Consider the following 135,349-nt stretch of genomic DNA (forward strand, 5'->3'; position numbering starts at 1 on the left):
GAAGTATTTTTCCCATTTTTACTCACTTGTATATATAATTTTATATTTTTATAAATATTATTATGTATTTATAAAAGTAAAATGTTCTGTTGGAAGCAATGAGAAACTTCCATGGGGAAGGGCTGTGGGTTCAGCCCGAGTCTTGAAATAGAGAATTGGTTGTCCTCTAAAAAGTCAATGTATGAGGTCACAGCAGCATCATCACAGGGCTCGTGGAGCACAGAGGAGTCTTTTATAAGCAACGTGGAGTTCAAGGGCAGGAAAGAAGGTTGGTGTTCAGCTCTTAGCAGGAGGTGGTGGGAAGCACCATAGAAATCTCCCCTCCCACCAGAGAGAGGGTCCCTAACTCTGTTATCTGTAAACAGGAGCCTCCGTCTCCTTTCTTCTACTCCCTGACTCCAGGATCTTACTAAATTGTTCAAACTGCCCTCAGACTTCTGAGCCCACCAACAAAGCCTTCACCCTGGGGCCCCTGGGTCTATGTACCACCCAGACTCAGAGGGACAACCCCCACTAGCCCCAGCTCCCCCACCCTCCTCCTTTGTGTGTGTTTGTATGTGTGGTATATGACAGTGTGTGGGTGGGCTTGTTCCTGTGGGGCCTGTGGAGGCCAGCAGCTGACATTTGGCGTTTAAATGTCTTCAGCAAGGGCTCACCACTCCATCATCCCCCCTCCTGCCCTCCCCTCCCCCCTCCCCTGCACAGGGTTTCTCTGTGGTTTTGGAGCCTGTCCTGGAACTAGCTCTTGTAGACCAGGCTGGTCTCAAACTCACAGAGATCTGCCTGCCTCTGCCTCATAGCTTTTTTTCTCTCACTTTTTTTGAAAAATAATTTTATTTACTTTTACTTAAGTGTGTGTGCCACATGTATACCTGTGCCTTTGAAGGCTAGAAAAGGGTGTCGGATCCCCTAGAGCTGGACTTACAAGAATTCTGAACTGCCTGATATGGGGGCTAGAACTGAACCCTGGTCCTCTGGGAGAGCGGTAAGTACTCTTACACGCTGAGCCTTCTCTCCAGCCCCATCATCATCACCTTGCTTTTTTTTTTTTTAATTATTTATTTATTACGTATACAGTGTTCTGTCTGTTTGTTTGCTTGCTGGACATGAAGAGGGCACCAGACCTCATTACAGATGGTTGTGAGCCACCATGTGGTTGCTGGGAATTGAACTCAGGACCTCTGGAAGAGCAGTAGTGCTCTTAACCTCTGAGTCATCTCTCCAGCCCCCATCACCTTGCTTTTTTAAGACAGGGTCTCTCACTGAACCTGGAGTTCACTGATTCCTCTAGGTCGGTTGACCAGTGAGTCCCACCTTCCAGCACCGGGGAAACGAGCATTGTTGCCACACCTGGTTTTAGACAGGGGCTGGGGATCTGAACTCAGGTCCTTAGGGTTGCACGATAAGCGCTTTACCCACGAGTCGTCTTTGGAAGAGCAGTCAGGGGTCTTCACCCTCTGAGCCATCTCCAACCTAGGGGATACAAGGAAGAAAACTTTCCGTGATTATACTACTGTAACAATCTCTGTATGTACACTCCTCCAACACGTGCGCACACACACACACACACACACACACACACGCACGCACTCTTAAGCCTGAACACTGGATGTTTTGTTTGGAATTTTTCCCAGAAGGAGAAACTGGGCCTGGCCAGACAGCTCAGCAGGTGACTGCACTAGTCTAGCAAGCCCCATTGACCAGAGTTTCACACCCAGAACACTCGTGGAGGAAAGAGAGCACCGACTCCTGTAAACTGCCCCCCCCCCCCGTCTCTCTCTCTTTCACAGACATACACACACAAAATAAAGAAATAATTTTCTATTTATAAAAAGGAGAAAGTAAGGGCTGGAGAGATGGCTCAGAGGTTAAGAGCACTGACTGCTCTTCCAGAGGTCCTGAGTTCAGTTCCCAGCAACCACATGATGGCTCACAACCATCTGTACTGATATCTGGTGCTCTCCTCTGGCGTGCGGGCATACATCGAGGCAGAATGTTGTATACATAATAAATAAATAAATCTTTTAAAAAAAAAAAAAAAAGGAGAAAGTACACAGGAGGCCTGGTCTGTAGAGCGAGTTCCAGGACAGCCAGAGCTACACAGAGAAACCCTGTCTCAACCTCACCCCACCCTGCAAGAGAAAAAAAAAAAAAAGAAAAACCCAAATATGTCTTCCATGTCTTCTATCCCTTGGCTAATAATTCTAATATTTTATAGACCTTTCTGGAACTTATTTTTCTTTAGTTTTTATTGTACTTTTTGTTTTTTCTTTCCTACTGGTGGCTATTGCTGGGTGTTTGAGTTGACATGGAACCCAGCTGGGTTGCCGATAGGTAGCCAGTAGCTATGTGACACAGAGCTGGGCTGAGGAATCCGATAAAAGCTCTCCATGCTGATGTAGCTATTCCATGCGACAGGGAGCATTGACATGCCAAAGCACTGAGGCCTCAAAGTGAGTACCAGGCTGTTCCACAGTTGGCCTGTGAGGCCAGAAGGTTCGCATCTGTAGACCCCATTCTAAATGCAGCATTTGGAACTGTCTCTCAGGTGGCGATTCCCCCAGGCAGTAGCTGGGAAATGTACTTATCACCACTTAGCTCCCTCCCCCAGACCCTTTTTGAAATAAAGTCTCACTGTTATCCCTAGCTGGCCTGGAACTAAATAGACTAGTCTGTCCTAGAATTCACAGAAATCTTCCTGCCTCTGCCTCTCAAGTGTTGGAATCAAAGGCATGAAGGTATATGCCGCCATGGCTCTCTCAGGCTCCCTCTCTCTCTTCCTATCTCCCTAGCTCTCTTTATGAAACAGAGTATCATGTGTTATTATTATTTTGCTGACCTTCCCTGTCACCTGGGTACCCTGTCCCTTTAAAAGACAAGCTCCACCCACTCCCAACCCTCCCTTCTGCTTAGGCAAGTGGATCCCCCTCCCCTCCTTTCCAGACTGCTCTCTCTCTCTCTCTCTCTCTCTCTCTCTCTCTCTCTCTCTCTCTCTCCCTCTTCCTCTTCTTCTTCTTCCTCTTCTGAAGAGGTAACTACTCCCCCTCTCCCTTCTTCCCTCCTCCCCTTTCCTCCGTTCCCCTTTCCCTTCCCTCTCCATAACTCACTAAATAAACTCTATACCCAAACTCTCTCTCTTCATGGCATATCTGTCTGTCTCTAACCTGCTGCGGTCTCCTACCTGCCAAGGGGACCCTCCAAGGCCTCTGGGGACCCGCCGAGGCTTTGGGTGACCCACCGCTGCCCTTCCAAGGCCTCAGGTGGCCTGCCGCTGCCCCTTGTGAGACTGTTGCCCCCATGGGGCCGGTACCCCACCATCATGTGTTTATAAACAATAACATTGGTGCATGACTCGGCCAGGCTCTCTCCACACCCTCCCTCCTGCTGATGGACAGGCTGGCCGAGGACATATAAGGACCTTGGACTCAGACCACTTGCCAACATCCCGTGCCTGCTCCATCACTACAAATGGTAAGGTTCCCTTTCTCCAAGTCAGCTTTCGCTCACATTCACCTCTGGTTGCTTCCCATAGCTCAAAATGTGAGCGGACCACTCGGAAGTGGTCCTGTCACCTACTTTTTGTTTTTGACCACTTGGAAATGGTCCTCTTGCTGCCATCTCTGCTGTCCAGGTCACTCGTCACTCGGAGCAGTCCTTCCTCCCCCCCCCCCAAATTCCTGAGCCAACAAGGTCTTGAAATTGGCCGGCCTAATTTTCTTTCTTTTTTTTTTTTTTTTTTTTTTTTTTTTGGTTTTTCGAGACAGGGTTTCTCTGTAGCTTTAGAGCCTGTCCTGGAACTCCCTCTGTAGACCAGGCTGGCCTCGAACTCACAGAGATCCGCCTGCCTCTGCCTCCCGAGTGCTGGGATTAAAGGCGTGCGCCACCACCGCCCCTCCTACTATTCCAGAAATGTCCGGTTAGTTGCCTTGTGTTTTGGCCGTTGGGAAACCCTCAAAAACCATCCATCCAACCTCCCCTGGTATGTCTTTTACAGACTCTAAACCCTCTGCTTTACTTACAGATTTGTAACCTTACCGGCCTTTACACTAACAAATGGCCTACGTACCCTTAGATAACAACCCCTTAAGTGTGAGCTTTCTAATTTCTACCAGCAAACAGAACTCTGGTGTCCCTCCGGCTCTGCTTTTCCTTTCCCTGGGCAGCCCCACCCCACTGCCTCTAAGCGCTCTTTTTCTCGCTGATATTCCTTCTCTCACCCGTACTCCTATTCTATCCCTGCCGCCGCTGCCTCTGGGCCCACAGAAGCCGGCAAGATTAGTCGGATCCACGAGGCAGCTGTTTCCAGTTCCAGCCCTTGCTTCCAGCCGTGGCTGGTGGCCTGGCAGCTCTGTGGCATGGTGGCTCACAGTGCTGAGTAATTTTCCTCTCTACTTCATGTATTAAAGAATATGTGACGGGCGGTGGTGGCGCACGCCTTTAATCCCAGCACTCGGGAGGCAGAGGCAGGCGGATCTCTGTGAGTTCGAGACCAGCCTGGTCTACAAGAGCTAGTTCCAGGACAGGCTCCAAAACCACAGAGAAACCCTGTCTCGAAAAACCAAAAAAAAAAAAAAAAAAAAAAAAAATGGAAATTCTTTCCCAGTGACTTGCTGTTCAGGCATTAGTCACCAGCTGTCTCATCCCCGTGACAAGGCAAAATGATCCTAATGGATGCCTGTGGTTTAGACTGGAAGGATCTCGGGAGCTCTTTGTACAGAGATGAACGTAGGGAGCTTGTTTGGTCCTTCCCCATCCTCATCAGCAGCTTCCTCCTCCTCTTTTGTTTGCCTCCGTTGTCTCTCTGCCTCCCCCTCCCTCCCACCGTGTGTGTGTGTGTGTGTGTGTGTGTTTGTGTGTGTGTGCAAATCTCTCACTGAACTTGGAGCTTATGAATCAACCACACAGCTGGCCCCAAGCCCCAGGGCTTAGTGTCTGAGTCCAGTGCTGGGATTACTAGTGTGTGTCTGGCTGAGAACTGAACTCTGCTTTCCCTACTACTGAAGCAATTGCACCTCCCTACACACACACCTTTTCCCCCCAGAATGGTCTCAAGAGCCCAGGCTAGCCTTGAACTCCTGCTCCTCTTGCCTTTACCTCCCAGGTGCAGAGGCACAGGTAAATCAGCTACTCCACCTCTTCTGACTTTACCTTCCCAAGGTCCTGTGCTGTGCCTCGCACACCTGCGGTCCTTGTTCCTTGGTCACACTAAAGCTATGTGTACCTTGAGGTCTTGGTACTGTTCTTTCTGTCCAGGATGTTCCTCCCCAGATCTTTTCCTAGGCAGGTTTAGCCTAAACTCCCCTTTTTACCCAGATGTTTCCTGGCCATTGCTTCTGCATTTGCCCTCCTTCCCCAGCGGTCACCATCACAGCTTCTCTGTCCACTAAAGTCCTGTTCTTATTTCCCAATTCCCCATTTGTTCATTTTTGATAGATACCATGAAAGGGAAACTCCACTTGTCATTTCCATTCTGCCATATGGATGCTAAAGAAATGCTTATTTAGCTGGGTGGTGGTGGTGCACACCTTTAATCCCAGCACTCTGGGGGCAAAGGCAGGCGGATCTCTGTGGGTTCAAGGCCAGCTTGGTCTCCGAAGAGAGTTCCAGGATAGCAGGGCTGTTACACAGAGAAACCCTGTTTCCAGAAAACAAACAAACAACAAAGCTTATTGGATGAATGAATGGATAAAGTTAGGGAGCTCGCTGTGAGTGAGATGTAGCTAGAAAGGCGGCTGAGGGCCACATTAGGATGGTGTTTAATTGCTAACCATAGAGTTTGGATGGTCTCTGAAGAATGGGGTGTTGGTCACAGTTATCCAGGATCCAAGAGGCATGGTTGGCACTTGGCAACTATGTAAGTGATGGTACATTGAGAAAAGCTGGAGGCGTTAAGACAGTGCCTGGCAGGAAAGTCTTCAGTGGTGATGGCAAGTCTGAGGGACACCACAATAGCATGGCACAGTTAGGCTATTCTAGACTTTCCTGCCTTTCCCTTTCTGTCAACCTTCCAATCTGTGTGCTTATTCTCAGAGCTTTGTGTCCAGGTTCTTTCTGTTTGTTTTTTAAGACAGGGTTTCTTTCTTTGTGTAACCTGAGAACTAGCCTTGAACTCACAGAGATCCGCCTGCTTCTGCCTCCCCAGTTCTGGGATTAAAGGCATGCACCACCACCACCTGGCTTTAAAATTATTTGTTGTTGTTGTTGGTGGTGGTGGTCTCAAACTCATTGGGTAGTCCAGGATGACCTTAATTCCTAATTTCACTGCTTCTACTTCCCAAGTGATGAGATTTTGCACTATTTGGTTGAGACAGGTCTCACAGCCTGGCTGGCCTCAAACTTGTGACAACCCTCCTGCCTCAGTCCCCTGAGTGCTGGGATTACAGTATGATTCATCACACCAGGTTCTACTCACCCCTTCTGCCAGTGGTGAGGCTGGAAACCCAGGCTTGCCTATGCTATGTGCATTAATCTTTTTTTTTTTTTTTAAAGCAGACTGGATGTGAGATTTACTACCTAACATGATTTGGTAGGGCACAGGAGAGCACCGTGAAAGCCCTCAGGAGTGTAGGGCTCGCCACTTGTCCAGGTGACCACAATTAGGGATATATTTGACCATCAGGAATGAGTCACTTCTCAGCAACCATGTCTTCAAATTCATCTGCATTAAACTTAGTAAAGCCCCATTTCTTTGAGAGGTGGATCTTCTGGCGGCCAGGGAACTTGAACTTGGTTCTACGAAGAGTCTCAATCACATGTTCCTTATTCTGCAGCTTAGTGCGGATGGACATGATGACCTGGCCAATATGTACCCTGGCCACTGTGCCCTGGGGCTTCCCAAAGGCACCATGCATGCCTGTCTGGAGCCTACATTGGCGACAGCATTGAGATCAGAGACTTGAATAAGTGCCAGAAAATTGTCTCCAAGGTCCCTTAGGGCAACCTGTACAGGTATCAGGCTGCGTACACTACCAAGGAGGTTGCTGTTTGCAACCTTTGCAACCAGGACCCCATGGGGAAAGGGACCTGGTTGGCTTAATTAGTTGCAAATGTACATTAATCTTTATAAACACACATAAGTGTATGCATTTCTGTATATTTCCCTGCTTCCACAGGAATCCTTCAGAACATGGCCTGGGGCCAACAAGATGGCTCAGCAGGTATGAGTGCTTGCTACCAAGACTAACACCCTGAGTTCTATGTGGTGAAAGGGGATAACTGATCTCCAGAAATTGTCCTCTAACCTTTGTGCACATGTGTATACATGCATGTGTGTGCACACACACATACACACACACACATACACACAAATATAAGAAAAAATTTAAAAGACACAATCTTGTTGATCTTTCTGGAATTTTAGACCTGTAAGTCAAGCTGCATGCTAGGTCCAAAATTCTAGTCAGTCTCTGCACCCAAAGCATTTCTATGGCTTTTCTCTCTCTCTCTTTGGAGCACCCTCTGCTCAGCTTGGCTCTCTTCCTCTCCCTTGTTTCCTTTATATTACGAGTTCAAATTTTGTAGTAGCTGCCTCTACACTGTGTGTGTATGTGTGTGTGTTCAAAGCATTGTGAAAATACCTTCTGTTTGATGAAATTAAAAAAAAAATGCAGATGTGCCCAAAGCCAAAGAATGGAAATAGCGCATACATGTCTTCCCCTCCCCCAGCCTAGCTCCCTAGATCTCAGCTCTGTAAGTCTGGCAAGCCAGGTCTTGTTTCCAGCTCTCACTATTCCCACGGCCATCATCTGAGTCACAGCAATGGTTTTCCCTCTGCTCTTCTTTCCTTTCCCTTTCACTCCGCATCGGCAAAGCCTGAGAGCCCGGACCCCTAGAGGTGTGAGAACAGGAGAAATGAAGAGATCCCCCCCCTTCCAAAGCTGCTTGACTTTGGGCAAATTGTTTGACCTCCCTTATTTCCTTGTGTGTAGAATAAGGGTAGTCACAGTCCCTTCCTTATGGGGTTGGGCGGTGATTAACAGGATGATCCACATAGCTCTGGAACACGGTCTCCTCCATAAACATCAGTGAGGACACTGCCAGTGTGACAGTCTTTCCCTCAGATGAGTTACTGACCTCAGTGAACCAATCTAGGTGAAGAAGCTGGGTGTGGTGGCTTATGCCCCGGAGGCAGGGGGATTGCCATCTATTTGAAGCCCACCTGGACTCTCAAAACAAGAAAAAGAAAAAAAAGAAGGGGGGCTGGAGAGATGGCTCAGCAGTTAAGAGCACTGGCTGCTCTTCTTGGGGACCTGGATTCCCAGGAGTCATGTGGGTAACCATCTGTAACCCCCATTTCAGGGACTCCGCATGGACAGTGGAGAGACATATATGCAGGTAAAACACTCAGGTAAAAATTGTGAACAAGAAAATCTAGGTCAGGAGAGATAGGCACACTTTTTTTTTTTTTTAAAAGGCAAAGGAGCCGGGTGGTGGTGCACGTGTTTAACCCCAGCACTCCGGAGGCAGAGGCAGGGGGATCTCTGTGAGTTCGAGGCCTGCCTGGTCTACAGAATGAGTTCCAGGACAGCTAAAGCAAAGGAGCAATGTAAGTAGAATTAATTAAAAGACTGATGGCAGGGCTGGTGAGATGGCTCGGTGGGTAAAAGTGCTTGTCACCAAGTGTGGTGACTCACGTTGTATCCCTGACACCACCATGGTGGAAGGGGAGAACTAACTCCTACAAGTTGTCTTCTGGCCTCCACAGGTGCTCTGTGACATGGGCAAAGACACACACACACACACACACACAGAGGCACGCACTGAAAGTGTAATGAAAAGAGAGGGTGATCCTTCCTCTGAAGGCCACACACCACAGTGACAAATAGGAAGACAGAGCATCCTTCCAAAGACTGGCCTTTCTCCTTGAACCCCATAAAACTGAGCCATACCAGGTGGGGAAGGAGTCCATCCATGTTCCTGGGTCCTGAGTCGACGCCCAAAACTTCTTGCCTCCCCACCTTTTCACTTTTCTGAGGTGCTGGGAATTGAATTCAGGATGAATTCAGGACTCAAGCACAGTGACCTCACCCCCACTCTGTATCAGCCAGTTAAATAAATGCCCAGAAGGTTTGCAGGCTCAGCCGTCTATAACCCTCCAGACTTGGATCGCTGTCTGAGTGCGGAATGCATGTCCCTTATGCAGCAGCCCTTGTGTGAGCATCATTTTCTCCCCTTCAGAAAGCAATGCTTGTTTTCATAGGGTGTGAACATTTTTACAGCTCTGGCTGCTCCTGCCAAATCGTCTAAGCAAATCTGCCACTTTATAGTGTTATCAGCAGTAATAAATGGTTACTGCCTTCACCACGCCCTCCCCCTTGAGAAACAGCCTTGCTCGCTTACTGGAGAGAACTCTTCTGTGCTGCTTTAATTCCTATTTCTTTGGGTACTTGTGAGGCTGAACATTCTTTCAGGGTAGCTACTTTCTTGTATTTGTCCTATCCTTGGTCACGTACAGGACAGGGAATCAGAAAGGTGACCATTTGATTTTGAAGAAGTCACTGGCTTTTATTTCCTCCTCTCCCTCCCTCCGGGATGTATCCTTTTTAAAAGTATCCAGAGCTATACATTGTACATCTACAGAAACATTAGAAAATACAACTGAGTAAACAAACAAGGTTAAAATCACCTGACCTGGTGCTACCCACCTTTAATCCCAGAGGTATGTCAGCTGAAGGCCAGCCTGGTCTACACAGTGAGTTCCAGGCCAGCCTGGTCTACATAGTGAGTTCCAGGCCAGATGGGACTGCAGAGTGAGACCCGTTTCAAAACCCAAACCAACCAAACAAAAACAACAGGCAGAGGTGGATGGATGCCTGTGAGTTCCAGGACAGCAAGGCTGCAGAGTAAAAACTTGTCTCAACAAAACAACCAACCACAACGAAAATGGCTCTACTGAGCCAGGCGGTGGTGGTGCATGCCTTTAATCCCAGTACTCAGGAGGCAGAGTCAGGGGGATCTCTACGAGTCTGAGGCTAGCCAAGTTTACATAGTTAAGATTTAATCCAGTCAAAGCTATATATTTAATTACAGCAGTGGTTCTCAACCTTCCTAATGCTGTTACCCTTTAATACAGTTCCTCTTGTTTCTGTGACCCCCAACCATGCAATTCTTTTCTTTTCTTTTTTTCTTTCTTTCTTTTTTTTTTTTTTTTTTTTTGCTTTTTCGAGACAGGGTTTCTCTGTGGTTTTGGAGCCTGTCCTAGAACTAGCTCTTGTAGACCAGGCTGGTCTCGAACTCACAGAGATCCTCCTGCCTCTGCCTCCCAAGTGCTGGGATTAAAGGCGTACACCACCACCGCTCGGCCATGCAATTATTTTCGTTGCTACTTCATAACTGTAATTTTGCTAGTTATGAATTACAAATATATGATATGTGACCCCAAAGCAGTTCCCACCCATAGGATGAGCTCTGTTGCTATATAGTGAGACCTTGTCTTAGAAAATTTTTAAAATAATACACAAGAGTCGGGCGGTCGTGGCGCATGCCTTTAATCCTAGCACTCAGGAGGCAGAGTCAGGTGATCTTTGTGAGTTCGAGGCCAGTCTGGTCTATAAGAACTAGTTCCAGGACAGACTCCAAAGTTACAGAGAAACCCTGTCTCGAAAAACAAAAACAAAAAACAAAACAACCTCCCCACCCCCCCAAAAAAAACAAAAAAAATTACACAAGAACCCAAACTGGGTTAGCAAACACATTGGTTGGATGGTTCACTTAGCTTTAATCCTAACTCAGGGTGGAGACTGTCTTGCCCCACTGATGTGTGCTCTACTTCATAAACAGATGCAATTGGCTAATTCATAATGGGCCCAAAGAGGGAGAGTGTGCTGGAGTCAAGTGTGCCAGACTTTTCCTTTCGGGAAAACCAACCAGTTCTCAAATCAGGACACAGACTTATTACTAGTTTTGAATGCTCAGTCTAACTTAGGCACATTTCTGGCTAGCCCTTTTAACGTAAATTAACCTGTTTCTCTTTATCTACCTGTTGCCTTGGGGCTCATTACCCTTCTTACTTCTATCTATCTTACTTTCACTGCTTCTCTATGTCTGCCTGGCATCTGCCTGGCTTCTTGCCCTGGCTGTGTCCTTTGTTCTCTCCTCCTCTCGATCTCTTCTTTTTTTCCCCAGCCTAGATTTCTCCATGGGCAGGTGCAGTGGGCAGGCAAGGTGAAAAAGAGGCAACACATCTTTACATAATTAAACAAATGCAGCAGAAACAAAAGTAACACCTTTGCAGCATAAACAAAGGTAACACATCTTTGCCCAGTTAATATTCCACAAGAGTCAAGTCTTAGGAATGCCTGTCATCCAGGAACTAGGCAAACAGACAAGAATTTCACAAGATGGGGGCCATTTTTAGAATATTCACTCGTGGTGGCCTAGTTCTCTTTGATAGGAAAGACTGTTTTTCACAATTTCCCCTCTTCAGCATACATTTTCATTCTTTGCTTCAGACTCAGCCACCATTTGATCATTTTCTGAAGCTTCCAGGAACAGTAAATCACCTTAGGATAAGTGAGTGACTGGGGACTGTTTGGTGAGACTGGTCTGGATGAGGCTCTGGATGAGGGTCCCTAACACAAGGAATTAGTTATTCTACCTGGCTTGTTAACATGGTTTACTGTGAGCCCACCATCTTTTGACTGGGCGATTGACCTGGCCCAGCTGGAAGGTCAGGTGTCCTCTCGGCTAGAGATTCTATTCAAGAGACTCTTAAATAGAGGGAATTTTCTCTAATGGGCTTTTACTATAGACGGAGACTGCTTGTTCATTTTCCAATTGCTCAGACCTAAATAATCACACAGACACGATATTAATTACAACACTGCTTGGCCTATTATTCTTATTAACCAACTCTTACATCTTAAATTAACCTATTTCTATTAATCTGTGTATCACCATGAGGCTGTGCCCTACCGGTAAGGTTTTAGGGCGTCTGTCTCCTTCAGCAGCTACATGGCATCTCCTTGACTCCTCCTACTCTCTCTCTATATCTCTGTTTGGATTTCCAGTCTTGCTATATTCTGCCCTGCCATAGGCCCAAAGCAGCTTCTTTATTAACCAGTGGTATTCACAGCATACAGATGGGAATCCCTCATCCCTGTAATATGCCCCCTCTGAAGAGGTAAAATCATTTAGGAGCCAGATCAAAGGTCAGAGCCCCCAGACACTTCTTCTCTGCCTTCCAGCAAGGATGAGGATGCTGTGTGGCAGAATTCCTGCTGGGCTACACCTTCATGGGAAATGTTTTTTATTCTTCCCTAGTAGTGGGAATAACTCATTATCAATGTCCCTTCATGGGAGAAAAAAGGATTTCAAACAAACCCTACTTCTACTAAGGAATTATTGTGATCAGGGCTTAAAGTATTAAGTCAAATGTTTAAATTTCCCAAGATATTAATCATTCAATGTATAGAAGATATTCTCTTTTGTCTAAATAATGTTTAAATGAATGTTTGATTTTCATGGCAATAAACTAAAAAACCAAATTCATGATTTTAAACTGTATTATTGGGTATGGTTTTGTCTGTTTATCATTATGGAAAATTTAGCTCTGATCTTTAAGTTTCTTTTTAGAAATTCATGTTTAGATTCTATAAAAACATAACACCTGATCGGGAGGCAGAAGCAGGCGGATCTCTCGGAGTTCGAGGCCAGCCTGGTCTACAAGAGCTAGTTCTGGGACGGGCACCAAAGCTACAGAGAAACCCTGTCTCGAAAAACAAAAAACAAACAAAAAAAAAAACACCTGAAACCCTGAAAGATTGGGTTGTTAGGTTATTAGACAATACAGCTAATAAGGTAAAAACTCAGAGATAGTAATCTCTTACTAATAAAGAGCTTACAAAAATTATTTTTTCACTAAATGAAATGGAGGTGAATTGTTTGACCCATACTGCTAATAGTTGACAAGTTGTATTAATATGTTACTTGAGACTTATGAAAAAGGATCTTCTCTCTAAGATTTTATAAAAATACTCTATGTATTGCCTAAAGTTACCTCTTAAAATTATATAGAGATTTTTTTTTAAAAAGATTTATTTATTTATTATGTATACAACATTCCTTCCATGTATGCTTACACGCCAGAAGAGGGCACCAGATCTCATTATAGATGACTGTGAGCCACCATGTGGTTGCTGGGAATTGAACTCAGGACCTCTGGAAGAGCAGCCAGTGCTCTTAACCTCTGAGCCATCTCTCCAGCCCCCATTAAATTTTCTTGATGGTCTTGCAAGAGCATCCATTTAGCTCCTCTTCATCTTTTTCTTTGGCCTCCAAGGCTGAGAGTGTTGAACTCAGGCTTTGTTTTCAGTAGCTCTGATAGCTGTTAGAGTAGGTAGAATCACAGTGTGAAATCCTTCCCCATAAGGCATAGAGAGGGAGAAAGAAGAAATTTAACCATCATTCAATTTTTAGGTTAGAACAAAAGTATCTCTCTTGGCTGCAGGTAAATACTGTTAAACTGAGCCAAGGTCTAACTATTATAATTGTGCTGGCCTGCCCTGTCTCCTGGGTACCCTGTCCCTTTAAGTGACAAGCTCTGCCCACTCCCAATCTCCTCCTTTCTACCAAGGCAAATTGCTCTCAAGCCTCTCTCTTCCTTTCCCTCTCTCTGTCCCTTCTTCTTCTGAAGAGGTAACCTCTGTCCCCTTCTCCCCCCTTCCTCTTTCCTCTCTCTCTCTCTGCCCCCCCCCACAACCCCTACCCTCCCAATACTCACTAAGTAAACTCTATCCCGAAGCTCTCTCTGCATGGTGTATCTGTCTCCCACCGGTCGCGGCCTCTCCCACCTGCAGTGGGACCTGCCACGGTCACTCGCGACTACCATCTTTCACAGAGGGTACTTCTCTTATAGAGAAAATAACTCATTAGTGAGAACGAGTTCTCTAAACAGTTCATATGGACTTAATGTTTGAGGAGTATTATCCTTTGAACTGTTAAAAATTTTTTTCCAAGGCAGGTGTGGTAAGGCACACCTCTGATTCCAGTACTAGGGGGGCAGAGTTAGGCAACTCTCTGTGAGTTGGGGGCCAGCCTGGTCTACATAGTGAGCTCCAGGCTATCCAGGGCTGCTGTCTCAAAACAAAACAAAAAATATATACCGGTCATTTTAACCTTGGTTATATTTTCTTTTTGGCTGTTTAAGACCACGCAGGGGGCCCAAGTCAACCACTGTCTTTTTTACTATCAGGACTACTTGAGGATCTGGTCCTCGGGGGTCTCCTGGGCTTGGAGGGGCCTGGCAGTTCTTACCATTTGTTCTGTTAGTGTAAGGATAAGTCGCACTTGCTTGACTGTGGCTTCACGGGAAGCACTGAGGAATCTCTCCTCTGGGTTGACACTCTTCTTTGTAATCTGGTAAGACTGCACCGGGTGGGGTCGCCATGGCCTCCCTGAACAATAGAATAGCTGACTCCCCATGGTTACAGGACATCCCAAGAACCACTTCCCAGCCCCCGGGACCAAGTGACCTGAGAGGGCGAGGGGTAAAGTATTGCCCCATTTTTAATTCCTCTGACCCTGACCGCATCGGTGCAGGTCATTATATGGGTACTGAAGACCCAGAGTGAATTCCACCTCTCGAGTAGTTTTAACTACTGGGTAATGCTCACATAAAGCTTGAGCAAAACCCAAACGTTACATAAGCTTGGATTAGACATTCATTTTTGATCTTTAAACTAGTCCTTGTAATTGTTACCAAGGATAGATCAATAACTCCATTGACTTAAGATTTTTCTGAGGTTATTTTATGTGTATGAGTGTTTTTTATGTGCATGCATGTGTATCTGTGTACCATGTGTATCGGTGTCAGACGAGGCCAGAAGAGGGCATTGGATCCCCTGGAACTGGAGTTACAGACAGTTGTGAGCTGCCATGTGGGCGTTGAGAATTGAACCCAGGTCCTCTTGAAGAGCAGTCAGTGCTCTTACTCAACAAACCACCTCTCCAGTCCCTAATAACGTCATTGATTTAAGCACACATTTGGCATCAATGTATTGAACTTTGACCCTAGAAAGTTTAATATTGTATACATAAAGTTTCATCTTTTACATACCTTATGTATCTTGCTAATATATTTGTAGCTAGTTTAAGCTTTTCTGGTTTTTAGAAAAACATCCAGCCATCTTAATTTTCATACCCAAACCCTCCTTTAATGAAAGTATTTCTTTTTTTTTCCAAAATATTTATTTATTATGTATACCATACTCTGTCTGTGTGTATGCCTGCAGGCCAGAAGAGGGCACCAGACCCCATTACAGATGGTTGTGAGCTACCATGTGGTTGCTGGGAATTGAACTCAGGACCTTTGGAAGAGCAGGCGATGCTCTTAACCTCTGAGCCATCTCTCCAGCCCTAAAAGTATTTCTATTTTATATCCTTTTTAGTTTTTTTTAACTTACTACTCCCCCAACACACACACACACACACACACACACACACTATAAGCATAGAAATATTAACGAATAGTTTATCACCAGTTGTGAAATTTTCTCTTGGGAGTGAGGGTGGGGCTAAGCATTGTCTGCTTCCTCCTTATGAGGTCCTGATGACAAACCAAAGTTCCCTTTTAGCAAAGTTCACTCAGGGGATCAATGTGTCCTAGGGAGCATTGATGAGGAGTTACTGAGAGCAGTATAGGTGACCCCAAAACAGCCTCAGTGAGAAAGCTTCCACCCAGTATGCACGAGGGCTTTCCCACAGCCACATAGGTAGAGTGCCCCCTTCCCCCCGCCCACCCCCCTGCAATACTTCCCATCCTGTGTACTGTAGTTTCTCCACCACACCTTGAGGTCATTTGGAAGTGGGGCAGGACTGCTCACAGCTGGCTGGGAAGAGGAACTGGATACTCAGGTGAGGGTCCCCTGACCCTCCCCACCCCTTCCTCCCAGAAAGAACATCAGTCCCTTGCAAGCAGGCATGGCTGAAGTCATGAGGACGGCAGTTGTGCTCAGAAGCCTATGCTACGCAACACTGCCTTAATTAAAAAAAAAAAAAAAAAAAAAAACTGAACTCTAACTACATACATAGGCTAGAGTAAAGAATTAATATTACCACCAACAGCCGGGCGGTGGTGGCGCACGCCTTTAATCCCAGCAGAGGCAGGTGGATCTCTGTGAGTTCGAGACCAGCCTGGTCTACAAGAGCTAGTTCCAGGACAGGCTCCAAAGCCACAGAGAAACCCTGTCTCAAAAAACCAAAAAAAAAAAAAAAAAAATATTACCACCAAGAGATGTTTTTGGCAGAGGGTCCTCTCTGTACTCTCCGTGGACTGACTATCAACAGCTCTTGGTTGTTGTTTTTATTTTGTTGTTTTATTTGTTGTTTCCAGAGCCTGGAAAGGGAAGGCACCAGCCTGCCTCCTCTTCTTCTTTGGCCAGTTTATGTCACTGTAACTGCAAAGGAGAAAAAACCAAGTACCCAAGACTCCAAGGGGCAGAAACAAAAGCAAATAAGCAGCATGGAGCAAAGGGGTCTTGAAGGCTATTGAAAGAAAGAAAACCAAGCTTGGGCAAAACAAGCAGGGCAGAAAGAGCAGGCTTCCAGCCAGCCCAGCCTCTTACCGGAATAAGCTCTTTGCTTCAGGCCATTGGAGTTGCACCTGGCAATCTATCCTTTGGATCCTGATTGGTCTGTGCATCCCAGGACTCAGCCCCGGGGTCACCTGGAAGTGTTATATTCTAGTGGCTGCTGGCTACTGTTGGAAGCATTGGCTGGGAAAAGTCTCCTCTGGATACCAGGAAAAACATTGAGCAAAAATGACTGTCAAAGTTTAAACAAAGAAACACAACTTCCATAGAACTCTGGTAGTTTGATATAAACCTCCTTAGTTTGATGTAAAAATGAACTGACCTTATCACTTGGGCAATAAAGCCTGCTTTTGAGTCTCCTCTGAGTCTCTCATTCCCATGATCCCATTAGGCAACTAGGAAGGTGAAACCCAAAGGAGAATGCTGGGATGTGTGACTGAAAGCCTGTGGTGCCAAAATTCTAGGGGTTCAAAATCCTCTGAGGGCTCAGTGGTACTCTGAAGTTTTAGGGGTGCTACACGCTTGTTTCTACCATGGATTTTGCATTAACCAAGATAGCAGCGAGATCACATTGCCTTCACTACGTTGATGAGTCACCAGCCAAGATGGTGACAAAGCCGTGAGGTCACCTTTCGCTTGGCAGCTCAGCTCAGTAATAAAACGACAACGTCTCTCATCAGAGCACAAGTGCCCATGAGATCCACACGTCTCGCAGGTTTAATATTGGCAGTCACTCCTCCCTACCTAAGGTAACGACAATAAATCCAAGTAAGGAGAAAGTGTCCTTAGCATCATTTTGTCCTATTGGAGCCATTGTGACTTCTGATCCTCTTTGTTAGTGGAAATTGAAGTCCCTTAGAAACCAATTTGTTAAAATTAATCAATCCTGATTTAAAACCTAAACAGCACCGTGTGGTGCTTTTACCCAGGCAGAAAAGCAACATGCCAGGAACCACATAGTCTAAGGAAGGGTTCGAACTAACCACACTATGTGCCTGCCTGTTCTCCCTTCCCTAAACCTTTCCCAAAGACTCCCAGGCCGAGGGAAAGAAGAGGGAAACCTGGGCGAGGGAGAGAGCATAGGGAATAAACTTGGCATTATTTAGTCCCCTGCACATGATGGTCAGTTAGTCACAGAAACCTGAGAGAGAAGGGGAATAAAGAAAATAAAAAGAGGTCTGTTTTTATTTTGGTTTGGTTTGGTTTTCCATCCCAGGAAGATGGAGCACCATAGTCCCAAGGCAAGACAGATAAAGGTCATTACCTGTTTCGTGTTTAGGGTGCACATCACTGATGATACTGGAATTGTGGTGTGCCTTTGTGGCTGTCAGATAATAGAGAGGAAACTGGGGTCCCCTCCTGAAGGTTTTAACCTCACAATAACTTAAAAAAAAAAAAAAGACTTGAATGGAAGTTAATGACAATTTTAGTAGGATTTAAAAGAAAAGACCCCAAAGCTTAGCTATTGTCTGGGGAGAAGAATGGAAGAGAGAATAGGGAGGCTGTGCCACTTAACGCCCCAGGGAGGGCAGACACATGGGGGAGAGGCATTTGGGCTCCTGACCTCAGAGTTCGTCAGAAGGGATTAACAAACCCAATTCTCCCTCCTGCTGAAAGGCCTCTCTCAGGAAAAAAAGCAGGTATGAATGAAGTTAGCCTCCCGGGGCAGAAAGGGAAGGCTGCTTGGAGCTTCCTTTCACAGTGGTTTTTGGTTCTCTCATTGTCCTTCCAATTGTTAAGCGTGAGTCTCAAAGGGCTATCAAAGGGAATTTGGTTTCTCCTTTCATTTTTCCAACCCCAGCCTTCAGGCTTGAGAGTCCCTTAGAAGGAATTCCTTTCCCAGGAGTGGAGGTTTCTTGCACTCCAAATCAACCACGCTGCCCATCACTTGCCAATTTCTTTTTAGGGTGTTCAGACTAGGTCTGAGGGACCGTTGCTGAGGCGTGTGAGGTCATCAGAAACCCATGGAACACGAATGCGGCTGTACTCTTATTTTGTGCTCAGCGCATGTCTTGTTCACACGCACACAACCGCTAAAATATGTCCTGACCCTTAAGGAAATATTTTTGTCATTGGTCATGGAAGCGCTCTCCTGGGCCCTTCCTTACATTGCTAGGGGTTTTCCCATCCCAGAAGGAATCCTGTAACCAACCCTGAAGAGGTCACTTGGGGACTGGAGAGGTGGCTCTGTGGTTAAGAGCACTGACTTCTCTTTCAGAGAACTGGGTCGTATTGCCAGCACCCACATGGCAGCTAACAACAGTCTGTAACTCCAATTGTAAGAGGTTCTGATGCCCTCTTCGGGCCTCATTGGGCATGCCTGCAGGTGGTACACAAGTATGTATGCAAAACACCCATACACATAAAAATTAAAAACTAATCATTGCGGTGGGACCACTGAATGTGCCTCCTCTAAGGGAAGCGGTATGAACACCTTCCCCAGATGGATTTGAAATCCCAGACAAGACCCCCCCCCAACCCACAAATTGTTGGAAAAGAATATTCCTGGTGTCTCACAAAGAGAAACACAGTGAAAGTAACTCAGTAAGGCAATTTATTTTTACCAAGGGTGCAAAACCAGGAGAGCAGGCACATTGGGCCGGAAGTTCACTTAGCTTTTATGCTAACACCCCATTGGTGGGAGCTGGACCTTACAAACCGATGTGATTGGCTAATCGTAATGGGACCAAACGGTGTTAGGTCTCGAAGAAAACCGGGACGAACAGCTGAGGAGCCTATATAACATGTGGCAGAGGCTGGCCGCCCAGTCCCTCAGGCTCACCAATACTTCTTACGGAGTCCTGGCTCCTGGCAGCACTTCTGACCCCGCCCCCTACCCTCCTGACCCTCTCCAGCCGCGAAGCTCCCCCAGTTTCTTTGATTCCAAATAACCTCAGCCATTTTGGCTGCAAGGTCTTTTTGATGCTCTTGTTCTCTAGGTTCCCAGGGGGTTCCCAGGTAGCTTCATTTCTCCCTCTCTTCTTGTCCTCTCTCGCTGCCCCACCCCCTTCTCTCCTCTCCTGACCCTTCCAGTCTGGACCCTTCCAGATGCCTCTGGCTGTTTTCTCCCTCATAGCTGCAATAATCCTCCTCCTTAGCACACATCTAGAAGCAGTCACGTCCTCATTTTTCTCGTTCAAAGGGGAAGAGCGATGGAGTCAAATGTCAGGAATGTCTGACATCCAGGGACCTGGATGAGGCAAGAGTTTCACAAGGTGGGGGCCATTTTTCGAATGCCGGCCCTTGGTGGGCTAGCCATCCTTGATAGGAATGACTGCTTCCCGCAGAATGGGGTACACACTGCACATCTAGGGGTCAGAGGATAACTTGTGGCCAGTTCTCTCATTCTGCCATGTGATTTATGAGCTCAAACTTAGGTTACCCAGCCCTAGCAAACGTGTTCGTAAAGTACAGTTTACTGTTTAAATGCAAGCTGCAGCTCTTATGGCCAAAAAAAAAAAAAACCCTTATTCTGCCTGGCAGATGACATGTTCACCGAACACAGTTTGTGTTCCTGAGTACAGTTTCTTAATACCTCTCTAGAATGACTTCAAGTTTCAGGTGTGTGTGTGTCTCCGTTGTGTCTGTCTCTCTGTATGTGTCTCTGTTGTGTCTCTGTGTGTGTGTGTCTGTTGTGTCTTTGTCTCTGTGTGTGTTTGTCTCTGTTGTGTCTGTCTCTGTGTGTGTCTCCATTGTGTCTGTCTCTGTGTGTGTGTGTCTGTTGTGTCTTTGTCTCTGTGTGTGTTTGTCTCTGTTGTGTCTGTCTCTGTGTGTGTCTCCATTGTGTCTGTCTCTGTGTGTGTGTGTCTCCATTGTGTCTCTGTCTCTCTGTGTGTGTCTTTGTTGTGTCTCTGTCTCTGTGTGTGTGTCTCCATTGTGTCTCTGTCTCTGTGTGTGTGTGTGTCTCCGTTGTCTGTGTGTCTCCGTTGTGTCTCTGTTGTGTCTCTGTGTCTGTGTGTGTGCTCTTGTGCTCACATGTACACATGGAGACCGGAGATTAAAGCCTGGTTTCTTCTTCAATTGCACTTCATGCTTTTTTTTTTTGAGGCAGTTTTCTCTGGGGAATCCTACTGTGAATTCTGCCTTCTGAGTGCTGGGACTGCATCTAGACCCTTGTAGATGCTAAGCAAGTATTCTATCCCCGAGTCATAGTCTCAGCCTTTTCTCCCATTTTCCTGGAAAAAGATTAATATATTTCATCCCTGTTCTATATATGTATTTTATAACATTTGTTTACGTAACTTATTTAAACTTCTATGATGGGTATCAGTCTAAGTATTCAGGCTGTTTTTTTCCATCAATATCTTACCTGTTTGTTTGAAATAGACTCCCACCCTGTAGACCAGGATAGCCTAGCTCTCTCTCTCTCTCTCTCTGCAGTTCATGCTGACCTCAAACTCCCAACTGTCCTCCTGCCTCAGCTTCACATGTGCTAGGTTTACAGATGTAAGAGCCGTCATGTCCAGCTCTTCCCTTTCAAGATGACATGGGGAGGGGATCTGCATTATCATAAGTCCCTGCATTTGTTCATTTTTGCAGCTCTAATATTCAGAGCATACCCTGTGGTTTATCCATTTTCCTGTTGTGGTCATGCTGGTGGTTTCAGGAAGATTTGGTATTACAGGCACTTTGCTTTTGGTATTTTGGTACATCCTGTGTAAAGATGTAGCAGTGTTTTCAGGAATGGAGTTCTGAGGGCCCAGCATAAGCGTGTAATTGATCAGATTAGTTCCAATTTAGTTGTATTAAACTCCCCTCTCAGCAGCAGGACACAGACGTCTCCATCACGATACTCCCCAGTCAACCCTAGGTCAGATCAGACTACGCAGTCTGATGTGCGAAGTGATACCTTACTATGAGTCTATTACAGATTTCCTTAATTGGTAGGAAAGTCAAACTTTTTTTTTAATATTTATTTATTTATTATGTATACAATATTCTGTCTGTGTGTATGCCTGCAGGCCAGAAGAGGGCACCAGACCCCATTACAGATGGTTGTGAGCCACCATGTGGTTGCTGGGAATTGAACTCAGGACCTTTGGAAGAGCAGATAATGCTCTTAACCTCTGAGCCATCTCTCCAGCCCCAGGAAAGTCAAACTTTTGCAAGTTTATTTCTTGCTCATATTATCTCTTTGGAAAATTCTGTGTGCATTAAGGGACCCATTATCAAATCCCTACAAATATGAGAGACCCCACGCTATACTAAATAAGTAAATCGGTAAATAAGCAGATACCCCCTTTAGTTCCTCAATCAGGCAGACAGGGTGTCCTTAGAATGATTAAATTTAATCATTTGTTTCTACGTTGTGGGCTTCACTTACCTATTATTTTATGTTATTCCAGTCATTTGAATTCTTTTTTTTTTTAAAGATTTATTTATTTATTATGTATACAGTATTCTTGGTATTCTGTCTGCAGGCCAGAAGAAGGCACCAGATCTCATTACAGATGGTTGTGAGCTACCATGTGGTTGCTGGGAATTGAACTCAAGACCTCTGGAAGAGCAAAGGTCCTGAGCCATCTCTCCAGTCCCAGTCATTTGAATTCTTGACTCAAGGCAGAGACTGTGTTTATGTCCTTTCTATTTTTAATCTAATCACATTCTACCCCCACTTATAAAATCTTGAAATAAATTTCATTTGAGCTTGAGTTTATTTTAGCCCAGGCTGACCTTGACCTCTTTATGTACTCATGGATGACCTTAAATTTTAGATCACCCAGCCTCTACTTTCCCGGGCTGGAAAAGCCCACTACAAACTGAGCTGCATCCCCAGATGCATCTGCTTTGTTTTTGTTTCTGAACAGGGTTTAAGTAACCCAGGCTGGATTTGAACTCACAATGGAGCTGAGATGGGTTTTGAACTTCTGATTCTCCTGCATCTACACCACAAGTGCTGGAATTATCCCCATGTGCCAACAGGCCTGACTTACTTTAGTGCTGGATTTAAGGCTCTTTCATAGGTACCAGCATCAGTCTGACTTTCCTGGCTCCTGCCTTACATCCCGGATTCTTGGTTTACAAGGAGGTCTCGGTCCTAATGTTTGGCTTCTCACTCTGCAGCCAGGATGGCAGGTCTATCCACCCGTCTCCGTTGCCCATCAGATTCTTTTTACATTAAAATAATTTAAATTACATGTATTTATTTGCGTGTGTGTGCCTGTGCTTCCACATATGCACCCGCATGCATCCCCCCATAGGTATGAGCCACAGCATGCTGGTGGCAGTCAGAGCACAGTTCATGATGTGGGGCCTGGGGATGGAATTCAGGTGGTCAGGCTTGATGACAAGTGTGCTTACCCGTAAGCCTTCCTACCAGCCCCTTATGAGGGCTATCAAGAGAGATAAAGAAGTCTTCTTGGTGGACTTGGTGCATGAACGAGTACACAGTCCCTGTCGGTCTGGAATCTCATGAGAGGCCCAGTAAGATTCTCCTTACCTCCACTTATTTGGGGGAAGAGATTTGAAAGAGGGTCTGTGTAACCTTGGTTGATCTTAAACTTGCTAAGTAGCTGAGGTTGACCTTGTACTCTTTTGTTTGTTTGTTTGTTTTTCGAGCCAGGGTTTCTCTGTAGCTTTGGAGCCTGCCCTGGAACTAGCTCTTGTAGACCAGGCTGGCCTCGAACTCACAGAGATCTGCTTGCCTCTGCCTCCCGAATGCTGTGATTAAAGCAGTGGCCACCACCCCCTGACTGACCTTGAACTCTTGATCTTTCTTCCTCTACCTCCTAAATGCTCTTATTTTAGCGGCACCATCATGACTAATTTTTGTTTGTTTGAGACAGGATTTCTCTGTGTAGCCCTGGCTGTCCTGGAACTTGCTCTGTAAACCAGGCTGGCTTTGAACTCACAGAGATCCACCTGCCCTTTGCCTCCTAAGTGCTAGAATTCAAGGTGTGGACCACCACTGCCTGGCTTGTTCATTTTTAAAGAGTTTTAAGTATTAATTTATTATTACTGTGTGTGGGCATGCACATGCCGTGGCAGATGTGTGGCAGTCAGAGACCACCCTGTGGAGTTGATTCTCCTTCTATCTGTGTAGGTTCCAGGGCTTGAACTCAGGTCACCAGGTTTGCGGAGCTTCACCCTCTGTGCTATTCCAAGGGACCTGCTTTTGTTGTTTTCTGACACAAGGTCTGTGCTGGTTAATTTATTGCCAACTTGACACAAACTAGAGTCACTTGGGAAGAAGGCAGCTCAGTGGAGGAACTGCCTCCATGAGACCGGCCCATGGGCAGATCTGTGGAATATTTTCTTGATTAATGATCGATGGGGGTGATGTACAAAAAGAACAAGATAAGCAAACAATGGAACTCGATCCAGGAAGCAGCGTTCCTCCACGGTTTCTGCCTGCAGGCTCCTGTCCTGAGCTCTGGTTTGGCTTCTCTTGAAGATGGACTGCAACCCATAAAAGGAAGTAAACCCTTCCTTTCCAAGTTGGATTTGGTCAACGTGTTCTCCTTTTTCTGTTGTTACTTTTCTTTTTCTAAGATTTCTTTTTTTTTAATGGCGTATGTGTGTGTTTGTGTGTGTGTGAACCCTAGTGAAATTGTCCGTGAAGGTTAGAGGAGCAGGGAGCAGGTCTTCCCTAGAGCTGGGGTTATCAGCAGTTGTGAGCTTGTCTACACGGGTAGGTGCTGGGAATTGTACTTGGGTTCTTTGAGAGCAGTCTGCTGAGCAACTTTCCCATCCCCTTGGTCTGTGTTTCCTCAGAGCAACAGGAAAGTAACGAGGACAGGGTCTCATGTAGCCCAGCCTAGATTTGAACTTGCTATGTAGTTGAGACTGTCTTTGAACTTTTGATTCTCCAACCTCCCACCTCTACTTCTCAAGCACTGGGGCAGTGGTTCTCAACTTGTGTGTCTTGACCCCTTTGGAGGTCACATATCAGATATTTACATTGCAGTTTATAACAGTTATGAATTACAGTTATGAAACAGCAGTGAAATAACTTTATGGTTGGGGGTCGCCACACCATGAGGAACTGTATTAGAGGGTTGCAGCATTAGAAAGGTTGAGAAGCCCTGTGTCTGGGCGTTCGGCCTCTGCCGTCGTGTCCAGTAGCATTGCCAAGTTTAGTCACCCAATCTCAGTCCTAATGAGAGCGAAAGTAACAAAGGAAGAAAGTATTCTAGCTCCTCCCACCCAAGTGTTCTCCCCCCCACCCAGCAGCCTGTGGTACCTAAAAAGAGAGGAGGCTACACTCTTGCCAGGAGCAGGACATCTTTCCAAACAGAGCCCGCTTCGACTTTGGAACATCATGTAACTTCCACTCTTGGAGAATACTGGAGTGAAGATGGCCAGGCAGTTAGCAGGGTCACAGTCATGTGCACACACCTGCCTGCACCCCCTGACTTCAAGGCTTTGTTGACATCACTTCCCTAACCCTTTTCTGTGTCTTCCCTTATTAAGCAACACTTCTAGGAAGGCTCCTCATATGACGGTGTGGTAGCACACACCTGTAATCCCAGCACTTGGGAGGCCGAGGCAAGACGACTGCCAAAGTCTGAGATCAGATTGGTCTACATAGAGAGTTTTAGGCCAGCTGGGCTACATAGCCAGACCCTGTCACGAACAGACAAACCAACAAACCCAAAGAACAAAGCCAAGCAGAGTAGTGAGATGGCTCAAAAGGTAGAGGTGCGAGCCATCAAGTCTGAGAGCCCGAGTTCTGTTCCTAGGACCCCATGGCGAAAGCGGAGACTCGATTGACTCCCTCAAGCTGTTCTCCACACGACTGTACAAATAGACACATATATCACACAAGTGCACACATGAGCGCGTGCGCACACACACACACATATGCATGTGCGGTATTAAAATAACAACAAAGTGATGCAAAAACAAATCAGAAAACTGAAAAAAGTACCACCCCCAAAACCCATCTGTTTCGCTTGCTGCATTCCCAGATTCCTGTCACAGAATCCAGAAGTTCCTTGAGAGTGCTTTGACACCTTTGTGACCATTGCATTTTTGTTTCTTTGTTTTGAGACGGGTTATCTCAGCCTGGTGGCTTGGAGCTCACTATATAGATCACTGGCCTTAAATCTGTCACAGTCCTAGGGTTAAGGCAGGCACCACCACGTCAGGCTTGTGACCATGACATTCTTTGTTTGCCTCACGAGTCTGTCAACAGGGTTCTGCCAGGAGGCTGCAGCCTGGGAGGAAGCAGTTCATCAGTGGTGAAAAGAGTTCGCTCTTGGAGGCGCGGGGCCGAGTGTAGTTTGAATCCTGGCGATGTCCCTAAGAAGGTGTGTAATCTTCTGAAGATGAGCTAGTCTTGTCGGGTCTCAGTCGCTTGAACTGCAGAATTCTACACACACACACACACACACTAAACAGATAAATAAAAAGTAAACAAACAAAATGTTTTTTAAAAAATGAGACAATATTGGGCCTGGAGAGATGGTTCAGTGGTTAAGAGCACTGGCTGTTTTCCCAGAGGACCTGGGTTCAAGTCCCAGCACCCGCATGGTGGCTCACAACTGTCTCTAACTTCAGTTCCAGGAAATCTGACACTTTCATACCAAATGCACATAAAAGAAAGTTAAATAAATATTTAAAAAGAGACATGATGCATATCAAATACTGAGGAACTAGATGGCAGGGGGTGTAGCTCAGTGATACAGTCCGTGTTTGACCTGCATGAGATCCTAGATTTGATGGCCAGGACTGCCAGGACAATAAAGCCTCACGGAAACACTTGCACCTAGGAGACACACCCCTCGAGTTAGCTACTGGTACTCATGACTCATTGTCACCCTTGGAAACCTGCTGGGGCAGCCTTGTCTCAGAATCTAATCTTCACTGAACTGTGCTATCTCTGGCTCTAACTACTTCCCCTTTCTCCACGCTTTGAATATGAGGGTTCCCTAGAGAACAGAGCCGGTAGGACAGATGTATACTACCAAGGGGGTGTATTAGATTGTTTTGTTCGACACTGGCTCTACAGCCCAACCACCGAGAGACTGACAGCGGGGCGGTTGCTCAGTCTGCACAGCTGGATGCTTCAGCATCCTCAGTCTGACTCCTGGAGAGTCGCTGGTCCTCGGTCTCCATTGCGAGGCTGAGGTAGGTGTGTGCTGAGGGCTGGGAAGGACGAAGGACGGCAGCAATCAGAACAAAGGAGCAGTCTTTACCCTAGGACCTCCTTAGAGCTGGGCCATCCTGGAAAGCACTGCCCACTCAGGGGGAGGGCTTCCCGTCCGTCCATCCTTCATGGAAGTTCTCTTGCAGACCTGCCCAAAGGAGGGTTTCTTTTCTTTCCCCTTTCGTCCATGTATCTTTACTTGCAATTGTTCATTGCAAAGAGTCCTCGGTCTGTTTTGAGGCCTATGGTTTCTGTTATACTCTGAATGCTGGGCTCTCTAGGACTTCTCTTAGCTGTCCTGCTGTCCTGTGTTGTGGGGATCCTGCAGCTCCGGGCCTGCTTCACGAGCTCCCATGGATCATAGATGGGGTGGGTGTCGTGGTGGGTCAACTCACAACCCTGGTTCCGGGCCTGGGTGGTTGCAGAGTTGCCAGCCCTCCAGGTCTTCTCCATCTGTCCTCAGCACCATGGTGAGCGCTCCGGCACTGCCCCAGCTAGTTCCCCTTGGCAGCAGCGAGAAAGGGGCTTTCAGACCCTCAGGGTCAGGCAAGGTGCTACAGCTGGTGGGGGGAGGGGCAGTTCTGCTCTTATGACCTCAGAGTCAGCTCTCCCACCCACCACAGGCTGTAAGGGGTGGGGAGGCATCTCTTTCCCACCCTTACTACCCCATGGCAGATGAGGGCAGGGCCGGATCTCTCATGCTCGTGTTCCAGGGTTGGCTCACCCACACCCCCAGCTTAGCTTTTTCTATTCTTAATTGGCATCTAGCCAAGGACAGCCCACTGGTGGGTGTGTAGGGATATAGCAATGAGGTGAAAAGATGAGCTTGACCAGTTACATGCTACTCAGTGGATTATGGGATTGAGCGGCTGAGATGATCTTTAATGGTGCTTTTGCTGCAAAGAAGAATGGACCTTTAATCAATGCCATGACAGGTGAAGAAGAGAAAAAAGCTATGAGGTAACAGTGAAGGATAGGATGGGGGTATTCTCTTGCCTCTGTAGAGGACAGGGTGCCCTAGAATGGGTTTGATCCCCACGAGAGGGGCAGGTACCTTGGGAAGCTGTTTGGTTCTGAAGGCATCAGGTGAACTCTCACTGACTCCTGAAAATCCTGGGGAGAGAGTGTAAACCTCCACTCAAGATCACCCGGGTGCAGCAGGTCTCCAAGGTGAATGGCCTGTTATGTTGGGACAATGTAGGTCAGCGCATTGGCTCATGCTCAGGGCCACACTGCACGTGTGGAGGTGAGAGGGCAGCTTCCAAGGAGTCTGAGTCCTTAATATTCATCTAACACGTGGGACCTGAGCACCAAACTCAGGTTCTGAGGCTTGGCAACCACTGCCTTTACTCCAATTCACAGAGCCATTAACACAAACTTTGGGTCTGTCTGTCTCTTTGAAAACCCCTAGACTGTCCTGGAAGTCACAGTGGAGGCCAGGCCATGGCCTGAAAAAGATTCAACCCAGAGCTCTGTGGCCTTGGACCAGGACTGCTCTGGTTTTCATAGCACAGATGGCAGGACTGGTCCATACATCCAGGGTGGTTCACACTAACCTAGATGGCACACCACTGGGCCTGGACAGCTCTCCTTTGAACCTCACGAATCACAGACCTGGGACTAACTACACACAAAAAAAAAACGTCATTCGAACACAGGAAGACACTTGTTCCCTTGTCCCATATGACCCATTTATTACTCATCAGGTGGTTCTATGCTTGCCATTAAATAATTGAAGGAATTAAAAAGAAAATCAAATAGAGTTTTGTATATTAGTTTAAATGCTTGAAGGTACAGAATTAGCAGAAAGAACTCTGTTTTGTGTTTTGGAAAGAAGAAAAGAACAAGCTGGAACTGTGACAATCTGTTTGGCAGAAGTGAGAACAGAGAGACGCTGATAATCTAAACAGTGTAATCACAGGCAGGGACAGAAACAAAAACTAGACGCTTCGACGCAAGAACCGGGGTGTGTGTGACTTGTGACTGACTACTTATAGAGAACGGGGCAGGAACGGGATCAATGTTTGGTGTCTGTGGGAGACGCAGCTGAAAGTGTGCATTTGACAACTTGAAATTACTGAGGGGCTGCCAAATGGTTCAGGTTCTAAGCAAAGGCTGTTTGAGGTTTATGGCGAGTGTAAGGTTACTGAGAATGGGGCTTTTTCTTTGAATTATTATTATTACTTGGAGGTAGTGTCTCACTCCGTAATCCTGGCTGGCCTCGAACTCATGGTGATTCTTCTGCCTCAGCCTCTCAATTGTGGGATGTTTATAGGCTTGCACCACCATGCCAGGCAAGTTACTGAGAAAAAAAGGGCGGGGGGGACTGAGGATAGAATTCGGTTGAATACCGATGCTTTGAAAGCAGATTACAAGGGCAACAAGAAAAGGTAGCCCTAACAGAGTGAAGATACCCCTTAGGAGCTTGCAAAGAAGAGCAAGGAGCATAAAGTAAGAAGATCAACAGTTCTCCCGTTTCAGCGTCTCTGTCCCCCAAATTGAAGAGATTCAGCGGCTGTCCATTTTAGCACTGCTGCGGAGAACGGAGGCCAGGTAGACAAAATGTGGCAGGGAGTAGGGGTGGAAGTCTTTCGCGTCAGTTTGGGTCTTTCTTGAGTCCAACAAGAACACCCCGGGCCACCTGAAAGGGCTCCTTCCATGAGCTGCAAGGCGGACGGGAAGAAGTTTAGATTTCAAGCTCTCGAGATTGGCGGCCTTTGATTCTTAGCCGCCGATAGGACGATGGCGGAGGAGTGTCGCGACAACCGACCAAGCCGGCCAAGGGACGTGCCTACCCGCTCCTCCTCCTCGCTTCCTCAAGTGGAGGGCGAAGCGGGCAGGGGCGGGTCCTGAAAAATTGACCACGCCCGCCCCTTCCGCCCGATGGGCGGGGCCTCAAGGGCGGTGTCTGCGGGGCGGTGTCTGCAGGGTGGAGCCGACGGTGAGGGGCGGGGCGCGAGGACAGCGACAGCCCGCGCACTGGGCAGGAGTTGCCGCTGCTATAGCCGTCCGCGTCTTCAAGGTCTCAGCGCTTCCTCACCGGAGACCGGACTCGGCCGCCATGTCCGCCACGGAGGAGGTTGATGGACTGGGTGTGGTCCGGCCGCACTATGGCTGTGAGTGCCCGGGGCTTGGGATGCGCGGGCGAGGGGCCAGGCTCGGGTTTTCCCGGGGGCTCAGCCGGGCGGGTGCGCGAGGTGGCCTGGGACCGCAGGGACCCGGAAGAGCAGCGCAGCTGTGTGGCTGGCAGCAAGGTTCGCGCCCGATCCCTCTCGAGCGGCGGCGGCGGGTAGGAACCTGGAGGCCTCAGCCTGAGCCAGGCGCTGCGGCAGGGGAGCCCCACCCAGCGCCTCCGCCGCTTAGCTCTACTGAGATTGGGGAAGACGGCCTGGGGTGAGGTGGCAGGAGGACTGTGCAGGGCGTGTCCTGGGCACTGGACCCAGGGGTTCTGCTCGGGCGTGGTGGGAAAGTGCTGTGCTGCCCCGATTGCTGCCTGCGAGGGTGACCCAGGGTACAGAGACACGCGTGGCCAGATTAGCTGTGAGGTGTAGTTTTGGGCAAGCCACTTAAGCTTTCTCGGGCTGGGTTCTCTCGTCAGCGTTTCAAAAGTAAAATTAAGACACACACACACAGACACAGACACACACAATACTCCCTCTCCCTACTCACACACACTTCCTCATTTTCTGTGGCCATACCTGCAACATCAGTGAGCTAACTCTACGTGGGATAGCAGTTACAAGAGGATCCCTTTGGGTCTCGGGTTTAGATTTTGATTCATGTTTTGGGAAAAGTACATTCTTAAAGGTTACTTCAAAATATCCACAGTTATGTGTGAGGTAGTGTGCCTCGTTTGTGAAATTCGAGATGAATAAGACCGTGCAGTGCCTTCCAGAACTGTCAGAGGCAGGTGGCCAAACGGTTGATAATAAGATGTGGAGATGGGGAATTTAGCCCAGTGGTTGAACACTTGCCTAACAAGTTCAAGGTCCTGGGTTCGGTCCTCAGCTGGGGGAGGGGGATGATGAGGTGTAGAGAGTGATGGGGGTGAAGAGAAGGGACTTGGGGAGGCCCTGGGAATACAGGTGGTGACTTTTGAACAGAGGTTTGAATGATGCTGTGTAGGGCAGGGTGGGCGTGCAACAAACTAAATACGGTACTGGAGACTATAGGGATTCTTGTGGAAGACCCTGCGTGGTGTGGCGTGGTGTGGCAGTGGATTGGAAGGGAGAGAAGGGGGAAAAGTGTTTCCCAAAGTGGTCAAGACCAGAGTGAAAACGGCTTTGATCACTTTCCTACGGAGTTAGGAATTCATTTCTTACCTCTGTGACTGTGGAGGAGGCAGATTGCTTCAGGGTTAAGCCCTCAGGCCCTGGAGAAGGGAGGATTTGAATGTAGGTCCCTTTATTAGTCCTGAGGCTGAGTCCATCCAGCTTCAATTTCCTTGTCTGTCCAATAGTGGTAATGGGGGATTGTTCTGGGCTTTAGTGAGAGAATGTGTGTAAAATGCTTAATCCCACAGCCGGGGTGGGGGCGGGGGCTTTGACTGTGGCTATGGGATTAAGCATTTTATATACAATCTGCGAATAAAGAGGGGAGAGTGTGGTGCCCTCTTAGTTCTGACCTACAAGGATAGACATTAGTTGATGCCTTTTGAGGCTACAGGAAAATGCAGTACATATATATTTAAAACATTTTGAGAATTCCATACATATAAAAAAGTGAAATATGATTATAACTATTTCTCATCTTTCCTTTTCACTAATGTATCTCACTATATAACTCTAACTGGCCTGAACTTGCTATTTAAAACAGTCTGGTTTTGGACTCAGAGGTCTGCCTGTCTCTGCCTCCTAAATGCTGGGATTACAGGTTTATGCCATCACTCCTGGATCTTTTTCTTTTTTTTTTTTTTAACTTTTTTTTTATGTGTATGGGTGATTTGTTGTCTGCATGTATGATGTCTGTGCACCATTTGTGTACCTGGTGCCTGCAGAGGCCAGAAGACAATGTCTGATCCCTTGAAACTGGAGTCATAGCCTATTGTGATCCTTCATGTGTCTGCTAGGAATTGAACCCAGGTCCTTTGCAAGAGTAGCCAGTTCTCTTAACTTAGGCTGAGTCATCTCTCCAACCTTAAAAAAAAAAAAGAGAACAAAAACAAACAAAAAACAACCCCCCCCAAAACCCAACCAACCAGGTCCAATTAGTGCTGCCCCTGTGTGCTGGGTATCAGATTGTCTGTTGGAGCATGGACATCTTACCAGTGACCACCCTTCCATATCATACTTTTTTTTGATTTTGTGTGTATGAGTGCCTGCATGTATGTATGTACATTGCATGCATATATGATGCCCTTGGAGATGAGAAACAGGGCATTGGATCCCCTTGAATTAGAATTACAGATGCTTGTGAGTGGCCATGTGGGTGCTAGGAACCCAGGTCCTCTTCAAGGGCTCTTAACTGCTGAATCATCTCTGCAGACCCTTATCCCCCCACCCCCCAAACACATTTAAGGGTAAGATGAGTGTAGTTGAAGCCGCATGTGTTTGCTTTTAGGAAAATCATTTGTAGTACACCCGGCTACCCACATTTCTAAGGGATTGGCAGCAGTCTGGTGGCCACGGCCCTCGTTTATTGCCGAGGAAAGGTAGATCCTGGCCCTCACCCTCTTTCCGTCCTGTTTTAGCTGTCCTGGATAATGAGAGGCTCACCGCAGAGGAGATGGATGAAAGGAGGCGGCAGAACGTGGCCTACGAGTACCTCTGTCATCTGGAAGAAGCAAAGAGGTAATGAAGGGAGCGCTTGAAGATTTGTTTTTATTTGTGTGTGTTTGTTTTGGTACCCGCGTATGGGTACCTGCGGAGATGAGGAGAAGGCAGTACATCTTCCAGGAACTGGAGTTACAGGCGGTTGAGTCACCCGATGTGGGTGCTGGGAGCCCAGCTCCGGTCCTCTCCTAACTGCTGAGTCATCTGTCCAGCTTCCAGATAGCTTCCTTTGTGTGGACTGTACTTTAGGTAAGAATGTTGGAGGTTGTTAGTGGTAGTCATGGTGACAGGTGGTCCGTGATTGTGTCGAATATTTGTGCATATCGAAGAGATTTCTAGATTTGTGTGATCCAGCTTTTGTGTGTATAGTGGTTGTTCTGGGTCCGGCCAGCGGTCTGTTAGAAATAACATTTGAAGATTTATTTATCTTTATGTGCGTTTGTGTTTTTCTTGCATGTATGTCTATGTGAGGGTGTCAGATCCCCTGGAACTGGAGTTACAGACAGTTGTGGGATGCTGGGAGTTGAACCTGGGTTCCTCTGAAAGAGCAGCCAGTGTTCTTCACTGCCATCTCTCCAGCCCTAGAAATAACATTTTAAGTTTGGGTTTGGTGTTCTTGAGCTTAATGTTTCCTAATTCTTCACAAGTTTTCGTTTCTATACTTAGCCCTGTGTTCCCTTGTGACTTGTGGAGTGGGTATTAGGTTTGGGAGGCTGATGAGGATAGTACCATAAGGGGCTGAGGATGTACCTTTCTCAAGTGTGCCCTAGGTCCTGAGACACCCAGTGCCAGAAGAAAGCCCAAGAAGCTGTCTAACCAGGGCAGTGCTGTAGCCAGGGCAGTGCTGTAGGTACAGTTCCATCCATTTGGCAGCGTCGAGAGACCCTCCATCAAATGCATGCACTCCCATGTGCCCTCCCCACTTTTTTTTTTTTTTTTTTTTGGAGACAGCCCCATGCTGGCCTCAAACTCAGTTCTGTTGCTGAGGCCTGGCTGCTCCTCCTACCACCAGCTCCCAAGTGCTGAGATCACAGGCATGCGAGCACCACGCCCATCTCCTCCGCATTCTTTACCAAAGTGGATGACCAGCTGCTGTTTATCTTTCCCAGGTGTCTCAAGACCTTGTGATCTTAATTTTAGGGTGTCAATTTGCTATCAGTAGTTCCTTTTGTTCTGTTGCTTATATTTCTTTGCAAGATTCCAGAGTAGATAAATACAATTATAGATTGTGTGCAGTGTGGAATAATGAAAGATATTTGTCATTCAAGTTTACTAAAAAAAAATCAAGGATGTTTCAAATGGGGCTGAGAAAACAAGAGTAAAGATTTGACTTTCTGTGTTTCTTAAAGAATTCTAAAAATGTTAAAAAGCACTTCAGGAAAGTTGATAATACATACAACAAGCTTTCTTGAGCCCAAGAACCCTAAGCCCTTCAGAGTTTACTTTCCTCTAAAAGACGACAAAACAGCTTCAATTAGGGTCCCCTGGACTCTCTTTAAGATTTACCTTTTATCTTTAACCGCGTGTGCTCATGCCCACGGAGGCCAGAGCCATCGGATTCCCTGGAACCTGACTGGAAGGAGATTGACCCTCCTGACGTGGGTGCTAGGAACTGAACCTGCCTCTTAACTCCAGAGCCATCTTTCCTGCCCCCTACTGTGTCTTGAGTTTTGGGTGCTTCTCTGAGTTTATAGCCTTTTTAGAAAGTCAGAGAAGGATTTTAATGGTCATTTAGGTGAAGAGTAGCGATAACACTAGTTTTTTGTTTTGCTTTGTTTTGGTTTGGTTTGGTTTGGTTTTTCGAGACATGGTTTCTCTGCATAGCCCTGGCTATCCTGGAACTCACAGGCTAGCCTCGAACTCAGAGATCCTCTTGCCCTGTCTGACACTAGTCTTCCAAATGGAAGTTTCTTATGATAGTGCCAGGGGCTGAAGCGTAGAGAACATTTGCTGTGCCATTGAGCTTCTTTCCCAACTTAATGGTCAATGAAAGTGTAAACAGCGAATATATTGTGAGACAGGGAATATTTTCTCACAGGATGTTTGTAATAAATGAAAACACTAAGCCTCTGCCACTCAAATTGTGAACTTCTCCTTGTGGAAGGTCAAGGAATTTGTAAGCTGCAGCTGGTCTCGGAGGCCATCTTGTGTTCCGTGGAGTCACTGGGACTCTTTTTTTTTTTTGGTTTTTCGAGACAGGGTTTCTCTGTGGTGTTTGGAGCCTGTCCTGGAACTAGCTCTTGTAGACCAGGTTGGTCTCAAACTCACAGAGATCCGCCTGCCTCTGCCTCCCAAGTGCTGGGATTAAAGGCGTGCGCCACCACCGCCCGGCTACTGGGACTCTTGAGGTGCTCGAAAACACCGGCTTTACTAATTCCCCTCACCCCCCAGTAGCTCCTCCGCTTTTGTCCAGTGTTGGCTTTCTACGGTGACGTCGCCGTTCTACCATGTGACATGGACATTCACATTTCATATGTGGTATCTCGGAGCATCTCGCCAACATCCACTGTGATATTGCCATACCACCAGTTTAGCATAAAGTTTTATGTTTCCAAAGCACTGAGGATTTGGGCCTTGTGCTTGCTGCGTGCTAGGCAAAGCACCGGCTACCACGTCCCAGCACAAGATCAATTTCTGTCCAAACCAGCCATCTCGTTCCCGTGAGGAACCTGAGACCTGAGCTTTCTACACTAGTAACTTATTTTTTCAGGGTGGGAGTTGTGTAGCCAAGGCTGGCCTGGGGCTCACTGGTAACTGACTGAAACCATGAACCCCGTGCCATAGTTGTCCGCCACCACACTTGGCTTCTTGTGGTTTTTTGGTTAAGGGATGGTCTTTATTTGTGCAGTGGTCTTTACCCCGGGTTTGTGGTGTGTGCATCAGAATCCCCTGGGAGAGTTCTTACAGGTGCAGCTCATCTGGGTTTTCCTGTTGAACACATTCATAAGAGTCCGACTGCTGAGCTACACCTAAGTATTTTAAATGCCTCTCGTGATTTATCTGGGGTTCTTCTCACCCCGGTTGAGAAGTAAGGTTTTCATACTTTTGACACATTTAAAAATTTTGAATGGTTTTAGATCATAACTTTACAGAGGGTTAACGATGCTCGTCCTTCTCAAGTGCAGCGCCGATGACATTGTCTTTGCAGTATTTCTGAGCCTGTACCTCTGACAAGAGCCGTTTCCAGTACAGAAAAGCAGCCCGTTTATCTAACCCATCGAGAGGCCATTAGTCCCTGAAGGGTTTTTCAGCTGGTTGCTTTTGCAAGCTTAGGGAATGACTTAGGCAGTGGAGACATTTGTGATAGTATTTTTTTTTTTAATAAAATATTTATTTATTTATTATGTATACAATATTCTGTCTGTGTATATGCCTGCTGGCCAGAAGAGAGCACCAGACCCCATTACAGATGGTTATGAGCCACCATGTGGTTGCTGGGAATTGAACTCAGGACCTTTGGAAGAGCAGGCAATGCTCTTAACCTCTGAGCCATCTCTCCAGCCCTGTGATAGTATTTTTTTTTTAAGCTTTGGACATGGTGTTGGGCATCACTTTGTCATACCTTGGCACTGTGGAAATAAATGCTGCCTGTTTTTTCCTAGGGAGTAAATGCTATCACATTTGGATCCAGTACTAGTTCCTCTGTCCCCCACCCATAACCCAACAGCAACCTCTGATTAGAAAATCAGCTATGGAGATGTCTAAGATGCAGCTGGAGAGCGCCAAGAGCCCTGGGAGTGTTAGGGTAGGACCAGCGGAGTAGAGTGTCTGTCTGTCAGTCATCAGGACTTCCTCTCCTGCTCTGTTGCCTCACACGGGCTGCTAGGCTGTGTGCATATGCTCCTGGGTTCATCTTTCCCTCCAGCAAAAGCCCAATTTGCCTTTTTGGGTTGGCCTGGTCCTATTACCTCTCAAGTTGGAGGATCCCCAAGGTCTGGGGTTTGCATCAATCCGGAGGCCAGGAATAAAGATGAGAGCCATCCAGGGGAGAAAGGCTCCCTCCTCACTTCTATTTTTAACTTCCCTGCTCCTGCTGAGCGCTCCACCTTTTAGTACAGAGGCGCCATTGTGCACCCTGGGGCTCTCTCTTTCCCCTGGACCTTTAGCAGAGCCTTGGACCGTGGAGACTGCTGTGTTGTCCATGTCTCTGTGTGTACAGAGGCTAGAAGATGCTGCGGAAACGTGTTTGGGTTTATAGTTTCCCCAAAAATTAAGTGAGAACATTAAGTGTGGATTTCATAAAAGCAAATGAATGATTGAGAAATACAATGTAGAGATTTCTATTTTTTTGAAAAGTGGCTTCAGTATGGAGCCAGTATTCAGTATTAAGCTGGTGTTCTAATAAAATTTTAGAAGGCTGAGGGCTATATAGCAGAACAAAGACTATCAAAGGACATCTTTTAGTGCGTGCATCGATCTCTCTGTCTTGTCTGTCTGTCTGTCTTTCTATGCCTGTTCTGACTGGGCTTGACATTTATTTTAGTTAAGGAGTAGCTGAATGAGAGAGGAATGCCATTTCACCCAGTGGAAGGAGGTAGCACTGACGTGTGAGGAATGTAGCTACTCAGGACTTGAGGCAAGAGCATGGAACAGAAGGATCAGAAAGTGTCTTGGGTCAAAAAAGAAAAGGAGCCAAGAAAGAACGTATTAGGTAGGTCAGAGGAGTGGAGAGAGTGTGGTGGGTTTGGAAATGCAGGAAAATTCAGTTAAGTTAAAGGTCACAAGGAGACAGTTAACTGTAGTACTCTCTCAGCTAATCTATTTAGTCCCTTCTTTCAGAGATTTCCTGGAGGATCTTTTTGAGTCTTCCCTGAGCCACCTTCTTTCTGAGTGCCCACACCCCAGCTTAAGGGTATAACACTCTTTTCTGACTCTCTTTGTAGAAAGGCAAGTTCAGGCTGTGGCTGGTTGGAGATTGTCAGAAACTACATGATGTTAACAGGATCTTGGTGTTAAACAGAAGCAGTTCATCTTCAATTTAGGGGACTTGCAAAGCAGTTTGGAAAGAAAGCAGCTCTCGGAAACAGATTCCCTTTTGTGTGTACAACTTTGCTGTCGGCATAGAACATTTTCTGGGTTGGCCTCTTTGGATCATCTTTCCTGAATTGTATTAGAATTCCAGGAACATCTGGCTATTTCCAGGCTCAGACTCCAATCTGGAAAACAGAAGTTAAGATATTTACAAGGCAAAACCCCCTAATGCTTAGACGAGGTAGCTGGGAAAAATAGCATGCTCCCCAGCTTTTAGAATTCTTAGATGAAGTATAGCTTAAAGGTTGAGGGAAGAAGCAGATGTGTCCTTCACACAGTAACAGTGCAACTCAGTAACAGTGCAACTCACACAGTAACAGTGTAACCCACACAGTAACAGTGTAACCCACACAGTAACTTTGCAACTCAGTAACAGCGCAACTCACACAGTAACAGTGCAACTCACACAGTAACAGTGCAACTCACACGGTAACAGTGCCGCGCACACAATAACAGTGTCGTGCACATGGTAACAGTGCTACAAACTTGAGTTTTCTGTCCTAGTGTGACTGCTAGTCACTTTTTACCAGACTCCCTTGGAAACTTGCAGATGTGAAGCAGAGGCAGGGCATGGTGTGGCATAGGCCTTCAGTCTAGCACTGGGGTTGCAGGAGGAGGTAGAGTTAGGCAAATTTTGTGAATTTGAGGCCAGCCTGGTCTACATAGTGAAACCCAGGACAGCCAGGGCAGCATAAGGAGACTCTATTACCACATCCCCCAAAAGAAAATAAAAAAAGTGAAGCTGGGGCTGGGGAATGGCTGAATGGCTATTGGGGTTAGAGTTCAGATCCTCAGAAACCCATGAAAAATGCAGGTGGGTGGGGCCCATCTGTAATTCCAGCCCCAGAAAACTATCAAGTAAGACTACCACCTTGGCAAACTTATTCAGTGAGGAGAGCTCCTCCTCACTGAATAAGGTGGAAGAGTGATGGAGAAGGATTCATGTGATAAACCTTAGGCTTCCTTGTTCACATGTGCACATGGACCTATGTGTGTGTACATACACAAACAAAAATAAACATGCATATATAAACACACATGAAAACTGGAAAAAGAGGGCCGTAGTGGTACATGCCTTTAATCCCAGCACTCAGGAGACAGAGGCAGGCAGAGCTGTGAGTTCAAGGCCAGCCTGGTCTACAGAGCAAGTTCCAGGACAACCAGGACTACACAGAGAGATCCCGTCTTGAAGAAAAAAAAAGTTTGAGAGAGAAAAAAACAAAATGAAAAACGTGAAGGCATATGGGTGGCCTTGGGGAGGTGGAGGCATGGAGGATCAGGAGTGCAGAGGGAGGTGGAGGCATTGAGGATCAGGAGTACAGATGGGGAGGTAGAGGCATGGAGGATCAGGAGTGCAGAGTCACTGTCAGCACCGCAGTGGGCAGCATGAGACTCAGTGTCAAGACACAAAGAAGCACAGAGCTGGGGCGAGATGGGGTCTGAATGCTCGGGGAGGACGAGACCGGGGAGGACGAGACCGGAAGCTCCTGAGTGTGAGGCCAGCCTCAGCGGCAAAACAAAAGGCACATGGGTGTTGCACTCTGATAATCTCAGGATTTAGAGACTGAGGCAGGAGGATTGAGATTTTGAGACTAGTTTGGGTTTGAGACCTGCCTCAAAAACAGAAAACAGAACCACTGGAACAATCCTAAAAGAAGTCTGATAGAAAGCAGTCAAGTCAGTAGTAGTCGCCATCTTTACTAAGAAAAGTCACAGAGCTGCTCTCATGATTCTTGTAGCTGAAAAAGTCTAAAAAACCCCTTGAATATCTTGACTGTTGAGGTGATTGGGCCATGGAAAAGAATATTGAGAAAATAATGGGACTTTGGGCTTGAGGTATGCGTTCTGATTCTGCCTTTGCAAGCTGCTTGACCTCAGGTGGTGGCCTGCCTTACTCTGCATTTTACAGAGTTGTTGGAGGGTTAAGCGGTGGCCCAGGAAAATACAGGAAACACTCAGTAAATGCATTCTGTTTTATTGAATTTTTATGTTCTCTGGTGTTGTGCCTACATGTATGAAGTTGTCTGATCTCCTGGAGCTGGAGTTTCAGAGAGTTGTGAGTTACTATGTGGGTGCTGGGAACTGATCTGGCTTCTCTGGAAGAGCAGCCAGTGAAAAGAAAAAAGTGAAATACAGAATGTAAAGAGAGTCCTCTCTTCAGCCCCAGTGAATACGTTCTGTGTTCTTGTCTCTGGCCTAGAGGAGATTTAAAGATTTAGTAAGAGCTTGAAGCAGTGTTAATACACTTTCAGAGTCCTCAGTAAGCTGTGCCCAGTATGTGGCATAGGATGCATAGCTTTTCATGTATGTGATCCAACACATGTGAACAACAACCTCCTACCCCGTGTCAGAAGTTAGATACCCCGTAAGGTTGTACATTTTTGGAAAGGAAACACAGAAACGGGGAGGAGAGGGGAGAGGGATTAAGAGGCGGCTTTTTTTATTGATTACTGTACTATTGTAGCCAAAGTCCTCTTACAATGAGATAATAAAGAAAAGAGAGGGATTAAGAATCACCTGTGTACATACACAGTTCTAGATAGTTATATCACAGATTTAAAAGATCCATTTGACTTCTGTATGTATGTGTGTTTGTCTCTATGTGGGTAGGTGTGTGCACATGCTTTCAGGCGCTTGGGGAGGACAGATGAGTTGGATGTCCTGGAGCCTGAGTTACAAGTACCTGTGAGCCTCTGTCATGGGTGTTGGGAACTGTACTCCAGTTCTCTGCAAGAGCAGTATATGCTCTTAACCATTGAGCCATCTCTCCAGTACCACAAATTCAAATTTTTCTTACTGTTTTCAACATCTACATAATATTTTAATTTATTTATTTATTTTTATTTTTTGATTTTTCGAGACAGGGTTTCTCTGTAGTTTTTGGTGCCTGTCCTGGAACTAGCTCTTGTAGACCAGGCTGGCCTTGAACTCACAGAGATCCGCCTGCCTCTGCCTCCCGAGTGCTGTTATTAAAGGTGTGCGCCACCACCGCCTGGCCTACATAATATTTTTATTTAGATTTATCCAGTTTAAAGTTATGTTGCTTCGATTATTAATCAAGTTAAACATTTTCTTACATTTTTGTCTGTAGTTTTGATTTTCATATTCAGATTTTCTGTTATCTGCCTGTTTTTTTGTGTTTATGTGTGTGTGTGTATGTGTGTATGAGTGTGTGAGACAGGATCCCATGTAGCTCAGGTTAGTTTTGAACCTTTGTTCTTCCTGTTTCTTACTTCCCAAGTTCTGGAATTATAAATGTATGTAAGTTATCTAGGGATGGGGACACATGCCTTTAATCCCAGCTCTCGAGAGGCAGGGGCAGCAAGGCCAGCCTGGTCTACAGAGCAGGTCCTAGGGCAGCCAGGACTGCATAGAGTGTCTCCCAAAAGTGAAAACCAAACCAAATCAAAATAGCAACAACAAAAATACCAAACCACAAATGTGCAGCTCAAAGCAGTCTTCTTATTGTCTGGTAGCAATTTATGTTTAATGTGATAAATATCAAATTATATAGTCTGGCTCTGGAGTTGCCTATGCCGTGAGTTGTGTGCTGTTCCCCAAATGCCCAGCACTGCGTGTGCTTTGTTCCTTCTTGCTGAGAAATTGAAGTAGCCCCGGGTTGGCCCCTTGACAAGTACTGTGATTTGTTTGGTTTTTTTAACTTTTATAGAATTCTTGTTCCTTTCGGATTGGCGCTGTCTTAGCAGTTTTGTCTGTAACATGGACTCTTTACAGTGGTGGGGATTGAACCCAGGACCTCAGGTGTGCTGTGAGGGACGCAGGCCCTCTACTACCAAGTCAGCCCTCAGTCAAAGACTCTTCTCGATTTATAAGACATTTTTGAAAGTCTTTCCTCTCCCCTTTCTTCTTTCTTAAAATTCATTTTGAAGTTAGCACACAACATCTTGTGGGTCACTGGGGCAGTTTCTTTTCCATGCCCGGGTGTCATTAGATTTTGTTTGACTTTGTTCTCTTTGTCCTCTGCCCTCCCTCTGGCTGGTCCCATCCTGTAATATCTTTTTATTTATTTTAGCTCTAGGACATTATCCATTTTACCTTTAATAATTGCCCTGATTCATGACGCCTGTCTTGAGGGTGAGCGCTGCAGACTCTCCTCATGGTGTCTCTTCATCTCATCTGTTTATGTAAAGTCATAGCAACAGAGATGTATCGTAAACCATCTGCCGCCCTCATCCTCGGTGCGCGCCACACGTCTGGCTCGATGCTCCACTGTCTTGGTTTTTGTTCTCTCTGGCCCCGTTGCCTGACTTCTTAGAGTTTTCAATTTGATCTCTTAAGTCCTCTGACTCTTATTAATAGCAAAGTGGGCTTTCATTAGTTCATGAAGAAGAGTGGGGTACACAGAAACCCCCTCAGAGGTGGAGAAAAGGAGTCTCATGGGAGATGTGGGCTTGATACTTCCCAGTTCTCCTCACAGACCGTGGTGTAGGGGTGGACGTGACCACAGAGCAGTGCTGACCTGGCTGCCGAGTGTTCAGACTGCTCACCAGGCAGGACTGAGAAAGTCCTAGAGAGCTAAGCAGCCTGTTCACTTGACCTAATTTGGCATCTACTTCTCCTGGATTTAGACATCAAAGCAGTAATTGCACTCATGTATTTTAAACCCAAGTTGCAAAATAGTAAAAATGTATTTGAAGTCCCGAGTTAGCTTATTCTAGGAATTTCATTTCTTGGCTTTGCTTGGTGGCCTGTCCCTGATTCTATATCTTTTCTTCTGCTTCACTGTGTAGCAATTTAGAGCTACCTGTTGGTAGGTAGCAGGACTGGTCTCAAGGATTTTTAAACTATGTGGTATTTGATGGACCTCTGCTTGCTTCTAATTGGGGTTGCCTAAATAAACCCTGTGACAAGTATTTGTGTAAAGAAAGTGCTGGTAGGCAAAATGAGACCTTCCGGAAGTGATTCATATTACGGCTGCTGTTTGTGTAATTTGGGACTCTGTTGCTTAGAGACCATATCTTTGAGCAGGCTTCGTGTGAAGTACTAGTTAAATGTCAAGGGCCAGGGCCTACCTGAGCAAATAAATTGCAGCTCTGCTTCTTCATTTTAATTTTGGAAGGCTCCTTATAGTGGCCTAGCAGTGTTTTTAATAAAAAACTTAAACATACAAATGAAAGATTTGGTTAATGATTTAGTTTGAAAAGTAAAAATTTGCTTAAGTTTGAATTTTCAGAAAACTTTTTATAATTATTTGGGAAGACTTGGTTGTTTCAACCAGGCATTATATTATAGGAAATCAACCCTTTGCCTTTAGGAGAGCTAAAAGGAAACAACAAAATCCCCATGAAACCCCGGGGCCCCCAAACCTGCCATTTGCAATGTTTGAAATATTCTCCATGTGTCCCAAAGTCAGTGACTTCCTCTTGCTTTGTTCCCTCTCCGTTGTGGTCATCCATACCATTTACCATTTCTTGAGTACTCTCTCTCTCTCTCTCCCAGTCTCTCTCTGTCTCTCTCTTACTGTCTCTCTCTGTCCACAGAGTGCTGAGCACATCACATGCTGATCTAGTGAGCCTTTCTGGTGACCCCAGGAGGTGCTAATTATTTACATTTAGCAGATAAGAAAGCAAAGCCCAGAGAAGCTAATCACTCATGTAGTAGATTTCAAATTTGGCAAGGACTCCAAAGTCCTTCTTCTTAACCACTGTGTCCTCACTGCTTTGATGTTGCTGGTATTTGTACAAATAATTACAACAGTAGTAACTATCATTAATAACATTGAATGCTGAAGAAGCTTCAGTCGAACGTTGCTGTGATATAGGCATTGTTTTTATTATTCCCAAGAGGGGAAAATGAATTAATAATACCAGTACCAAGGTCACTTAACTGTCTGCATAAGTCAAGCCTAGGTCTGTGTCCCACCAAACTTTTTGACCTCTGCAGACATGAAAGGGGCACAGTAAGGCCCAGTATCGAGACAACTGGTGTCCTGCTGTCAAATGGCCGACGGTTGGTGCATCGGCTGCTTACTATGGTCTCGCCCACCTCCTAATGTCCAGTTTCTCTTCTTGTTTGCTTATACATTGCGGGTTGAACTGAGAGTCTCACACATGCTGGACAAGTTGCCTACTGCTGAACCACACCCCACACCCTAGTGATTAAAACAGACGGTTTGAAGCAGGGTTTCCTAAAGTTGTCTAGGCTAGCTTTAGATTTCAGTCTGCCTGCTCTGGTCTCAGGAGCAGGTTGGATTTACAGGCACAGTCCACCACACCCAATTCCGTCATTTATTTTTGTCTTTAACTGGTTTGTTGGACTATTCCTCAACGTTTTTCTACTGTCTAACCTGGTCTCTGCCTTTGGACTTAGCTGCCCCGCCAGACCGTCATCTGCTAACTGGTGACCTCATGCAGACAGGAGTGGCATGTTGGACTGGAAATTGCCTTACTTAGTTTTAGCGAGAGAGTTGCCTGGGGGGGGGGGGTTGTGGGTGGAGGAAGGGCTTGTGTAAAGGCCTCTATTTCTTCTTTACTGAGAACGCCTTCCGGTTGACTCACTGGAAATCATAACGAAAAGCAGAAGGAAGACCGGAGAGGCAGCTGCCAGCCCAGGGCTTTGCTGCTGCCGGGCAGATGCCCCAGGACACTCAGGAGCCCCTGAGTTCTAAGATTTGTGAGAATTTTGAGGACAGAAAGAAGGAAATACTGATATTATTATGAGAGGTAATTTTTTTAAAGTACAGTTGTGACCTGGGTTGAATTTTTTTTTTTAGATTCAAAGCCAGAGAATACAGGGATATGGTACGTGATTCAGAGGGTACGGGAGGATGTACAGGAGACGAAAACCTGCCTGTTTTCCTTGGTCCTGCTCCTCCTGCCCCAGGATTGTCCTCTTCCCAGCCTCTCTGGTGGTGGACAGGAGTCACCTTCCTCTAGAAATGCCTGTGCACGCTGCATTTTACAATTCTTCCACACAGATGCAACAGAGTGCCTCATTTTTGTTCTTCAGCGACTTTGCTGAATTTCAGCTGTGGGCTTGACTGTCGATGAGCTTTTCCTGCCGCTGTTAGTTCTTGTTATTATAAACAGTGCTGTAGTTAGTAACGCCGTGTGTATAGCATTGGCTATATATACCTCAGCCTCCTGAAAACCTGGACTAGAGACATGTGCTGCCGTGGTTACTCTATTAATCTTTTCCCATTGTTTGTAAGAGCTCTTTATATATTGAGGAACTGGGTCCTTTTTAAGGCATGGTGTTGTAAGTGCTGATTCCATTTGCCCTTTAAGCTTTGATTTTGTGTAAGGTGTTAACTTGCAGACCTGGGACAAATGACTGGCACTTAAGAGCACAAGTTGCTCTTCCAGAGGATCTGAGTTTGGTTTCCAGCACCTGTGTTGGTGACTCACAGTTGCCGTAATTCCAGTCAGATCCAAGGGGATTTGACTCCTTGGCCCTTTAAGGCACATACTCAACGTGCGCCCGCGCACTTTGTGCTGGTCTCACAGGCCACATGCTCTGTGCCCTTAACAAGCCAGGTCCAGCTGTCTATCCTCACTAAGCCAATGAATGGAGCCTACATGGTCCCCAAGGTCCACTTTCAGGGGCCTGACCTGAGGGTAGGGTTTGAGGGGAAGTAACACACACACAGCTGAACAGCCCAATGCTGAGTGGCCCGAGTGCATCACAGTCTCAGCCCCCGCCCCCCTGCAGCTGCACTGTTTCCTCTCCCGGCAAGAGAGTCCTGGGGAAATTTCCAGTTTCTTGGCGTCTGTTCTTTCAGCCAGAGAGGGAGCACACACATCTCTTTAAGAACACAGCCCACTAAACAGGTTTGTTATGCACTCACACACAACGTCATTAGGAATTGCTAGAGACTAAGTCTTAAAGAACATAGAACCCAGAGCCTTGACCATGTTAGGCAAGTATTCTGCTTTTCTTTACCTCCAGGCCAGTGTGGCTAATGGTAATTTTAAAATATATATGCAGACATGTATATGTAGTATCATCTAATGTAACAAATATATTCTTATATATTCGATATGAATATGTGCAATATATACATATATGTAAATGGTAAAATTGAACAGTATATATATTTGTAGAGTTTTAGCATTTCATTTAATTCTGATTCATTTAGAATTTTGGCATGAGGACTTGGGGGATATCTTTTATTTGAAACAGGGTCTCACTATGTAGCCTTGGCTTGCCAACAACTCATTACATAAACTGGGATGGCCTTGAACTCAAAGAGGTCTGCCTGTGCCTCCTAAGTACTGGGAATAAAGGCATGTGTCACCACATCCAGCAGTATAGTTTACTCTACTTTTGTCCAGATAGTTTTTGGACAATACCTTAAATTTTATGCATCACTAATAGCTGTCTTAATAAACAGTCGGGTGGATGTGCTGTACCTTTATGTGTGTGTGTGTGTGTGGCTAAGGAAGAGGATGGTGATGTATACAGCCTTCCTCAAACCCGCTCAGTGTGCTGTCGTCCCACAGGGATCGACTGTCTCAGAACCAGTGCTCTGAGTTCCTCTGGCTTGGGAAGCACAGTCCTTTGTCTTAGGGATTCGATCTCACTAAGAACCTATGATGTTTATGGTAATCTCTTTTCCTGCTTTATGTGTTAATAAATTCTTCCCCTTGTCATCGAGTCCTCATTCCCGGAGGCTGACAGAGTTTAAATTAACGACTTTCACTAATTGGCTGAGTATAATTGCTAAACTGTTGTCCACGATCTTTAGGACATTGTTTTTTGTTCATTTGCTTTTTGAGATGATCTCATGTAGCCAAGGCTGCTCCTGACTCTCCTCCTACCTCTGCCTCTTAAGTGCTGGGACTACAAGTCCCATCAGGGAGTGCACCGTCACACCCAGCCCTCTAAGTCAGTGCCAAGAACTGTGCTTTTTAAAAGTTGGGATTCAAGGAAAAGAAAACATCACAAATTCTGAACTTGGGAACTAATTTCTGACAAAACACAGGGTGACAAGACCCCAGGGCGCAGTGTCACTTAGGCTGCTTCTGAGGACTTCCTGAGAGCAGACGCGAGGTTAGGACCGACACCCAATCCTTAGCATGGACTCCTTCAGAGCTGCAGAAGCCTCTCCTGAGCAGGGTCACATTGGCGAGCTAGAAATCAGGTTGTGTCTAGATCGCAGCAGGACATTTGGAATAGTGTCCAGCAGAGAGCTGGATAAAAACGCATTAGATTGCAAGGTGATTAAGGTGATTTATACTGCCTGAGTAAGACGAACTTTACAAGGGGTGCAGAGGAGAGTGGCTGCTTGATGGGTGTGGGGCTTCTTCTCGGGTGAGGGGCTTCTTCTCGGGTGAGGGAAGTGGTCTGGGACTATATTGTAGCGATGGTTTAGACAACATATAACAGCAACATCACCAAAGTGCTTACTTGAAAAGTTTATCTCAGAAAAAGAGCTGTTGGGTTTTTTTAATTTTTTTTTTTTGAGATGGGGTCTTGTACATACAGCTCACACCAATTATGTTATGGAGCTGAGGGTGGCTTTGGCCCTCTGGTCTTTCTGTTACTACCTCTTAAGTCCTTGAGCTCATGCATGTCAGGCCAGCAGTCTGCCAACTGAGTTATATTCTCAGCCCTTGTATTTTTTTTTCCTGAACTAGAGTTTTCTCTGTGTAGCCCTGAAACTTACTGTGTAGACCAGGTTGTCATCAAACTCACAGAGATCCGCCTGCCTCTGCCTCCCAAGTGCTGGGATTAAAGGCCTGTTTCACCACCACCTGGCTTGTTTCTTTTTGTTTGTTTGTTTGGTTTTTGAGATGGGGTCTCGTATAGCTCAGGATCAAACTCACTGGATAGCTAAGAATGACCTTGAATTCTTGACCCTTCCGCTTCTACCTCCCAGAATACTGGGATTCCAAGTATTTGCCAGCAAGCTCAGCTTCAGCTATTGGACTTTTCACTCAAAGGAAGCTCTTGAGGGCATCTTCTGTGTCAGATGTGGGATCCAAGAAGACATAAGAGATGTGTCAATTAAATTTGAATTTCTAGGGAAATGGTTAATACAACAAATTGTGTTTTAAAAATGCACTGACTTATCAACAGTGTAATAATAATGATTTTCTACGTTGTGATTAGAAATGCTCTAAGCACAGAATAGGAGAGAAGAAGCCTAGTGGGAAAAGCAACTGAAATCCAAGATATTTGTTGACCATTGAGTCTGTGACCTCAATTTGACCCCTGGAGCTATTGTAAAGGTGGAAGGAATGAGCCTACCCTGACCTCACATGTGCCTTGTGACCTGGAATACACGTACATACAGTAACAATAAACAAACAAACCTGAAGAATGACACGTGAGGCTGACCTCTGGTCTTAACATGCATGTACAAGCATGTGCACCCTTTCCAATTGCACACACATGAAGTTGTCAGAGCCACTTTGAAAGCTACATTGTAGAACGTTTTCAGGCTTCTTCCTCTACTTAACCTATTCTGAAGCTACTTAAAGATGTATTTATTTGTCTGCCTTATGTATGTGCGTGCTTTGTCTCTCTGCACTCCAGAAGAGGGCATCAGATCCCATTATAGAGTTGTGAGCCGCCATGTGGGTGCTGGGACTTGAACTCAGGACCACTGGAAGAATACCCAGTGTTAACAGCTGAACCATCTCTTCAGCCCATTTCTGAAATTATTCAGAGATAAGTTTTACTTTCATTTCCTGTCTTATTAAACACTGTTGTTGTTGTTTTTTGTTTGGTTTTGGTTTTTCGAGACAGGGTTTCTCTGTAGCTTTGGAGCCTGTCCCGGAACTCACTCTGTAGACCAGGCTGGCCTCGAACTCACAGAAATCCACCTGCCTCTGCCTCCCGAGTGCTGGGATTAAAGGCGTGCACCACCACCGCAGGTTTAAACCCTGTTTTGAATGACTTGATAATATTCCACTGTCCATTTTTCTCTGTGGAGGAGAAGGGATGAGGAAAAAAAAGAGTGTTTTTTATTACTTTAAAACAAGTGAAAAGCATTTTCAAACTCTCATTGTCATCACAGTTTGATTGTAGTACCAGGGAGGGTCTGAACCGCTAAACCAGTCCTGCCATTAAGAGGCTTCCCGGTATGGGCTGCAGAGATGACTCAGCAGTTAAGAGTGCTTGCCTCTCTTCAGGTCCATTTCCAGCACCGTGTGCGGTGTGTGAAACTCCAGCTCCAGGGGGAATCGGTGGCCTCTTGATCTCCTCTGTACCCGCACTTAGGTGTCTACAGACCTACCCACACATAATTAAAACAGTGAATCTGGTTGGTTTGTTTTAAAGAGGCCCCATCCATATTAGTTGGACAGACAGGACATAAGCATCGAAGTTACCCAACATGAAAGAGTGAAAGGTCTGACTGTCACAAGGCAGCATATGGTGGCTCAGGGGATGGCGGAATGGCGCAAACAGTCACTGTGTAAAAGTTTAGACGAGGGGGAGGTCATTTGTTGCTTGGGTTTTGCAAGAAAGGCGAAAATTGTGAAGGAGAGGAGGAAAACATGGCGTCCGCACTCTTGGCGCCCTGAGTTGCTTCTGGGGCTCAGGAGCACCTCTGACCTCAGTGCTTGTCGTTAAGCAGGTGCTCAGAATCGCGGCTCAGTCACGTTGTTGTGGGCTAGGGGTCTGGTGTCATGAAATTGTTGTAATTTTCTGGGCTTTGTTTGTTTCTTGTTTCGTATTGTTTGTTTAGAATTGAGGCCAGGGATACTGTGTTCCTTAAGAAAGAGCGACTGAGATCTTCCAGTAGTTAGAGCACTTTGACCAGACGTGCGAGTGTCCTTCTGTGGGTAGTTACTGGTTTCAGTGGGCGAAAAGATGAGAAGAGACACTTGGGAGAGGAAAGTTTGGAGGTTTTGGTGTTGTGATTTCTGATCATGGGACAGGTGACGTTTTGAGCCTTTATTGGAATTGACCGGGACGGGTGAGGTTGATGGGAAGTCTTGGCAGGCGCCTCCATCTCTAGTTTCCTACGTCGTGGCTTGATGACATTTGTCTGCTCCGTAAAATTCCTCAGAATTCCATTTAATTTACTGCGTGGTCTTGGCCTCCTTCCTGTTGCTCTTCCTTGTGTTTAGGGCTGTCGCCCAGGGTTATTTTCCTAACTATATAGCATTCTGTCCCCTGTTCATCAGGGAAGCGATCCTCTGTGTACTTGCCATGCCGTATCCCGAGGGTGCAGCTGGCGGGCCTTCCTCTCTCAGTCACTGGCATTCTTGCTAATTCTGTTTTTTTGGGTATTTATTTATTTATTTTTTAATTTTACGAGGCAGGGTTTCTCTGTGCAACAACTCTGTCTGTCCTGGAACTAGCTCTTGTAAACCAGGCTGTCCTCGAACTCACGGAGATCCGCCTGCCTCTGCCTCCCGAGTGCTGGGATTAAAGGAGTGCACCACCACCGCCCGGCTTATTTATTTATTTTAGAAAAAAATTCTAGGTTCTGGGTTTTGAACTGTGTGAAAAGTGTGTTTCCTTTCTGAGAGCATGAGCTCTGGAATTCTCTGGACACACTAAGGGAGGGTTGAGCTTCGTTCCAGCTTTTCATGCCCTCTATCTCCCCAAAGATGCTATGAACCTTTGAGGGAGGGGCTGTGTCCTTCTAAGATCCACAGTTAGCCATGTCATAGATTTGAAAATTAAATTGTTGATGTATGTTACTATAGTGACCTAACCTGTTCCCAGGGCTCTAGAGAAGATTGCTCTCACAAAGAAGGAGGAACCTGTCTTCTTTCTTTTTCTCCAGTCTCCTCCTCTTTGTGAAGAGTTGTCGGGCTCAGACCTAATGTTTCACACATGCTAAGGCAAGCATCTTATCTCTAAGTCCCTGGCTTACACTTTAAGAGTCACAGCCATCACTAGTGTTAGTATTCAAGCATCTGCCCTTGGGGTCCTGACTGGATAAGTCCTCAGCTGCAGCCACTAAGAGCACCCCTGTGCACATTTTCTACGTCCCCCTTTAAAAGGTGGGCCTGCTCACCTCCTGTCTCTTTCCCCCCTCTCTCTTCTTTCTCTCTTGTCCCCAGGGATTGGTCTCTGCCCACTTCTCTCTCCTCTTCCAATAAACCTACTATGTGAGCCTCTTTGCCTGGCGTTACTTCTCTTTGCGGGTTTTTAAGATGACAACATCTAGGCTAACCTGCTGAAACGTAGCTGTTTTCTAGGCTTAATTCAGTTTCTAATTTTTTTTTCCAAGACAGAGCTTATTTGTGTAGCCCTGGCTGTCCTGGAACTTGCTGTGTAGACCAGGCTGACCTCAGTCTTGCAGAGATCTGCCTACCTCTGCCTCCTGAGTGTTGAGATTAGAGACATGCATGACCGCCGCTGGGCTTCCAGTTCGGCTCTTAATAAAATTAATAAAATGATTTGCTTAGGGATAGATCTGTTTCTAACTTATTCCTGTTTTGTTTTCCCCCAAATTGGTTTAAGTTGAACTCAGAAATTCCTTTTAAAACAGATGCTATCAAAACTTCTCATTTTGCTGGTTAACCTGGAAACAAGCTTTTAGTGTGTGTGTGTGTGGGGGGGGGTCTGTGCGCGCACGCGTTTTTCTTTCTTCCTTTTTTTTTTTTTGAGACTGTCTAGCTTGTTGCCGAGGGTGACCTTGGACTCTTGATCTGTCTCCTGGTGCTGGGAGCACAGGTGTTTTTTTTTTTTTTTTTTACCACACCCGGCTTTAAATCAAATCTTACCCCTTCGTTGCAGTTTCAAATCCCCAAAGGCCTTGTCCATTTTCTTCCTCTCCTTTGCCCTGCTGTGTTTTTCCCGTCTCGCCCCTCCCTTGACCTCGTCCCCTGAGCCCCAAAGTCTCTTCAAAACCCAAATCGCCGCACTTTCCCTGAGCAGCAGGACGCCTGCCTGCCCACCTCCTGTGACACACAATGCTTGCTTGTGCTTGCCGTTGTCTTTCCTGGGGCTGCACCTGCCGCACACTGTACTCGCCTAGGTGATGTGGCGTAATGGAATCCCCAGGGCAGGGCAAGCTGGCCGTTTTTTAGCATAGGACAATCCTGGCATGGGGTTCCACTGGGCAGGATGGGTGTGGTAGCAGTTTCTGCTCCTGGAGGAACTGAATCTCAGCGGTTGGAGCAGTCAGTTCCGGCATTGGTCGGTTCCCCTTCTGTATTGCACAGAGCCGGGAAACCGCTGAAGTCACGTGCTCTGCAGAACTTGTTCAACTGGTTTCCTCTTTACAGACCCCTAATTCAGATTCCCACCCTGATTCTTTTCTGCATATGCTCTTGGCCCAGGCTTGTTTTATCCTCACCACAGTAGTGCTCGGGGATAGGCACGTCTTTGTTTTGCTGGTGGCAGAATGGGTAGGGCCGAGAATCGAAAAATGTTATCAGTAGGACTAGGTAGACAGGTATTATGTAATCCCTGGATTTGGTCTCTAGTAGATTTATTTCTGGGACTTTCTCTCTCTCTTTCTCTCTCTCTTTCTCTCTCTCTCTCTCTGGGACTTTCTCTCTCTCTCTCTCTCTCTCTCTCTCTCTCTCTCTCTCTCTCTCACACACACACACACACAAATTATATAGCTGCCATCATTTATTGCCTCCAGCTCTAGGTGTATATGATTTCCTCATCTTCACAACTTTAGGAGGTTGGTCCTACTCCGTGTTACAGACAGGAAACGGAAGTCTAGTGGGGTCTGTTAGATAGCATGTCATTCTTGCTCATATTTTTTTTCCTCGAGACAGGGTTTCTCTGTAGCTTTGGAGCCTGTCCTGGAACTAGCTCTTGTAGACTTGGCTGGCCTCAAACTCAGAGAGATCCGCCTGCCTCTGCCTCCCAAGTGCTGGGATTAAAGGTGTGTGCCACCATCACCCTGAACTATTCTTACTCATTCTCATTTCCTTTCCTCTTTCTCAGGTAAGGAGTCAGGCAAGTTCCTTTCCCAGTCTTGCTTTCTTTATTGAATTCTCAGTTTCTCCATCCTTTGTTCTTTTTATAGGCAAACCTGCATCTTCCTCACAAGGAGAGAACGAGCACTCCCTCTCCCTGGATTTGCCACCATCCTGGACTAATCTTCATTCCTTTCTCCAACTTTCCTTGCACTCTGTCCTCTTCTTTTTGTTAGTTCATGTCTTTTATCCACTGATACACAATGACTTTTGAAGCAGCAAGTTAAACACAGTATTGTCCATCAAGGTAGCTGGCTGGCAGCCTATTCAAAACACAAGCCTACGTTCTACCTCACAGGGCTTCAGGATGGCTAGTTGAACTAACTTACTCTGTCGTCCTCCTTCCCCCTCACCTCTCTCCCTCCTTTCTCTTTTCCTTTTCTCTCCCTTTCTCCCTCCTCCCCCAGGATCTCATCGTGAAGCCTGTCTGGCCTGGAATTTGCTGTGCAGACCAGGCTGCCCTTGAGCTCACAGAGACCCGCCTGCCTCTGCCTGGCAGTTACTGCTGGGATTGAGCTACTTCCTCTCGCGGTTTAGGACTTGTTTCCTGCTTATCTCAGTGTCCTGAAGTCTTGGTAGCGGGTGAAGGGTGGAGCTGTCAGTTCTACCGTTGCTCAAGGCAAAGTTGCGCCGTTTTGGATCAGGAGGGAGTCCTTACCCTGGGTCTGGGCCTTTATGTTCATTTTTTAGGATCTGAGCATTCAACCTCCTGTGTGCTGGACTTTCTTGTTTTTTTTTGTTTTTTTGTTTTTTTTAGTGAAAACTTGGATCCTGTCTCTGACTAGAAAATTCTTGTCTGCTTAAACTTGGGAAATATTTGCCGTCTTGCTGATGACTCGTAGGACTTTTCTACTTGACTGTCAGCCTTTTCTGGTTACTGCAAGCTGACTCCTGCTTGAGAGTCCTTTACCGAGGCCACTGAGTTTTCCATTTTTATTTTTGCCACACCCTCTTTGCCTTGCCACACCCTTTCTTCTTGCTGTCCCTCTGTGCAGCATTTGAAGGTAGTGACTGCGTCCAGGTGCTTCAAGTGTTTCTTTTCTTGACTGTCACCATGCGATTCCCTCTTGATTGCTCATCTTACCCCAGTGACTTCACCTATGGAAGGTCCCGTCCCAGGCGCTCTCTCCCCCCTGTGTCTGTCTCTGCACCTTGTCTTCCGGGAGAGCCCCTCCCTCCCTCGGCTGGTGTTTCCAGGTGCCTGCGGTTTGTCACTCTTTGGCTGTTCCATCGACTTTCCAGGCCCAGCTTGTACTTGTCATCCTCCTGTCTCCCCCTAGTCTCGTTTGATGGCTTCATCTTTTATTTAGTCACCCATGCCACAAGTCAGTTTTTAAAAATAAAACCTTTCTCTTTCCTTTTATAGAAGTTTCTGTAAGTTGCTATAGATGACTTTTGGTGCCAGCTTTTTTTTTTTTTTCTGGATCTGTGTGATAATGTGGGATTTTCCCACAAAGTGAATAATAAGTTATAATTTTTACCATTTGGCAGTCTGGCAGATGATGATATTGTTCCTCGAATTTGCATTTCGTGCATGGCTGGGAAGACTGAAAGCCCCATGCGAGGACTGGCAGTTTCTGTTTTTCCCTTTATGAGTTGCCTGCTTTGTTTGTAGCCCATTTTTCTAGGGAAATATTTGTCATTGTATTTTGAGTGTTTAAAATATATATGTATAAGCCGGGCGGTGGTGGCGTATGCCTTTAATCCCAACACTCAGGGAAGCAGAGGCAGGCGGATCTCTGTGAGTTCGAGGCCAGCCCTGTCTACAGAGTGAGTTCCAGAATAGCCAGAGACACACAGAGAAACCCTGTCTTGAAAAACAAACAAGAAAGAGAGAGAGAGAAAATAGTGTATAAACACAGGAAGTTATTAGTAATTGTTCTTGTTCCATGTTGTAATTTTACTTCTTCAGTTTCTTTTTATTGTTGGATATTTTTGTTGTTGATGTTGTTGTTTTTGAGACACGGTTTTGGTGTGTAGCCCAGGCTGGCTGGTACTCCTGCCTGAGCCTCCTGCGTGCAGGGTTAGAGGAGGACTATAGGCATGTGCCATGCTACCCAACTTTGCTTATTTATTTTTTTAGTTTTTTTAAAAAATATTTATTTATTAATTATGTATACAATATTCTGTCTGTGTGTATGCCTGCAGGCCAGAAGAGGGCACCAGACCTCATTACAGATGGTTGTGAGCCACCATGTGGTTGCTGGGAATTGAACTCAGGACCTTTGGAAGAGCAGGCAATGCTCTTAACCTCTGAGCCATCTCTCCAGCCCTTAGTTGTTTTTTTGAGACCGCCTCAGTTTGCTCTGTACAGCTGGGATCTATGAACCTCTTGCTTCCCTGCATCTGAGCTTATAGCCAGCATCATTGCACCCGCCTAAAATATACTTAAAAAATATATTTTTTTTACATTTGTGTGTGGCTGTGAGTGTGCACTACCATCTGTTCTGTGGAGATAGCTGCGGGAAGTTGGTTCCCTTCGGGCACCCAGAGGGTTGGGGGAATGAACTCTGGTCAGCATGCCCTTCCTGCTGAGCCATCCCATCAGCCCCTGAAGACGTCCTATGTAGGCACTTTGTTTATGTTTTCCTCTCTGGTTTCTGGGTACTGTTGTCTGTAAGTTCTTTTTCTCTTTTAAGATAATATAGCTCTGTTTTGTTTTGTTCTATTTTGTTTTGCCTCGAACTCACAGATCTGCCTGTCTCTGCCTCCCAAGTGCTGGGATTAATATACACACACACACACACACACACACACACACACACGTGCATGGACACATACTTATATCTCTAAGTCAACTTTGGTTATTCATGTTAATTGTAAAAAACTGGCTCTATGTATTGGACGCAGTGACAGTCATTTATAATCCCTGTATTAGGAGGCAGAGGTGAGAGGATTGGGACTTTGAAACTAGCTTGGGCTATAAAGCAAGACCCTGTCTCCGCACACCTCCTCCATAAAGGATTTCCTTAAAATTATTATGTAATTATACAAGCGCTTGGCTTCCTCCTAGTTATGTCCGCAGCAGCCACCGAGGCTTAGTCCTCTCGGCTCCTCTCTGAGGGCTTGGCTAGAGCAAAGCCTGTGACTGAGGTCAGCACTGTACTGCCGAGGCTTGAGGAAGGCCAGCTCCAGCGCCTGAGCTTGCCTTGGTTCATGGGTGAGTGTTCAGTAGGTGGTACCTGTTACTGACTTTGAAGGGAGGAGTACACCGTCATTATTAGGAGTGTGAATTGTGGGGCTGTAGAGATCCCCAAGAGCACTAGTGGCTATCTCAGAGGACATGGGTTTGAGACCCAGCACCGGCATAGTGGCTCCCCACCGTGGGTAACTCTAGTCCCTGAGCATCTGACACCCTCTTATGCCCTCCACAGGCACTGCAGGGACACCGCGCAGATGCACATGCCAAACACCATACACATAATATAAAAAGACAGGTTTAAGAAAGTAGTGTGAGCTTTGGATCATGCCAGCCTAGGTTCAAGTGTGACGGACCAGTGAGTGATCTTGGGTTACTTCCATCTCCTCTGTGAAGCAAGGCAATGCTACTAACTGTTCTGGGGTTGATGCAGAGATCACGTGAAATAATTCATATATTTAGTTTCATAGCCACCAAACGGGGTTAGAGTTTTTTTTTTTTTTTTTTTTTTTTAAAAAAGTTTGTTGTTGTTTTTTGTTTTTCGAGACAGGGTTTCTCTCTAGCTTTGGAGCTTGTCCTGGAACTAGCTCTTGTAGACCAGGCCTCCCAAGTGCTGGGATTAAAGTCATGCACCACCACCACCCAGCTTTTTAAAAGTTTTGTTTATATTGACAACAAGCCTCTCAATCTAACATGCTATGAAGTAGTTCCAAATCTGATAGAGCTTTGAATAATATTTTGCATTTAAGTTTCATGCAGGTAGTGGGAGAACACGGTGAATGTTCAAACCTCTGTGAGCAGAGGGGCTCCACTTTCTGTAGAAACAGCAGCTCTCTCACCAAGCTTTATCTGAATCCTGATCACATGCAGGGTGTTTGTAGAGCATCACTTGGGATGATAGTCTCTGAACTTCAAAAAAAAATATTTCTGTTTTGTTCTGTTTTTTTGTTTCTTAAGATATGGTTTCATTTGTAGCCCTGACTAGCCTGGCCCTCAAGCCATAGGCGAGGCTGGCCTCAAACTCAGTTTCACCTGCTTCTGGCTCCTGAGTTCTGGCATTACAGGTGTGTGTCATCATGCCTAGAAGGAAGGGTCTATTCGTTTACAGTTTGAGGGTGCGGTCCATCATGGCAGGAAGTTGTCGTGCCGAGAGCATGAGGTGACATAGCATGCATCCTCAGTTAGTAGAACCATGAAATGGTGCTGCTCACAGTTAGGGTCGGTCTTCTCACTTGAGTTAGCCCAGTTGAGAAACTCCCTCACACAGATGTGTTCAGAGGTCCGCCTCTTTGTGATGCTAGGTCAGGATGGTAGTGTCCATCTGGAGGATGGCAGAGATGAGGGAGAAAGATTGAGGGGCACGAGGAGCAGGTGCCACACTCCTCTTAATGCCAGGTGGCATTTTGAGTGACTTCTCTGCGCCAGGTGGTATTCTTAGCACTTATCTATACTGTTTCACCATCCAGAACCTTCTATGGGTACATGCTATTATTATTCTTTTTACGAGAACACTTGAAGGAACTGGAGTCGTTGTTCATAACGGAAGTATCAAGTGGCGAATGTGTGACTCAGAGGAGGAAAAGGCATAGATATCTTTAATCATCAGCCAAATACTGTGCTAGACTGCACTCGCAATCTTCCTGGAGTCTTAGCAACAACCCTATTTGGAAGGCTTTGCTGCTCCCCTGTCAGCAAATGAAGACGTTCAGAGTGCTCTGTAGACTGTCACTTGACCATAGCATGGAGGCAGCTGGGGCAGGACCACCGAAGAGGACCATAGGTCTGAGGCCCTCCTCGGCTACTCAATGAGACTCTGTCTCAAACTGATCACCTAGAGAAGGGGATTGATCAGGCAGCCTGCTATCTCTCTGTGTTCAGGGACAGTGCTGGTCACATGATGCCCTCATTCTTTTGATCATCTTGCTGCAGAAGGCAGCCTGAGTGACCTGCAGAAAACCAGTGTTGGCGTCACAAACGCTTTCTGGTTACTGTGTTCAGAAATGAAATGGTTTCCCTTGAATGGTTTTGATTTGTCTGTGATTGTGGCACAGGCTCCTCTTTGGCTGAGATTGTATGGGAACATTGATTGAGGCATCATTGGGGTAGGGGAAAAATTTTTATTGACTGGTGAATTATCTTTTATGCAATGATTAATTTTTTTTTTTACCATTTATTTACCATTTACACTCAACTGCTGGGCTATATTCCTAGCCATAGATGTTAACTTTTAAATGCTTTTAAATAAAGATAAAGTGTTTAAGTTAAAAAATTACACCTGTCTGTCTGTCTGCTGTCTTATCGATTTGGGGGAGGAGTGCATGTGCTACAGTGTGTGTGTGGAGGTCAGAGGGCAGCTTTCCAGAGTGCCTCTTCCACCGTGTGGGTCCTGGGGATCAAACTCAGGTTGTCAGGTTTGGTGGCAAAGTGCCTTTACCCACTCAGCCATCTTGCCAAGCCTAAATGATGTATTTAACAGGAGATTTTGTGTCTGAGTTGAGCGTCCTTGGTGGATTTACTATTGAGCTAAACTAAAGCAGCATTAAGGAGACAGGCCAGGAAGAATTCCAGCCTTTTTTTTCTTTTTTTTCTTGCATGGAATTTCTGAAAATTCACCCTGATTAGATACCTGTGGTGCCCAGTTCTGTTAGGGTCTTGGGTGACCCCAACAGCAACATGGGGCCATGAGAAGAGTTCCAGTCTACGAGCTAGCTCACCTTTGCCACTTAGTAGCAGTGACCTTGGGTAAGCCATTCATAAATTGTACAATGAAGGCACAACCTTGGAGCAGCCTCTTGGGCAACCAGAAGCACTCGTGTATATGTGGGGACTGGAGAACAGCACTTGCTACTCTTGCAGAGGACCCTGGCTGGTGGCTCACAACCATCTATAACTCCAGTTCCCGGGAATCCACCCCATGTGATAGGAGACTGAGCTTTCATCTCCCTGCCCCCCAGACCCGAATATCAAACAGAAACTATGTCAATTGCAACACTGTTGGCCAATGTCTTAGGCTTTTTACTGCCTAGCCCCAACTATTAAATTAACCAATTTCTATTAATCTGTGTATTGCCACAAGGCTGTGACTTATCCATGCGTCATGTTATTCCCTCGGTGGCTACATGGTGTCTCCTCGAATCTGTCTACTCTCTCGTTCTATCTCTGTTTGGATTTCCTGCCTGGCTTTACTCTGCTAAGCCATTGACTGAAACAGCTTTATTCATCAATAGCAACAAAATCCCATGCCTTCTTCTGACCTCTGTGGACACCAGGCACGCACATGGTACCCATACATGTATGCAGGCAAAGCACTCATACACATAAAACAATTTAAAAACCATTGCCTATTTCAATGTTTAAAAATGTCCTTTGAAATATTTGTGTGTATAATGTACATATATTTCTGTTTTATTGTTGATTTTGCCTGGCATTAAACTCAGAATTTTGCACTTCCTGAATATGTGTTCTGTCCAGGGGTCTCTCCTCCTAAGAATTAATTCCAACACTGTGCCCAGAGCTATTCCTGCAGTATTATTAATGGTTGGAACCATTTATAAGTGACATAATGCCAATAAAGGTGACCAAGCCCCTTGGTGGAATCTTTATTTATTTATTTTTATTTTCAAATTTTTTTTTTTTTTCGAGACAGGGTTTCTCTGTGGTTTTGGAGCCTGTCCTGGAACTAGCTCTTGTAGACCAGGCTGGCCTCGAACTCACAGAGATCCGCCTGCCTCTGCCTCCCGAGTGCTGGGATTAAAGGCGTGCGCCACCACCGCCCGGCGCGGTGGAATCTTTATGTAACTTAAAAAAAATCTTCAGAAAGCCGGGCGGTGGTGGCGCACGCCTTTAATCCCAGCACTCGGGAGGCAGAGGCAGGCGGATCTCTGGGAGTTCGAGACCAGCCTGGTCTACAGAGCTAGTTCCAGGACAGGCTCCAAAACCACAGAGAAACCCTGTCTCGAAAAACAAAACAAAACAAAAAAAAAAAAAAAAAAAAACTTCAGAAAAGCCAGGCGATGGTGGTGCACACCTTTAATCACAGCACTTGAGAGGTGGAGGCAGGTAGATCTCTGAGTTGTAGACCAATCTGGTCTGCAGAGCGAGTTCCAGGACAGGCTCCAAAGCTACAGAGAAACCCTGTCTCAAAAAACAAGAACAAAGCAAAACAAAACAAAAAACCCTTCAGAAACTATGTAATAACGTGCAAAATAGTCATGCAATTTTGAAAAATGTTGAATGATTTTCTTTAATGTTTTTCTGTGTTCAAAACCAAACCAAAAGCCAGGCAGTAGTGGCACACACCTTTAAACCTAGCACTCTAGGGCAGAGGCAGGCAGATCTCTGAGTTCAAGGCCAGCCTGACCTGCAGAAAGAATTCCTGGACAGCAAGGGCTACACAGAGAAACCGTATCTTGAAGAAGAAAAATCAACCAACGAACCAAACAACCAACCAACCAACCAAACAAACAAAAAAAAACCAACACACACACAAAAAAACAAAACCCCACAATAAAACAAAACAGAAAAACCCAAGAGGAAACCCAAAGGGGCTTGTGTTAGATTAGAAACACACACACACACTTGTGCTTCTCCGTTTTTAAGACTCCAATTTATTGGTAGGAGAGATTTCATGTGAGCCATAGAGAACTGAAAAGAGGGTTTGTTGTTGTTGTTTCTTTTTTCTTTCTTTCTTATTTTTTCTTTCTTTCTTTCTTTCTTTCTTTCTTTTTTTTTTTTTTTTAGAATCAGAGTTCAAAGTACTAACAGAAAAGTTATAACAGCATAACAAGGCATGGTGCTATCTATACACCTGCAGCCCCAGCACGCTGGAGGCAGAGATAGGAAGATCCTGCATTTGAGGCCAGTCTAGAGCCTGGGCTTTGCAGAAACTCTGTTAGTCAGTCAGTCAATCAATCAAACAAACATAATATCAAAGCACTGTACTTAAAATTAATATTCAAAATTGGAGTAACACAGTGTCTGGCTAGTTTTATTGCCGATTTTATACAAACTATAGTCGTTTTGGAAAAGAGACCCTCAAGTGAGAAAATGCCCCTACCTATTAGCCTGTGGGCAAGTCTGTGATGTTTCTTCTGGGTTGGTGATTGATGTGGGAGGACCCAGCTGACTGTGGGTGGTGCCATCCTGGGGATGGTGGTCCTAGTGCTTTAAGAACATAGGCTAAGTAGGCAACGAAGAGCAAGCCGGTAAGCAGCTGTCCTCCGTGGCCTCTGCCCCAGTTCCTGCTCCCAGGTTCCTGTTCTTAGTTCTTGCCCTGACTTCTCTCAATGATGGTGAAATAAACCCTTTCCTTCCCAAGTTGCATTTGGTTATGTTTTATCACAACAATAGAAAGCAAACTAAGACACACAGAGCCCTGCTTTCTCCAAATCTGATTGATTTCATTCTCGGAAACAAACCATCGAGGAATAGCAGGCTCAAAGGTGAGCCTGGGTGCAGTGGTGGGAAACAATGCCGCGTTTTTCTTTCCTCCTATCCTAACTTCTTCCTGTGCTCCCGCCATATCACAGCTGGCTTTTCTGTCTCTGGTGTGGGTGCTGTGCCTGGTATACCCCCTCACTGCAGGAAACTTGTCAGCGTAAGCATTCATTAGGACTGCTTTATAGCTGTTGGAGCAGGGAAGGCAAAGAAAAGGTCACCTAAGTCCAGTCTTTTATTTTCTGTTAGTCCAGTAACCTCAGAGAGGAGGAAGATCCACCGCCTGTGGGAACCGTCTCTGACTCGGGCGGACGAGGCCGCCGTGCTTTTATCCACAGTTCGCCCGACGGCTCTACATCATACGGAGCGAAGAATAAATGCTTTTTTGTCTCCGGTGCTGTTTCTGGTTTCAGCTGTTGTGAGGCTGTCCCTGTTCATGAGAACCCACCTTAGAAGGTCGCCCAGGGCTAGGGTTGCTAGCAGCTGCTTGTCAGAGTCGCTCATTTTCTTCCTTCTCTGCTGGTTTTTAGTACAGGGTCTCTCTGCGTAACCTAGACTGTCCTGGAACTCAGCGTGTTGACCAGGCTGACCCTGAACTCACAGAGATCCACCTGCCTCTACCTCCCAAGTGCCGGATCAAAAGAGTGTGCCACCATGCCTGGCCGTCCACATCCTTCCCAGCAGTAACACAACAGGAAGAAGATAGTGTGCCCTGTGTTCTTTGCCTACAGCTCTCTCCACCCCGGCAGCTGCCGTTCTTTCCTGCACTGTTGTCCTGATCTTTAGGGTCCAGCAAAGGTATAGCTTGAATTTTGTGACTGGCAGATTGATCACCAATTTAGTTTCCATGGCGATTCTTTTGGGAAACTTGCCTCTTTTTTTTTTTTTTTTTTTTTTTTTATTCTAATACTTGAAAGTCAGAAGCAAAGCTTGTTGTCATTGTGTTCAGTAGACAAGCAGAAGGTCCTCTGGTCCATCCATGTAGCCATCCCTTATTGTCTACTGTGTGTCGGTCAGTGCGAGGTTTACTAAAAGAGAGTAGACTTGGAAATGAAACGGAGTGGCTGGTTTGTAGTATCTGAGGGGGAAAAGGAGAATGGTTATCTTTCCTATTTTTAAGAAGATTAGGAAAACTTTACATATATTTAATGTGTGTGTGGGTGTATGAGGTTTATTTTACGTGTATGAGTGCTTGTCTCCATGTATTTGCCTGGTGTTCATGGAGTTCAGATAGGGTTTTGGATCCCCTGGGACTGGAGTCACAGATGGTTGTGAGCTGCCATGTGGGTGTTGGTATTGGAACCCAGGTTCTCCTGCTGAGCCATCTCTCCAGCCCCTATCATTTTAGTGTTGAGGAGATACTGGGCGTTGAACTTAGGACTTAGGGCCTGCTTTGTAAGTGCTGTGCCTCTGAGCTACATCCCCCTCTCTCTTTGACTCTTAATGTAAACTATGGGTACAGTCACTCTTAAAGACTCATTATTCCAGCCTGGCAGTGGTGGGGCATGCTTTTAATCCCAGCACTTCGCCTTTAATCCCAGCACTCCGGAAGCAGAGGCAGGTGGATCTCTGAGTTTTCTGGTGAGTTCCAGGACAGCCAAAGCCACACAGAGAAACCTTGTCTTTGAAAAAAAAAAAATAAAACAAAAACAAACAAATAAAAAAGGGAAGGGAGGAAGCTTGTTATTCGCTTTTTCCTTTGGCATTTCCTCCTTTTGGGATTTTAGCCGATTGAGTGTTCCGAAAGCAGCCTTAGTGTAACCTTACTGTGCCTAGCAAGTCACCGTCCTGAAAAGTGACGGTGACTAAGACAGTGGCTTCAATTGCAAATGGGGACCTAAGAGGTAGAGTTGGAGGTTCCTGGAGCAGCCTCACCCTGGTGGCGAAGGTGGCATTTGACCTCGGCATTTAAGGTTGCAGTTAACGTGTCCGAGCTGGGCAGTGTGGCTGTGTGGAATGTATTAGAGTGTTGTTGCATTTGGTTTAGGAGAACAGAAATGAAAATCCATAAGCTTCTGACCCTCGTTATTTCTTGTGCAGGTGGATGGAAGCATGCCTAGGGGAGGACCTGCCACCCACGACGGAGCTGGAGGAGGGGCTTAGGAATGGAGTCTACCTTGCCAAACTGGGGAACTTCTTCTCTCCCAAAGTGGTGTCCCTGAAAAAAATCTATGATCGAGAGCAAACCAGATACAAGGTGGGTGCCTTGCTTGGTGCTTAGATTATTTTGTGTGCTTGAGAGGGGTTAGCACACTTGTTCTGTGTCTGTTCTGAACGAGCCCAGGGTGACAGGGAGTAGTGCAGAGGTGGGCACAGCTGGTCACGTCATGAGCTGTGCATTTCCGTTGCATGCTTCTGACAGGTCTAATTTTCTAGAATTTCTCAACCCTGGATTTTTTTTTTTTTTTTTTAATTCTTAGAAAGTAAGCAGGGGAATTACCACCATTAGTCTCACTAGACCTAGGCACTGACGTGTAACTATAGCGACTTTGGGAAAATTCTTACTTCAGTACTGGAGTTGGAGATCCAATGGGAAAGAGACTTCCCGAAAGCACAGGTAGATGAATGGACCGATTCCTGTGGCTGAGGCTGTGGAAAGGGCAGTGGGAATTCTGGGAGGACCAGAGTCCCACCTGCAGAGCCCCTCTCAGGAGCTTGCCCCTGAATTCCTGTCCATGAGGCAGTGGAGGACCGCATAGCCAGAGTGAGTGTAAGGGGTTGACTTTCAGGGCTGGGCCCAAAGCCATATGAACTAAACCACAGACTGTGAAAATGGTTTCTATGTTTTATACTGAAATTCAAGACAAGAGGGTATAGATTCTCAGCCAAAGACACTATCTGTATGAATTATCTGAAATGAGAAAGATTTTACTCCAGCCTATAGGGCACAGTCTGGTCATTTGCTCCAGTTTTTCTGGGCCGTGGTAGCCATCATAGTAGGGAGTAGGGCAAAGCTCACGAGGAGATTCACCTCATGCAGGATGAGAAGTCAGGGAGTAGGAGACTGGAGAAGGGGCAGGGGGAGAAGAGAAGGGGAAAGAGGAGGAGACAGACTTAGAGATGTATCACCAGTGACCCTCCCCCACTCGGCCAACGAGCTGTGAACTCGAACAGTGGATTAATCATGGATGGGGTTCGCACCTCACATTACAGTCACCTCTTTGCACTGTTAGCTGGGGACCAACCCTGAAACTCGGGATAGTGGAGGATATTGATCTAAACCATGAGATCCTAAACAGAAACAGCTTCACCTTCTTCTTCTTAAGATACGGTCTTGATGTGTAAGACAGGGTCTTGATGTCTGGTTGGCCTGAAAGTCACCATGTAAACCAGGCTAGTCTTGATCTCATAGATCCAACCTACCTATGTTTTATAAGTATGGGATTAAAGGTAAACATCACCATACCTACCTAGAAACGTCTCAAAAACAAAGGTTTTAATATTTTGAATTTTAAGTAAACAGTTAAGCTAAAGACATCTTTAGGGCCACCGCTCCCCTTTGTAGGGTCCTTTTGTGTCCCTGGCTTGTGTCCCTGTGTAGCTCAAGCTCACAGAGGTCTGCCTGCCTCTCCTTCCCAAGTGCTAGGGTTAACCGCACGCACGTACCAGCACGCCCTGCACCGGCGCGGTTCGTGTTGACAGACCAGCAGCACAGGAATGCACAATAGGGGTTTGCTTGTTTGGTTTGGTTTTGTTTGACACAGGGTCTCACTTTGTAATCCTGGCTGGCCTGGAACCTGGGACAGTTCTGCTGCTGCCTCCTGCGTGGCATAGGTGTGCGCCGTCACGTGCAACCTTATATTAGTTTTTAAAAATTGATTTGCAGGAGTGATTTCTTAAAAAACCCTATTCGCATATCCCTTTGTGGTTGGACATGATGGCGCGATGATGGCGCGTGCCTTTGATCCCAGCACTCGGGAGGCAGAGGCAGGCGGATCTCTGAGTGTGAGGCCAGCCTGGTCACAAAAAGAGTTCCAGGACAGCTAGGGCTACACAGAGAAACTCTGTTTCAGAAAACAAAACAACCGAAAAAAAATGTATATCCCTTTCTTCCTTGTAAAGGGATCTTGGCCCAAACTAACAGACGTAGGGGTTGGGGCTGTAACTCAAGGGTAGAGCTCATGATTAGCATCTGTGAGGCCCTGCGTCTGGTGCCCAGCACTGTTTCAAAATAAGCAGGTGTGCGTTTGCAGGGGATTATTTCTTAATCTGGACACCTTCATCGATATCCTGCATACTAGCTGTCATTTTGGAGACTGTTTAGACACCGCACTGACCCGAGTGGCAGTGTGCTCACTGTCTCATCATACGGCCTCAGACACTGCACTGACCCAAGTGGTAGTGTGCTCACTGTCTCATCATACAGACCCACAGCTGATACACATAGTAGCTGTATTGGATGGAGTAGCTCAGGCTGCAGGGTCAATGACTTGTCCACTGCCACCAGTAGCTGACCAAACCCGAGAACTGAGTCTCAGGTGCGCGAGGTTCTCTGGGCGGTTTGTAAGTGAGAGAGAGGCAGGAGAGTGTACTTTCGAATACTGGTGTGTGAGTGTAATGCGTCAGGGAGGGGACGTTGTGGAGTCTCACAGGGGAGTCACAAGAAGAGTTTATGTGGTGTTTGCCACAGCACCTAATACTTTTGTGTTTCTTCCAGGCCACTGGCCTACACTTCAGACATACGGACAATGTGATCCAGTGGCTGAACGCCATGGATGAGATTGGATTGCCCAAGGTAACGTCCCTGGTGTTCATATCATCGTGGTATTAATGCATTTACATTCAGCCTGTAATTGGTTCTCCACACCAACCAGTCATCTGTCCTCCTTCCTCCTGTCCTTCCTTCCCTCCATCCTTCCTCCACTCTCTCCCCTCTTCGCACCTTTCTTCATTGTTTGTGAGGTAGTGGCTCAGGCTCAAGCTGTAGCCCAGGCTGGCTTTGAACTCACAATCCTGCCTCAGCTTCCAGAGTTCTGGGATTATTGGGACATAACAACATGCTGGTTAAGTTTTTTCTTCTCCTTAGTGATAAAGGTTCCTTTCAGTTTGACTTAGGAAAAGGATTGTATTCTTTTTCTTTTATATTTGTTCTTTTCTTGTATGTCCTTCTTACATACAAATGGGACATTTCCCCCAGCGGTATTTATTTTGACTGCATCAGTTGTAGGTTTGCATTGTTCTGTGTGCTTTGCTTTTGTACTTTTGCTGAGTGTCGCACATGCTAGGCCAGCAGTCTACCAGCTGAGCTGCGAGCTACGTGCCTAGCTTGGTTCTTTGGATAAGAGCTTACTGTAGCCCAGCTTGGCCCTCAGGATCCTCCTGCCCATGCTTTCTGAGTGCAGGGCTAGCAGGCATCGTTTTCCAGGCCGAGCCTTTATACCGCCCCGTGCACGCCAGTGTGGCTCTGGGCCAATGCTCGCTATAGACCGAGTCGTCATTTTAAAGCGTACAGCAGAGGGTTTTTTTTTTTTTTAGTTATTTTATTTATTTATTATATATGCACATGCCAGAAGAGGGCACCAGATCTCATTATAGGTGGTTGCTGGCCGTCATGTGGTTGCTGGGAATTGAACCTGGGTCCTCTGGAAGAGCAGCCAGTGCTCTTAACCTCTGAGCCATTCCTCCAGCCCATACAGCAGAGGTTTTACTTCCTCGCAGTGTTGTCGAGGTGTTGCCTGTTGTAGAAGTTTCACCTGCCGGCCTCTGAGTGTTCACATCTGCGGGAATGTGAATGTTGTAGAGATGTTGCCTGCCGGCCTCTGAGCATTCACATCTGCGGGAATGTGAATGCACAGTGTTCATTGTTGAGGGGATGTTACAAGGTGTTTGTGGTGGCTGTGGTTCTCGTGTGGAAGTGTGCACCCGAGTGCTCTGTGCAGGAGTTTACTTTAGGATACTCTTAGCAGGTCGTCATCTTTCGCCTACTCGGTAGTTAGCCGTGGACTTTCACAGTCATGGTTTTGGTATTTTTCTTTTCTTTTCTTTCTTTTTTTTTTTTTTAAATTAAGATAGAATCTAACTATGTAGTCTTAGTTGGCTTGGAACTCACTATGTAGAACAGGCTAGCCTCAAACTCTGACTTCTGCATCTAAAGTGCTAGATTAAAGGCATATAGCACAAGATTAATAAGACATGGCTGCCTGCCTGCCTTCCTCCCTCCCTCTTTCCCTCCTTCTATTCCTCCCTCTCCATCCCTCCCTCCCTTTGTTCTTTCTTTCCTGTTTTTGACATACTTCTAGGAATTTATCCCTCCCAATAATGTAAAGAGACAGAAGAAGATGTATATATAAAGAGTTTTCATCCGTGCTAGGACAGGGAGAAAACTGGAGCAGACTACACGGTCCTTCAGTGATGCAATGCTCATGTCAAAGCTACAATTACTAGGGCCACTAAAAATGGGCTTTGAGAGGCCAGAGAGATGGCTCAGCAGTTATGAGCACTGACTGCTCTTTTGGAGAACACAGGTTTGGTTCCCAGCACCCACACCATCTGAAGCTCCAGTTCCGGGAGCTCTGCTGCCCCCCTCTTGGCCTTCAGCTGCCTGGCCTGCACCCGGTGCACAGATAAACATGCAGGCAAAATGTTCGTTTGCATACAAATTGAAAAATTGTCTTTGATATTAAGTAAGGGTAGGGACAGCCGTTTAAGGTTATTAAAGCCTGTTCCCAGCAAAGGGGAGATTACTATTTTTGTGCAAAAATAAAGTAGGTGTGCTCTGAAATGAAACGTTGGTAAGGGACTAAGGGGTAGTTTTTATTTTCTTCATACTTCCCTGTGGAGCTCAGGTTTCTGTAATTGAAGAAAGAATAAGAGCAGAAGTAGCTGTAGGGTGGCATAGTGACTCAGTCACGTGGTAATCACGGTGCTAAGCTCGGAGCACATGGATCCGTTGAGCTGACTCACTTCCAGATCTGAGTCTTTACAGGAGACCAGCTTTAGCCCTCGCTTCTGCAGAGCAGAGAGCTGAAGCACCCTCTTTGTCAGGGTATGTTTGAGAGATGTCGCTCCCACAAATATCAGGAAATGCATTGCACCAGGTTGCTATGGTTACCTGGCCTTTCTGTGCGTCTGTACCTTCTGTTCCCATTTTCTACGATGTAAAGTGCACGCTAGTACAAAATGCTGCACCTGTGACTTCCTGCCTTTCATATAGTGCTGGCATCCATGATCCGTGGCAGTATAACCTCCTTTCAATGGTATTGAAAGTGTGTTTATGTTTGCTGTTGCTAGGGATTTTTGTTGTTTTGTTGGTTTTTTTTTGTAGTGGCACCAGGGACTGACCCCAGGCCTTCATGCATGCTAGGCAAATGCTCTACCCTTTCGCTGTATCCTCAGCTTCATTAGTTTCTATTTTGAGAGTCTCACTAAGTTGTCCAGGCTGCCCTTCAGTTCGCTCTGTGTCCAGGCACACCTTGAGGATTCTTCTGACTTAGCCTCAGAAATGTAGCGATAACCTGGACTCTTCCTCCTATCCGCCCCCAATCTTTCCTCGTTTATCCGGGATGCCTGTTTTATCCGTCTGTCATCACATCTTCCCACTGCTTCTCCAGCTTCCCTCTCCTCATTCGTCAGCACAGCCTGGGTCCTGTCTCCTGTAGCATCTCTACAGCGCTCTCACCTTTGCTCCAAAGCTAGGGTACCTCTCTGTGTCCCACTCGCCAAGTCAGTCTTTGAACACGATTGCAATCATCTGACTCCATCCTACATAGCTACCTTGTTTTCTAGTACTTTCTAGAATATAGTCTGCATTTCAGAAAGCTTTAGACTTCTTCCTCACTCTCTCACAAACACAAATATTTTTGCTATTTTCCTGAAGATCTCTTGCTGAGGTCTTGTCTGTCTTGGTAAAGGTCTTTGTTCTTTTCCAGATTCTTCCAACCAATTCACTCAGTCTCCTTCTTTTATTTCTCTCTAGATTTTTTACCCAGAAACCACAGATATCTATGATCGGAAGAACATGCCGAGATGTATCTACTGTATCCATGCTCTCAGGTAACCCCGACTTCTTGGTGAAATAGGTCGCTTTAGGATAACTTCTCAGTCAAGTGTGTGTCTTTTTGTCCGAGGTCTAAGAGGGAAAGAGGTTTTCCATCAGCTTCAGGGTTTTCGAGTGGAACAGAAGGCTATTATCCTTACAGAAACACCTGTGTTTCTCTAGGGAGCAGAGAGAAGGAATTTGTTTATCCTCATAATATATTATTGTTGCAAAAACATGGTATAATCTTTCACTATTGACCTAATGTCTCTCTGAACTCTGCATCTTAATCAGGGCGTGGTGTCCTTTACTCTGTCATCTAGGCTCTTGCCATTGGTCAGCTGTTCGTTCCACCCCCACAAATACGATTGGAAATAAAGTATTCCATGGAAAATGGCCTCATTTCAGGTTCCCAGTTTTTCAAATCAGGGTACTGAATAGCAGGAAACAGTCCTGTGTCTGAAGGGGGGTTAGGGGAGATGAGGATTTACCACTGGTAGCCGGGAATGGGAGTATAATACCTGATCAGAACTAAAGGAAAAGGTTAGGGAGGAAGTGGACATGAAGATTTGTTTGTTTGGGTTCCTCTTGCTATATAACCTCTAGTATGTGTGCTTGTCAGTGTTGATTTTATGAGTGAAAGTGTACTTATGGCATGAATCTATAAAAGGCCTGTTCTCTCCAGCTGCCCTAGGTCCTCACACACGGTGAGCACACATTCCGCCACCCAGCTGCCCCGTCTTGGGGTTTTTGATGCGACTTAGGTTGGATTCTTGGTAACACCAGCATCCTTGTGAGCATGCAAAAGAGTCAATAGCCAGCTTGTGCATCTCCTGTGTTAAGAGCGGAACAAATTCAAATGCATGCGTGTGAGCCAAACCTGATTAATTCTCAACAGTGTGATTGGCTGAGCGTGCTGAGGTCTGTGTGTGTTGATAACCTGGTGAGGGCCATGCCTACAGTGGCTGAGGTCTGTGTGTGTTGATAACCTGGTGAGGGCCATACCTAAAATAGGTATCTGAACTTGGCAGGCAGGGAGGCGAAGCTGGCAGAATCCCTCCCTGCTCCTTCTGTATCCTCTGATGTAGCCTGGGTCCCAAGCCCTCGGTTCTTTGACATGCCGATGGACAATTAACTGTGCCTTCCTAATGATGGGGTCAGGACAAAGGCAGGAAGTGTACTATTGTTTTCTGTTTCTCTTGCATATCAGTCTATGCTCATGCAGAGCAGAGTGTTCTGGCTCAGGATTTATAGTTTCTTTCTTCCCATTTGGTATTTTTCCTGAAATGTAAGTTGGCAACACTTGATAGTGTGTAGGAAGGGGCTGCTTCAACAGCAGCTCCCAGGGCAGATCCCCCCTCACTATTGGGGAGCATCCTCTTCCTTTGTACCAGCTGTCTCCCAGAAGCACCCCCTGACTCTGAGGTTGTGCCAGGGGTCTGACCCACACCTTACCTATGCTATGAAAGTCCTCTCTCCCTGAGAGATACTCTCCCCGCCTCCCCCTTTACCAAGGATTTTGCCTGGCATTATTCCAGAGATAGTTACTGCACTTTGGTTGTAACTAACATTTCATTCTCTTGTGTTTGAATGGTTTTTTATCCTTTCCCCCTAATATTTTATATTTGGAATTAGAAAGATCAGGTGTTCTAAGTTGTTCGTAGCTACATAGTGAGTTCCAGGAGCTAGGACTGCACGGTAAGACCCTGCCCTCTACCCTCAAAAGCAAATTGAAACAAAACTCCACTGATTTTGGTGTTAAATAGGCCCATATTTCCTCACCTTATAATAAGAAAAATAAAAATCCTACAATGTTGTGAAAATTGAGTTTAGGTTATTCCGAGTTCAATTTTTTGGCAAACCTGGAATTAATTGAGATTATCTAGATTATTTATCTATGGAGTGTGGTTCTTTTCGGAAGATACCAGGGTTTATAGATTATGTACAGAACTTTGGATTACCCTGTTGCACCCTTTTAAATAATTTAAAAACATCTTATTCTGTGTGTGCACAGTGGCACACATGTCAGGGCAGAGGCAAGTTCTAGGAGTGAGTTAGCTCTTCCACCACGTGGGTCCTGGGGATCGAACTCCCGTCGGCATGTTAGAGGGCAAGTGCCAAACCACTCTCTGGGCCAAAGCACCAACTCCTTCCGATCTGTTTTTCATTTTTCCCCCTATGTGCTGCTGCCGTCAGTGTCTGTAAAATGCCCCCCCCCCCATCGCTTCTAATTTGTTGATTTTGATCTGTTTGAGCCTGGTAGTCAGCCTGACGCCTCAGGCTTACAGACATTTATCTCAGAAGGATTCACTGGTAAGCTTTGCTGTTCTTTCCCTCCTGGTTTTGTTTTGTTTTTCAGGACAGGGTTTCTTTCTCTGTGTATCCCTGGCTATCCTGGAGCTCACTCTGTAGACCAGGCTGGCCTCAAACTCACAGAGCTCCACCTGTCTCTGCCTCCAGAGTGCTGGGATTAAAGGTGTGCGCCACCCTAAAGTCTTCTTATTCTCTGAAGAAGGAAGATGAATAACACGTTTTTATTTTAAACTTTTAATTAACCTGGATTTAGCTTCTGTGTCAGAAATAGGAATTCCATTGAAGAAAGATTTGCTGTCTGAATCATTTTCCTAAGACTTGTTTAAAATGCCTTATTACCTGAAACTTAGGAACACAAGTGACAAGACCTCCTCCCCAGTGACAGAATATCAGGGGTACCGACATCTAATGACGCATTAACTCTGTGCCACAGCTGGGACTTGAATTTGAGTCTAAGGGAAATCTTTCATTACATTTTGCTCCTCAGTATGCCTCCGAGGGGGACACTGTGTCTGTGGGGTAGACACTGTCACTGCGGGGTAGACACTGTCACTGCGGGGTAGACACTGTCTCTGTGGGGGAGGCTCTCACACCTCCTCTGAGAGCAGCTGCTGCGCTGCCAGGCCTCACTCTCTTGCACGCTGGTGTCTTCTAGTTTGTACCTGTTCAAACTGGGCCTGGCTCCTCAGATTCAAGACCTGTACGGAAAGGTTGACTTCACAGGTAAGGAGCGCTACAGCAAATGGCTGACTCACGCGGTAATTGTCTGGAAAGTTCAACAATACCTGTCTTAAAGGGGAAGGCCTTTAGAAGCACTCCCTCGAGGAAGACAATGGAAGCAGACTGCCGTTTAGTGTGGTAGGGTGAACGTGAGTCTGGGAATCGCACACTCTGCTCCTTGATTTATGATGGAGATGACTGGCAAGTTTAGTTTTCTTAAACGTATTTTTGTATGTGAGTATCAATTATCTGAGAATGGTAACGTATAAAGCATAAAATCGTAGGATGTGGAGCTACCATTAAATGCTTCCATGTTGTGGAAAAATCCTTACAAAGTGAAGTCTCCCTGCCAGCCGGTGCCTGCTGGGGAAAACCAAGGGGCGAGAGTGGAGGATGAGGCCCCTCAGAAACGACAGCGCAGTTATTTTAACGTTTAAGCTCTTTTGGCACATACTTCCTGTGTTGTCAGTATAACAGAATGCCGTATGGAAAAGAGTCTGGAGACTGGGAATCGAGAGTCAGACAACCCTGTTGGTTTGGCCTCTGATGAGAGTCTAATAGAGGGCCTGGTAGCAGCACATACACTAGAGGTTATAGTACAAGACAAAAGTAGGTGGGGCCAGGTTTTCTCCGGTGGCTGTGAGAAGTAAAGCTCTGTCAGAACAACCTTAGTCCTTTCAGAGAGCAGCGTCTTCCGTCACCCAGGGACCTCCCACTCGACCCGCCTCTTCTCCGTGCCTCTCACAACCCCACTAGCTAGAAACTTCTTAAAAATGATGTTTTGAATTTTAAGTAAGCAGTTAAGCTCAAGACATCTTTAGAGCCACCTCTCCCTTTTATAGGGTTTCACTTTGGGTCCCTGGCTAATCCAGAACTTGCTGCGTAGCTCAAGCTGGCTTCAAGCTCCCGGAGATCTGCCTGCCTTTGCTTCCCAAGTGCTGGGGTTTAATGCATGCATGCGCCACCACACCTAGCACCGGTGTTGTTCCTGCAGACAGACCAGCAGCACACTAATGCAGAGTAGTGTGCTTTTTTGACGCAGGGTCTCACTTTGTAATCCTGGCTGGCCTGGAACCTGTGACAATTCTGCTCCTGCCTCCTGCGTGGCACAGGTCTGCGCTGTCACGTGCAACCCTATACTAATTTTTTAAAAATGATTTGCAGGAGCAGTTTCTTAAAAAGTCACATTTGCATATCCCTTTGTTGTCGAGCATGGTGGCATGCGCATTTGATCCCAGCACTTGGTGTTTAAAGCGATGGAGGCTTGGGAAGGAAATGGGCACTGGTAACACTGGTTAGAGTAAGCAGTCTCAATTGGTGACTATTTTGTCAGCCTTGGGGTTTAAACTTGGTAGGAAAGCTCTTATCTATAATATTTTTCCTTCCAGGAAGCTCTTTCGCTAGACTCAGGAAAAGGTCAAAGTTAGTTGTTTTCTTTATCATTTGGCTTTCTGCCTTAGAAAGGACATTGAGCAGCAGCTAGTGGTTTGGACTATGAAGACTGAGGTAGCGGATTGTGATGCAGTCATTAAGCTCCCTTTACAGCTTCCACCCATCCGTAGATCACTGTAGGCAGTGCTGTCAATAGTAGCTCTTAAAGCTGCAGCGCCAGGGGCACACACGCCTTTAATCTCCGCACTCAGAGGCAGGCGGATCTCTGAATTTGAGGACGGCTTGGTCTGCAGAGTGAGTTTCAGGACAGCCAGGGCTACACAGAGAAACCCTGTCTCGAAAAGCTATGTCCACTAGATGTTGTCTCATAGTTCTGATTGATGCTATTGACAATAGCAGTGAGCTGATATGTATTGATGACGTCATCCAACAGGTTATACTAAGTGCTTCTGCCCAGTGTTTTCTTAATCTCCCATGAGTTGGAGGCAGAGGCCACTGTATCCCATCTTGGAGTTGGAGCATCTGACCTTCTGAGTTCTGAAAAGGAGTGTAGCTTGCTTGACTGGGTCTTCATTCTTTTCTGCAGAAGAGGAAATCAACAACATGAAGAGTGAACTGGAGAAGTATGGGATCCAGATGCCTGCCTTCAGCAAGATCGGGGGCATCCTGGCCAACGAGCTCTCGGTGGATGAAGCTGCACGTAAGGGAGCTTTTCTGGGTCGAAACGGAACGGGCTTTGCTCACTGTGGCTAACACTGTCCGGGGTTTCGGGCATGAGCAGTTTTGCTAGCAAGCTTTGCTCTGTAAATAGTTTTAGACCCTGCTCTAGTCTATGCTGTGCTTGTTTGGGTATAGATTATCAGACATTAGATAGGGAGTCCTCATTTCAGTGCCTTTGGGATCTTTTCCTTCTGGTCTTTACTACATAATTCAGGATGAGCATCTTTTTATAGCAAACACTCTTGGCCAGGTTATTTTGTGAGTATTCAGGAGTGAAAATCCCAGTGGATTCTAGGTGGACTGCTGCTCCGTGCATGGGAAGAGACGGCAGGTGGAAGGCCAGGCTGCTCCTCCAGCCCTGCTTGTTAGTTTTCTCTGGGACACGAGTCTTTCTCAGTAACGGCTGGTTGCAATATTGTTTGGTCTGTGGCGTGTACACCATCACCATCTATAATCTCAATGCGCTGAGCTCTGATTTTGTTTGTTTTTTAGTACATGCTGCCGTCATTGCCATTAATGAAGCTATTGACCGGAGAGTTCCAGCCGACACGTTTACAGCTCTGAAAAATCCCAATGCCATGCTTGTCAATCTTGAAGAACCCCTGGCTTCCACTTACCAGGATGTTCTTTACCAGGCCAAGCAGGACAAGATGACAAACGCCAAAAACAGGGTAAAAATGCAGCGTCTTCCTAGTTAGCTTATATTCTCCCATGTTTGGAAATCTGCATTTTAAACGCCACTTTATTGAGATGCGGTTTATGTTTAGTACAGTTTGCCCATGTTGAGTGCACGGTTGGGTCTGATAGATGTGCAGGTGCTTATTCAGCATCCCTGCCAAGAGTTCCTGCTGCCCCTATGGCGTCTCCACCTCCCTGCCCAACTCCAGGCAGCTACCAGTCTGGTTTTCTTTTTTTCTTTTTGAGACGGGTTTTTCTATGTAGCCATGACTGTCCTCATACTGTAGACCAAGCTGGCCTCAAACTCAGAGACCCACCTGCCTCTACCCCCCCCCCCCCCCCCGTGCTGGGATTAAACTTGTGTGCCACCATGCCGGCTGGCTTACAGTCTGTTTTCCTTATCACTATGTCTTATCTTTCCTAGAATTTCCCATAAATGTAATTGCTTAGTACAAAGTCCTCTAGTATTGCACTTTCCCCTTCCATTTCGCCCTTGTGAGTGGCCATTTCAAATCAATTTGAATAGTTTTCTTTTGAAAGATGATCTCCAAATATTAGTATGGCCCTTCTCCATTAGGTTCTCTGGGGTGAAATGTATATTTACTATTGTTATAAGTATGTGGAAGTTAGTTGGACAATTCTATTAGTAGTTGTAGACCAGCTTGAACCACAGATGAGACCCTGTCTCAAAACAAAACAGCCACGCTGCATGCCATTGATCCCAGCGCTTGGGCAGAGGCAGGTGGAGCTATGTGAGTTTGAGCCCAACCTAGATCTGCAAAGTGAGTTCCGGGCTGGCCAGGGATTCATAGTGAGACTCTTTCTCAAAAACAAAACAAAACAACAACAACAAAAAAACACAAGGTTCCGTGAGATGCTCAGCAAGTAAGCCACAGAAGCCTGAGGACCCCAAGTTCAATCACCAGAACCCATGTTAAAGGTGGAAGGAGAGAACCGGCTCCACAGAGCTAATGTTTGCCGCATATACACGCTATGCCTACCCCCTCCAGCATATCCACATACAACAATAATGAGTGAACAAAAGACTTCATACATGCTTATTTCACCTTTCAAGCCAGTGATTGACATGTCTTGGTTCATTGACAGGTATTCACGTGTCAAATTGAAGGTCTGTGTATATATTTTATGTCTCTTTTTTATAGAGCAGGGACTTGAAGCCCCCAAGTCGATTCTGAATAGGTTTGCAGGCAGGCGATGAAGCCCATTGCCCGCAGAAGCTGTCTGCTCTCAGGCAAGGATGCTGGCTCAGCCCACTGTCCTCAGTAGGCAGAACAATCTCCCAGTGCTTTCTTCCTGGCCCCGCTCTGGAGGAACCCTTGCTGGGAGTATCAGCTAGACCTGGGTCTCGTGTTTTTAGGTATAGTCATGTACCTGTTGTCATGTACAGAAGATCGGAACGCAGGCGTAGGCTCTTGGTTCCGTCCTGGCTGGGGAGAAGTGCACATATCCTTCTCCGGGCTCTTTAGAGACCTGGCTGATCACTACCCTTTTTTCTCATCCTCAGACAGAAAACTCTGACAGAGAAAGGGACGTTTATGAGGAGCTGCTCACACAAGCTGAAATTCAAGGGAATGTGAACAAAGTCAACAGTAAGTCCGGCTCTGCTCTAGAGACCTCAGGGGGTGCCCAGAGCAGCCTCAGTTAGGGTGTGCTTCATAGAGGCTGTGTGTTCCTGTTCCTGCTATTGTTCTGGCAGGTCTCCGTTATAATCTGTGTTCCTGCGCCTGTTCTGCTTTGTCCTCTGGCAGGTCTCCGTTATAATCTGTGTTCCTGCGCCTGTTCTGCTTTGTCCTCTGGCAGGTCTCCGTTATAATCTGTGTTCCTGCGCCTGTTCTGCTTTGTCCTCTGGCAGGTCTCCGTGATAATCTGTGCTCCTATTCTGCTTTGTCCTCTGGCAGGTCTCCGTGATAATCTGTGCTCCTATTCTGCTTTGTCCTCTGGCAGGTCTCCGTGATAATCTGTGCTCCTATTCTGCTTTGTCCTCTGGCAGGTCTCCGTGATAATCTGTGCTCCTGTTCTGCTATTGCTCTGGCAGGTCTCCGTTATAATCTGGAGCAGGCTTTTCATTCTCTTACCCTGTTACAAACTTAAAAAATACTTTCTGTCCTTCCCTTTCTTTTTTGAGGGCCAGCAAGATGGGTCAGCAGGTAAATAAATGGTGCTTGCTGCCAAGCCTGATGATCTGAGCTTGATCCCTGGGACTCACAATGGTGGAAGGAGAGAACTGAGTCCCACTGGCACACACACATAAATACGGAAATATAAAAATTTCATAAAAAGAGTAATTGGGACTGACAGATGGCTCAGCAGGTAAAGACATTTGCTGCCAAGTCTGATGACCCCGCTTTAGACCGATGTGGTGGAAGGGGGGGCAGCTCCAGCAAGTCGTCTGCCACAAGTGCTCAATGGCACATGGCCCTCCTCTCCACTAACTAAAAAAATGCAACTAAAAATTAAAAAATAAAAAGAATGGAGAGCTACATAAACAATAAATAACAAGTCCTGTCATTTAGAAATACCCTCTACATTTTCTCATTTCCTTCAAAATGTGTATTTAATTAAAAACGAGATTCTCTTTTATATTGATTTCTGTGAAAGGGCGGTACACACATTTGAGAGGAGTTTCTCTGAACTGGCATTTCATTTTGTTTCTCTTCTGCGGAAGAACCTGCACTGGGTCGTTGTAACATCTAGACAATCAGCACACTAACCTGGTCGGGTCCCTATATGCTGTCTCGTGAATACGGTCCTCTCTAGGGACCCAGCTGCATTCAGTTCATCTCATGGCTTAGAAAGATTCTGCTTCTAAATTGTTACAGACCTGGGACTGCTCTCTTGTTGTCTCTTTTCCTTGTTTTGGCCTCTCCTTTTCCTTTTCTATGCTGGGCCTTTGCATGCTAAGTACTGGTTCTGCCAATCTGCTGCCTCAGGCCCGCCCCCTCCACTGGTATGTCAGGTGTGACTGGGTAAGTGTGTGGCATTCGGACTCAGGAAATATTAATAGTAGCATCCCTTTGTTAATCGTACCATATAATGTACTTAAATATATATTAAGTAGCATCTGATTGCGAAGTGGTAAAGTTTAAAAGATGCTTTGCAATCAGATGCTACTTAGTGTATGTTTAAGTGGTAAGTTTACATGAAGTACAATAGAATAATATATAATATATACACTATGTATACTATAATATACTATATAATATATAATGCAGTATATAATCTGTGTAATATAATGTATATTATCTATGTGGTATATTTAAGTGGTAAGTATACTGCATGTTTAAGTGGTGAGTTTCTATGTAGGAAAACCTCACTGACTGGAGGCTTCTGTCGATGGCTGTACCGAGACTGTGAAGTGCATATTTAGAGAAAGCCTGGCTATTAACAACATTGTTTTGCTCCTTTCATGTCCCTCCGCTGCTGTAAAAGTTCCATGATTGTGAGGGATTTTTGTTGGGCTAAAGGAATAACAAGGTCACCAAGAAGACCTTCGGGCACGTTGTGCTGAGATTATCTGCACCCTGCTTCATTGAGGGCCTGACGTGGCCCTCACCCCCACCTTTACGTGGCTTCCAGGGTTGAACTCAGGCCTCTGTTTTCACCTGCTGAGCATCTAGCCAGTTCTAAAGAAGCTATTATAAGTGACTGTTAGAAACAATCGTATGTATTAGCTTTTGTTTATGTTCGTGTTATATTCTAAATTAAGTTTCTTTTGGTTCACTTTAGAAGAAGTTACCACCCTAGCTCAGGTATCAGGTAACTGAATTGCAGATATAGGAACAGTTTCCTAGGAACCGATGTGAGATCACAAATCTAAAGCAACTTCTCACTCAGCCTGTCTCTGATCTTTGAGTGTGTGTGTGTGTGTTGTCTTGGGTTGCTGGCTGACTTTCTGAGAGAGCTTGTGATTTGCTTCTCTCTCTCTTTTTTTTTTTAACTAATCCTTCAAAGTTAAGTATTGCTATGTCCCAAATGTTTTAATTTTTAGTATTTTCTTGATTTATTTTTGCTACATTAACTATCAAGTCAGATATTTATGTCTGAGTGGGATGGCAATAACACTGCATTTTTTGTTTTCTAAAAAGAAGTGAACTGTAAATAATATAGAAATTATGAATTCTAGTAGCTGTAGTTTCTTTCTTTCTTTCTTTCTTTCTTTCTTTCTTTCTTTCTTTCTTTCTTTCTTTCTTTCTTTCTTTCTTTCTTTCTTTCTTTCTGAGACAGGGTTTCTCTGTATAACAGTCCTGACTGTCCTCGAACTCACAAAGATCCATCTGCCTCTGACTAGAATCTAAGCTTCTGAGCCACCCTAGGACTGGGCTGTTTCTGCAGTTTGGAGCTGCGATTGTTTGGGGGAAGGGAAGACTCTCTAGGCTGTTGTGTTGTGGTCAGATTGGTCTTAAGCCTTTCTTTGCCTTTCCCCTCAGCATTCTCTGCCCTGGCCAGCATCAACCTGGCGTTAGAGCAGGGCTGTGCGCAGACCCTGCTCAAGGCTCTGCAGTCACCGGCTCTGGGCCTTCGAGGCCTGCAGACCCAGAACAGCGACTGGTACCTGAAGCAGCTCCAGAGTGACCAGCAGCAAAAGAGACAGGTGGGGGGGACGGGGATGGGGGAGGGGGTTGCTGCTGGGCCTTCCATGCTCTCCCTGCAGGTGTCTGTGTCCCTGGCTTCCACGCTGCCCCCTCCCCCCCCCCCAGGTGTCTGCCCCTGGCTTCCATGCTATCCCTGCAGGTATCTCTGTCCCATGCTTCCCATTCTGTCCCCCAGGTGTGTGGTCTTCCCTTCCATCTGTCCCCCCAGGTGTCTGGCCTTGGCTTCCATGCACTCTCCCCAGGTGTTTACGTGGCCATTCTCTAATACAACTGTGTTCCTTCCTTCACACAGCTTAGGCTAGTGGTGTTTTAAATTTCAGCTAGAGTACATACACATTATTTAAAGCCCCGGTTCACTTTAAGCACCGTGAATCCTCTTTAAAAATATATAATGCCTCCACTCTCCATTTCCCTCTCCTCCGGTCCCCTCCCTCTAAGGAAGACCTTTGTAGGAAAACCTGAAGGTTTTCCATTCTTTTTTTTTTTTTTTTTTTTTTGGTTTTTCGAGACAGGGTTTCTCTGTGGTTTTGGAGCCTGCCCTGGAACTAGCTCTTGTAGACCAGGCTGGTCTCGAACTCACAGAGATCCGCCTGCCTCTGCCTCCCAAGTGCTGGGATTAAAGGCGTGCACCACCACCGCCCGGTTAGGTTTTCCATTCTTACTTCAGGCCGACACTGGAGAATACTGCAGGTGCTTCAGGGTGGATCATGTGGGATTCAACTTGTAAGCTTTCCCTGAAGAACAAATAGGAAAGTCTCCTCTTGTCTAGATAAAGACAAGTATACGTCTTACGAATTTTCAGCATGCATTGGTTGGAATAAGCCACATTACTGTCCTTGCGAGTTCATAAATATTTATTTTATTTTCTATATAGAGCCTGTCAATGCTTTACACACACACACACACACACACCCCATTCACATGTGTGCATGTGCTAATATACTAGAATATGGAAGCACTGTACCCCAGGTTTGCCAAGGGCGTGGTTACATGGAACCTGGAGCTGTCCCTTACGTCTCTGGCTCTCTGTCCCTTGCGGCTGCTGTTAAGAGAACTTTCAGCCCTAGTGGCTGACCCATGAACCATCATCTCATCAGTGTCCTTTGCTTTCCCTAGAGTGGCCAGACTGACCCCCTGCAGAAGGAGGAGGTACAGGCGGGAGTGGACGCTGCCAACAGCGCTGCCCAGCAATACCAAAGAAGTAAGAGTCCCTTAGCCCCAGGCCATGGAAATGTGTGTGTGGGGGGGGGAGAGGCTGTGGCTTTGTCAGTGAAGGGTCTGAAGTTGGGTCATCTGGTACCGGAACCTACTAGTCATGATGAAAAGCAAGGTACTTTTGGTGGGTAGTTAGGGATGTAGCTGGAGAGGGTTGAGTGGGATGTGTGGATTGTGGAAGAGGAGAGAACATTCCTGACTGTAACAGGAAGGAGAAAAGGAGTGGGGGCAGACAGTGCCAAGGGGCCAGTGCAGGCGGCGAATGAATTCTTGACTTGTTTTGGGCCGAGTGGTGTAGGGTGCCGCTGGGAAGCAGCGAAGGGCAGCCTGGGGAGGTGGTAGTACACCTGGTGACCAGTGCAGACAGAAAATGGAGGTGAAGAGGGAAGTGAGTGACTCTTGTCTGTTCTAGACCCAATCTGGGTTTTGTTGAAGTGCTATGTGCCAGCACCTGTCAGGGTAGTTGGGGAAGGGAGGACAGAGGTGTGAGCTGTGAAGTGGTGGGTGATGAACCCCATGTCCGTGGTCCTGATCCCCTGTCAGCCAGGGCAGGAGTAAGCACAACTAGCTGCACCCCCTCCCCCACTGCATGCTCGGTCCTGCAGAGCCCCTGCCTCTGGGCTATCTTGTCCCTAGGTCAGGCACTGGAAGCAGGTTTTGTCCCCTAAGACAGGAGAATAAAAGGTGCAGTCCCCAGACCGGAGGCCCTCTTCTGGGTGCACTCAGCTGGAGGTCCTGGGTCATTCAGGAAGTGGTCTGAAAAGGGAGGCCAAGAGCCAGGCCTGTGGGGGAGGGGGCGGAGTCAGTCCTGTACAGGGGGCAGAAGCTCTGGGGAACCAAAGGTGCAGGCAGCCCTCAAGTGAACTAGTTTTCAAAACTAGGGGGTTTGGCCTTCCTGGGACAAGGAAGAGGAAGATGGGAGGAGCTGCCTGCCCCCAGCAGTGGGAGATGTTTTTCCTGACCTGGCCCTGCTGTATGAGTTCTGTATTGTTGGCACAGGCTAGCACTTGTGAGACAAAGGCATTGTCTGCAAACTGATAAAGCTCTCATAAAAAATGTGGTAGAGGTGCCAGCCAACAGCTCAGTAGATCCCCAGGTAGGTAGGGTGGCCAGTGCATGTAGGTAAACAGGTCCTTAATACCTGTAGCATGGAAGGACAGAATCAGCCTGCAGCAAACCCGAACACTGGTATGAAGACATTTATGTGAACACATATGACCCAGTGCCTGTCACCTCAGTCTGCTAAAGTTTCCCCTCAACCACGGTCCAGACAGTGCTAGCCTGGCATAGTCCTGCTTCAAATTGAGTGCCAGGTAAATCAGCCTCTTGCCTGAGAGAACATACTGGGTTGTAGCCAGCTGGCACGAGATACCTAGCATGATGGGCTGCCTACTGGACTGGACAGCCTCCCATGCTGCCTATGGGCCCTGCACATTCAAGTTAGGGGTGAATTCTTGTTCAGGGACTGTCGTCCAACCCATAGGCTCCGAGTTCGGTGAATAAGGGTCCTTATGGTAGGAGACTGGAATATGTGGGTGCTTGGCTCCCCAGATCTTGAACTCAGTCACCAGCCCTTATACCAGCAAGAGGTCTGTGTCTACTGCCATGGCCTCTGCAGTTAGTGCTCTTCAGTAAAGCCATTCTTTGGCCTTCTGCATTTAATGTGGGCTCAGCCTTGGGCCTGGCCCCATCCTTGCCCAGCTATACCCTGCTCTGCCACTGTGCTGCACCCCCACTGCAGGGCTGGTATGACCATCTACAGTGAGGTGCTGGGTTCTCAGAGGTGAGAGTTCCACTTCAAGCATCATGGCTGATACTGTAGGTACAGAATAGAACTTTATTGCTCAAACATGAGGGCTGGGATTCTGACCCCCAGGATCTATGTAGAAGCCTGGTGGGTGTGGCAGCTGCCTTGTAATCCCATTGCATGGCAGGAGAGATGGATAGACAGACTAGCCTGAAATCAGTGGACTCCAGATTCAGCAGACCCCCTGCCTCAGTGTCTAAGGTCAAGAGAGATCGAGACACCCAGCTTCAACTTACGGCCTCCACACATGTCCTGCCACATGTGCCTACACATATATGAACATGCGTACACACACATACTTCACACAAATTTTAAAGCAGATTGTGGGGGGTCTGGAGAGGTGTGTGTGGTGCTACCGGCCCAGGGGTTAAGTGCACTTGCCATTCTATAGAGGCCCAGGTTTTGCTCCCAGCACTCCCATGGTGGTTTACAGCCATCTGTGACTCCAGTTCTAGGGGATCTAGCACCCACTTCAGGTCTTCATGGATACCAAGCGCACATGCAGTTCACATGCATACACGCAACCAAAATGTCATACACATAACATAAAAATATTTTCCTTCCTTCCTTCCTTCCTTCCTTCCTTCCTTCCTTCCTTCCTTCCTTTTTTTTTTTTTTTTTTTTTTAAATAAAAGCAGCCAGGCATAGTGGCACACTCATTTAATCCCAGTACTTGGGAGGCAGAAGCAGGTAAATGTCTGAGTTCAAGGCGAGGGGAGTTGCAGGGCAGCCAGAGCTACATGAGACCCTGTCTCAAAAGAAAAACGAGGCACTGTCTGTGCACAGGGCCCTGAGCCCACTGCATGTCGACCTGTTTTCTGCCAGGGCTGGCAGCAGTCGCAGCAATCAATGCTGCCATCCAGAAGGGCGTCGCCGAGAAGACCGTTTTGGAGCTAATGAATCCTGAAGCCCAGCTGCCGCAGGTGTATCCGTTTGCAGCCGATCTTTATCAGAAGGAGTTGGCTACTCTGCAGCAACAGAGTCCTGAGGTAAGTTGACTGAGCCTGGATTTTTTGGGGAGCAGAATGGCGTGGAAGTGAATTTAATACCCATAACCTCGGTGCACTTGGGTAGAAGAAGGTTTTCATGTGGACTTCCAATTCCCTTGGTGCTGGAGATTGTCTTTGCTCACTGTGTTCCTCCCCTCCTCTCCTCTCCTGTACAGCATAGCCTCACCCATCCTGAACTCACTGTCGCCGTGGAGATGCTGTCCTCCGTGGCCCTCATCAACAGGGCTCTAGAGTCAGGAGACATGAGCACAGTGTGGAAACAGCTGAGCAGCGCAGTCACGGGCCTCACCAATATCGAGGAAGAAAACTGTCAAAGGTGGGACCCCAGAGCGCGTGCCTTGGGTCCGTGGCGTAGTGCTTCCCTATGCCTTTTTGTGTCTACACGCGTGTTTTCATTCCATACACGTGTGTTTTTATTCATTCCAGGTTTTGTGTCTTCGTTTGTGCTGTCAGTACATTACGTTCTAAAAGCTGTGAAGCCGGTTGGGGTTGGGGTTGGGGTTGGAGCCAGGGCCTCATACATAATGAGGCAAGTGCTGTCTCCGGCTTGGCCCTCTTGTCTGCCTCCTTCTAGAGTTGATCTTCTAATCCTCTAGAAATAGGAATTAGTGGTTTTCTTGGGTGTTTGCATTTTAATGCTGCTTTGCAGTCTCAGACCTTGCCATGGCTTATATCAATACTTCCCATCTTCTAGAGACGTTTGTTCCTTGAATAATCACTCTCTCTCTCTCTCTTTTAATTTTGGGCTGGGACAGGTATCTCGATGAGTTGATGAAGCTGAAAGCTCAAGCACATGCGGAGAATAATGACTTCATCACGTGGAATGACATCCAAGCTTGTGTGGACCATGTGAACCTGGTGGTCCACGAGGAGCATGAGCGTGAGTCATCACTGTGTCCCCTCAGACAAGGTTCCTGTTAGAGATGATGCGGTTCGGGGCTGGGAAGATGGCTCGGTCACTAAAGTGCCTGCCCCACAGGCATGAAGTTATGAGTTCAGATCCCTAGTACCCTTGTAAAAATTGGGGTGCTGTGTGCACTGTAAATCCAGTACTGGGGAGGAGGGAGGGAGAGACAAGAGGATTCCTGGGAGCTCATTGACCAGCCAACCTAGTGATTAGGGAAAGTACCTGATACAACCTCTGACCTCCAAACGCATGTTCACATGCCCGCACACGCAACTGGCACAGACATATATAAACATGTACATCACTGGTTCTAAATAGTGCTCCTCCAAGGCTTTTTTTTTTTTTTGGTTTTTTCGAGACAGGGTTTCTCTGTGGTTTTGGAGCCTGTCCTGGAACTAGCTCTTGTAGACCAGGCTGGTCTCGAACTCACAGAGATCTGCCTGCCTCTGCCTCCCAAGTGCTGGGATTAAAGGCGTGCGCCACCACCGCCCGGCTTTCCCCAAGGCTTTTGAATGCAACATTGAGATATGTATGTTTATATTTTCACACACACACAATTATCTTGAGTAGCTATGGTTGGATACTGTGTTCAGTACACCACACAGTTATTATAATTGGGTATGTGTCTTATAAATCCATTTTTTGGAGAGGTGATTTTACATGCTCTGTTATAGCTGTAAGAGATAGTTATAGCAAGTGCTTCTACCATAAACTGCCTGAACTGTGTCATCTGGTACAGGTTGAGGGCACGGTCCCCCACAAGACCCCTCTTGGCCAGACATCAGCTAGAAGCTCAAGCTAGGTCTCACTTCAGAACAGCTACCTATAAAGTTGAGGCTTAATCGTTTGCCAGAGTGGCTTCTAAATCATGAGTCATGATTTAGCTCAGAATCATGCTAGACTTGGGACTACAGTTTGATTATAGAGGGCATAAACCAGGAGGCAAAAGAGGGGAGCCAGAACCTGTGTCTTGAGTCCACTGCAAAACTGCTGTGGACTCAGGATGTGTGGTCCTCACGCTAATGTGAGCAGGGAAGCTCGCCTGAGCCTTGGGAATCCAGACCTGTCTTCATTACCTACATATGATTGACAGACTTATTGGCTGTGTATCTGGTACTCAGGACACCAGGCTGGTACTACATGGCTTCAACCCATGTGTTACATGCCCAGCCCCATCCTGAAATTACCCTGAGGCCCACCATAGGATGTCTCCATTGGCACACCTTCAGGGTGGTGGGAGGCACTGCCATGAAAGACAGGTGCTCTGTGTTTCTGAACATTCCAGGCTCCTCTCAGAGACCAGGGACAGAGATCAGCCACAGCATGGTCCTCCCCAGAGTAGCCTAACTGCCTCAGTGGGTGTTTCTGATTTGTATTTCCGGTGGGAAACACTCAAGTGATTTGTGGGAAGGGCCTGGAATGGGCAATCCTGGGCTTAGATCTTCCATCTGCCTCTCATTTGTTATGGAATCCTAAGGAGGAGGCCCCCGAGCCTCCTGTTTCATTCAATAAAAATGATGAATGATTTGGTGGCACATCTGAACGCTTCTGAAAGCTGTGAAGCCGGTTTGTCTGACCCTCACTTCCTCTGCATGTGGTGGCCCAGGCTTGGAAGCTGTGCGTTCAGGACATTAAAACCAGCCTGAGCTTTGTAGTGAGACATCTCAAACAAAAGCAAAATCCTCATTGCTAAAGTTAATGCATTAAAAACAAAGCAAAAGAACCCGAGCTTCCTGAAGCAATGGATAGGGCAAAGGAGTGTAGAGGAAATAAAACTAAATTATTTTTCGAAATACATGCTGCTCAGTTGCAGTTGGAATCGTTACTCTTAGGGGAGTTTGTGGAGTTGGCACCGTTTCTTGCCAGTCTTGAACTTGTGGGCACACATGATTCCCTTCTGTCAACCTCCTGAGTAGCTAAGACTATAGGACTGATTGGTTTCTAGGTTTCTTAGCTAAAATTGTCTCTCTGCATGTAGGGATTTTGGCCATCGGGTTAATTAACGAAGCCCTGGATGAAGGGGATGCGCAGAAGACTCTGCAGGCCTTGCAGATCCCTGCGGCTAAACTCGAGGGGGTCCTTGCAGAAGTGGCACAGCATTATCAAGACATGCTGATCAGAGCAAAGAGAGAAAAGGCCCAGGTGAGCTGCACGGGGCTTGTTCTGACTAGGAGCAGTCAGCCTTTCTGGAGCAAAGGTTGCCCTGTCTCATCATTGGCCACTGGAGAGACGCAAAAGAGACAAACACTCCACCTTCTGGGTACTCATGGTATTCCTCTTTTGTAGATGTCTCTTAAGCAAAATTCTTTTTTAAATTAAATTTAAGATTCATAATTTGCTTTCAAAGTGACAGATCTCTTCTTGGCGGTTTTGAAAATACGTGGTTTTGATTGGCTCTCCCTCTCATTTCTACCCCCCCATTCTTGCAGATATTGTTCAGATTAATTGAAATATAAGATCCTGAAAAAGACAAGTCATATGAAATATTCAGTTGTATAAACTTTTAGAAGTGAATGTACCTATATGATTGACATTCAGACTATACAGCAAAAGCTACCAGCACCCCACAACTCTGTCATGTCTTCCCATTTGGTGGTCCCCATGATCCCAGTTTCAGGCCCCATGGTTGACTTTTGCCCCATATTTAAGTGCGTCCACACATCGTGTGCGCCTCTATGCCAGGCTTCTGTTGTCTAGTATGCTGGTGTCATTCGTCCACGTGACTATTGTGGTGTATGATCTTGTTGTATGATTTTCTGTTGCTGGGAGTTCTGGACTTTGACTTACTGGAAGGTCCTGCTATGAGAATTCTAATATGTGTCTTTTGATAACTAGATCCATGAAGGTGGTGCAATTTAGTAGTGGCGTGTTTGTTTCGCATGTGTGAGGCCGTGCATTTGCTCCCCAACACCTCAGAACAAAACAAAAATTATGTATAAATTTAGGACATTAGTGGGTCAGAGGTAGTACTTAGAAGTTAAATTTGGTGGAGAGTGCCATCATGTTTGCTTTCCAGTACTTTTATTGACATGTACCTTGCATACCGTATAACTCACCATTCTGAAATGTATCGGTGGTTTCCAATCGTAGGATTGCAATTATAGAGTTGCAAAACTCCCAGTCACTTTTAGGGCATTCTCATCATTCCCAGAAGAAACCTGTTAGTGGTTCCTCATTATTGCTTAGTCTCCCCTGGCTCTGTGCAGCCAACAATCTCCTTGTCTATGGATTTTACATCCAGAACACTTCATATACATAGAATCATGTGATATACTGACTTTGCTTAGCTTTACTTATTCAAGTCATAGCCTGCGAGTGGAGTTTAAAGCTTTTCATTTTGCTGTGGAATAACTTTGCAAAGTTCATCAAGAGTAGGAGAAAGGTCCGGGAGTGGTGGTACACACATCTTTAATCCCAGAACCCGGGAGGCAGGCAGATCTCTATGAGTTTGAGGCCAGCCTGGTCTACAAAGAAAGTTCCAGGATAGCCAGGAATATACAGAGAAACCTTGTTTCAAAAACCAAACACCTAGGAGAAAGGGAGAGTTACAGGCAGCCTTGCCGAACATCGCAGGACCAAGTGGGTAGACTGCGCTCTGGGTAGAACTGTCTTTTTTTAGGCAACCGCTTAGCTTCCAAGTCCTACAAGCCATTTAGGGAATAGTTTTAAAAATAATTATCCTTGAATTCTAAATTTAGCGAGCTCAAGATCGTAACTTAAATTTGTCTGTCACTGGGTGGGGTGGCACATGCCTGGAGTCCCAGCTCTGTGAGGTGGAAGCAGAATCAGGATTCACGGTTGTCCTCAGCTACTCAGTGAGTTCAAGGCCAGCTTGAGCTATGTGCTACGCCGTCTCAAAAACAATAAAAAGATCCATACAGAATTTAGTGTGTAGTCCTCTTGGTGGTGCCTTCATGTCTTTGGTGGTCTCTGGATGACACTGCCGCTCACACTTAGAAAAGTTTCTGATGGATTAGCAAACCCTTTAAACGCAGGTTTGCTTGTGGTGTATCCTTTGACTGGTGCCTGAAGGATCCCTCCTCTGTCGGAACCCGGGTGGCTGACACTAACCTGATGGAGTGTTCACATCTCGGGCTTCGCCTTAATCCTTTCTTCTTGTTAATTTTCTGACTTGAGAACATCAAAACTGACCTGTCTTCAAGTTTACCTCCTCACCCTTTCCACGCGCAAATCTGCAGTTCAGTCCACGGGTCCTCTTCAGTTACTGTGCTTGCTGCTCCGTTCTGGGATCTCCATTCTGGCATGTTTAGGAACGTGGTTTCTCTTGGTTGATACTGTCTGGTAATGTTCTCACACTTCAGTTCTAGACACGATTCCCATTAGAAATTAGATACATTATTTCGATAATTAGAAACTTAGATAATTCCCGTTTGAACTTAGATAAAATACCTGATTTGAGTTTTTGTCTACAAGTTCAGCAGGAGGCTTTTCAGCAATGATTTCTGTTGTTTGGTGGGATTTTTGTTTGTTTTACTTATTTATTTTTGTGTGTTCTTTTCAGTCTCTTTGCCTGTCTTTGTTGTTGTTGTTGCTGTTTTATTTTGTTTTGATGATCTTTATTTTTTATATGTTTCATTTATTTTTATTTTATATATTTGGCTTTTGGAGACAGGGTTTCCTTGTGTAGCCTTGACTGTCCCGGAACTCCCTCTGTAGACCAGGCTGGCCTGGAACTCACAGAGATCTGCCAGCCTGTGCCTACTGGGTGCTGGGATTAAAGGTGTGCACTACTGCTGCCTGGCCGACAATTTTTAATTTTAATGTTGGCACATTTTAATGATAATGTGGTAACTCCAGAAGTCAGATTCCTCGCTCTCATAAATCACTTGTTTAGGGGTTCAGGGTTTTGGCTTTTGTGGAGGCAGGGCCTTGCTTCAGTTTCCTGAGGTGCAGGTGCAGGCCACCATTCTTGCAGCTGGTCAGTGATTCTTGTGGATTCTGTGAAGTGTCTTTGTCATGCATGTGCACTAAAACTAAAGTCTCCCTAATCAGCTAGTGATTTGCTAACAATTTCCATGAATGGGGGGGCAGTGCGTCCTCCCCACCCTGCTGAGGGCCTTTGTGCTTCACTCAGCAGGCCTGCACAGCTGTGCACCTTTCCCTTCAGACTTGGTCAGATTAAAGTGAACACGGAGATCAGTAGAGGAGACTGCCATGTTTGTTTCTACATGCTTTTGTTGGAATATAATTTGCGAACCATATAATTCATCATTTTAGAATGTGTGTCATTGTTTCCACTATATTCATAGGATTGTGCAACTATCCCAATCACTTTTAGAAATTCTCATTATTCCCACATACGTTTCCAAAGCTTTCTTTAAATATCCGTCCTCTAGATTCTCCCTCTAAGTTCCTTAGTTAGTGTGTGTTTCCTTTTTGCCCAGACTGTCAGCTGTCGCCCAGCCCTCAGTGATGCTAAGCAGCAGGTGAGGCCCTGGTCAGGTCAGATGAGGACAAGAGCAGCAAGCGTGAGCGTAGAGCTCGCTCTCAGTGAGCCACAAAGTTCACGTTCCCACTGAGCGAGATCCTGCCTCTGTGCCAGCTCGGATTGCTGCAAGCCTTCAGTTCATCTCATCGGTGTGGAAAAGCCAACTCTCACCATCTTTGGGCAGCATTTTGTTGCATTTGTGACAGGACGTTTCTCAAGAGGTAGTCTGCATTTTCATCAGTGATGTTTCTTTTTTCCTTTACTTGAAATTAGTGCCTTTCAAGCACTTACTAAAGATGAATTACCAGTCCCCTGAATGCCGAGATGTGGCTTTTGGGAATCATTTTTGTATTATGTATATGAGTGACTTTAAAAACTCTTCCTACCTACACACATGTGCTTGCGTGTGAATACATATGTGCTTGCATGTAAGCCAGTGCTAATCTATTCTGACATGCCAGTCTCTTCTCATTGCCTTGCCTTGTTTATCTTAGCTCCATTGCTTGGTTCTTAGAAGGTTCTGTGTGGAAGAAAGGTTTAGTTTAGCTCTTTGCTTTAGCCTGCACGGGGCAGGGAGACAGGACCGCGAGTGGTCAGAATTCTTGCAGCTCTGTCCCTCCCTGCTGGGGAAGTTGTGTTCAGCCTCCCAGCTCTGCTGATAACTGATTCTGTGTGGGATCCCTGTGAGATCAGCCTAGCAGTGACCCAGCAGTAGCTGGATTCCAGCCCATGAAAGTGCTTCTGCTTTGATAGCGGTGGGGCTTGGAGGCTGCTTCTCTAGCAGACTGGGACCATGGCCTCTCACTGTGGACGTCTTGGTTTTGGTACTCGCAGGCCTGTGGCTGACTCACCGTGGCTTCACACTGGGATGGATGGTTAGCGTTTCCAGTACTTAGGTGGAGGACTCGGGGATTGTGTGTGGTCATTTTCTGTCTTCAGTATGTGTGGCATGAAAGCAGAAGGAAGGAATATTTGAGGGGAGATAGGAGACCAGCAAGAAGGGATCAGGAAGGACGGGGTAAATAAAGCAAAATGATGTATGTGTTAAAATGTCATATTGAAACCTTTGTATGTTAGCTTAAAATTAAACTATAGCAAGAAGGAAACAAGCCACTTCTACTCCATCACCCCTGTCTCCAGTGGTCACCTCAGGTATGCTCCGTCACCCCTGTCCCCAGTGGTCACCTCAGGTCTGCTCCATCACCCCTGTCCCCAGTGGTCACCTCAGGTCTGTTCCGTCACCCCTGTCTCCAGTGGTCACCTCAGGCTGCACAGGTTTTGCTGGCCATCTCTTTCACTCATTTATCATAATGATTTTGTGTTGAAATGTGTTTTTAGTTTCCAGCAACTGATTGAAAATGAAAGACTTAAGCAGGATGTAGCAGTGCACACCTTTAATCCTAGCACTTGGAAGGCAGAGGCAGAAGGATCTCTGAGTTTGAAGATAGCCTGGTATACTTAACAAGTTCCAGGACAGCCAGAGCTATGTAGAGAGAGACTCTTTCTCAAAAGAAGAAAACAAACAGGCAAACAAAAAGAACAATAACAAAGAAACCCTAAAAACAAACAGAAAGGTTTAGATGTGATCCAGTGACACCTGCAGAGACGGAAACTGCAGGCTTTAGTTAGCTGTGAGAATGAAAGGATCTGGTTATAATAGGACTTGACAGTCTTGAAAGCATTGGTCGTAGTGGAGAATTTGCGCTGCCTCTGTGTGTCAAGGGCAAAGGAGACTTTCTCGACTTAGTGTGTTAATTAATATACACGCTCTGGCTTTTGTATACTGTACAAGTCACTGGACCCCTTCCTGGTGTGTCTGCTCCTGCTCCCTCTGCTGCTGGCCACTTCCTGAACTGCTTGATTCGTCCTCGTTCATCCTTTGCCTACATCTGAGCCATTTCCCGTTTATTTTAGGGCAGGTTTTTGATGCCTGGCTTTTTCCATTCAGTTAATCCACAGCTCATGTGTGGGGCTTCTTCTACAGCCAAATCCCAGAAGGCCCTCATCACATATGCCCTGACATAATGGCTCTATTATTGTTTTGCTTTTAATCATATGTAGGAAACCCAGGATGAGTCTGCTGTGTTATGGTTGGATGAAATTCAAGGTGGAATCTGGCAGTCCAACAAAGACACCCAAGAAGCTCAGAAGTGTATGTATCCACGTGTCTGCTGTTTTGTTTATGTTTGGGTGGAGGGTGAGAGCCACAAGCCTTTGGTCTGGTGGGTGGGGGATAGGTGGCTGGTAGGTATGGTTGGGAGAAGTCATATGAATGTAGACACCTAAACGGCTACATTAATAATTCTCTCCTGAGACAGTTGCCTTGGGAATCTTCGCCATCAATGAAGCGGTCGACAGTGGTGATGTTGGCAGAACTCTGAGTGCCCTTCGTTCCCCGGATGTTGGCTTATACGGAGTCATCCCCGAATGTGGGGAAACATACCTGAGTGACCTTGCTGAAGCCAAGAAAAAAAGACTAGCCGCAGGTGAGTTATGGGGGAGTAAACACACCCGTGAGCGTGTGAGGAGACGGCAGAAGAGGGAAGGGGCAGGAGGAAGGAGAGACTTTAGTGTACGGTCTTGAGGCTCACTTTTCGGGAACTAGTCCTAAGTTTTGAATGCTTGTAGACAACTGTGTTAACCAGACCACTTTTATGAGAATGGGGGAGAGGTGGAGAGACTTGACTGTCTGCCTTCTCTAGGACGCCGTAGCTCTGATTAGCTGAGGACAACTGAAGAAGTTCAGAGCAGAGAAGTGTGTAGCGTTCTCCTTCCTGAACTGCATTGCTGAATGGCCGCCCATCTTTTTAGGATAGTTTTCTAACATACAGGTCTTAGAGAAGTGATTAGTATGGTCGATTCTGTGATGGGATCGGCTAGGCATTCCATTTTTACAATGTGACATAGACGGCATAAATGAGACATTTCTGAGCCACGGAACAGGTTCTCACAGCTGACTAGAGTGCATCCTCTCTCTGGGGTTGGATAGATCGGTACGGGAGCATGGCTCTGGGCGACCTTCATTTTCCCTGTCTTCTGCCAGGAGACAACAACAGCAAGTGGGTGAAACACTGGGTGAAAGGCGGGTACTACTACTACCACAATCTGGAGACGCAAGGTGGAGGCTGGGACGAACCCGCGGACTTTGTGCAGAATTCTGTGCAGCTTTCTCGGGAGGAGATCCAGGTAGGCCACCATTCTTCACATGTCTGAGAGAAAATGCTGCAGGGCTAGTGTTACTCAGAGGGCGACACTTGAGCTCACTTGGACTCAAATGCAGGCTGTGTAATGAGTATTTTGGATAAATCCTGTTTTAGTGGTCTGTGAGAAGTTGAAGTCTAAATCTGAGAACATCTGAGTTGCACAGTTCCGTGAGCTACGTTGTGTGGTTTTTAAAGGAAACTTGGGGGGACCCATCATCTCTGCCCCTTGGCCTCTGAGTGTTGTGGGAACGTCAGGCCCGGAGCAGAGCCTGTGAGTGCAGGCAGAGACAGGGCTCTAGCACAGTGCAGTCATGGAAACACCAGGGAAAGTGTAGCTCTTTCCTGGAGGAAAGCAGCCTTAGTGACATCTTTAACAGGTGAGGAAGAGAGCAAAGAATGCTCCAGACAGAAAGGATGCAGTGGGGGACGTCACTGAGGGTGGGAAAACCAGGACTGTGTGAGGAAAGAGACACATGCTGCTGGCTGACTGACAGGTGCAGCTGGAGCCACCTCAGTGAGGAAGAGGGAGGGACCAGTGCTGGGCTGAGAAGTTGAGGCTGCATCTAGTGATTTCTAACCTTGGAGAGTCTCTGGTCCCCATAGGCACAGCGGGGCTTAGACCCTGCCTTACATGTAGGTCCAGCATCCCGAAGGAGTGATGTTCCCTTTTAGCACATGACCTAATCTCTTCCTCCTGCAAAAGCTGTGGCTCGCAAGTATGGGCCCTCCCATTCCCCACTCCGCTTTTCATCTTCCTGGATATCCACTTGATCCTTCATTTGCCCTCAGGAGGGAAGTCTTTCTTTCTAGAGCTCACTGTCATGTTATTGCCTAATGCCTTCCTCCCTGGTTCCTGCAAGTCCTGACTTCTCATGTTTTCCATTATTGTACTTGTCTGGATTTCAAATGCAGGGCATGGAGATTGATCCTGTGGGTCTAAAGCAGAGGCTGGGCGTCCACATTTCTAACCAGTTCCCAGGCAGTGTGGTTGCTACTGTTCTAAGGACTGCGTTTTTCAGTATCGGTCCCCACACAGATCATGTCCTCCTTACCCAAAGACAAAGAAAAAAAAAAGGAAAGCAGCCAGTCATGGTGGTGTATGCCTTTAATTCCACTCTAGAGACAGAAGCAGGTGGAACTCTCAGTTCGAGGCCAGCCAAGTGTGAGTTCTAGGATAGCCAAGGAGACATAGAAATAGACCCTGTCTTTTAGGAAAAGAAAAAAAGGCAAGCCCGTAGGATTTCTGATTTGACCTAACCTACATTCACATCCTGTCTTTAGTGCCCTGAAAGTTAGTCTGCCCCAAACTTACTGTTTCCACCCACTTCTTAGCTCACAGCAAAGTAGCGTCTTGTCTGAAGTCTTTAGTGAAAATTCTTTCTTTAGCATCCGGCAACAGCCTTTGAGTTGTCAGGTGCGTTTAGGAAGTCTCTGCCACTCCCTCAGTTCATCTCCGTGAAGTCCCCCCCCCCCCCGCATCTCCTGCTTCTGATGCTCTTTCATGATCCCTCGCTGCCTTTCTCTGCTTCTGCCTGATGCAACTGTCAGCCTCCACTTCTCCCTGTAGTGCTTATAAGCAATTAAGAGGGGATCCTGCAGGCAGTAAGTGATGACATGACCATTACCTTTATTCAAGCCTGTTGCTCCAACTCCTACCTTTGGGGTGTGACCTGAGATCTGTACCTCCATATCTTAACCCTTTCCCACACCATCAGGCCCCCTCCATCTGGAAACCCAGACATCTCAGGCACAGCTTGACAGAAGAACAGAAGCACTTAGCACACTGTATTTTTGGTGTGCATGTTAGGGCCCAGAAGAAAAGTCTTCTACTACTAAGGAAAGGAAGAGAGGGCATGTTGGCAGGTAATCAGATAGGGGGATATTCTTAAACGTTCCCACCGCTGCTGCCTCGTTCAAGCCCAGGACCTTTTACTGGGACCACAATAGTAGCATTCTAATTCACCTCATTTGCACTTACTTCAAAATCCTATCTCAGCATGCTGTGTGTGTGTGTGTGCATATACACCTTTAATCCTAGTAGTTAGGAATCTGAAACAGGGTGATAAGAATTAAAGGCCAACTCGGGCTATATACCAAAACCTGGTCTCAAAAACAAAATAGAAGTAACTGGGGGGGGGGGGAGTGGTGGCACACAAGTGAATACAACTCCCCTCTAGTCTGTTAGCTGTTCTTCCAACAGTGCCATGTTCTTAAAAAAAAAAAAACTGATTATTTTATTCCTCTGTTTGAAAGGTTTTCTACTGCCCATCACCTGTAGTAATGGTCCAAACCCTCTAGGCTGCTGAGCAAAAAACCCTTCACAGTATGTGTGGTGGGAGATCCTGCACACCTTAGGTCTAGGTTCTTCATAGTATCATATGCCAGTGGGTATAAGTCATGGGTACAGGAATAGGGATGAATTAAAGCCCTGCCCTTGGGGGGCTGGAAAGATGGCTCAGTGGTTAAGAGCCTTGGCTACTCTCCCAGAGGTTCTGAGTTCAATTCCCAGCAACTACATGGTGGCTCACTGCCATCTATAATGAGATCTGGTGCCCTCTTCTGGCTTAAAATTGTTCACACAGATGGAGCCCTCATAAACATAAATAGATAAGTAAATCGTTAGAGTCCTGGCCTTTAATATTTAATTATTATTTCACTAACAAATCAGTCTGGTCCTGGAAACATACCTGGGGTCTTCATGTCCCTTACTCAACTGAAGATTAGGAATAATTGAAGGAGAGTGAAGTCAACTTGTATGCTCTGGGAGAGGCTTTGTGTCCCTTCCCTTGTCCCTGAATGTGACCAAATGCTTTTCCAGAGCTCCATCTCTGGAGTGACCGCTGCATATAACCGAGAGCAGCTTTGGCTGGCCAACGAAGGCTTGATCACCAAACTGCAAGCCTGCTGCCGTGGCTACCTAGTCCGACAGGAATTCCGATCCCGGATGAACTTCCTGAAGAAACAGATCCCCGCCATCACCTGCATTCAGGTACTTCACCCAGTGAGCAGGCCTCTCAGACAGGAGGAATAAACCGTCACCCTGTGAAGCGGAATGTGCGAGTGTGTTTCTTCTGACCTCTTTTCTCTTTAATGGAAATTATAATCATTGTGCTTGATGGCGGTGGCAGGAGGCATAGACAGCTCTGCATCATGTTTTCTTTCAGTGGCTATGGGGGCAACGTGTGCACCTCTAGAGAAATCAAAGTGACGCTGTCACAATCACAATAAATCAAACAGTAGTGTCTCGGCGACAATAGCAGGAAGATGATTGGGAATTCGGGCCCCGTGGCTAACTGGATGCCATGTGTCTCTTAGGTTTCCTTAACTCTGAATGGGCGTGACTTGTTTGTAAGGGCGTGACAAGTGTGGACTAGACACACAGCTCAGTGGTAGAGCACATGCAGAGTGTGCACAAGGTCATAAATTGGGTCCCTAGCACCAAAGCCCCAGACAGGACCATGGGTAGTGTTCCACTGATGCCCGGGAAGTAGTGTCCTCCCAGGTGGATTTTGGTCTGTGCCTGCAGAGGTGCTTCCTACAGCTTCATCAGGATGATGTGCCTGCAGAATAGCAAAATGAGAGTTTCTTTTTTTAACTTTTACTGATGCTTTGGAAATAATGCCACATATATTGTGTGATGCTTTTAGTCACAGTGGAGAGGATACAAGCAGAAGAAGGCATATCAAAATCGGCTGGCTTACCTGCGCTCCCATAAAGATGAAGTTGTGAAGGTACGGTAGCCCAGCAGGGTTTGTCCACATGGGGCACAAGGGTGACATGTTGAGAAAGCCTTCTCTAAGTTCCAGGCTCCTCTCCCCACAGATTCAGTCCCTTGCCAGGATGCATCAGGCTAGAAAGCGCTATAGAGATCGGCTACAGTATTTCCGAGATCACGTGAGTATCCTCAGGCGTGGCAGGCTGGCCAGGTGTACTCTTCCTTGTACCTGGAGGACAACTGAGTAAAGGACTTTCCTCTTTGTTCCTTAGATAAATGACATTATCAAAATCCAGGCTTTCATTCGGGCAAACAAAGCTCGTGATGACTACAAGACTCTCAGTGAGTAACCATGGCTCAGCGGTGAAGAGTTGAGGCAGTGCTTGGGAGCCCTCAGGTCCTGGGCACTCTCCACGGAGCTCTTTGGTTGTCCTGAAGGCAAGGCTTGGGGGAAGGGTGCCACTTGTGATTAAGCCCTTTGCTAACATGTGGCTAGATGTCTTGCTGCTTGCCGACGTAGCCCCCGTGGTAACCCAGCAATAACAACGGAGGAGCTGCACTTGGTGGTTGTCCTAGCACATCTCAGGCCTAAGTGTTGATGTCCCACGTGTCACTAGAGCTTCAAGACAGTGCTGACCCCTCCTCAGACGTAGAGTGTTCTGGGAACTTGGGTCTTTGTCTGAGTCATATTTTCTTCGTCAGTCAATGCTGAGGATCCGCCTATGATTGTGGTCCGAAAGTTTGTCCACCTCCTGGACCAAAGTGACCAGGACTTCCAGGAGGAACTTGATCTTATGAAGATGCGAGAAGAGGTCATCACCCTCATCCGTTCCAACCAGCAGCTGGAGAATGACCTCAATCTCATGGATATCAAAATCGGACTGCTGGTGAAGAACAAGATCACACTGCAGGTATGGCCTGTGCCTGACCGGCATGGTGTGCCTACAGTCACATAGTGTGCCTGCGGCTGACATGGCATGCCTGCAGCCAGCATAGGTACCTTGTGCTGCTCCAGGTCCTGTTTCTCTCTTCCTAACAGGGACCGTGGAGGCCGCCTACTCTAACAGGGACAGTGGAGACCACATAGTCTAACAGGGACTGTGGAGGCCGCCTACTCTAACAGGGACCGAGGAGGCCAACTTTCTTCTTAGCCAATCCTCTTCTAATTCCACCACTATCGTTTTGTGTTCCACATTTTCTAAGATTTTATTATAAATAGCGTCCCAGTCAATGTCTAACTACACAGAAGCCTGGCTTGTTTCAGGACAAGGTCTCTGTAACTGCTGAGGTCAAGGTACCATCGTGCCATCATCCACACAGCTAGGACTGTGGACTCACCACTGTGCCTGGCCAACTGCTTCCAGAGTTATAGTGGGGTGGGGATTTTATCCTTCAGGGTTTTAAACTTTAGGCATTCCAGACTTCAGGCTGTTTATTTATTGTTTAATTTATTTGGGGCTGGGCATTTGTGAGAGTCAGAGGGTAAGTCGCGACTTAATTCCCTTCTACCACATGGGGCCTGAGGACCACACTCTGGTTGCCGTTACCTGCTGACCTGTCTCACCGCAGCCCCCTGCCCCCAGTTTATTTATCATTTTATATGTAGCTGTTTTGCCTGCTTATATATCTATGTGCCACATGTGTGCCTGGCACCCTAGGAAGCCTGAAGAAGGTGTCAGATCTCCTGAAACTGGAGTCACAGACGGTAGTGAGCTGCCACGCCGGTGTTAGGAATCCTACCTGGGTCCTCTGGAAGAGCGGCCTGTGCTTTCTACTGCCGAGCCATCTCCCCAGCCCTCTATAGCCTCTTTTAAACCCTTTTTTAAACCTTCTTCTTGTTTGTTTGCTTATTCATTTTAGGCGGTATGAGACATTGAACTGGGGCTTCATACACGCTAGGCTGGGCTACATACCCAACTCCCTCCCTGCCCCCTCCCTCGCCCCTCACTGCCACTTGAATAGTTAGGATTACAGGAGTTTGTCTGTTTATTGTGAAGCTGGATCTGAACCCCAGGGTATGAGGCGTGCTGGGCAGGTATTCTGCCCTGAACTTGACTCCTAAGACATGTTTAAGGCTAGAACGTGTGTCAGTAGGTGGCATGCTTGAAGCCCTGAGTTTCCCTTCACATATTGCAGAAACGAGGCATGGTGGTGCATGCCTTTAGTTCTTAGACTTGGGAAACTGGCAGGGGAAGACCAGAAGTCCAAGGTCATCTTTAGCTACTTAGTGAAAGCCAGCCTGGGTCCAGGTGCAGAAGTTCCTGCCAGCCTTTTGATCTGCGTGATGGTTTTTGTCTGTAGGACGTGGTTTCTCATAGTAAAAAACTTACCAAGAAGAACAAAGAGCAGCTGTCGGACATGATGATGCTGAACAAGCAGAAGGGAGGCCTCAAGGCCTTGAGCAAGGAGAAGCGGGAGAAGCTGGAAGCCTATCAGCACCTGTTCTATTTATTGCAGGTAAGGGGCTCATGGGACCAGGTGGGAAACCTGGCTGATTGCCTCCTCGTGGGGATGCCCAGCCCAGATCCTCCTGGGAGTGAGGCATATGTGAAGGGCTATCATGTTTTCCTGCTGTATATTGTAATCCTTGATGTTTTACAAAGCATGATCTTGGGAGGGGAAAGCTCAAGATGCTTCAACCCTCGACAGAGAACTATGGGCAGCTTAGGAACACTGAGAGCAGGAGAAACAGTCTTCCCAGGGAAGAGCACACCAACTGCACACCAGATGGTCAGCCCTGAAAATAGACATACAAGTAACGTTACACACATTGAGTAGGCTATATTTATATATCAACAATTAAAGAAAAAGAGGCCAGAAGTTTGAGAGAGCAAGGGAGAATATATAGGTGGGCTTATGGGGAGGAAAGGAAAGGGGGGAATGATCAGATTATAATTTCAAAAGAATTATAATCATAAATTTAAAAAAATCAGCCTTTATATTATCTAAAAGTTTCTGATCTATTGGTTTTATTTCAGACCAACCCGACCTATCTGGCCAAGCTGATCTTTCAGATGCCTCAGAACAAGTCCACCAAGTTCATGGACTCTGTAATCTTCACACTGTACAACTACGCATCCAACCAGCGAGAGGAGTACCTACTGCTGCGGCTCTTCAAGACAGCACTCCAGGAGGAGATCAAGTACGGACGGGGTGGGCGGGGCCTTACTTCACCAGAGGTGCCAGTAGTTCAGACTCAGACTGTAGGACAGGGTGGGCATGTGGGCCCCTTACATCACCGGAGATGCCCATAGTTCAGACTCAGACTGTAGGACAGGGTGGGCATGTGGGCCCCTTACTTCACCAGAGGTGCCCATAGTTCAGACTCAGACTGTAGGACAGGGTATGGTGGAGGCCCTTCCATCACTGGAGACGACCGTAGTTCAGACTTAGACTAACTTTTGCCTTTCCTTGCTCTCGATTTGTGAGAAATACTCTTTAAAAGTATCCACTTCAAGAATAGCTAGTATAAAGCATTGGTAACTGCACCTGCCTAGCATAGTGGTGTGCTCCTGATCCCAGCATTCTAGAGATTGGGGCAGGAAAATAGTTTGCCTTTTATGAAGAGGCATGAAAGACCTTTTAGCCCTTCAACTGAACTAAACTAGATAGTAGCTAATTCTTAACAGTTATTACTGTAGCATAGTTACTGCAGTTATGAGTGACTTCTCGAGAGAGAGAGAGAGAGACAGGTGGGGCTGGCAAGATGGCTCAGTGGGTACAAAGTGTTTGCTGCCAAGCCTGATGACCTGATGGTAGAATTACCTACATACACATTCTACATAAATAACCACACGTAATCTTTAAAAGAAAGAGTAGATCAGGCATGGTGTCCCAACTGTAATCCCAGCATTCAAGAGGTAGAGGCAAGAAAATCACAGCCCCTGTCTCAAACAAAACACAGAAAGTGTTGCCAGGAGGCAGAGGCAGAAAGATTAGGAGTTTGAGGCCAACCTTGGCTACATAGAGAGACCTTATCTCAGGAAAAAAAAAATGAAGTTACAGTATTTGGTCCTAACAGGAAGGGTCCAGTCAAGACTCCTGCAGCTGGTGAGCATCAGTTCTGTGAATATTGGGAAGGGCTTCCAGAGGAGCGTCCTTAACTCAATAGGTTCTGAGATTAGTTTAATTTGTGTTTGATATCTTAGGTCAAAGGTGGATCAGATTCAAGAAATCGTGACAGGAAATCCTACGGTTATTAAAATGGTTGTAAGCTTCAACCGTGGTGCCCGGGGCCAGAATGCTCTCCGGCAGATCTTAGCCCCTGTGGTGAAGGAGATTATGGATGACAAATCGCTCAACATCAAAACCGATCCTGTAGATATTTACAAGTCTTGGGTTAATCAGATGGAGTCTCAGACAGGAGAGGCAAGGTGAGATGATCATAACGCTTTTCTTTCATGTGTTTGCTGTTCTCTGTATTTTTTTTTTTTTTAATGCAGTTGCTTTTGGTTTACAAGAATAATAGTTCAAGTAACTCTTCCTGCCAGACATGTTTGTCATCTCAGTGTTTGGAATCTGGAGGCAAGGTCAGTCGTAGATACCTAGTGAGTTCAGGCCAGCATAGACCATATGAGACTCAGTTACACACACACACACGCACACACACGCATACACTCACACACACAATCTTTCCTTTGAGGACTGTGCTTCAAGTTAAGTTGATAATTTACTTATTTAGCAAATATTTATTGAGCGCCTGTTATACGCCAGCACTATTAGATACGTGTAGAATAAAGCAATAGTGAACAAGGCCTGCGTGAGATAGCTCAGCAGGGAAAGGCTTTTCCTGTGCAGTCCTGGAGAGCTGAGTTCCATCTCCAGAGGCCACATAAAGGTAGAGAGAAGCAACCCCACAGAGTTGTCCTCCAACCTCCACAAGTGCTGTGTGGCACACACCTCCCCCATCATAATACAAAGAAATAATAACAACTATACCAGCGATGGCACGGGCTCACTCCTTACCCGTTCATGTTCACTGGGGAAGAGAGATCACACGGGTAAATACAAATCCCCATCAGTGAAAGGTTTTCCAAGCTTTTTGCAAGGGATTCTCCCAGGGTACAGGAGAGTGCTAATGCTCGCTGTGGTTAGAAAAAAGCATCAGCAGAGGCAGGAACTTTAGCTGGACCTAAAGGATAAGATGGTGCGTGCTAGGTGCAAGTGTGCCAGTGTAGTGCCATGCGATGGGGGCGGGGGAGGGGGCATAGGACCTGAAAAGACCCAACTGGAACTGGAGCAGTTGAATGGGACTGGGGGTAAGGGTGTGGGGTGGATGGCGATCTATGTCTGGGTCCTGAGAGCTGAGCCAAATGAACACGTGTGCCCAGGGAGCTGCATCTGCCGGAATGAACCTTACCCACCAGAAACAGATCTCAAGTAAAACTTGTCGGTCTGATTTGAGTAATGCCAGGAAAAGAAAGTTCAGGGAGCCGTGCTGCTTTTGGTTTTACACAGCTGGGTGAGGACCTAGAGACAAAAGTGAGCAGCTCTGTCTCTGGCTTTCCTTTGGGGCTTGTGGAGTAGCTTTTCACACCATTGTCATTCAGTCTGCAAGCTGGGCTTGGTGGCTCAGCACTTTGGAGGCTGAGGCAGGTATTCAGGGTTAGCTACAGAGTAAGACCCTATCTCAACAAAACCAAACCAAAAAAATGTGTACTTGTAGACCAGTGACAAAGTTTTTCTGTGTTGTTAAGGCGCGCGCGCGCGCGCGTGTGTGTGTGTGTGTGTTGTTGGCGTTGGTGTTTTCATAAAATGGAAACTGAGTGTTTTTTCAGTGCTAGTATCCGGTGTAGGAAGTCACCCAGCATGGAAGCACCATGGGCCCCCAGCCTTACTTACCCCCGCTTCTACTTAACCACCCAGCACAGCAGACTCAGACTTTGGCACCTCTAAGTATCATCTCTATCGTCTTGAAATTTCCCTCTCAATTTAATTCCAACACTCTTGAGGCAGAGGCAGGTGGATCTCTGTGAATTTGAGACCAGCCTGGTCTACAGAGTGAGTTGGCAGGACAGCCAGGGTCACACAAAGAAACCCTGTCGGGGAGTGGGGGGGGGGATAGTTCTCAATGTTTTCTCTGACCGGAACCACTGGCCATTGTGGTTTCAATTCTTTTGCTTGTTGCTATTTTTGTTTTATTTGTTGACTTTCGTGCAATGCTGAGGACAAAGCCCAGGACCTTGTATGCGGTGGACGATGAATGCTCAGCCACTAAGCCACCCTCCCCAGCGCTACTGCTTGTGACAAACAAGCATGTAAGAGTACAGTGAATTTTAGCAGTCTGAAAGCGACAACAAGAGCTTACAAATTAAGCACACTGGACTTGGTTGTAAATTACAAATACAGTACTGGTATCATTCCGTCTGCTATGGCAGCTGTAGCCCTGTCTGCTTGTCCTGGTTTACATGGTGACTATAACCAACTTACCACACATCTGTTCCTTGGCTTCAGTTTCCGGTGGCCTTTGGCACTCTTACCTTGTGGCCACGTGACTATATTCCCTGCCTCCCTGGCTACCTCTCCTCTCCCCTGTGTACTAAGTCTCCCTCTGTCTCTCTTATTAGGTCACCACTTGGGTAATCTAAGATAGTCATCACTTTTTTCTTAAAGTTTGGAAGCACGAGAACCTTTATCCCTGCGTTTCTTTTTGTCTCTCAGCTCCTTGTCTTTCCTTCCGCCCTGCTAAGTATAGGCCCATGTTGTAGCGCATCCGTTAGTCTCATGTCAGTCAGACTTTCTTTTTCTTTTCTTCCTTTTGGACAAGTCCTTATGCATCCCAGACTGGCCTTAAATTCCCTGTGTAGCTGCAGACGACTTTGAACTCTTTGGTTCTTCTGCCTCCACCTCCCAAGCATGCACTTTAAGGGCCTGATTTCTGTGGTGCTGGGGACTGAAGCCAGGGCTTCGTGTACGCTAGACAGACGCACTGCCACTTGCCCACACCCCATCCTCTCACGCCTGCCTCTTCTGACTAACCCAGTGCTCCCTCAGTCCTGTGTCTTGGTCTCCACTGTTGGACCTCATTTTTGTTCATGCTCTCATCTCTGGTTCAAGCTGGGACACTGGTTTCCCACATCTCTCATCTGTGTCTGTTTGTCCATCTTTAATTCCTTGGAGCCAGGGCAATCTTTCCTCAAAAATGCAGAACTTTCTTTAAACTGTACGTCCATGTGTCTGTGTTGGAAGAAGTGGAGGTCAGAGGACAACTTTGTGAAGTTGGTTCTCTCTCTTTCTCCACCTTTCTGTGGGTTCTGGGGGTCAAACTCGGGTGTCCAGGCTTGTGTGGCAAGCACTTTCACCCTCCGAGGCATCTCACTTCTCCAGGACCTTTAACTTTTAGTGGCTACTTCTGGCTTCTAAGCAAGTCCAGACTTAGCAGTTCGTATGGAACCCTCCAGGACCCGAACGCCATTAGCTTTTCTTCTCTTATTTCTCTTCCTTCTGTTCTTCCCTGCTAGAAGACCCTTCTCTATTTGTGTGAGCTGAGGTGTCTATCATTGGGGCTGGGAGCTTCCTCTGTATAAGCACTGTTTTACTTCATTGTGGGGGTCAGCGCAGGGCCTTGGGTATGCTAGGTAAGCATGGTCTCGCTGAGCTGACCTCGAGCCCATACGGTTTGTCTATGACTACCGCTTCCATGCCACTGCTGCCGTGAGAGGGACTCCAGAGATGTGATGTCTTTAGTCGGTGCTTATCAGGGCCTGCCACATAAGACATCCAGTCACAGCTGACAACCCAAGTTCAGATTTCGGCCCTAGCTTTACCAGCTCTGTGTAGAGGTGCTTCAGTCAGCAAACTTTCTGGGTTTTTCTTTTTATAAAAGGTGAGTTTTCTGCCTCGAGAGCTATCCTGGGGGTTGGTCTAACGTTGCTGGGGGTCATTTCTGTTTTCTCAGCAAACTGCCCTATGATGTGACCCCTGAGCAAGCTTTGTCTCATGAAGAAGTGAAGACCAGGCTAGACAACTCCATCAGGAACATGAGGGCTGTGACAGACAAATTCCTCTCGGCCATCATCAGCTCTGTGGACAAGATCCCGTGAGTGCCGTCGGTCATGACTCCAGATCAGTCCTGGCATTGATGATGTACTCTGTGGCCCTGACCGTGCGCTGTTTTGTCCACCCCACAGTTACGGGATGCGCTTCATTGCCAAAGTGCTGAAGGACTCGCTGCACGAGAAGTTCCCTGACGCTGGCGAGGATGAACTGCTGAAGGTGAGCGTCTGAAGGCTGCCTGGGTCCCTGCCCTTTTCGTAGCCCCTAGAGACAGATTAGAAACCCAGCTCTGACCACAGACCTGCAGGAAGTGCCTGAGCGGCAAGCGCCAATCCTGCTACAGCTCGTCCTTGACTGTGAGCCTCAAAACCAGCTGTAACTAGAAGGCGATAGCCCCAATCCAATAGTTTCTGCTCATCTGAGAGACTCACAATGTCCACTAAGTAGAGGAAGTTGGATTTTTTCCTGAGTCCTCTTTTCTCTGAAGCATTGCTCCCTCTCCTGGTGGCCAGGCGAACAGCGGCAAGCGCAGTTCCTTTGCTCCGCCCAGGCTTCGCTGCTGACTCTCCTTACTCGGCTGTACTCTTTCTATTTGTCTTTTTATTTTTTTTAATCTGAACGCTCTTCTCTTCTCTCTCCTAGTTCTGTGCTTTCCTACAGTGAGGCCTCGGTTCTAGACTTTCTGTTCAGGTGAATTAATTTTACTTTTTTCTGGAACTCTAGGGGAGATGCCGTGATTGTCCTTGAGCTCTCCTGGGGAGATGTGTGTTGAGTGAACCCCACTTCAGAGGCATGAACGTGGCCTTTGCAGTCTGCAGCATGCGGATGGTGGGGTCGGGCAGATGGCATTGTGATAAATAGGTCATCTTAATGGTTAACTCTCGCTGTGCCCCACAGCTTCATAGAAGCCCACCCATGAAAACCAAAGTGCAGGTGGACGGCAGCAGCCTTGGCTGCTACTGTCACGTGTGAACACAGGGTGTCCTGACATGTTGGATCACAGCTTAAATGTCACTTGTATGTTCTGAATCCATTCTTTTTTTTTCTTTTTCCTTTTTCTTTTTCTTTCTTTTTTTTGGGGGGGGATTATTTGAGGCAGGGTTTTCTCTGTAGCTTTGAAGCCTGTCCTGGAACTCGCTCTGTAGACCAGGCTGGAATCAAACTCACAGAGATCTGTCTGCCTCTGCCTCTCGAGTGCTGGGATTAAAGGCGTGCGCCACCACCACCCGGCTCGGAATCCATTCTTTCATTGATCCCTGGTAGTAGTATTTTTTTTTTTCTTTTTTGCTTTTTCGAGACAGGGTTTCTTTGTGGTTTTGGAGCCTGTCCTGGAACTAGCTCTTGTAGACCAGGCTGGTCTCGAACTCACAGAGATCCGCCTGCCTCTGCCTCCCGAGTGCTGGGATTAAAGGCATGCGCCACCACCGCCCGGCTAGTAGTATTCTTTCATTGATCCCTGGTAATAGTATTTCGGGGTTTTTTTTTTTTTTTTTTTTTTTTTATCCCCCTACAGCCCAGAACTATTTATTTACTTATTTCAAGTTCCAGGTCTTGAGGGAAGGCTATGTGCATGCATGCATGTCGGTGTGTCTTCTGTGTTTGCCTTTTCCTCGCAGGACTGCATTTTCTCATGTCCATTGCTAGCACAGTCCCGCGTGTCTTCCTCAGCAGTGTGGTGTTTACGCCCGTGCTTCTGTTTCAGATCATTGGTAACCTGCTCTACTACCGATACATGAACCCTGCTATCGTGGCTCCTGATGCCTTTGACATCATTGACCTGTCGGCCGGGGGCCAGCTCACCACAGACCAGCGCAGGAATCTGGGCTCCATCGCAAAGATGCTCCAGCACGCGGCTTCCAATAAGATGTTCCTGGGCGACAATGCCCACTTAAGCATCATTAATGAGTATCTTTCTCAGTCCTACCAGAAATTCAGGTAAGGGGCAGAGTAGATAATGCATAACCCAGCCTTTTATGATACTTTTGTCTGTTTGGTGTAAGGGGGATGTTGACCTCACAAATGAATTAAGAGATGTTCCACTCTTCTCGAGAAGTTTTGTATTTCTCTGTTGTTGTTGTTTTGGTTTTTTGGGGGTTTTTGTTTTGTTTTGTTTTGTTTTCAAGATAGGATTTTTCTGTGTAGCCCTAGCTGTCCTGGAACTCACTCTGCAGGCCAGGCTGGTCTCAGGTTCAGAGATCCATCTACCTCTGCCTCCCGAGTGCTGGGACTGATGGTGTATTCCACCACCTCCTGGTGGTTGAGTGATTCTTGTGGGTGGAAGTAAAACTAACCAGAGAACTGACTATCCCAGGGCTGCCAGGCGGGAATTGAACAGCAAACAGGAGGCCATTTTTCTAGAATGTCGTTGTCTTGGCTGCTTAGTATCTTAACATGTGCTGGAAAGGTCTGAGTGCCCTCTCCACAGCTTCCATGCCAATACCTCTTGCTGCTGCTTCTTTTCAGGCGGTTTTTCCAAAGTGCTTGCGATGTCCCAGAGCTGCAGGATAAATTTAACGTGGATGAGTATTCTGATCTGGTCACCCTCACCAAGCCGGTCATCTACATTTCCATTGGCGAAATCATCAACACCCACACCGTAAGTGTCCCCTTAATGACGTCACTCCATCACACCGCCCTCATTACCTTCCCTGGCACCTGTCTCCTCGCTGATGGCCGGGCATCTCATTTTGCTGTGATCTTGTTTTGTTTTGTTTCTAAGACAGGATTTCTCTGTGCCGTGGCTGTCCTAGAACTTGCTCTGTAGACCAGGCTGGTTTCGAACTCACAGAGATCCGCCTGCCTCTGCCTCCTGAGTGCTGGGATTAAAGGCGTGCACCACCACCACATGTACCCTATTGTGATCTTAATTGACCACAGCTCCTTGTAGTTTCTGATCTTTTTCTACTGCTGCTCTTTGTGGTGCTGGGAATGAAATCCAGGGCCTAGGTGTTCTAGGTGCTCTGTCCCTGAGCTACCCTCCGTACGCACTTCATACTGCAAATATCCGCTGTCCTGCAAATTAGCCCTAAGTCACACGCGTCAGGATTTCCATGCTGACAGTGAAAAGTCATGTTTGCAGCTGTATGACAGTGTCCTGACCCAGCATCCCTAGGCGTGGACTCCAGAAAGTGCACCGTGAGCGCAGACTCAGTGGCTTGGTGAAGCGCTCTCTTTTATACCAGCCGTCAGACTCACTCCTCTCACGCGACCTGGAACACCAGCTTCTGTCCCTCTGTGGCTGTGGATTTTTCCTTTCGGAAGCTCCCTAATTATACAGGTTTTTCAAACACGATTTTCTTCTTCCTTTGTACATCAAGAAGTACAAATGAGCGGTGGTGGCGCATGCCTTTAATCCCAGCACTCGAGAGGCAGAGGCAGGAGGATCTCTGTGAGTTTGAAGTCAGTCTGGTCTACAGAGCAAGTTTTAGGACAGGCTCCAAAGCTATAGAGAAAAATTCTGTCTTGAAAAAGAAAGAAAGGAAGAAGGAAGGAAGGAAGGAAGGAAGGAAGGAAGGAAGGAAGGAAGGAAGGAAGGAAGGAAAGAAAGAAAGAAAGAAGGAAAGAAAGAAAGAAAAGAAAGAAAAAGAAAGGAAAGAAAGAAGAAAGAACTATGTGAAGACACATGTAAAGTGTTGCTGGAGTTTCCGATGCTGTCCTCTCTGAAGACATTAGCTGGGGCAGTAGCTTGCTTGAGACCTCATTGCGTGGCACCAAGATAATATTCGTGTGAATCTGGATGCTTCTTTTCTGAATAAAAAGATACTGTACATTGGCAGAGTTTAAAACCCAGCATTGGGAAACAATAACAAAAACAACCAAAACAAGCTATGTCGCTAGGACCCTGAGCAAATCTCAGTGTGTCGTCATATTGGTGCTTATCAGACGTAGCCATGAATTCAGTCTGTGTCCTGTGACTTTCTTACACAGGAGCGTTTGAATCTGTTATGGCCAGGAGGTAAAAAGGGGACCAGGGCAGGGTTTCCCGGTCTTCACAGTGGACACTGTTCCATGAAGTTCAGTGCCGCTTTGTCCCTCATGCTGTTTACTAGGTGAACTTGTTTGTCCCCTGGCTGTGGTGGTTTTGTTGTTTGGCCTCTTTTGTGGAGCTCTCTGTTGGGCCATGCCAGTGGGGACGGAGGGTTGAGGGTGAACGTGGGGTCAACCACTGGGTCTTTGCAGCTCCTGTTGGACCATCAGGATGCCATTGCTCCAGAGCACAATGACCCCATCCACGAACTGCTGGACGACCTTGGCGAGGTGCCCACCATTGAGTCCCTTATAGGTAATGTTCTTCATTAACTACTGAAAGATGAGCTGGAGCACGTCAGGATTATTGTCATTGCCTCTCTGATTTTGCACTGTATCAAATTCTAGATACCCTGTGGGAGACAAAACCAACATAGGCCCCCACCTATGAGCAGCTGAGTCCAGTGAAGCAGATGCTTTCAAATACAAAGACAAAAATAAGCATATATAATTAGAAAGTCTAAGTCCTATAAAGGAAAGGCTATTTTGAGGCAGAATTTCAAGGTTACATTGTTGAAATTTTTTGAGAGGAGGAGTCTCACTTTGTGGTCCTCTCTGGCTTGGAACTCACTAAAAGACCAGGCTGGCTTCACACTCTCTCGGCCTCCTGAAGGCTGGGACTAGAGGTGTGCACCACTGTGCCCAGTGAAATGACTTTTTACACATTTATGAAGTTACTGTATTACGAACCCTTTTGCTTAACCATTTGGCATATTTTCCTTCACTCCTCAGTAAAAACTGCCTGCCACACTTGAGTGCTCGGTCATCAAGAGTCCTACTGACTGCATGGTGTTTATTTGTATTGTTTTCCTTCCCAAGTGTCTTTTTGTTACATTGACTCTCTCTACACTCCCAAAACTACAGGGGAAAGTTGCGGCAATCTAAATGACCCCAACAAAGAGGCACTGGCTAAGACAGAAGTGTCTCTCACGTTGACCAACAAGTTTGATGTACCCGGTGACGAGAATGCGGAGATGGACGCTCGGACCATCTTACTGAAGTGAGTACTAGAAGGGAGGAGGAAGTGGCTTGGAACCCAGTTCACCTGCAGCGCCATCCTGGCCTCCCTTGCCCATCACAGCACTCACCGCCCTGCGTTGTGCTTGGCATGGGGCTTCCTTTCTAATAGACAACTGCAGTCTTGGAAACCCTCCCTGTATCACGTGTTGTAGTTCCTTGCTCCTATGCCAGTAACTGCTGCCCCTGTGGGTGCTGTAGCAAGGCGTTGTGGTGGTGACGGTGCTTCAGTTATGGTTAGATCCGGTGACAAGGAGGTGGCACACACAGCCATGTTAAAACTAATTCCCATCTTGCTGGGCAGTGGTGGCGCACGCCCTTAATCCCAGTACTTAGGAGGCAGAGGCAGGTGGATTTCTGTGAGTTCGAGGCCAGCCTGGTCTATAAGAGCTAGTTCCAGGACAGGCTCCAAAAGCTACAGAGAAACCCTGCCTCCACAAATAAAACAAAACAAAATTCCTATCTCATTGCAGCACAAAACGTTTAATTGTGGATGTTATCCGGTTCCAGCCAGGAGACACCCTGACTGAGATCCTGGAGACACCAGCCACCAGTGAACAGGTACATGAAGGTTTCATTCTTGTCCCTCCTAAACTGGATAAGATCTTCTATGGTAGGAGCATCCCTGGATGGGGGATAGGGGTACAGGGAATGGATGGGACTCTAACGTGATCATGGACAGTAATAATTAGGGCTCATCTCACTAAGAAAGTTGGTGGCTTCTGAATCCAGAAAGTGTTCTTCAGACATCCTTTCCCTTATAAGCAGACGAGAGAAACAAAGAGGAAGGAGAGGGGGATGGACAAGAACTTAATCTGGGGCAGAGCAGTCTGTCTAGCAATTGAATGCCTGTCTTATAGCTGTAGTTGCATGGATACCTTGGTCATGTCTGTAAAAGTGCAGGATATGGCTCCACACCTAAAGACCAGTCAGGACAATTGTAATACATACATCTGAAGCCATAAGACCCTCGAAATTAACTATAGTATCAGTTAGAAAAGTGCCAGGAGGGGCCAGGTGGTAGTGGCGCACGCCTTTAATCCCAGTATTCGGAAGGCAGAGGCAGGTGGATCTTTGAATTCGAGGCCAGCCTGGTCTACAGAGTGAGTTCTAGAACACCCAGGACTGTTACATAGAGAAACCCTATCTCAATAAACAAAACAAACAACAACTACAACAAAAAATGCCAGAGGGCTAGAGAGTAGGCTCAGCAGGTAGGAGCACTAACTGTTCTTCCAGAGGGAGGACCTGGGTTCAATTCCCAGCATCCACATGGCAGCTTAAAACTGTCTGTAACTCCAAGATCTGACACCCTCACACAGACACACATGCAGGCAGAACACCAATGCACATAAAATAAAAGTTAAAAACAAACAAACAAACCAGAAGTTGCTGGATATGGTGGACAGGCCTTTGATCTCAGCAAAGATATCTGTGAGTTCAAGGCCAGCATGGTCTACATTACTAGTTCCAGGCCACCCAGGGCTACACAGTTAGACTCTATCTCAAACAAAACAAAACAACAAAACCCCAGAGTTTTCGAGGTGGCGGCCAGTGAGGAACAGAGTGTCAGGAAGTCGAGACGCAAAGCAGCAGAGCCCAAGCCACACCGAGGATTGGCTGTGATGGAAAACAAGAGAATTCACAGGAACACTGGGGCCAAGGAGGGAGGAATACAGTGAATCCGGGGTGAAGACAGGGAGGGGGTTGCTAGAAAAACAATGCTGAGGGTGGAGTTATTTAGAACTCCAGAGCTCAGACTGGGTGAGGAGATGGTGATGACAGCCGTGGGTGCCAAGGTCAGAAAAGACTGACATTGTTAAAGAGGGATCTGGTGGGCCTGGAAGTACTCGATATTATCCCAGCTCCATAGGAGGGTAAAGATTACCAAATTCAAGACCAGCCTGGGCTAGCTGGCAAGTAGCCTAGACTCAGTGTTTTGTTTTTGTTTTTTTAAAAAACAAACAAACAAAAAAAAAAAAGCAAGGGAAAGGGTAGGAAAGCATGGCAGAGTGTAAGGAAGGGTTCCTTGATACGACACCACACTTGTTTGCGGCATGCTTGAGAGCAGAGGGCAGGCGCCTGCTTCAGCTCAGGCAGCGAGTCAGGGGCAATTGACAAGATTTCACCAGGCACCGCTGTTGCGTTAATTTGTGTAGTTATATTGAGCCACATTTTGAATAAAATAACAGTGACTTCAACATCCCAAATCAAGCTAGGAAAAGATAACAGATTTCATGGCTCACGGAATTAGTTTCCTGATTACACCTAGTGTCAAGGAGGCCAAGAATGCAGACTCACAGCTGTACTCGGCTAGGCAGAAGGAGAGATTTCCCCTTGATGCTGTTCCTCGTTTGGCATTTAGTAGAGGGAGGGAGTTTGCGGTGAGAGTGAGAACTCTGCATCCGAGCGCAGATTTGCTAGAGTGGTCCAAGTTTAGGGCTGCTATGGTGAACTTATCCAGTGTTCTTGTTTGCATCTATAGGAAGCTGAGCATCAGAGGGCCATGCAGAGACGCGCTATCCGGGACGCTAAAACCCCCGACAAGATGAAGAAGTCGAAACCCATGAAGGAGGACAACAACCTCAGCCTTCAGGAGAAGAAGGAGAAAATTCAGACTGGCCTAAAGAAGCTAACGGAACTCGGGACCGTGGACCCAAAGAACAAATACCAGGAACTCATCAATGACATTGCCAAGGTACTGCATGTGGCGACAGCGGTGGCCCAGCCTTGTTTACGGCCAGTACTCCAGGAGCTCGTGAACAGACAGTAGTCACTCAGGCCGCAGCACAGCTCATGTGCAGGCCTTTCCCACATAGCTACGGAATATATACACTTGATTTGTGTGAGTCTCCCCAAGTCAGGGCCTGGAGTTCTAATTTCACTGAAATAATGCTGTCTGTACCTACGAACTTGGTTCTTTTTCTTCCCTCTCAGAACAGCATGTTTCTGAGGCTTAGACCAGCTTTGTAAGTAAGGTCGAAAAACACAAAAACCTAAGCACAGAGCTCCCTGTTGCCAGAGGATACAGGCAGATGAGATCTGGATTTCATTTAGGTTGTGAAAGCTCGTCGCTGCCTGCTAAGAACGCTTGATATGTTTGAGTTCAGCCCAGCTGGGTTGTAGAGTTTGTGAAGGGTGCTGGTTCGAGAGGTACGGTCTCCCTAACTTTCATGATTGTGCCCCAGGATATCCGGAATCAGCGGAGGTACAGGCAGAGGAGGAAAGCCGAGCTGGTGAAGCTGCAGCAGACGTATGCAGCTCTGAACTCTAAGGCTACCTTCTACGGAGAGCAGGTGGATTACTACAAGAGCTACATCAAAACCTGCTTGGATAACTTGGCCAGCAAGGGCAAGTGAGTCTCTGTTTTAAGTCATTCCCAGGGTCGTTGGAGGGGTGGGAAGAAGTAGAAGCCCCTTCTAGAGTGCAGTGAAAGAGTCTGGCCTCACTTCCATGATGTCTAAGACTTGTAGCGGATTGCTTAAAGTCCTCATAATGTGGTCTCTATTTCCCTTCACAGGGTCTCCAAAAAGCCTAGAGAAATGAAAGGCAAGAAAAGCAAAAAGATTTCCCTGAAATACACAGCAGCAAGGCTACATGAAAAGGGAGTTCTTCTGGAAATTGAGGACCTCCAAGCAAATCAGTGAGTGCTTCCTTCTTCTGTGCATGTGTATGTGCTGGTGTGTGTGCGTGTGTGTGTGTGTGCTGGTGTGTGTACGTGTGTGTGTGTGCTGGTGTGTGTGTGCTGGTGTGTGTGTGCTGGTGTGTGTGTGTGTATGTGCTGGTGTGTGTGCTGGTGTGTGTGCGTGTGTGTGTGTGCTGGTGTGTGTACGTGTGTGTGTGCGCGCTGGTGTGTGCGCGCTGGTGTGTGTGTGTGTATGTGCTGGTGTGTGTGTGTGCTGGTGTGTGTGTGTGTGCTGGTGTGTGTGTGTATGTGCTGGTGTGTGTGTATGTGCTGGTGTGTGTGTGCTGGTGTGTGGGTGTGTGTGTGCTGGTGTGTGTGTGTGTGAGAGAGAGAGAGAGAGAGAGAGAGAGAGAGAGAGAGAGCGAGCGAGCATGGAGGCCTGTCAGTGCTGTCAGCGTCAGGGTGTCAGGTGCCCTCTTCCTCTTCACCCTCACCCTTATTTTCGGAGGCTCAGACCTTCACTGAGTCTGGAGCGCATCAGTCCTGCTGGGCTGCTGGCTAGAAAGCCCCTGGGCTCCGCCTGTGTCCACCGCCCTCCTTCCCAGTGCCGTGCTTACAGGGAGGGATGCACTGCTGTGCCCAGAGCCTTATTTTACGTGGATGTTGGGGATCTGAACTGAGGTCCTCATGCTGAGGCAGTAGCATTTTCCTGTGTAGCCGTTTCTTCCGGGAATATTTCCATTTCAACTTTGTTTTAGAAACTTTTTTTAAATTTGAATTCATCCTGTTGTTATCTTCTTATTCTTATTCTCTTTCTAGGTGGCTCTTTTATATATGTTTTTAATGTGCAGAGCTAGGTTTTACAAACAGTTCATTAGCCTGGCAATAAGAAGAGAATGCATTTTTAAATTATGTTTATTTTACCTGTGTGCATACACATACACCACAGTGTATACATGGAGGTAAGATGACGGCTTGCAGGAGCTGGTTCTCTCCTTCTACCACGTGGGTCCCAGGGACGGAACTCTAGCAGTCAAGCTTGAGGACAGGTGTCTTCACTCCTCAGAAGTCTGCCACCTGAGATGAATTTCTTTTTCCCATTTACCCCAGGCATTGACTCCAGTGCGTGTACACGCCCGTCATAATCTCTCATCTTAGAAGCAGGAAGCCGTTCCCTCATTTTCTGTTTCTGACCAAGATATACCGTCTTAGTTCCCTTCTACTGCTGTGACCTCAGCAACTTAGAAAAGGCAGCATTGGTCTCAGAGTCAGCCCATGCTCATGGTGGCAGGGACACCGGCAGCAGGCAGGAGGGCACAGCATTGGCGCAGTAGCAGAAAAGTCACCTCTGATCCACAAAGTAGAAAGCAGACAGAGAGAGAGCAAGGCTAGGCCTGGTGTGGGCTTCTGACATCTCAAAGCCAGTGGCACACCTCCTCCAACAAGGCCACGCCTAATCCAACAAGGCCGCACCTCCTAATCCTTCCCAAACCATTCTGCCTACTGGGGCCCAACATTCAAACATGAGCCTCACTGAAGCCACCATGCATGCCCTCACAGAGCATTTACTTGGTCCCACATAGGGAGCAGCTGCATCCTTCCGGGAGGCCCAGCTTGCTTTGCCCCAGGTTAGAATAGTTCAGGTCTCTGACCCAGTGTCCTGGCATTTTAAAAACTATTACAAAAGCACACAACATAGAGTTCACGTTGTAACCATTTTCAAGGGTGTAGTTCAGGGTTCGGTTGCTAGGTTTTCATCTGGCCCGTTCCCTCCCGGTGTTCCCCTCTGGCCAGCCTCCCGGCCCTGCCATGCTCTTCATGGTCTGCACATGACTGCATTAGTCACCTCACATACATGAAGCCGTGCACTTCTTACCTTTTGTGACTGGCTTGGACATTCACTTAGCATGATGTCCTAGAGATTTAACCACCTGACAGGATTTCCTTCATTTTTAATTTTAAGGCTGAATGATATTCCATTGTCTGTACCACATTTTGTTTCTCGTTCATGCATGGATAGACAGGCACTGTTTCCGCTTCTAAGCTATTGCGAGAGCCAGGTCTTCCGGTGTATGCCCAGAAGTGGGGGGAGGACCATGAGGTACCTCACATTTTGACTTTCTGAGCACAGATTCTGTGGGTGCTCTTTTATCCTTGGTGTCCTCTTGCGCACCTGGGTGGCTCTCTGTTGTGTTTCCATGACATGGAAGTGTGGGGTGATGCACTTTGTTCTCTTGGGGAGCAGCATAACCCTACTTGTTGCCGGTACTGTGAAGCTTCCTGTCCTGGGGCAGCGTGTACTTGGCACGCTTAAGTGTACACATGTGCTCTCTCCACCAGAGCCTCTGCTTCTTGCCAACTCTCTCTGCTCTACCCAGTCAGCTCTCCCTAGCCTCAGATATCCATGCAATCGCTCTCCTCCCTCGGCTCCCAAGACAGGGTTCTCTCTGTAGCCTGGCTGTCCTGGAACTCACTCTGTAGACCAGGCTGGCCCTGAACTCAGAGATCTGTCTGCCTCTGCCTCCTGAGTGCTAGGATTATAGGTGTGAGCCACCACATATGGCTCCTTTATCTCTTTTTATGACTAACTTTCTACGGTAGCTTCAGGGAAGAGCCCCTGGCATCATTGCTTTGGGTCGGTGTGGCATTCCCTGTGGGTCCTCTTTGAGCAGAGTGCAAATGCTTCTTGGAAGAAGAGACCATTTCTCTCTCCCGGAGGGCATGGTGGGAGGATGTCCTGCCCATGGTGCCTCCCCTGCAGGAGAACTCTGGTCCTATACCTTCTACCAGGCGCCCCTGAGGCCCCCGCCCCCACCTCAGGGTATCATTACCTGAAAACGTGATGCTCACCCATATGGTGTTGTTTCAACAGGTTTAAAAATGTTATCTTTGAAATCGGTCCAACAGAAGAAGTTGGAGACTTTGAAGTGAAAGCCAAGTTCATGGGAGTTCAAATGGAGACTTTCATGTTGCATTATCAGGTGGGTAGTAATAATAACGCGCAGGCTTGGACCTGAAGCTCTCGGATGAAGTGGGAGGAAAAGATAAGAGAAGGCCCTTTGGAGAAGGCTGCCTACAAAGGGCTCAGCGCCTAGTGGATGGGAGAAGCCAAGGGTTGGGGAGTTGGGCATGGCCTGTGCCCTCTGAGAGCTCCCAAGGTGTCTGAGCTTCAGAGTGCATTGGTACCCGAAGTTGCACTTTGCGCGTCCTGAATTGAGTTGGTGCCTGACCTTGACGGAAGTGCCTAACTGCAAGTATTGGCAGCGCGAAAGCGTGTGCTCCTCGGTACTTGAGATTTTTTTTTTTGCTCATTTGGATTTGATGTGGATACTTTTGTTAAGTGTGTTACTGAAAAAATATGGGCAAGTTGCATCTTTGTAAATCAGAATCACACTTTAAATTCAAAATGAACTGTGTAATGATTTGTTTTATAACATAATTATCCCTAATTTTTATTTTTAAGTGTCTTCATTTTTTTTTCCTGGTGCTCAGGTTTAACCCTTACAGGCTTGTGCTTGCTAAGCTAGAAGTTTCCCACGAGCTCAATTTCCAACCCCAAATATCTCATTTTGGAAAGTGGTAGGAATCTCATGTAGCACAAGCAAGGCTCAGATGCACTATGTAGTTGAGGCTGGCCTTGAACTCCTGATCCTCTTGCTTCTCCCAGATGCTAGGATTATAGGTATGTGCCACCATGCCTAACTGCCTAAATATCTACTTTTGCACATTAAAGAATAGCTACTCAGTTGGGATGGTGGTGCACAATCCTAGCACTCAGGATACGGAGGAGGATTCAGAGTTTGAGACCAGCCTGGACTTCAGTGTGTATTGCAGGCCAGGCTGTGTAGTGAAAGCCATCTTCAAAATCCAAGGCCAAAAATCATCAGAAAACTGGGAGGATTCATAAGCAGGGTCCGGACCCCTCTAGCTTTGTGTGTGTGCCACCTCATAGGCCTCCTAGTTCTGTCGATTGGTCTATTGTTTTTGCAGTGCTGGGAATCAAACCCAGGGCCTCCCACATGCTCTGCTGCCAGACTCTACTCCTCCATGTCTTCTCCCTGCCCTGCTTCACACTGCTGTTGTCTGGCAGATCAGGCGAATGCCTTCTGTGAGCACTCAGACTTCTGCACAGGATGCTGTCTCCTCACACAATCGGCTGCCCTTCCTCTCCCCCTGCCTGCCTTCTGCCCCCATCACACAGTGAGCACTTGCCGTGGCGTGCGATGTCTGTTACCTCCCCTGCAGCCTTTCCCCACAGCCTCCCTGGCAGCTCTTCCCTTTGCCTCAGCAGCCCAGAGAGACATCCTCTGTTGACGGTGTGAGCTGATTCATAGTTCCCTGCCAGCCCCAAAACTGTGAACTCTTAAAACAGTCTTAGTCATCTCCATTTCCTTCTCGGGAACCAGTAGTCTCTCAGAGCGTATTAATCCAATGATTGTGAAGGATTTCTTCACACACTGTTCCTAAGAACTGCTACACACAAGCCCTTACCCTGTGGGTCTCAGCGTCTGCTAAGGAAACACACACCGATGCTCAGATTCATGGACTTGTCTGGTTCACAGGTGCATGGATTAGTTAGTTAGGTCAGGCAAAGAGGACATACCATGGTCCCCAGCTTCGTGACACTGCTGTCCCTTCATGCCCTTTGACCCTGGCTTTCTCGTCACAGTCTCGCAAATTTAGCGGTAGAGACCCCGACAGTGTGATAGAGGCCTTCAGGACAGAGTGCTGAGAAAACAGCCCGTGTCACGCCTGGACCACCCCAAAGCCAGCTCCTTTTTTGATGGCCATGCCACCCAACACCCGTGAGCCTCAGCAGCTCATCCTTAAAGTTCAGATAATCACGCTTGAGAGGATTTTTGTGACAACTTGGAAAGACACTGTGTAATGCGCCTAAATAGGCCGGGCATCCAATGGACATGTGGTCCTCTTTGCAGTAGAAAACGTTTCTCATGCGGAGCAGAAGGCAGAGTCTGCACATCAGAGTGCACATTCAGTATTCAGAGGCCCTGGGTTCAGTCTCCTAAACACAGGAGCCCAGCAGGTCATGGAGCTAGAGATGCAGCTCTCGGTTGGTAGAATGCTTGTCTGGCAGTGGCACATAGCCGTTGTCCAGACCTGGAGACAGCAGTTTGAGGGCAGCCTGTCCCAAGTAAGACTGTCTTAGAAGGATCTAGTGAGTCCTGATCCAGCCAGTCTCATTTTCAGCCTCTCGGTATGTCTTTATTACTCTTACACGGATACTAACACTTCTAACCCACAGCTGAAACGGAATGGGAAAATGTCATTGTAACTTCTGAAATAAGGTTTAAGTGTATGTAGTTAACTGAACACGCCCCCTCCATGTTTAGAATATATTACTTATTTATTATACATAAACTTAATGATCCCCTAAGACCAAGTTAGCCTGCGAACCCCAGACTAACCGGCCAGCACTCCCTGTTGCTCCAGCACGCGGGGTGTCGTATCTCTGCGCTGGGACCTTTTCGTCTCATTCACTGCATCTCACACCTGGCACATAAGGCCTGCCTCGCCCCTCCTGGCTCCTCCCTTCATGGGGCCTTTCCTTTTCTTGTTCCACATTTGACGGTTAAAATGTTTCCTTTTCAAACAGGACTTGCTGCAGCTACAGTATGAAGGGGTTGCAGTCATGAAATTATTTGACAGAGCTAAAGTAAACGTCAACCTCCTGATCTTCCTTCTCAACAAGAAGTTCTATGGGAAGTAGCTGGTCCTTTGCTGCCAGCCCAAAGAATTCAAAGACAATGCCTTACCGCTGCCCTTCTAGGATCCTCCATTACTTCTTGGAAGCAAAGACCTGGTCCAGCGGTGCCTCCATCTCACACTCCTGAGGCCCCACGTTTAAGTCCTCTCCCTCTGACAGGACGTTCAGTGTCCTCTTTTAATAGTGAAGTTGTATTTCAGGCTTCAAATTACACCCCCCTTCCCGCTTCCCTCATTTTCGTCCACCGTGTAGGAAAGAGTGGAGCCCCGCCCAGTCCTCTTCTGTTAGGGTCTCCTAGGTGGTGTGTGTTTTACTTAGCCATAAGGATGGTGGGATTCAAGTTCTTATTTAGCAGTGAAAGCTGGCAGGTGAATAGTGTGTGCGCATCAGATTCACGGTGAAGGAAGACACACACGAGCGATCAGTGGGTGAAGACTGTGACATCTTCCATTCCGCCGCCCTTGTGGGCGGAGCTAATTCCAAGTCACCGTTCTCTGTTCATATGAAGCAGCTTCAGGAGAAAAAGAGCAGCTGCTTTTGAATTCGCCATTAAATCTGGGCAGCGCTCTTAGCATAGTCCTTCCTGGTGAAGGAGAACCCCACGATCATAGCCGGCTGTTTAGAGACACTGAGCCAGCCGAGGCACCCGCTCGGAGCAGTGCACTGAGCTCCATTCAGGGACAGTGTCCGCTCCCTCCCTCCCACAAAGGGATGGCTTACCCTAGCCTGAAATGTAATGTTTTTCAAAACTATTTGTATTCCAAGAGTGCCTTACTAAAGTATAAATTTATTTCTTAAGATGTGAGCAATAGGAATCTTAAAGATTTGTAAAATGCTTTAGAATACCCCGAGAAAGGGGCGTTTCTTACTGGGTTATCTGTATATCTGAATTCCCGAAGCTTCTCTATGGCTACACTAGGGTTTATATCTTAGCAACAGCAGCCAATCCATGTCGTGTTGGGAGTCCACACCCATTTCCCACTCTCCTCTGCCGCCACGGTCGTGCTTTTCTTCTGAGGACCCTGGACCCTCAGGCGCTGACTAACAAAGACTGTTCAGTTTCATGCGTTGAATTTGGAAACCTCTGCTCTTAGATTAGAAGTCATAAACTTTTTTAAAAAATCTGTTTATCCAAAAAGATAGATAAATCATACTACTGAGCCTTCAATTTCTTCGATGTTTTGGTTCAGTAGTCTTGCATAAAACATAAAACTTAAACTAATATTACCGAGTTTACTGATGTATATCCAAAGCCAGTAAGCCATTTTAATCAGTGACAGGATAGCCAGGTGGTGGCACACACCCTGAACCCCAGCTCTTGGGAGGCAGAAGCAGGTGGATCTCTGTGAATTTGAGGTCAGCCTGATCTGCAAGTTCCAGGACAGCCAAGATGGTTACAAAGAGAAAGCCTGTCTCAGCCCCTGCCCCACCGTGGTTAATTAGTGACAGGTATGTAGCATGTTCCTATTGCAAGTATAAGCCTTGGGAAAGTGTCACATGGGCCTCCGTGAGTGGGTACAGATAGTGGTGGGTGCTGGGGAAGGGATCTGCCACCAGTGACCCTGTTTTTCATTAGGTTTTGGAACATAATTTTCTCAGAAAATACTGTCTTTAGGTTAAAGGAAAATGCTCAGGCTGGTGTGGTTGTACATACCTATAGTCCCAGAGGCCGAGGCAGGAGGCTCACTAAGTCAAAGCCAGCCTGGGCTACATAGCCATACCCTATTTCAGAGAGAGAGAAAAAAATAGAAGAGACACTGTTATAACCAGCACCGCCTCAAACAGGACCCACAGGTGCGTCCAGTGTTCTTTTTTCTTTTTCTTTCTCTCCCCCTTTTTTTTGAGACAGGAGACAGGGTCTCTAACTTTGGCTCTACTGGAATTCTCTGCAAGCCAGGCTGCCCTAGAACTCACAGATATCCACCTGCCTCTGCCTCCCAAGTGCCGTGATTAAAAGCATGAGCCGCCATGTCTGATTCCAAGTATGTTTTATTAAAAAGAATGCCCGTCACGAACGTGGTCGCATCAGCCACCTCCAAGACAGTAACGAGTGCAGATGGCAGTGCCTTCAGGTGTCCCCGTAACTGGAAGGCTGCTGCTTCCCTGAATGCCCAGCTAGCACTGTGCCCCGTGCCCTCGGAGACCTTCCCATGGCTGCTGCGGAGCCCTGCTGTAAGCAGCACAGGTCACCCGCGAGCCCCAGCTTGGCACACCGGAGTCGTGCGCGCGTGTGTTATTTATTAGCCGCCGTCTGTCTTGGCTCCCCCCGCCCCCTGACCTTCTCTCTGACCAGCCATCATGACATTGGCTATGAATTTACTTCCTCCCAGGAATTTGGACTGGCCGTCAGACTGTTGCTACATACAGTTGCCTTTGTATCTCTGTATGGAATAAAAGGTCATTTGTCCTGTTTGTGTTTATTTTTCTGTCATTGTTAGCAGTTCCTGTTAAACAGTGTTAGCTAGAGTAAGCTTAAATCACCACTCCCCTTTGTAATCGCTTTTAAAAAGAACAAACCACGTCTGCCTTCGAACCACAGAATACCACTTTTAAATTATATTTATTTTGTGGGTATGGAGGTCAGAGCACAACTTGGGAGTTGGTTCTCTCCTCCCACTACATGGGTCCCGGGGATCGAATTCAGGTTGTCCTGTTTGGTAGCAGGTGCCTTACCTGCTAAGCTGTCTCACCAGCTCTTTGATTATTGATTTTTTTTTTCTTTTTTGGTTTTTCGAGACAGGGTTTCTCTGTGGTTTTGGAGCCTGTCCTAGAACTAGCTCTTGTAGACCAGGCTGGTCTCGAACTCACAGAGATCCGCCTGCCTCTGCCTCCCAAGTGCTGGGATTAAAGGCGTGCGCCACCACCACCCGGCTATTGATTTTTTTTTTAAAGAGTTATACACACAATTTTGTGTGTGTGTGTGTGTGTGTGTGTGCATGCTCTTTCTGCTTGTACCCCTGTACTCCAGAAGAGGGCATCAGATCCCATTATAGATGGTTTTGTGAGCCACCATGTGGTTGCTGGGAATTGAATTCAGGACCTCTCAAAGAGTAGTCAGTGCTCTTAACTGCTGAACCATCTCTCCAGCCCCCAATTATGAACTATTTTAACAAGATGTTTAGCCTTTCAAAGTGTATTATGCTTAAAGTAGCTTCAACATAAGAAATGTAGCGAGAGCCGGGCGGTGGTGGCGCACGCCTTTAATCCCAGCACTCGGGAGGCAGAGGCAGGCGTATCTCTGTGAGTTCGAGGCCAGCCTGGTCTACAAAGGGAGTTCCAGAGAAACCCTGTCTCAAAAAAACCAAAAAAAAAAAAAAAGAAGAAGAAATGTAGCGAGGGACAGACTGTTGCCACTGAACTGTGATGGGCTAAAGCCTGAAGGTTTTAAAATGCCTTTTTATTTTACGAACAGCACACCAGGAACTAAGCACACATGAAGAGTGTGTTCCCTGGAGGCTCCTGTCATACGTAAGTCACCAGAAATGACTAGGGTGTGATGCATATGGAAAAAGTAAATCAGCAGTCAAATAAATAAATGGGAACAGGGAATGATGCCAGAGACATCGTGGCACAAGTGTGGAGACCTGAGTTCAAATCCCCATAAAGTCACATCAAAGTAGGCATCGTAGCACATACCTAATTCAGTGTTCCTGCAGTGAGATGTGAAGTGGGGACAGGAGAATCTCCAAAAGCTGGAGGGCTCATGAGCTTGGCATGACCGACACCTAAGATCCTCTGACCTCTGCATGAGTACCAGGCACGTGTGCACCAATGCTCACACAACTTTAAGAATGCACGTCTCTAGTATCTTATATGTTTGTAAGCTAGCCAGATGTGCAAGAACAGAACAGTGGCAATGTGATAGAAACAATAGTTTAAGCGACAAGGGAATGGTTTGTGTGCTTGGCTGCAGTGACCTCCTCAGGAAGAATATCAGGGTCAGAACATGGCTTCCCTGACCGGGGACTTTATGGAAGGAACCAACACAGGACGAGTCACGGATTTCTCGTTCTGAAACATGTGGTGCCACCGGGCAGGCTGGTTATTGGAGCATGAGACCTGTTAGCCTGTGTTCTACATTGTCCTGCAAAGAAGTCAGGGTGCTAAAAGGGGACCCCTTAAATACAGAGAATTGGTCAGCAATGCATGTTTTTATTCCTTGCAGTGACCTGACTAAAAGCAGCTGTATAGAGAAAGGGTTTATTTTGGCTCATAGTTCTAGGGAGTGCAGTGCACCATGGCAGAGGGTATAGCAGCTGCGAGCGGCATGGTTGGTGATGCCAACCAGGAAGGAGAGAAGGGAATGTCTGTTCAACTGGCTTTCTCCCTTCCCCCTTTTGATTCTGGCCAGGACCAGAGCCCATGAAAAGGTCCTGCCAGATCCCAGGGTGAGTCCTCTCTGTTAAATCTCTCTGGAGACTCAAAGATACTCAAAGATACACTTAGAGGGGTTGGAGAAATGGCCTAGCACCAAAGAGCACTTGCTGCTCTTGCAGAGGACCAGGGTTCAGTTCCCAGTACCCACGTGACGGCTCACAACCAGCTGTAGCTCCAGTTCCAGAGGATCCAGCGCCCTCTTCTGGCCCCACAGGCACCAGGCGCTCATGTGGTATGCAGACACAGATGCAGGCAAAACACACACAGGAAACAAAGGGGAAAAGACACTGGGAGCTGTGTCTCCAGGGTGATTCCAAACCCAGTCAAACTGACAAGATTAACCACAGGCAAAATCCAATCCGTAAAGTTGCCAGGGAACTGACTCAGGCAAAATGAAGGTCATCATCCCTCAGCTTATGGCCATCCCAGAAAAGCTGGGGGTGCTCCCCCCATTTAACCCTAAAAAGATTTTAGGAAACCTTATATCTTCTTCCACACATTTGACTTCAAGTTTGACAAGTGGTTTGTTTTTGTCGGTTGGTTTGGGATGGTCTCAGTAGGACATTAGCATCTGATTCATGTTGCCAAGGATATGACTTCAGATCATCTGTCCTCACCCCCGCAAAGCCATGGAATTACAGATGCGGGTGCCCATGCGAAGCTCATTTCCAAGTTTTTCTATTTAAATTGCAAAGTGTGGGGGCTGGGGTGTATGTAGCTCTGTGATGGAGATTTGCCTAGCACCTGCTTCCAAGTCTAATGACCCGAGTTTGAGCTGCAGGACCATAGGGTAGAAGTAGAAAACCAACTTCCAAAAGCTGGCCTCTCCCCTTCATGTGTGCCATGCATCACACACAAGTGAATAAATTAATGGGTTTTTTAAATTAGAGTTGTGTGTGTGTGGCCATAAAGTTACTAAGTCAGACAGAAAAATCATTGCATGTTACCATTATTATTAGTGTGTGTTTGATCACAGTAACATAACATTTTGAAAGGCTCTACATAGTTATGGTTAAACCAACCATAACTATGATACAAATAAGAAGCAAATCAGAGTCGGGCAGTGGTGGCTCAGCCCACCTTGGATCCCATCACTCTGGAGGCAGAGGCAGACGGATTTCTATGAGTTCAAAGCCAGTCCGGTCTACAGAGTGAGTTCCACGACAGCCAGGACTGTTACATAAAGAAACCTTGTCTTGTAAGACAAAGAACAAACAAACAAGAAAGCAAATCAGAATCCCAGTTAAATGTGCGAATCTCCAGCTTCAGAAACTTTCAGCCCCTTGAGGTAGGGTTGATCACAGCCGGTGACTGAGCACAATAGCTGAGCAGAGTGTGGGTCCTCGGGGACCCGGCCTGGCTCCCCTCCAGTGTCTTCCTAAAGCTGTATCTGACTTTGTTGCCAGTTTTCATCCAAATCCACTGGGAAGTGGCACAAGTTTGCTTTTGTTTCTTGAATATTCTGAAAGGCTTGGGAGAAGCGGCAAATAAAACATGTTAACCACACGTGGCAGAGAAGAACCATAGGGGACTGTTTTAATAATTCTGAAAGCTGTTTGGAACTCATTTCTTGAGATCAGTGAAGGTTCTCTAAGAATCCTTAGTTCTAGCCGGGTAGTGGTGGCACACATCTTTAATCCCAGCACTTGGGAAGCAAAGGCAGGCGGATCTCTGTGAGTTTAAGGCCAGCCGGGTCTACAAGAGCTAGTTCCAGGACAGCTAAGGCTGTTATACAGAGAAACCCTCTCTCGAAAAAACATAAACAAACAAGTAGATATCTCACTCCAAGGGCTTATAGCAGAAATAATAACATGCTTGGGTTCCATCAGTTTTTTAAAATTGATTTTTGAAAATATTTTTATTTATATGCATGAGTGTGCAAATACCCATGGAGGCCAGAAGATGGCATGGTAGCCCCTGAAGCTGGAGGTAACTGCCTGACCTGGGTGTTGGCACCCAAACTTGGGTCTTCTGCAAGGGTAATGCTTTTAGCTAAACCATCTCTCCGGGCCCCTAGGCTCCACAGTTCCATTGGGAGTTCTATATGGTTTCAACTAAAGGCTGACTACTTAACATGCTCAAGGCCCTGGATTCCATCCCCAGCTCTGCCTCCACCACCCAGAAAAGCACTTGATAGGAAAGAAACATTACCTGATTTGGAAAAGGACTTATTTTTTTGTTTTGTTTTTCTTTTTAGAGATGGGGTTTCTCTATGTAGCCCCGGCTATCCTGGAACCCCAACAGGCTGGCCCCTAACTCAGAGATCTGCCTGTCTCCCAAGTGCTGGGGTTAAAGGCATGGGAAAAGATTTATAACCCAGCCATTACATTCAGTAGGACTTGGGAGGTAGATCAGGGGCTTCTTCAAGATTCTCAAGGTAATATAACCCTTGACTTAAAGATAGCAGACACAATGCAAAACGCTGGAGGTGCTTTGGGAAAAAAGAAATAACACTTGTACTGGGGAGCTGACACAAGCTAGAGCCATCAGAGAGGAGGGAGCCTCAGCTGAAAAAATTGTCTCTAAGATCAGGCTGTAGGTATTTTCTTAATTAGTGATGCATAGAGAAGGGTCCAGATCATTGTGTGTGGTGCCATCCCTGAGCTTGTGGTCATGGGTTCTCTAAGAGAGCAAGCTGAGCAAGCCATGAGGAGCACACCAGTAAGCAGCACCTCTCCATGGCCTCTGCACCAGCTCCTGCCTGCAGGTTCCTGCACTGCTCGAGTTCCTTCCCGACTTCCTCCAGTGATAAAGCAGGACATGAAAGTGTGAGTCAAACAAGCCCTTTCCTCCCCAACTTGTCACGGTGTTTCTTCCTGGCGGCAGCAGCTCTAAACTGTTTTATTATGGAACACCACAACCGTCTAAGAGGAAACAGCATCATGAACTTGAGCCATCTGGCCTCAAAAACCATCAGTGCCCCTCATGTCAAACTCGCTTCAGTTACGTCCCCCGCCCCACCCTACCCCTCAGCCCCGTGGTTATTTTGGCAGTCCCTGATAGGTAAATGTTTAGGATGTGTCTCTGACTTAGATTCTCAATGGGAGCAATCTTACTTTCCAACAAATGTTTTGCCAAATCTGGGGATGAACGAGAGGCATGCTCCTGGCATCCAGGGGATGATACAGAGGAGAAAGAGAGAGAGTGAGTGAAAGCCAGCAAGAATCCCTACAGCATTATTAGGCCTAAAAATAAGTAAAACACCAGACAAGGACCGAGGAGAGAGCTCAGCTGGTAAGGTGCCTGCAAGGCAAGCCTGAGAACCGGGGTTCAGATCCCTGGAACCAGGGGTCGCAGAATGTGCCTGTAACCCCAGCCAATTTAGCTGAATCAATGAACTTAAATTCCGTGACAGACCTTGTCTCCAAAAATAAAAGGTGGACAGCAAGCGAGGAAAGACACCTTCTGTTTTGACTCCCAGTCTCCATGAGCATGTGGACATGTGCACACATACGCACGCCCATGCGCACACACAACCAAACATGAAGTCTGTCTTTAAATTTCCCCACTCTTATTCATCTTATAACATCCGAACGGTTTGTATATTTGCCAAACAAGATCACGCCTTACATCTAATTTGACCTGTTTCTGAAATTCCCCTCTCTAGAAATTCTCCGGTTAGGTCATTTCTTCGCAGGGATCTGGTGACAGACTTTTAGGTAAAGTCCCATCCTGGGTTTCTTATCACATCTTTGTGTGTCGCTCACTTTCGACCTGGCAGAATATTTCAGAATTTCCCCTGGCACATCGGAGGCCTATCTTTGGGTGACTGAAACACTGAGCGTTGGATTCAGTGTTGCCAGCTTGACTCATGCGTTACAAAGTTTCCCAGCAGAGTTGACACGGCCTAGGCTCAGCGGAAGAGCAACTTTTCAGCCCGTGTAAGGCCCTGAGTAGGATCCACAGCACACTGCCCCCTCCCCAAACAAAAAGAGCTTCGTGTCTGTTCCTCACCTGCTTCAGGAGGACCGGGCAGTCACTGACAGGGCTGACTCCATTTTGTCACATCCCCTTAGCCAAAAGGCTGAGAAGTGATTGACTGCGTAGATTTCTGTTTGCTTTGGTTTTGTTTTGGTTGGTTGGTTTTTCAGGACAGGGTTTCTTTGTGTAGCTTTCGAGCCTGTCCCGGAACTTGCTCTGTAAACCAGGCTGGCCTCGAACTCACAGAGATCTGCCTGCCTCTGCCTCCCGAGTGCTAGGATTAAAGGCGTGCGGCACCACCGCCGGCATTTTTGTTTTGTTTTAAAACAGGATCTCACTATGTAGCCCTGGCTGCTCTGAAACTTGCTTTTGAGACCAGTTGGCTTTAATCTCACAGAGACCTGCCTGCCTCTGCCTCCAAAATGCTGAGATTGAAGGTGAGCACACAACACTGGCTGGCTAGATTTCTTTCTTTCTTTTTTTTTTTTTTTTTTTTTTTGGTTTTTCAAGACAGGGTTTCTCTGTAGCTTTGGAGCCTGTTCTGGAACTCCCTTTGTAGACCAGGCTGGTCTCGAACTCACAGAGATCCGCCTGCCTCTGCCTCCCAAGTGCTGGGATTAAAGGCGTGCGCCACCACCGCCCGGCTCTGGCTAGATTTCTTATTAGGAGTTAACAACATCAGAATTCCTATTTTATTTTATTTTATGTTTTTAGACAGAGTCTTGCTGTGTTAACCTGGTTGGCTGACCTTGAACTCATAGAGATCCACCTGCCTCTGCCACCTTGACCATCCTGGCTTTTAATTTTTATATATGTGTATATGTGCCTATGTTCATGTATGCACACATGTGCAGGCACACATACTGGAAGATGCCTGGGGAGGCCAGAAGAGGATGTCCGATCCCCTGGAGCAGGAGTTACAGGTGGCTCTGAGTCACCGATATGGATGCTGGGAACCAAACTCGGATCGTCTGGAAGAGCAGCAAAGTCTCTCTAGTCCCTTCCCCATTACCATATTTTAAAAGTGACAAATGAGGGACCTTGATGCCCTCTCTGCCCTCCTCAGGTCCCCCCAGGCTTGTGCACACACATATGCATATACTCACACACAACGCTGAAAATAAATAAATAAATAAATAAATAACCAATGAGCTTTGTGTAAAATGAAATCATTATGAACGGGACTGGGGTGCGGTTCCTTCGGAGCAAGCCTGCCTAGCATGCATATAGCCCTCGGGACTGCAGAAGCCAGACACCACGCACACATTTGTTTTTTGTTTTTTGTTATTGTTTTTTGTTTTTCGAGACAGGGTTTCTCCGTAGTTTTTGGTTCCTGTCCTGGAACTAGCTCTTGTAGAGTAGGCTGGCCTCGAACTCACCAATTAAGTCTATTTATTAAAACAGTTGACTTAGGCATCTGCAATGGTGACTTCAAACTCCACGCCCAGCTCAATACTGATGGACGTAATCTGATTAACTATCTCAGAGGGGCTGTGCAAGTCAATGAGGCGCTTGTGGATTCTCATTTGGAAACGATCCCCCGTCTTGGAGCCTTCACCACAAGGTGTTTTTCTTGTAGTGATCCTCAGGGTCTTGGTGGGCATGCGCACCAGCCCCTTCACTTTCAGGTTCTTCTTGGCGCCTCTGATCAGGTCGGCACACACCTTCTCCAGTTACTTCACGCTGCAGCTGGTGAGCGTGATCCGGATGCGGTGGATTGCCACCTCGGGCTTCACGGGCATCTTCCCGGTGTCTTTGAAAGCCATGGCTGCGGTGAGGGCTTCCTGACCAACTTGTTCCTCGGCGGGGAGCGAACAGCGGTGAGTCAGGACGGGAGCAGACCGAGTGGAGCTACACGGCACATACCACCACGCCTCAGAAAGGCCCACATACACATTTGTAATCGCAGCATTGGGGAGGTGGAGGCAGGAAAACTGGAAAAGTAACAAGAAAAGTAAGAGCTTGTGAGATGGCTCCTGGGTGAAGGTACCTGCTGCCACCCTGACAGTGAGTTTGCTATGTGGGAAAGAGGACTAACTCCTGCCAGTTGTCCTCTGACCGCCACGCATGTGCTGTGACATTCGTGTGTCCCCTGACCCTTGTGTGTATGCACATTTGGAAAAATGAATATTTGAGGGCTAGGATACATGAGGCCCTGTCTCAAAAACAAACAAACAACAAAACCCAGCAACAACAAATCGCTATAAGCACATCTGAATATAGCAGCTCACTGACGCAGGATGCTGTGTTCCTAGTCCTAGGAGGCTGAAGCAGGAGGATCACACACAAGACCCTGTCTAAAAACATAAAGGATTATTATAAACTCCTGGCAGATAGATAGATAGATAGATAGATAGATAGATAGATAGATTAATAGATAGATGTATAGATATAGATATTTGGGGGTGGTGAGATGGTCTCCTGTAGCCTAGGATAACCTTGAACTTCCACTCTCTCTCAGGCTCCAAGTGGTAGGATTACAGGCATGAGCTACCATTTTAAAAAAATGTACTTAAGGAGAAAAACACTTTGTGAGTTCACAACAAATAAACAAAACCAATTTTTATATAGATGTAGCTTATGAAAGAAGAAATAAAGCTCGACCAGGCATTTGCAGGTTTGAGAAGTCAAGATCCTGCTGAAATTCGTGCCCCCTAGCTTTCCCAAATATCTCTGCCTCCCCAGTTCCATCTTGCTGACTCTTCTTCTGCAGTTGGTGTGAACCTTCCCTGCGGCTCATTCCCCTGAACTTCCAGCCTTGTATACCAGTCAGGGAATGCCCAGTTGGCAAGAAGTGTGGACAATCTCTCCGGAGCTTGTGCCGGACCACCGAGTCCCTTCTGAAGGCAGTGGGGAGCAAGAACGGCTCAGAGAGTTATCTCAGAAATTTGAAGCGTGTGCAGATTTGGAGGCGGGACTCCAGACAGGTTGTTCCTGGTGTCTATAGCCCTCAGGAGTCAGTTGCTACCCTCACCCCCACCCTGGAAAGCCACCCTCACAGGTTGCACGTGGACACCCATCTCTTGCCCCCTGCAGTCTCTGGCAGGGCTTGGCTGATGGGAAGCATCACTAGGAAACTGGAGAGCCCAGGGTTTGTTCTGTCAACTCCCTCTTTCTACCCAGGATCCCTATCAGGCAGCTTTTCCAAACACTCACTTCTCCCCAGGGCAGTAAACAATCCCACCTCAAGACCCTTGGGGCCTCAAGTTAACGATTCCTGCTGTAACTAGCCCCCAGAGGAACTGCGGTATCCCTAAGCTCTACCTTACTTCTTAATTAACTTCCCTTCAAATTACAGCGTTTGAGTATGCCACCTGTTTCCTGCTGGGATCCGGACTGGTGCACCAGTGAACCAATTAAGGTCTCAATTAGGGAGAGGGTTGGTGGTGTGCATCGGGTGTTAGGATGGAGAGAGGTGGGGGAAGTTCTGGAAGTATTTGGGAATTAGAACGATTCCCTGGCAGTTGTAGGAAGAACAATGGGCCCTGGATTCCTGGGCCAACAAGCATTTCTCTCTTCTATTACAAAAGAGGGGAGGGAGCACAATGTCCCACCACCCTACACAGAAGATAAATACATAAGAGGCTCTGATTTGTTGTTATTGTTGTTGTTGCTGCTGAGGCAGGGTTTTTCTGTAGCTTTGGAGCTTGTCCTGGAACTAGCTCTTGTAGACCAGGCTGGCCTCCATCTCACAGAGATCTGCCTGTCTCTGTTTCTCGAGTGCTGGGATTAAAGGCCTGGTCACCACTGCCGGCTCTGATTTTTTTTTGTTTTCGAGACAGGGTTTCTCCGTAGCTTTTGGTTCCTGTCCTGGAACTAGCTCTTGTAGACCAGGCTGGCCTCGAACTCACAGAGATCCACCTGCCTCTGCCTCCCGAGTGCTGGGATTAAAGGCGTGCGCCACCACCGCCCGGCTCTGATTTTTTTTTTAAGAAAGACTTTTTTATTTGTAATTATGTGTATGCGGGTGCATCTGTGGGCAGGGGGCAGGCAGGAACTATGTGTGCGTACAAGTACAGTTGCCCAGGGAGGTCAGAAGAGAGCACGGGGTCCCCCCGGAACAGGAGTTACAGGCAGTTGTGAGGCACCTGACCTACGTGCTGGGAGCTGAACTATGGTCCTCAGCAAGAGCAGGATGTGCTCTCAACCACTGGGTCATCCCTCTAGCCCCCAAACTTTGATTTTTCTCTTTTTTTCTGTCTTTTTTCTTCTTTGAATACACATAACAAAACAGTTATCAAGCAAGAATTATAGATACAATATTTAGTCTATTTGTATTAGGCAAAAGTTAAAGAAAATATTCTATCATGTATCTTATCTTTGTGAGTCTAACATTTTTTTATCCAATTTATCTTTTATTATAACTAAGAAAAACTATAACAATCTGTCTTCAATTCCATCAAAGACCCCAGAAGGATATAATGTTACCTAAGTAAACAGGAAGCGCATTGTAACTTCTAAAACTCTAGAATTGACAGAGACATTCTCCTGTAACACTGGGGCATCCATCTTCAGCCTACAAACCCCTAGTATCTGGTAGACTATTCCATGAAGCAGGAGATTTCAAAGACTGTTTCACTTCTATTGCCAGTTTGCCAGTCACTTTCTTCTGTGTCCTGCAGATTGTCCGGCAGACTCTTTCATGAAGCAGAAATCCTGAAAGACTGTCTCGCCTAAGCAAATTTAGCAGTAATTTTTCTGTCAGTCCTGCATGTCCAGTTTATACAGCATACTGTCAAATAGTCCAGGCAAGAGCAGTTTCTTACCCAAATGGCTAGCCTTGTCACATTGAAGGCAAATTCTATAACTGGTTTCTTCAATGCCCATCAACCTCTCTGAAATAATTGGTGCTTCCAGAAACAGACATGTCTCACTGTTGAGAAAAATCTAAATTCTTAAAACATTTTAAATGCCATATTCTCTAGGTCTTTGAAAGGTTTGAAGAATACTTATTCAACTGAAACATATCTCTGTACATCTAGAAAATCTAACTAACATGATTACAGTTTGACTATTATAGCGGACTATCTATTAATTCATAGTTTTAAATTATATACTACATTTTAAAATGAGCTATATAAGCATAATACATTAAAAAGAGTAGAAATAAATATATAACAAAATTGGCCTTAAATTTGTATCAATAAACCAAAGTCCATACCAGTGTAAAGTATCCATCTCTATATCAGCTTTCCACAGACTTTTCTGTGCCCACGGTCCCATCTTGCTACCCTTTCCCAAAGCCTCACAGGCTGTCAGTGTGACATACTCCAGGGCTTCTCCAAAACCCCAGTGCAAGAAGAAGCTTGGATGTACCATAGGCTCTCTGTAAATGGTAGCTATTATTAGAAAACCAACAAAAAATTGTGTGCCTGTATCTTAAATTTGTGTAGAATTTTGGACTTCAGACTACAGTTTTAGAAAATTTGTTTTAAAAACTTTTGCCCTTGTTTGCATAGTATACAGAAGGTCTCAGGTTCAGTCTCCACCAAGAGTGCACACATCAGTGCACACAAAACAAGCTGAACTGGGGGTGTTGCTCAGAAAGTGCTACCTTGGTTCAGTCCCCAGTAACACATGGATGAGGTATGGTGGCACACACCTGTTGTAGAGGATCAGTACTTTAAGGTCACCCTCAGAAATGATTCCAGGCCAGCCTTGGATAAATGAGACCCTGCCTCAAGCAAAGAGCAAAATAACCTTTGAGAGACTGGAGGGATGGCTTAGAGTTTAGAAGCATTTGCTCTGGCGGAGGAGCCCAGTTCAGTACTCAGCAGCTCCATAACCACTTGTAACTCCAGCTGTGGGGATCCAACCCCTCTTCTGGCTTCCACAGATACTCACATGCACAGACAAGCACAAAGATATACACACGCAAATGAGTATAGCATTTTGATCTTAAATTTTGTCTTTTGTTTCCTAGAAAATAATTTTGGTACAAATGTATAAAAATATGTATACTTGTGGTAGTGTTGACCTACCACAGATAGGTAAGTCCTTAGGTGCAATGCCTCTGTACTAGAAAAATAAAATGCATGACTGATAAACTTACTTGGTCACAGCCACCGGAGAAGACATTATACATTCACGCAGCTCCGAATGGTGGCAGCAAGCTCTAGACAGGCATTACCAGACACTCATAGGAAGGGAGTATGATGTGGATTAAAGAATAGCTTCTATAAAAGGCCAATTCTGCATCTTTGGCTCTCGGGAAAACAGAAGGTGCCCACACACCGTCTTCACTGCCAGACACTAAGTTCTGTTCGGTGGGAAAGGGACAGAGAAGGAAGCTCATTGGTGGCTGCTGGGGACCTTTTAAGAACAGACGAGGAAGGCAGATGGCAAAGCCGGAGCTGCTCCCCTCCTGAACTGTGACTTTCAGAGGGAGGTGGGGGTTTCTCAGAGAACTGAACTGTGGGAAAGTGACCTTTCCTTAACCTGAAGTTACTTTAATTTTTTTCTTTTTCTTTTTTAATTTATTGTGTGTGGGCAGGATGTGCCAATGGAGCTCAGAGGATGATTCTGGGGAGTCGGTACTCTCCTTCCACCACGTGGGTCCCAGGGATTAAACTCAGGTTTGCAGGCTCTGTGGCGATGCCTTTGCCCACTGAGCTATCTTGCCAGCCCAGAATTCATGTTTACCTTCAGAGGAGAAATATTGAGTGGAGGAGATGGCTCAGTCAGTTCAGTGCTTGCAACACAAGCAGGAGAACCCCAGTTCAATCCTCAGCACCATGTCAACAGCAGCAAGGAGGCTGGTTGTGCCGGTCTGGGTTTCTAATCCCAGTTCCGGACCTGGAAGCCGACCCAGGCAGATCCCTGGGGCTGTTTAGCCAGCCAGTCTGGCCTAATCAGGAAGTTCTAGGTCCCAGTGAGAGATCCCATCTAAAAAAAACAAGATCTTTAGAGTGAAATACACTCTTAAGTAAACAAGCTCTTTAGATTTCAGTTTTTGAAATTCTAAGATCCCCGTCTTGATACACAGTAACAAAATTGCAAAATAACCAGATGAAGCTAGGATTGTCTAAAGGGAAACAGCCATCAGGCGGGGAGGGGCAGAAGGGTTGGGGAATGAAGCTCATTTGGTAGAACCCAGTATTAACCTGCTAAGAAAACAGCTGGGTTGACCACTGACCTTCACAGGCACACACACATGTGCACCCACATATACAGGAACAAACATACATGTGTACACACACAAGAAAAAAAGGTGGGGCTAGAGAGATGGCTCTGGTAGTTAAGACCACTGGCTGCTCTTGCAGAGAAGTCTGATTGGGTTCTAACCACCCTCTTGTAAATCCAGTCCCAGGAGTTCTAACGCCCCCTTCTGAACTCTGGGGGTACTACATGCAGATGGTGCACATACATAAAAGCAGGAAACACTTATACACATTACACAAATACATGAGTAAGTGAATAAGCAATGTTTTTAGGAGGTGGGGTAGGAGGAAAGGGGAAGGAGAGAGGAGCGTGGAGGAGGGAGAGGAGGCAGAGTATCATATTGGGAGTCAGGATAACAGACAGGGTGATATGAATGACTTATTCCAAAGACGGCTTTGCTAGAGAGCGGGCATTTTAAGATAAAACAAAAACCAGCCAGGTGGTGGTGGCGCACGCCTTTAATCCCAGCACTTGGGAGGCACAGGCAGGTGGATCTCTGGGAATTCGAGGTCAGCCTGATCTACAAGAGCTAGTTCCAGGACAGGCTCCAAAGCTGCAGAGAAACCCTGTCTCGAAAAACAAACAAACAAACAAACAAAAAAAGATAAAACAAAAATCAAAGAAACAATTTAATTGAGCCACAGAGCCATAACTGCATTCCTGTACCAAAGAGAAGATAAGGATTTTTTTTTACAAACTAACAACCATTAAACTAACGGGAAAAAAAACACCCAGAACACTGGGGCCCATCTAGTACAGTGCTCCTAGTAGACATAAGGTTCTGCACCCCAGCACCACAAAAACTGGGTGTTTGTGCTCGCCTGTAATCCCAACAGTTGGGAGGTGGAGGCAGGAAAGTCAGTTCAAGATCACCATTGGTGACATAGTGAGATGGAGGCCAGCCTGGGATCCTTGAGACCCTGTC

At 46.7% G+C, this 135,349-nt stretch overlaps 1 protein-coding gene, 1 non-coding gene and 1 pseudogene across 2 annotated transcripts; 1 reads left to right on the top strand and 2 right to left on the bottom strand.

The window, feature by feature from the left end:
* Positions 1–6,912: 6,912 nt before the first annotated feature.
* On the bottom strand, positions 6,913–7,046 carry LOC130865616 (small nucleolar RNA SNORA70). The gene has a single exon (XR_009056169.1). It is a non-coding gene; the product is annotated as a small nucleolar RNA SNORA70 (small nucleolar RNA).
* A 22,515-nt stretch (positions 7,047–29,561) lies between these two features.
* On the top strand, positions 29,562–121,377 carry Iqgap1 (IQ motif containing GTPase activating protein 1). The gene is made up of 38 exons (XM_057756049.1): positions 29,562–29,735; positions 32,309–32,408; positions 62,901–63,057; positions 65,518–65,595; positions 68,776–68,852; positions 71,804–71,871; positions 73,847–73,960; positions 74,473–74,651; positions 76,184–76,268; positions 79,107–79,270; positions 80,388–80,472; positions 83,119–83,282; positions 83,459–83,619; positions 84,059–84,183; positions 86,189–86,352; positions 91,721–91,811; positions 91,978–92,145; positions 92,703–92,845; positions 95,681–95,851; positions 96,510–96,593; positions 96,685–96,756; positions 96,850–96,919; positions 97,280–97,488; positions 98,879–99,034; positions 99,556–99,719; positions 100,726–100,950; positions 104,475–104,615; positions 104,707–104,791; positions 106,275–106,507; positions 107,036–107,168; positions 108,752–108,854; positions 109,463–109,598; positions 110,089–110,176; positions 112,101–112,313; positions 112,804–112,970; positions 113,136–113,258; positions 116,113–116,221; positions 118,855–121,377. Exons 1-38 carry the CDS (start codon positions 29,681–29,683, stop codon positions 118,966–118,968), a joined length of 4,974 nt encoding a protein of 1,657 aa, XP_057612032.1. The 5' UTR covers positions 29,562–29,680; the 3' UTR covers positions 118,969–121,377.
* Positions 121,378–128,672: 7,295 nt separating this feature from the next.
* On the bottom strand, positions 128,673–129,029 carry LOC130865427 (40S ribosomal protein S20-like; annotated as a pseudogene).
* Between the last annotated feature and the right edge of the window lie 6,320 nt (positions 129,030–135,349).

This window comes from Chionomys nivalis, chromosome 23 (genome assembly GCF_950005125.1).
Source record: "Chionomys nivalis chromosome 23, mChiNiv1.1, whole genome shotgun sequence".
Taxonomy (NCBI): Eukaryota; Metazoa; Chordata; class Mammalia; order Rodentia; family Cricetidae; genus Chionomys; species Chionomys nivalis.

What these genes read in the sequence shown, in the direction of transcription:
- Iqgap1 (XM_057756049.1), top strand. Translation starts at nt 29,681, where the DNA reads ATGTCCGCCACGGAGGAGGTTGATGGACTGGGTGTGGTCCGGCCGCAC. An exon ending in ACCTGTTCTATTTATTGCAG is followed by an intron (nt 99,035 to 99,555) that starts GTAAGGGGCTCA and finishes GTTTTATTTCAG; the next exon opens with ACCAACCCGACCTATCTGGC. An exon ending in TCTCAGACAGGAGAGGCAAG is followed by an intron (nt 100,951 to 104,474) that starts GTGAGATGATCA and finishes CTGTTTTCTCAG; the next exon opens with CAAACTGCCCTATGATGTGA.